This window comes from Mixophyes fleayi, chromosome 1 (genome assembly GCF_038048845.1).
Source record: "Mixophyes fleayi isolate aMixFle1 chromosome 1, aMixFle1.hap1, whole genome shotgun sequence".
NCBI lineage: Eukaryota > Metazoa > Chordata > Amphibia > Anura > Limnodynastidae > Mixophyes > Mixophyes fleayi.
The window spans coordinates 132,918,575-133,040,697 of record NC_134402.1 but is presented as its reverse complement, the minus strand read 5'-3'; the positions used below and the strand labels follow the sequence as shown (position 1 = coordinate 133,040,697).

Genomic DNA, 122,123 nt, shown 5'->3' with positions numbered 1-122,123 from the left:
TTGCAAACAGTAAACTTGTATATACATCTCCTGTCCCTTCCTGCACAGTACATAAAGGGTTAACACTCTTAACCTCCTAGATACCTCACAGCTCCACTGGCTGTGATCAGTAGTTCCATACAGTCTGCAGCCAAACCTCTCCATGCCCTCTACAGCAGATTCTCTCTTAGGCTGTTTTCACTCACCCTCTTTGCATGGAGGAGGGGTGAGTGAAAACAGTAATTCCCCATTTAATTGGCACTGTCTCTGGTGCACTCACAGCCAAAACTCAACCCTCTGTGGGTTGGACTTCTCCATTTACTTCGGCCCTTACACTATCTCTCTTGTGTAGCTTCAGCCCATGGGCTATGACACTTCCTCCAGTGTAGCTTTCAGCCCCTTCAATACACACAACACTGCCTCTCTGCTCCCAGGAGGGTTTCTCTTTTTTATATGGGTATCGTGATTGGGGGCTCCCCCTGATTACTTTACTGGTGACTAATTGCCAGAGGTTCTGGTGCGCATATCATTATTAATGTCATATTGAATAAATAACAATTTCCTAATATTTAAAATAATTATCTAAATATACAACATACTGTGTGTGTTGTCATTAATTTCACATACTGATCATGGATCTTGTCAGCTGGCTGCTGGCTGTGGAAAGAGATGCTTTTAAACCACTTCAAAATATGTAAGTTAAATCAAACTCTTTACTTTGTCACATATATGTCCTCCACCTATATTTCTTTACAAATGTATAACTATTTGCAGCCTTTCTCTGCCGTTTGCCAGCTAAATACCTAACTTCTCTTTTAGAAGCCTGAGGCAAACCACTTCCTTTGTCACATATCCATCCTCGTAGCGTCACCAAGTAGGGGGACACAGACTTTGAGAGGAGCGCAAATTTTTGTGACAGTGGATATGCATTTTTATGCAGAATCGTGGGACTATGTTCTACCGAGAACCTGCAAGGTTGCAGTGCCAAGAACCAGCGGGTTACCTTGACATTTACCTCCTGACTGTAGACCATTTTATGGCGAGACATTCCTTCTCCATGGTTGCATATATGTTCTCTCAGAAGATACAAGACAGGCTTTTCTATTCCATTCTTCTCCTGTGATAAGACTACACCTAAGCCAGCATCAGTTTCTAGGAAGAAGCTCCGAGTAAAGTCAGGTGCTTATAGAAATGGGGAGGAACAGAGGGCTAAGCGGAGATCTGACCAGGCAGCCTCTGCAGAGTCTGACCAGGCTAACCTGTCTGGACAACTTTTTATTTTATAACATGTCCGTAAGTGGAACAGCTCTAGTGGCGAATCTCCTGTAGTAACCTACTAAGCCTAGGAGGGTTCTTAACTGCAATTCTTTTTCAGTCGTGGCCAGTTTTTTTAACTTAAAATTACATTTTTAGAAAAACTTATTACATACAGAGCAGTGATTACATGTTACAAATCGGCAGATTGAATATAAAGGTCAATAAGTACTGCTCAGACAAACAATCAAAACAAAAGTGAAAGGCAATGGTAGAAAACACTGCTTATATTACAAGATACAGTACATTAAAAAAAAACCTCTTACTTGGGAGAGAACAGATGGGGGGACAAAGACAAGACGAGAGACTATCTGGTTGTAAGGAATGTGCCTATGGGTCTGAGCCAAATGCACAACTCAAGGACCTCTCAGCCATACTCATAAAGCAGACACTGATCTACAGTCCGAAGAATACTCATACCATATAAATCATTTAGACAACGGGGAGGAAACCCCTGTAGTATATTTAAAACCTATGGTTTCCATCTCGTAGCTATATTGCACTTTACTAATAATTTTAGAGAGAGCTGGGATTAGAGAGGATTTCCAATTCTGTGCTACTGCGGCTCTAGCAGCAATAAGTATGTGTCCGGTGACATAATGATTATGGCGCTGGAGGTGTTGAGGATATAGATGTAGTAGGGCCATAGCTGGAGAAGGAGAGATATCGATTTTGGAAACTTGTGAGATTAGATGAAAAATTTCAACCCATAATGGCTGAAGTTTGGGGCATGACCAGAAAATATGCATAAGTGTACCAATTTCCCCACAACTCCTCCAACAATATTTGGATTCTGATGGCCAGATTTTATGAAGCTTATCTGGGGTAAGATACAACCTGTGAACAAGTTTAATCAGCATTTCCAAGTGGTTAATACATTTTGACATCTTATATATGTTTTGGAAGACTTTCTCCCAGACATCAGCTGAAATAGTAGTATCTAGCTCAGATTCCCAGATAGTTTGAATCGGTAAATCACAGTTATTAATAGGAGTTAAAAGTAGCCGATACCATGAAAAGATGCCACATGCGTGGGAAACAGGAGAGATGGGTAGCTGAATACCAGGGGGGGTCGACCTCAGCACCAAAGGACGTGAGAGACGATCTTGTATCCAGTGCCCAACTTGGAGATATCTATAGAAATCACATGCTGGAATATCATATTTGGTTTGTAACCAAGAAAAGGGAACCCCCTTCAAAAAGATCCTCTATTCGCCTAGCACCCTGTCTATACCAAAGGTCAAGGCAGAGATCTGGAATCAGTTGCGACAATACCATTGTGGAGAGACTGGAAGACAGGGGATGGTAGTCTGGCAGGAGGGTCAACATCTTGTCCCAAGCCGTGAGTGAATCTCTGACACTTCTAAGTGTAAATTCTGGATTTGGTCTACTAGGTCTGTCCAGCCACAAGAGGTCACCTAATGGAATTGGAGAGGAACTATGCTGTTCAATGTCTACCCAGGGTTTTTTTTTTTTAATGGGGGGGAAGCCTGCCAATCTCTCAGCTAGTCTAAAATTGCAGCCTGTTGATAGGTTTCCAATTTAGGGGTGGCTAAGCCAACTCTTATTTTGGATCTAAACATTTGTTCTCTAATGAGTCTAGGCCTCCTATTGTTCCAGATAAAGTTAAATGCAATGGTATAAAACTTCTTGAGGAGGGACATAGGAACTAAGTAGGGGATTGAGCGAAACAAATACAGGTCCTTCAGATGCAACATCATCTTCAGGGCTGCTACTCTACCGAAGATATCTCAAAGTTTACCCATGACTTTGTATGTTTATCAAACTGGCTCAACAATGGCTGGTAATTACATTCAATAACTAGATTAGGGTCCATAAGTATTCGTATGCATAAGTAAGCATGTGAAGGGAACACCACTGAAATTTATAAAGCGATTTTAGAGATTTCAGAGCGTACTGGGGCCACCCCCAAAACCTCTTTTTTAACGGTATTTAATTTATATAGAATACCTCTGAATATTTTTGCAAGATTTGAGATAAAGCAGATAAAGAGGACATATAGGAGTACATCGTCAGCGAAAAGGCAAATCTTGTGACAGTTACCGATGACAGTGCCCTCCACATCTTCCGCTAATCTGATCTTAGCGGCAAATGGTTCTGTAGCCAGAGTGAAGATCAGAGGGGAGAGAGGACAACCTTGTCTGGTGCTGTTAGTAATCTGGAAGGCTGAGGGAGTGGTGTACAAGGTGGTTATGGCTTGAAGGAAAGAACCGCCAAGTCCAAATTTAGATAGGACAGCAATCATATATTCCCAGTGGATTCTGTCAAACGCATTCTCTGCGTCCAATGACAATAATAGTAATGGTACAGAACCAGCTGAATGGGTCTCTAAGATGTTCAGAACCCTCCATGCATTGTCTGGAGCCTGTCTCCCAGGTACAAACCCCACTTGGTCTAAGGGGATTAACTGCGAAAAAATAGGAATTAACCGATTGGCAATCAACCTAGCAAATATTTTAAGATCTAAGTTGAGAAGTGCTATAGGCCAATAGTTGGGACAATGTGAGGGATCCTTTCCAGGTTTTGGAATGGTGACTATTTGTGCCTCTAGCATTTCTGCCAGGAGGAATGCATCTTTAGTGGCTATATTAAACAGTCTGGAAAGAACCGGGGTTAGCTCGGGCTGGAAGGAGGAATAGAAGTCTAGGGTGAAACCATCTGAACCCAGAGCCTTCCCATGCTTCATAGCCTTTTTAGCGATTCCAACCTCTTCCTCCATCCAGTCCGAGCACAAAGCCTCAGCATCCTCAGGAGCTAAAGTTGGGAGTGATACAGAGGCGAGAAAATTATTAATTGATTCAGTGGAGTGGTTGGGTCAAAGATACATTCTTCTTTAAGTTATATAAGTCTTCATAATAAGAAGCAAATCTGTTTGCTACAGAAAGGGGATTAGAAATATGGGGGCCCTGTGGGTTAAGTATAGATTTGATCCTGTTGATAGCGTTCTTCGCCGCGCAGTTTGTGAGCCAGCAATTTGCTGACTCTGTTGCCTAGAGTATAAAATCTCTGATTTAGCTTAGCTATAGCATTGTTGATTTGTAACAATGAGATTTCGTTAATTTTCCGACGCAGTTCACTAATTCAGCCTTAACTTTAGTGTCCTGGGGTTGACGTTTGTGGAGAACTTCTAGGGACGCCAATTGTGACTCATGTGAGGTCAATGCTTCTGCCTGCGTTTTCCTAATCGTCCCTGCAGCCTGTATTGCTGCACCTCTCATAACTGCCTTAAGGGCACACCAATCAGGGCCGGTGCTAGGGTCCTTGGCGCCATAGGCACACTTTCACATCCGCGCCCGCCCCCCAGGCACACTTTTACAATCCGCACCCCCCCAGGCACCCTTTCACAATATGCGCCCCCCCAGGCACACTTTCAAAATCTGCGCCCTCCCCACGTCTTTCCTAACCTTTACTTGCCGCCATAAAGCTGTTCCTCTCTGCTCCGTCTCCTCCCCTCCACTCACTGACACTGTGATGATGATGTCACGCCCGACAGTCAGTGAGTGGAGGGGAGAAGACGGAGCAGAGAAGCGGCGGTGGTGATCCATAGCCCCTTCCCGCTCCCCGTGGATTTATCGGAAGCTGTGCGGTGGCCGTGGAAGGTATGGTCAGTGGTTTTAAAGTCATTTTAATTCTGTGGCGCCCTCCAGAGCCCGGCGCCCTAGGCAACTGCCTAACCTTGCCTAATGGGAGCGCTGGGCCTGACACCAATGGATTTATATTGTAGTATCTTCGGGTTTATTGGTCTCCAAGTAGGAGTCTAAAGCATTTCTCATTACTCGAGTACCCTCCCTATTGAGCAATATATGTTCTGCTAGCATCCAGGGTCTAAGTGGGCCGCCCTCAGCAATGAATTCCAGGTGCCACACCAGGGGAACATGATCCGAACACGTAATGGACAGGATCTCAATTTTTTTTATATGTTGAAAGGACCATTTGTCAGATAAAACCATATCTATTCTTGAATATGAATTATGCACATGTGAAAAGTACTTGTAATCCCATTCACCTGAATGATACACCCGCCACACATCATACAGATCATATTCTGCTAACACCTGAGAAAACCCCAGGGAAACAGTATTAAATGAAGACATAGGCTGCTTGGAGAGACTAGATGAACGATCCAACTTCGGGTCCGGGGCTACATTGTAGTCACCCATACATAGTAACATCCACGTTTAACTTTATGGATAGCCTGGCACAGTTTTCTGAGAAATGGGAGCTGCCAGGTATTTGGGGCATACAGGGAGACCAGGGTAATATACTACATTTCTCCCACTAGAATTAAATATCTACCATTTTTATCAGAAATCTGTTTTTCCAGTTTGAAGGAACATTTAACCCCAATAAAAGTAGCTACTCCATTTCTCTTGAATGGCCCTGAAGCAGCATAACATGTAGGGTAAGTAGGGTTGTGGAATTGAGGCGGAGAGTGGCTTGAAAAATGGGTCTCCTGAATGGCTACAATATCCGCATCCTGAGCTGCAAAACTTTTTAGAGCAATCCTCCTTTTATTAGGGGAGTTCAGGCCCTTCGCATTGATGGAGAAAAATGTAAGCAATATCTAGGATTATTCAAGTGATATAGACGAGTTACCCATATTTCCAATCTCGGCGGCTTTCGTCTACAAACAGTCTTTGACAAGACAAAAAACTAAAGGGAGGGTAAAAACACATAAACAGAAAAAAACTGAAGTAGTACCCATAAGGGAGCTTTTCATTTTGCCACTAAGTAGAGGAGAGAGAAAAAAAGTGGCAGAAAATAGGTAACAATGTGGGGGACGCACACCTGGGCCATGGGCGCTCCAACCTAGAACCTTCTAATCTGGAAATATATGATAAGGTATTTGGGGTGATCATATTAAAACCAACAGGTCAAATAGCTATATGAAAATTTGAAAAATGGAAACATCAATAAGGGCTGTATCTACTGGGTGCTGGACCCAAACCCCTAAGTATTGGCAGATGCCAACTCAAACAGCAGTTCCTGAGATTGTCTGGTAGAATGACCTTCGCTTGGCCAAGGTGACTGCCGAGATGTCCGGGAATAATTGAAGGTCACCTAATTGCCCACTGGATGAATAATTGAAGGTCACCTAATTGCCCACTGGATGGAGATGAAGAAGTGAGGCTCTCAGGATCTGTTCTTTAATCCGGTAAAAGTGAAATCTGAGGAGGATGTCCTTAGGTGACGCATCTGGGGCATTCTTAGCCTTGGGCAAGCAGTGGATCCGATCTATAAGTAGGTCTGTGTCAGAAGCAGAGGGTAGGAGCTTATGAAACAAATCAGTGGCATACTGGTACGACAGGGCCAGACTGGCCATCTGGCACTTCTGGCATATGTGTGCAGGGAAGGGGGGGGAGAGGAACCGAATATGTGTGCAAGGGGAAGATGGGGTGATTGAAAATGTCTGAAGGGGGGGATGTGATTGAAAATGTCTGCAGGGGGAAGAGGGGGTGATTGAAAATGTCTGCAGGGGGAAGAGGGGGTGAGTGAAAATGTCTGCAGGGGGGGCAATGGCTGTAGGAGGGGGAAAATAAAAATGGCCAATGTGTGTGGGGGACAGTATATGACTATAATGTGTGTAGGGGACAGTATATGACTATAATGTGTGTGGGGGACAGTATATGACTATAATGTGTGCTATTAAGTGAATGTGGGGCAGTTTGGGGAAAATGAGGTCTATTTATTAAATGTGATTATGAATTATTTAATGCCTGGGATGGTTGTGGGAAATGGTTATTTTTATTAAACATAAATGCTATTTAATTTCTTGCTGAGGTTGTTTGGAGGGAGGGAAATAGATTTATTTATTATATGGGAATATTATTATTTTAATGTTGGGGCTGGAGTGAGGCCTAATTTTATAACGTGGGTGCTATATTGAGTTAACACCGGTGCTGTTTGGAGTTTTCTAACTTTCATGTACCCATTTTTTTTTTTTTCAAATAGGGACCCCAACATTCCAGGATCCAGACAAGCAGCAACTTATCTAAAGACACCAGCAGCCACAAGTGGTGACAATGACAAGACAGGTAAGAGAGAGAGCAGGACAGTCTGCCAACTGTCCTGAATTTGGTGGGTGACTGTCCCGCTTAGTCAGGATTTGGTCTGACTACAAGGACAGTTGGGAAGTATGTCCTACTTCACATTGTACTGCTTGTGAAGGCAGAACTGTGTGCACCTAACAGTAGTGCCACAGTATTGCCTCTGTATTTGTTCAAAATGTGTCTAATAACCATATTACATCATAGGAGCTCCCTGTCTTAAGTGCCTAGGGCCCCCTGAGCCTAAATCCAGTTCTGGTTAGCAGGAGGGAGCGGATAGCTACTCCCAGTCCCTGGATAGGACACAGCCTGCAGAGCAAGCCGAGGAGCTCTAAGTCTCATGAGATTTATTAATCTTGTGAAACTAAGAGTTTCCCTGCTCACTCTACAGGACGTTCCCACTCTGATGGATGTCAACAGCATCAGAAGCATAGATAAGTACAGTGGACTGGGGGTGTTGTAATGTGTTTCTGGGGTGGGGGGGTGGCATGATAGGGAGGGCCTGATAAATGTAATGTTTGTAATGTTTTATTATAATGTATGTATCGATGCCCCATGTTGACCACGCCCCCAACATAATGTGGCCACGCACTTGGCGGCACCACTGCGCAGCATCGGCACACAGTTTTTCCATGCTCATCAACAGAGCATGCTTGAAATGCCAGGGCTGATTTTTAATCCCAGTCCGGCCCTGGGTACAGATCAGCGTTAGTGACAGAGTCAGGTAGGCCTCGGATCTTTATGTAGTTGTGCATTGGTTTATGCATACAGTTTAGTGTTACAATATAGCCACAAGATGGCAGCAGAATCACAGCTGGGAGTCTTCTGTGTCACAATGGGACAGTAAAAGAGATGAGGATAAACTTCAAAAGAAACAAATGTTAACTGTTGGAAGCAAGCACACAGCTGAAACGCTCAGGGATGACTTCTGTATAGTTAGCAGGAACTCTGTGACTCACCCAGTTCACGTAGGGACTACCACCCTATTTCTTCTCACAGGGAGCCCTGCAGAGCATAGAGAGAGCGACAGTTTCCTGAAGAGAGCCAAGAAGAGCTGCTGCCTGCCGATATGATGGCAAGTGCGAATGACAGCGCCACCTGCTGGAGCCTCCTGGTAAGTACCCAGCTGGACAATACTGACCGGAAAAGAAGCTGGGTGATGGCGTCTGTAACTTTCGGTATCGCCGAGCCAAGGGATTTTGGTCTGGCAGCCTGCGGCCAAAGCTCCGAAGGTCCACCCAGGTAAGTGTTGCAGACAGGGGCTTGCTATATTTTTGCGGGAGTCACGGGTCCCGCCGCTTCTTCAGCACATCCGCCCACAGCAGTGCAGAGTAGGAGCCAGATACAGGGGGGCCGCTTCGCTTAGTATAGCCTGTTTAGGTCGCCGGCATGTTGATGGTCTAATTTTGTTGGGATATAACCAGCCCACCCTAGGTTCCGAGGCCCAGGACAGCAAGCACTCAACAGGACAGAACAAGCGCCAACACAGGGGACTCTCTTTGAGCAACACCAGAGGTGTCAAATTCTTCCAATACGAGGTCAGCAGGGACTTTGATCGCTCAGTTCTGTTTGGGCTTATGTTTGGCCAAAAAGACCCCGAAGAAAATCAGGGGAAATCGCTGATAGAGGGAGAGCTTCTCCTACATGCGACTGTCCAGAATGGTTGCTAAGCCACGCCCCAGTCTTGGCCAGTTTTTGACAGCTTACACCTTGTCTAGTTGGGGTTTCACTTGCCCTCGCCCAACAATGTACCCCAAATATTTGGCTTCTCTTATAGCTATGGCACACTTTTCTGGATTAGCTGTTAATCCCACAGACCTCAATGAAGTGAAAATGCTAAGACTGCCTTGACTTAGGCATCTAGATACGTGGCTGCATAATCTCCATGGGGTCGTAGCAATTTATTCATGGCTCTTTGGAAAGTGGCAAGTGGGTAGGATTTTATATTGGAAGAGACCATCAGGGGTGGAAAATGCAGTCATTGACTTGGCTGAGGACAGTGGCGGATCCAGGGGGGGGGGCGATCGGGGCAATCGCCCCCCCTAGCAGGGGCTTGCTGCCGGCGGCTGTACATTATGTGCAGGTCCGCTCGGCATTGACTATGTGCTGCCCGGCTGCTCTGATTGTGTTTTAAACACAATCAGAGCAGCCAGGCAGCCCAATGTTACTGCTGAGCGGACCTGCACATACTGTGCAGCCGCCGGCAGCCTTAAAAGTCAGAAAGGGGGCGGGGCCTAAATGGCCCCCCTCCTAAATCGCCCGGGGTAGAAAATCTTTCTAGATCCGCCCCTGGCTGAGGAAGTAAGGAGAATGTGCCAATACCCCTTGATTAAGTCAAGAGTAGTCAGATAGTTACTACCAGCTAGATTTTCTACCTATACGACAACAAGTGGCATCAGGTAGGCATGGAACTGGGATACGCTGTTTAGCCGCCTAAAGTCATTGCAGAACCTAATACTCCCATTGTGTTTTGGGAAAAGTACAATGGGGCTGTTCCACTCACTAGTGGGTTCCTCAATCACGTCCATCTGGCTTTGGGAATGTGTTACAGCTTCTGCTTTATGACAACTCCCGGCGAAGTGACAATGTTGTGTTCAATTAAAGTAGTGTTCACTGACTATTCCGGAGGGCAGTTCCTAACCCCCTCACACAGGTTGTACCAAGAAGACTGTCTTCTTGCTATGGGGTCACCCACGGAATCCTAAGGACCGGCTGCACAAGGCCCGAAAGAGGCTCACTGGAACAGCACACCAGCCTCAGAATCGACTGTCACCACGTTGAACCGCCCGACTGGCTCCATCCAGATCGGAACACGTGCCCCACCCCTGGAACTGCCAGAGAACCTGCACGGAACCAAGGACTAGGACACTCAACCAGAACCACGGGCCACCCCCTGGAACTCAATCGAGCTGTGCCGCACTGCCACTGACTCACTCAATCACCCCCTCTGGAAACCAGCGTAACCCCAGGGACCTATGGGACGGGAAAACTATGTGTGTTCTTCCCTGGCTATGTGTACAAGCTGGTAACTACACTTATCCCCACAGTACAGGTCAGTACAGGAAAACAACAGGAAACAAGAGCCTACCTTTAATAGGGGCTTGACGTCTTGCACCTGGAAAGAAATATGCAGCACACCAAAATACGATATACAAAGCAATACTCACCGCACAGACAGAATAAAACAATATACAGTATATGGCAGGCTAACCACAAGAGTACACAGCTGCTAGCTAACCAGCCGGTTGCTGCAGCACCAACAGGAGCCTTCTGCTCTACTGTTACCTTACTCCTCTCAGTGTACTCACCTCACTCACAGCACCGTGCCTACACTGCTCAGGGCTCTCTCACGTCACTGACTACCACCAGGGCCTTATGCCCTACACCATGGGCCTCTCTGCCCAACTGCCTACAGAGCCTTGCGCTCTGGTTATGGGCCTTAGCCCCCTCTCTACCTTGGGCTCTGAGCCCACTCACTAGGGCCTTGTGCCCTTCTGCTTTGGCCTCAAGGCCTCTAACTAGGGCCTTGTGCCCTGTTACCTAGGGGCACTAGCCCCTACCTAACTAGGCCTTGTGGCCTCTCCTAACTATGGCCTCTAGGCCACTAACTACCAGCGCCTTGTGCCCTTGGTACACTATGGACTACCAGACCACTACCTAATAGGGCCTATTGCTCAGCTCCCTGGGCCTTGTGCCCCTACTTTGTGACATGGGCCTAGCGCCCGACTCTGCCCCTCGGGCCTTGTGCCCGAATTAACTCTGAGTATACTTACCTGTTCTGCGCAGGATACTCAACTTCCAGACTCTCCCGCCGGCGGGTCCTCTTCTCTGCTTCGGCACGTGTCTTCCTGAAGCTCTAAGGGCAGGGGTGCTCTCAGCCCTTACAAGGGCTCCCCGCCGGCGTCTCTGGCGCGGCCCTCTTCCTTTCTTCTGGGTGAGGGCGCTCTTAGCCCTGCAAGGGCTCCCCGCCGACGTCTCCGGCGGTGAGTGACAGGGGAAGGGTAGCTCCTTGCCCTGATAAGAGCACCCTGCCACTTCCGGCGTCTTCTGTTTCTTGATCCGCCGCTCCGGACGTCCCACGACGTCCTCACTCTTCTCCGCCGTCGAACTTCTAAGAAGATGGCGCCGGCCGGCGGTTTATATACTCGCCGGCGTAGTGTCATCACTGGGCGCTGCGGCGAGCCAGTCAGCGCGGCGAGCCAATCTTTCAAACGGCCGGAGGTGAGCCGTGATTGGCTCACCTATCCGGCCGCTGATTGGCCAGCGGAGAAAGGCGAGCCCTGATTGGCTCATCCTTCCTCCGCTGCCCAGACCTGCAGGAAGAAGGGAATACTCACCCACGCTGGATCGCTGGACCGGTAAGTAAACACCCTATTCATTCTTCATCCGATTGATGGGCACAGCAGCCAGGGCCATCTCCAGCTTCCATCTTCGCCCTCTTCCCGGGCACTGGATCCAGGGCTCCCAGGGACACCTCTACATTATCCCCACATTTTAAATTTACCACGCCACCACCCTCCAATACAACATGGTTTTGCCAAGGTGCAAAGTTAATCCTTTTATTTGCTTTCCATTCCTTAATGAATCAGTCGCATGGACTCCTTTCAAATAATTTAAATTGTATTTCTATTCAATTTGATATATATTTTTTAAATATATTGTATTTGTTTAAATTACCGCTTGACACTATAAAAAGGAGTCACCTATTTGGAAGCTTGTTATCCCTAAAAAATCCAGTTCATGGACAAAATGAGATGGATTCAAGGACTCAACATAGTTGAGTAATAGTTGAGTAACTACATAGTTACCAACATATTCTATTAAAATACATCACTTCAACACAGTTTTAGCCAAAATGGATTTCTTCCAAGTGTGGATTTGTTACAAGTGTATTAACAAATTTAGGTAGAATAATAAGAGTTATACAAGAGAGATGTTCTATGTCAGACAAGAGTGCAGGAGAATTTACAAATTTATTTTTCCTCTGTTTTCATCCTCAGGTAAATATCTCACTACACCAGTTATCTTTAAAGGGATCAGATGTGCAATATTGTATATTAGATTTATGGTAAATATATCACTGCACCAGTTATCTTTAAAGTGGAGATGTTGCCTATAGTAACCAGTCAGATTCCAGATGTCATTTTGTAGAATGTACAAAATAAATGATAACTAGAATCTGATTGGTTGCTATAGAAAACATCTCCACTTTTTCAAACCCGCAGTTTAGTAAATATACACCCAGATGTGCAGTATTGTCTGCTAGATATATGGTAAATATATCACTGCACCAGTTATCTTTAAAGAAATTAGATGTGCCATATTATCTATTAGATATATGGTATGTTTACACTCTATTTGTTTGTTTAAGAATTTTATGACTTTCTCTTTGTAGTGTGTGTGATTAGTAGGGGTTAACTCAAGAAAGTGACCACATGGCCCTGTGACCCTATTTAACCAGCAGTCAGAGGCTGTTTTAGCCAGAGTGGATTTCTTCCAAGTGTATTAACAAATTTAGATAGCATGATAAGAGTTACACAAGAGGAGAACAGGAGGAGAACATTCTACCTGGAAACACTGCTACATGAGGACAACATTGAACAATCATCTGTGAGCTCTGATATCCTCCACCTCATGCACCTGCATTGTGCACTGCTTGGACACACCCTGCTTATCTATTTCTCAACCTTACTTTTTGCTGCTGCAGTTTTATTATGACTTCTTGGTTTCGCTGTTGCTTGAATTCCCACCTTCAAACCACACTTGCTGCTCCACTTACCCTGAATCTTTAACTGGCTCCCCCTTTCCCTGTGGTCTTATACAGCCACCTCAGTCTTATCTAACAGTTTTGTACTTAGCCATCTGGTATCTCTATTGTCCTAACTGCTTTCCATTACCTTTCTGATCCTTTTACATCTTCTTCCTCTTTTATCTCCTACTACCACCAAAGGCTCTCACTTTACTCACCTTTCTTGTTCTCACTATATCCTAAACACACTTGTAACCTCTCACAGTCCTTTCTGCCATACTTTCAATTGTCTATTCCACACTTAACTCTAGCTCCTCTCTCACTTCTGTCCTCTCCCTCTATCCCCCTGTTTCCCTTTTCCAACCTTCCGATATTCTCCTCCCTCCCCCCTCTCGCTTCTCATCCCCCTCCCTATCAGTCTTCTCTCTTCTCTCCTCTGCTTCTGTGCACCTGATTTGACTCGCTGCCCCCTCCACTATCTTTCCCTCTCATCCTTTCCCCCCTCACTCCCTTTCCCTGTGTCCCCTTCGCTGCTCTTCTCTCAGCGTCATTCTGTTCCTACCTACCCACTCCCTCTTTTTTTTTCCCCCAGAAATCTATTCCCTCACATAGCTCCTTCCATTTTCTGACTCTCCCATTCATAACCCCCCTAATAAGCCCCATCTCCACTCCTCCCCCACCTCTTGCTCCCCTGCCCACTGACGGGTAACCTCCTATTTCTCTTGTTCGTCCAATTCCAACCTCCCCTCGCTCAATATCACACACCCTTGCAGTCCAGAAACCCCAACAACCTCATCCACATCTCTCCTCTTACTTCTCTTCCTCTATCCTGTAGTCTCTGGAATGCCAGGTCAGTCTGTAACAAATTGACCTCTATCCATGTTCTCTTTAGATCTACATCTTTCAACCTGCTTGCCATCACTGAAACCTGGCTATCCCCTGAGGATAGGCTATCTCTCCTGCTGCTCTCTCTTTCGGGGGCTTGTCCTTCTCCCAAACACCCAGACAGACCGGCAAGGTGGTGGCGTTGGCATACTTCTCTCCCCCTGCTGCTTTTTCCAGGTTCTTACCTCTGAACCTTCCCTCTCTTTCTCCTCCTTTGAGGTACACTCCATCCACCTCTTCCACCCAGCCCACCTCTGTGTTAGTGTTATCTACTGTCCTCCTCGTCCTTTCTCTCAAATCCTTGATCACTTTGCCACCTGGCTCCCTCACTTTCTCTCTTCTAATCTTCCCTCCCTCATCTTGGGGGAATTTAATATCCCTATAGAGAATCCCTCAGACCCTGCTGCTTTCAAACTTCCCTCCCTTTCCTCCTACCTTGGTCTCTCTTAATGGAACTCCTCACCCTCCCACCACAGTGGCCACTCCCTTGATCTGGTCTTTTCACACCTCGGTACTGTCTCCAACATCATTAAATCACCTTTTCCTCTTTTGGACCACCATCTCCACTTTTTTTTAGCATCTCTCCACCCCTGTCACCTTTCCCATCCCCTAAGGTTACTCTCTTCAGGTGTAATCTTGACACATTTGATCCTACCACATTCTACTCCTCCCTAGTCTCACTCCTCTCCCCCCATCATCACTCTCTATTGCCCCAATGAGGCTGTATCCTTCTGTAATCACACCCTTACCACTGAACTTGACTCTGTCGCCCTGTCTGTCACCATCAAGCTTCGTCGGTTCCCACCTCAAACGTGACACTCAAAATTTGCCCACTATCTTGAAAAATGCTCCTGCAGTGCAGAATGGCTCTGGAGAAAGTCACGCACTCATGCTGACTTCCTCCACTTCAGGTTTATACTTGCCTCTTACAGTTTGGCCCTATCACTCTCTAAACAATCTTTCTTTAAGGCTCTCATTTCTTCCCAATCCTCCAACCCCTGTCGCCTTTTTACCATCTTCAACTCCCTCCTCTCCCCTCCCACTCCCTCCCTCGCTCTTTGCTGTCGATTTTGTTACCTACTTCACCTCCAAAATTGAGTCAATATGTCATGAAATCTCCCAACAGTCCCTTCTTACACCACGCTCTCACCCATCTCTGACAACTCTTTCCCCCCTTCCACCTTCCTCTGTGGATGTGCTCTCCTTCCCCTCCTCCTCACTTGCTAGGCCACCCTTCTTCTCTTCCTTCACGCTGGTATCTGCAGATGATGTCCGCCCCCTTCTCTCCTCCTCACCCCAACTCCATTTGTCCACATGCTCCCATCGTGTCCCTCCTCATCTGCTCCTTCTCTCTTGAGGCCTGCTCCCATCTCTCCCACCACCTCAATCTATCCCTCTCCTCTGGATCTTCCCCTCCTTTAAACATGCTCTTGTCTCTCCCATACTTAAGAAACCATCCATTGACCCTACCTTGCCCTCTAATTACCATCCTATTTTGCTCCTTCCTTTTGCCATCAAACTTCTCGAATGGGTTGCCTATAACCATCTCACCTCCTTTCTCTCTTTTCACTCACTCCTTGACCCCCTCCACTTCACCAAAACTGCCCTCACTAAGGACACTAATGACCATCTCTTTGCTAAATCCAAAACACACTTCTCCCTTCTTATCCTTCTTGACCTCTCTGCTGCCTTTGATACTATTGACCATGCACTCCTTTTTCAAACTGTCAAATCTATAGGCCTTTGTAAGACAGTCCTCTCCTGGTTTTACCTCTTACCTTACCAACCGCTCCTTCTCCGTCTCTACATATGACTCCACGTCCCCCCCTCCCTTACCTGTCAGCGTTCCCCAAGGTTCCGTTCTTGGTCTTTTCTTCCTCTACACCTCCTCTCTTGGTGTTCTCCTTTGGCCTGCAGTACATCCGCTATGCTGATGATATCCAAATTTATCTTTCATCCCCTGACCTCTACCCACCCCTTTTGTCTCATGTCTCCTGCTGTCTCCCGGCCATCTCATCTTGGATGTCCCAACGCTTTCTTAAACTCAATATTTCCAAGACTGATCTTATCATCTTCCCCCCTTCCACATCCCCCTCTCTCTATTTCTGTTAATAACACTACCCTCCTTTCTGTCCCTCAAGTCCGATACCTTGGGGTCATCCTTGATTAATCCCTCCCCTTCAAACCTCACATTCTGTCCTTCTCAATATCCTGCTACTTCCACCTTCGGGATATATCCAATATACAGCCCTTTCTCACCACAGAAGCCACCAAAACCCTTATTCACTCTCTTGTAATCTCTCACTTTGACTATTGTAACCTCCTTCTCTCTGGCCTACCAGATTCTCACCTTGACCATCTTAAGTCTATCCTCAATACTGCTGCCCACCTAATTTTTCTCTCCCGCCGCTCTATCTCTGCTGTCCCCCTCCACCAGTCCCTACATTGGCTCCCTGTGGCGTACAGAATTAAATTTAAACTTCTCACCCCATGTTCAAAGCTCGCAATCAATCCTCCCTCCTACATCTCCAACCTAATCTTACACTCCTCACCGCCCTCTCCGCTCTGCAAGTGACGGCAACTGCCGCCTCTAGTACTTTGTCCAGGCTGCTCCCCAGCTGTGGAATGATCTTCCACGTTCCAACAGGTTAGCCTCTACTCTCAAAGGCTTCAAGCGTGCCCTTAAGACTCATTTCTTTTATTCAAGTCTATCAGCTCTCTTCCTAAATCCCTTGTCCCGGCTTTCTCCCCCAGTCAGTACCCCCCTATTTGTGTGTTCCCCTTTCCTTTAATATGTAAGCTCTCACAAGCAGGGCCCTCTTTCCTTGTTTTCTCCTTATACTATTCCAGTACCCTATGTACCTTTTGGCCTGCTTCCCTAGCCATGTTTTCTTAAGATTAGGCCTACTTCTCGCTGACTACTACCATCACTCTCACTTTATGTCCCACAAATAATTTCATCTGCATTACCATGTTACCTTTATTATTATTACTTTATTATTCATTCAGTATGTCTGGTCTTTGTATTTTGTTCTTCATGTATCATGTTGTCTCATAGATCACTGTTTTCGACCCTTTGTGGCACCTCATAAAAAAAGATAATAACAATAATAATTTTGCTCCATCATAAATTTTAACCTCTGCAGCCTCCATACCCAGAAGAGCAGGGAAACGCTACATTCCACCTGCCAGGTATACCTGTATAAGGACAGGTGGAATGCAAATGGAATGTATGAAGAGTATAGGCCGCCACCCAATATCTGCAGCCATGCATGTCAATCAGTTAGTTTTGCAATGGAAAGATTCTTTATGTGCCCTGATTGTAATCTTCAACCCTTAAAGCTTATTTCAATATCTTGCCTGGCATGTGGACACAAAGTTTGACAATTTCCTGACAATAGCCTGCAGTCAGCCAGGAATAGATTGATGTGCTTAGCTCTTGTCAGAAGAAGCAAAATGTTGCACCCCCAAAATTGTCGCCACCCTGACATGCTAAACCATGCACCTACCCAAAAAAATGGGCATATTCATTAAAAAAAACACATTACATAATATAACACCATTTGACCATTGACCACTGAATATCCCTTCAGGCAACAATTATGTCACTTTGAAGAACGACACTATCATTGCTGCTGTTAAGGTGATAATTTAAGGAGGCGCCAGCTGTAAAATGTTCTTTAGAAAGCCTACTACTTTGTATAGCCGGCGCCTCCTTAAATTACCACCTTACCAGCACCAATGATAGTGTCACCCTTCAAAGTGACATATTTGTTGCCTGCCGGGATCTTCGTTGGTCGGAATTCTTTCACATCTGTTTTTGAAGCAGTCGGTAGGACCACTGTCGGGAACTACAACTTCGGTGTCATCATGTCGGGGTATGTCTTGTCAGCGTTTACATCATCGTGACCATATTTCATAAAATCTATGGGGCAGTGCCTGCTTATATATGTTAATTTGTATAATGGCAACACTGATATAATTGTGCTAATCCAAAAAGAATGATTGGGTGAGACATTAGATATACACTAAAGAGGAATTACTTTTCTTGCATAATACATTATCAGACTGAGGCAGAGTCCCCCATAGGTAATGGGCAGGTTTCCTGAAAGTAATTTGGGCAAGAGATTTAAAGATTAAGGGACCTATTTATCAAACTGTAATCGTGTGTGTATTATCACTACCTATGGTTTCTTTGGAGTTTATAATTGTGTCTCTCAAATTTACTCTGTCATTTCCACATCCTCAACATCAACGCAAGACTGATTTTTCTTTCCCGACGCTCATCTTCTGCCTTCCAGTTCTGCCAATTTCTACACTGGCTTCCCATTTCCTACAAAATTTAAACTCCTCAAACTGCACTACATCACTTACAAAACTCTCAGCCATTCCTCTACCCCCCCCCCCCCCTTACAACACTGACCTCATATCATTCCACCCTTTCTGCTCTGCCAATGTCAGGCACCTCAACTCCCCACTGATAACCAAGACTTCTCTGGTGCCACGCCACACCTATGAAATACACTCCTATGTCCACTCAGACTCTCCACTAGCCCCAATTGTTTTAAATGCTCCCTAAAAACCCAATTATTTATCAAATGCTACCAGTTTTCCACCCACACTCTCACTCCATGTCACCGCCCTCTTGACTCAGCCTCGCCCTCACCATTAGATGATAAGCTATCATGAGCAGGATCCTCCCTCCTTCTGCCTTCTTGTCTGCTCCTCCTCATCCACCTATGCATACCTGTATCTTGCCTCCTGCATGTTCTTTACAGCACTTTATATACCTTGCATATTATGTCTTAGTTTTATGGTTTATGAATGTCCAGTACTTTGCCTGTTGATTCTCTACATCTTTGCAATATTCTACTTCCCCGCTGTATTGCATTGCAGTTTTTTGTGGCGCCTTATTAATAAACTCTAATAATAATATTAATAATATTTTGGCTACATTACAATACATTGAGTGGTATTTATAAAGCTCTGAAATAATTATTTGACCTTGCCAAACAAAAGTCCTTATTTTTTAATCTTATTTTTCTCAGAGAATGCTTTATACCACAGAAGGAAATCAGAAATCAAAATTTTATAGGTTGTGAAGTAATGTTATTTTGAAAGGCAATAGATTTCTTCTGGTCTGAGAAGGTGTAGTTTTTCAGTGAAATGTCTGACAAAATAGAAATTTCACACCACCGTAAACAAGTATAATATGTTTTGTATTGACATCTACCGGTATGTTTTTTCCATTGAGAAGAAACAAGGGTATGAAGCAAAATCTGTTTTTTTAATTAACATCCAATTTTTCAAACACTAATAGTTTACATATTAGTTTATTCTGTGTGAAGGTATTTTGGCACACATGGGAAAAAGTAAACAGTGTTCTTTATTTGGTGATTATGTTTATCCATTGATTGTGAAAGATTGAACAGCCACTCCTTAGTAAAATTCTTTGTAATAAGGAAATAACTGTTTGAAAAACCAATGACATTTAAAGAAGAAACTTAAATAACTATTGTTGTTGTTTTACCTCTTTAATTATTGGATTATCCTATGGCTGCTTGCATTTGTGATCTAACTAATTGTATAGGGTTCAGATTTCGTTAAGACCCTTTGCACACTCGCAGTGCTCTACAAACAAACCTTTTTCAACTTGTTAGATCAGTGGTTAAATATTAAACATTACAGATTTTTGCTTAAATTCTCTAGAATTTGGTTGAAAAGGACACAGAATTTTGGAGGAAGCATCACAATGAGGACATTAAGCGTGATGTGGTTCCTTTTAAGCATCTTCTCTGTGAGCATTATTACGGTAAGAGATACATTAACTTATTATGTTACCCCCGCTGAAGCTTGAGGAATTTTTGTCCAGTCAGCACAGTGAGTAATGACAGTACACAAGTAATAGAGATAAATATTTCATTATTTCTGTGTTCACATTATACATGATGATCACAGCTCTATAACTGCCTGGGAGTAAATATTTTGTATATATTTAACAGACTTAGGAATTTTAACCACTACATCTTAAGTTTACTTAAAAAAATTAGCAGACTTAATATTATACAATATAAAATTTAATATTTCTGCGTAGAGCTTAAAAAGCTAGGACTGTCCCTGGAAATCAGGGACAGTTGGCAGATATACTGTTAACAACTGTTTAATAGATTCATACAATGGACTGTTTTTGCATTTTCTTAGTTTTTATTCTATGGCTATGCTATATTTTGCATGTGCTTCTAATATTGCAGTTTGCAAGTATTATACAAATTTTGTGCAATCTTAAATTGTAATTACATCCTTACACAATAACATTTACAGCATACGTGCCAACATTTCCTTTCTCCCCTCCGGCATCAGCTGGCAAGTGTGGGAGGAGGCTTGGTGACGCCATTGCGTCGATGTAGCCACCCCATCTCATTGTGCGCAGATCCGCCGCTAGAGTGCATGCTCTTACGAGAGTCTGGGATGGCTCCCTGAATTTTGTGAGCCTCCCAGACATTCTGGGAGAGTAGGCAAGTATGATTGGCCAAGGATTGTCCAACACACTCGCATGGCCATTCCTTGATATCTGCAAATGTTATGATTTTGCTGCTTTAGTGCAAGTATTATAATGCTTATTATAATAACTCTGTTATTTTTACAGTACTAGAATTTGAGAACTATATAGAGATAAGGGAATGACCATAGCAGAGCTAGTGGGGGTGACTTAAGTTTTCCAAATCATGGAGTCTTTGGCACGGGTCCTTCACAGTTTTGCTGGTTGGGGGAAGGGGTATGTTGGGAAACCAGCAGCATGGGTTACCCTGTCATAGAGAGTACAAGCACCAGGGCTGAAGCAACTATGGATGGGATTGCAAAGAACAGCATGCACACACCCCTCCTTGTTTATATGGTTAACTAAAAATAGTCAGAACAGGTAGACTTACTTTTTAAAATAATAAATAACAAATTCAGAGAATCCATAAACCCATAAGGCAAATGTGTAGTTCTTTTTGTCTATATAATATTATCTTTGCTCAGCAGCAGAACAGTACATCGCAGCAGTCAGGTAGGGGCCTGTCAATGTCACCCTCTCAATAGAGCAGGGCAGGGGCCTCTTCTGAGCATGTGTAGTCCAGGCCATAAGCCCAGGGAGCACACACTGGACTAGCACATTAACAGAAGAGTAGCCCTGCATCCACAATAGTAAAGCCCCTGTTTGTGCTTACACCTGGGGGTAAATGTATCAAGCTGAGAGTTTTTCGGCAAGTTTGAAAAGTGGAGATGTTGCCTATAGCAACCAATCAGATTCTAGCTATCATTTTGTAGAATGTACTAAATAAATGATAGCTAAAATCTGATTGGTTTTTCAAACCCACCGAAAAACTCTCAGCTTGATACATTTACCCCCTGATTCTTGTCAAATGTGTGATAGCTGCTGTAGGTGGACAAAACAGTCTAAACAATAACAATAATACAGCCAAAATCCAGCCCACTGGCACACATATCTAAGTGGGCTGACCATCACAGAAACCACAAGGAAGGTTCATAGGTAAAGTTTTCATTATACACACAAGCTTGTGTACAATATCACAGGAGAAGATAAAAGGTTGTTTGGCTACACATATTCCAGAGAAAATGTTACTAATCCTATTGTGTAACACACACAGAAGGAGTTGAGAAATCAGGTGAGATTAGAGATTAACTGGAAGAGGGAGTGTAGTTAAAAGTTGCAATGAATAATTTTTTTTACTTTTCCATGTTATTTATCTTAGTGATGATCTCTTTTATACATGTAAGGAACTCCCTAGCCAGCACAATAAAACTCGGAGTCTACTCCGAAAGCCTGGTGTTCGCTGGAGCCCCTAGTGGTGGGGACAGACTTGGCCGCAGGCTGACAGAGGGTCGAGAATCGTATACCGGCTAAGGTGAACCCAGGAGTGGAGAGATTGCCGGACAGCAGCGTGGGGTTCAGGCAGAGTAAACCAAGGTCAGAGGTCACAAGCAGAGGTTCGGAATCCAGGGACAAGCGAAAGGTCAGGGGCACTAGCGGAGGAGCAGAATCCGGTTTTCAGGCAAATGGTCAGGGTCAGAAGAGTAGGTTCAAGGTCCAGGAACAAGCGAGGGTCATACACGGGAAGTCAGTCACAGGTTTAAACACCAAACAGAGAGAGAACAAGCAGGCAGCAGAACTGTGAACAGGACGCTATAACCGGCAGTGAGGCCCAGTCCTCACTGCCTTAAATAGTACAGATGGCCAATCAGGACACAGACCAGAATGTATCCTCAGCTGCAGACTGATGAACATGCAGAGCCTGCAGCCAATGGGAATAGCAGAGTGCCAGCAGTAACTATTCTTCCTAATCAGCCTTGATTGGCTGGCTGAACTCAGACTTGAACGGCTGGCCCTGAAGTCACTTGTGCGCACGCGCCCGGCTGTTTGACAGCTGGCCGGGCGCGGCGCCAGAAGCTCCCCAGCGTCCCAGTTGTTGCCCAGGAAACCGGGACGAAGCTACAGGAAGTGACGTCCCAGTCGTCATAGTGACGGCCGGGACGCCTGGAAGACCACAGACAGAGTCGCGGCGGTGCCCACGGCCGCTGCGACTAACAATACAACAGGTAACAAGCAGAAATACAGCAAGCAATGAGATTATGGACACAAAAAATGCTTACTCTGGTTGCATTACAAAAACAATCATTTGGCTATCTCTCACATTAGTAATATGGTGTCCCCTGACAGTATTACATTACTCAGATGGGGAGAACAGTTCATGTACTTTATCTTTCAGTTATGATAGCAGCAACATATCATATATCAGTAAACCAATACTTGTGTGAGAGTTCCTGTTTCTTATAGGAGTGGAAAAAACTATTTGGAGTCATGTTCTCTCACCAGAGGACATCCATTTTTCTAAATCCTACATTCACATTAGGGTTCAGTTAGGGATCATTAGACAAGTAATAATAAGAACTTATCAAGCAGTCTAATAATGGAACCAACCCTGATATCTCAGTATTAGGTTCACCCAAGGCCAATTATTTGTATTTCTCCCACCATCCCCATTGACCTGTTGCTGATCTGTCATGACTGTAATAGTCAGATGAAAGAGATGAGAGAGAAAAGGAGGAGGAATTAAGCATGGTCGAATTTTCTTTCTATGCACGGGAACAGGCCACATAACCTATACAAATGCCTGTCACCTGGCTTGTAAAATTTGTCCATCTCGGATGGCTCCTGCCTAATGAAAGTGCCCGGCCTAAAATCCTGTAACCAGGAGTAGGAGCATGAACAATGGATGAGAGGAGCAAATCTTGGGCAGAGCTGTGTTGTGTTGATGCCGTTTTGTTAATGGTATGTCAGAAGGAGTATTTCATATTTTATTCAGTTTATGTATTTTAAATTAATTGCCTTATATTAATTTATAAATTATTTAAAAATCTATTTTTAAAATGATCTGCACCTTGGATTCAACTCTCACACACAGTCATGCTAGGAACCTACAACCTAACGTGACTATGTGTGACAACGCTATAGACAAATTTTCATCATTAACGTTTTATTAAATAAACTTTTGTAACATATTTCGTATATATTAGTATTGACAAATATTGAGAAAGTCAATTAAATATTTGTATAACTAAATGCACAAGTGTCAGGGTTTTGAAATATCTTACTGTAATCTCAGTTAAATAGAGGAGAGCTATGTATTTCTGGGATATCCGAGTTTGGGATGTAGTTGAAAAGTTGACAGTCATAATGTGTACAAGTTTGTAATGTCGACACCATTAAAATGTTGACATAAACCACTAGATTTAAATCGGCAATACCATCAAAAAAACAGAAGAAATATTACAAAAAAATGTCATCTCCCCCCAAACAGCTTAACCAACCCTATTGTTGCTAGCCTAGGCTGGTACTAGTAAAATGTAGACAGGGTTCTAAATTCGACAGTCAAAATATTGACATAAATCACTATATTTAAAACGGAAATATATTATGTGAACCCCCCCCCCCTCAAATAACCCAAAAGAAATGTAAAAAAAAAACACGGTGTCCCTCCCGCCAAACAGCTTAACCAACTCCAGTGCTGCCAGTCTAGGCTGGAACTAGCAAATTTGGGCAGGGGGATCCCACACTGCGGTTTTCCCTGCTATAGTGCCACCAGCCCAGGTTGACAAAGCCTAGTGCGGGTATTAGTAAAATCGGGGTGACCCCCACGTTTTTTGTCCATCTAATTTTGATAGTGCCAGCCTAGACTGGCAGCACTAGGGTTGGTAGGGGAGGGGGGGGGGGCATGCCGTGTTTAACTGATAGAACAAAAAAATGTGGTTCCTCACCAGGTTTTGGACTATCCTCCTAGGTCACATTTACTGCAACCAGTTTGAAGGGGTGCTACGTGCAACATTAATGAAATCATTAATAAAAAAAAGAACAACAGTTGCACACAGAAGCACATACGTTTCACCTGGTTTGGCTTATTCTTGGGAATTCCCATGAATAAGTCATCCAGGCGAAACGTACGCTGGACTGTCCGTCACATTAGGTGACGTGAGACCCGGACGTGGGGGGGTTCGGTCGCGGTGTATCACCGCAATCATCGTAGGAGAAATTAGCTGGACTAGATGCAATAATATGAGATATGATCAACAGACACTGTATACGAGTGCTAGAACGCATCTGTGCTCCTATTTACAAGACTACCACCTGCATCACTTGGGGGTTACAGTAAGGAGAGCTAATGCCTCACCACTCGGATTACTAAATGATAGGGCTGTCACAATTGGCATCCCCAAGAGACTAATGGGACATAACCGGCGTTGAATTACTTATTATTATTACTCCCAATTGACTAACAAGACAACCACTAAATTGTTAATGTTTATACATAGGAAGATAGACACATGCTATTCAGTCTGATATAAATAGAGAGGGATGAGTACAATTTTACTCCTGTTATAACTACAAGGACAGCGGGTATATTAAGACTTCTGTTGATATACAGATACACAATAACTCTAATCTAAAAAATAAATGAATGAACAAAATTCCAAAATATATACAAGCATGGTTATAACAACAAACTATTAGAGATGCTACTTGTTATCTGTTTTGATACAATACCTCTCTAAACATTGCCTTCTATATTCCCTCAAACAGCACTCTTATCCAGTGAACTCCATAGTATCTTTATATACATGCACAATATCCTTATTAATACTGGGCAATACAGTCTGTTACAGTAATACAAACAGCCAATTATTGGGATATTAAGATTTTTATCATAAGAATGATTTGTTTATCATGCCAATAATAGAGATTATTAGGTGTTGTGAATTGATTCCATACCATTGGTTATAAACTATTCACTACAAATTAATAGAAAATAGGGGGGTGGGCTACTGCGCTCCCTTGTAGTATATATCAGTAAAGCTGCCTGGGGGACAAATAAAGGGTAGTCCCAACCCTAGAGGTAACTCGAATAAATAGATAGATAAGTCCCCTATGGCGCAAACAATGATGGTGTTGACAGTGCTGCTGAGTGTACCAGAATAAAGGATAATGGTGACAGCAAGCAGACAGCTAGGCATATGTACCCTTGAATAGGGTGACAGGTGGTCTCAGTACAAATGGTGACAGATGAAATGAAAGTACAATACAATCATTATTTATTCTTAGGACATGATCCAGATAATTATAGCAGATATTATGCTATGAGTCTAATAATAAATTGCAGACACAGAATTCCTCAAGTAAAAAGGAATGATGGGTAAACTATGGAACAACCACATTAGTACACTGAGACACAGCCAAATATATAATATAAACCACCGGCAGACCCGGTCACCACACTGGAATACGATCAAAGTCCATGGGGATAGAGTCTCTTTGTATCCTTAGGAGTGGATCCGATAAACAACAATGTGTCTCCCTCGGCATACAACGATAATCCAGCGGAGTGAATACAAAAGGTCCAGAAAAAAGGTCCGTGGTAAACAAATGTAGGACTTACCCTTGTCAGGGATGATGTCTGTATCCTTTCAAAAGATGAGCTGTGTCCAGCGGAGTGGATATAAGCGGTGTGTGGTTACATATGAAGCGGAGAGGTCGCGGCCGCGACTCGGTCCAGATGTGCATGCGGTAAAATGAAGGTCCTTAATCGTACCGATGAGCGGGGCGATAGGAAGGTGTGTAGTAAGCGTGTAACCAACGCGTTTCACCAAACAGGCTTCTTCAGGGATAAACTACTACTCCAGACTATATGAGCTTTTAGGTCATGTAAGACCAGCTCCTCCCCTGGGTCTAACTTTTAACTCGCTATTTTTCTTATCTTTTCACTGTTTTTTATAATAATTTGCCTATTACCAATGCATGAATGAGTGCTTTTTCTTTTTTTAAGACTACTAATAAAGGCTACGTTTTAACCTATTTTACTGGGTAGAGGACTGGAGTGCTTCTGTGTGCAACTCTTGTTCTTTTTTTCTTAAACATTACGAACCTGTGCACATTATGGACCTCATTTAGAGTCGGACGCAAAGTCCGTGTAAGAAGTGTAGGAGTGGGAGTGTCCCGAAGCTTGGTAGGGTATTATGAGTGGCATGCAACCCCAATTACATCCCGCTCGTAATACCCTATGGAGCTGCGAGCAGTTCCTGCAGCCAACGCTTGTGCCACCTAATTCCTGCCGCACAGCTTTAGCCCTGTTTTGACGTGTGTTGCGTCTGCACCTCACTGTGTCTAGGATGTATTTACATGGTCACGTCTTCACAAATCTGTGTTCATCCCATTCTCTCATAGTGAGTCGCAAGCTTTTGCAAGTGTTAATTGCGTCCAAGATGCAGGCGGATTTGGTGCTTTCTGCACATGCGTGATAGTGTTTTTATGCTGGATGCGCCTAAATCGGACTTTTTGTCCGACTCTAAATGAGGTCCTATGACTGTCAACTTTATAACAGAGTTCATGTTTGCCCAGTGTGACTCTTTAACAGAAATCTGAAGACGGGAGTCAACAAATGGACACTGAACATACATTACTGAGAAAATTAACCAATAATATATTTCACTTCTCAGACAGATGTTGTTAAAGTTAATGAACATGCAACTGTGTGATGTTGGTTGTATTGTATGTAAGTGCATTGACACAGGGTTCAACCTCATCGGACTCACTGATCTCCTGCTTTTTCTATCCATTTCCACTCAAATCACACAGACTGCATCAATAAGGTGTCTGGCAACATTATGAAAAATGACTGATATTCAACACATTTCACTGACACGTTATTTATATAGTTGAAAAGTGTAGCTGAAAGTCAAAGTTGTAGCACCTAAGTGACAAATGGTGTCAGGAAATTAATACATTCATAATCTTGATTAGACCCAGAGCCACTGGTGTAATTAATGCCATTTAAAATGTACTAGTGTTAAAACAATATGATACTGTTGCTGAACTCTCTATTATATAATATATATTTTTCATTTACAAAAGACAAAGAATTGTTTTCATTGATGTCTCTGAAATGATTCTGGGTGGAAATGATTCTGGGATGATTCTTATTTTTGCTGGAATATTGGAATGTTAGTAGTTTCCAGTCTACTCACCAGATTCTAATTCCTGCCACCCAGAAGCAGAACTGGGGAGATCTTGTGCCAACATGTCTTAATGCATGGGAAGGGCCTGAAGATCAGCCCTATATTACTTGGAAAGCATAACTTCATATAAGCCTTTGCAAAACTACCTTTACATTGGGTCTCTGAGTGTGTTAGTGACACAGGAGAAAATGTGAGTCCTCTGGACAAAGACTGCATATTAAACGCTGTCTCATTTATGTTGCTCTGTTGCTGATACTCATGCTTTCTAGTAGTTCCCTATGGCTAGTACACTCACGACCAATCAGATGTACATACTATATGCACTTAGAAGCATGCTCCCAAACATACAAATAGCCATAAATAAAGAAAGAAAGAAAATAATACATGTACTCACATAAAACATCATAATACAACACATCAACATCTTATGCAGCCATTATACTGTAAAGATTAGTCTAACAGACTGTAGGTAGATGTCACAAGCAGAAAGTTCAGTCAAAAGCTGTGGATGTGGACCCACTTTGCCACCATCAGGTGGTGCCGGTGTTCGGTCTTGACCAGAAACCCCCACAAAGAGAGTGATAGACCTTAGAATTGGACATTCCCAGGCCAATTTCATCCCGCTAGGCAGTTGAAGTACTAGTAAGGGGGGGTGGGGGACAAGAAACAAGTACAGTCAAGGTCTAGCGAGTAGTAGTAGGATGGGTAGTGCAGGTTCACAAGTTCAATAAGAAGCTGAAGGTTAGGGCATCAGGCAGCCTGGTGATAGTCTGGAAACAGTTAAGTCAGATGGTCAGGAAACACTCAGGAAATCAGACAGGCAGTGCAGAATGTGTAGTGCAAATAGCTACATCAGCCTGTATTTTGGGCACTTAGTGCACTAAGCAAACCATTTCACCTGCTGATGTTGGATTATGTGAAGATGGGGGCAATGGCATGACTATGCGAGTTATGTTATACTTTAACCATATCCCATCACTGTATGTATAATAAGATTTTCTAACTGAATATGGCATTCACATTTTCACTTTATGATTATTCATACACGTGAATACACCTGAAGACTGGTGGCATTGTATGCTAATATCCATCAGACCTTTTTATATATATATATATATATATATATATATATATATATATTATCTTTTTTTATTGAGTGACAAGGAAAGAAGAAGAGATTAAAGTAAAATATATAATCAAATCCAATCAGACAATGTATGGAGTATTTATACAAAGTTCACAACATGTTCCACTTCCCAGGTCATAATTGTACAACATCATGTTACTGTACAGAATAGAAAATATAAAAATGATAACTAGACTAACCAGCAGGGCTGCACAGGAACAAATTTAAATGTCACATTAAGATAGCGAGACATCAAGTTTGGGGAGATAAGTTATCAGAGGGGTGTGTGTAATGGGGGGTGCATGGTTGGGTTGCAAGATTCAAATCTAGGAATGGGTATATGTATGTGCAGTCATGACAGCTTATAAAGGCTTATGACAGATCATAGTAGGCCGAACTTACGAGCATACATAATTCTCATCATAAGTGTCTAAGTAGAGATAATGTTGTGGATTTCAAAACTGTTACTATGACAGCCGGGGCGTCACTTTCACTTTTACGTCCCGACCGTCACCTAGGCAATGGTCAGGACTCACTCAGTGTATGCACCGCACTCTGCAAATAGGCAGCCGGGCGCGTGCGCAGATGGTTCAACTATTTGCTCAGCCTCCTTGGGCAATAGGAGGAGTGTTGAGCTAATTAATTAGGCAGCCCATGGTGGCATATTACCTGTGCAATCCTGGCCCCTGATTGGTTACTCTCTGTATATAAGGCAGGGATGGCTTAGCCTCCCTGCCAGTTATATCTTCTGGACCCCTGGTTGATGACCTGCCTTGTGTTCTTGTGCACTCTGTTGCTATTTGGATTGACCTTTTCGTTGTGACCTTTGGTTTGTATTCGGACTCTGCTTCTCTGCTGATTGCCCTGACCTCTGGACGTGTTTTCTGGATATCCTTGTTTGCTGCCAGTCCTGACCTTATTACTTGTCCCTGACTAATGTGTCTGCTACGGACCCCTGATCCTGGCCTATCTACTGATTATTCACTAACATCCAGATTAGCTCCTCCTACCTGTCCACTGTGGTAGTGGTATTGCTCATAAACTTGCACTACATTAGAGTTAAGACCTGGGAGCATCCAAGTACCTGTGAGCGCATCTAGCTCTACGGAAAAGGCAGCTGCTCTAGGCGATGACCTCTACTGCTAGTTCTACAAGTTTATGACAAAGCCGCTAGCATAATACATACAATTCCATACTATTATATTTATTCCGCCATGTTTGACAGGAGGCATCAACCACTCCTCCAGCATCCTTTCGCTTCTTTTTCTATCCTGATTAGATCCAGTTTGCCCTTTTCTTAAGACTGTAGTGGACACCTATATATCAGTCATTTCATGCAGTAATAGACATTTGCAACATTAGTAATGTCTTAACTATATTTTTAAATCCATTTAATGGTAACTTAATTAATAAAATATTATTTAAAAAAACAAGAAATGTCATTATGATTACAAACTTTTGCATGCTAGTATATATGTGCACATTAGGCCTGTTTGAAATAGGATTAAGTGAGCCCTATCGCAAAACCTGGGCATTTGGACTCCTTTCAGCACTCAGTGAACAAACAGTTCAAACAGTGAAGTCATAATCTAGGCTGTATTTAGGAAGATGAAAGGTGACCAGCAATGTGTACCCACAAGCAATAACTGTAAAGTGTTTGTTGCCCAAAGACACAGGGTCTGATTCATTAAGGCATGCAAAACAACATATTGTGTGTTTTTTGTTTTTTTCAAACTGTTTATTGTACAGGTACAACAAAATAAATTAACATACATTGATAAGTACATTGTTAAAGAACTGAACAAATACATTTTCATCTTTTATAGACAGGGAGGGGGAAGGAAAACGTAAATGAGGGAGGGGAGGAAAGGGAGAAGGATGGGTAACATCCTGTGATTCCAAACATTTACATCTAATACACATTGACACAAGTATCATCATACCTTTTCATGATATTGACATTTTTATGGCATCAAAATATGTAAGATTAAGATTAGGCAGGGTAGGTAAAGGTGAAAGAGGAGCATAGACTAGATGTTACATTTGCGCGCGAAGATGAATTGGACATTGCGGCATTCACTGGAATATAGTCTATTTCTGGCCTCAAAGAACAATTTTACGCAAAATCAGACAGTATTGACATTTACGTTCCATAATGAATCAGGAAAACAATCTGTGCTGATCTTCAGGGTTCAGTTACCCATTATTTACTTTTTAAGAAACAAATTGATGAGAGACACATAAATACCAAATAATAAATGGTGATAGGCTCTTATGCCTTTCACACAGGGCCGGATTTACCACTAGGCAACCTAGGCAATTGCCTAGGGCCCAGCAGTCCCCAGAGGGCCCTCCCAGGGCCGGCGGTGAGATCACCCTTTAAAAATGGGATACTACTTATGGGCCAGTGCTACATGCCTGCCCGCCCGGGCTAAAGTCTGCCAGCCAGCCCCTGAATTGGGGTAATTGTTATGCTAAAAAACTATAGTGCTATGGATTTTTTCAGGGAGAGGGCCCCAAACCAGTATCTTGCCTAGGGCCCCATGAGGTCTAAATCCAGCTCTGCTTCCACATTAAGGTTTTTCTGCCATACTGCCACTAGTTGGTCTTGAAGCTGGTTAACAGGTAAAGCTATATTTTTCATCAATATATGCAGGCTCTACGGATTTACTTGCATTTTATTAGTCCTACCCTTATAAACTCAACAGTTTTATTTCAAGAATTTTGTGTCATACTGTTCAAATGATATTGGAGATATGACAACACTTCAAATATGTGTTCTACTAATACAGAAAATGACCTCACATATTAGATAGATTTTTGTGACGTGTCATGTTGTCTATTACAGAGCATAGCTGCACAGAAAACATGTTGGGATGAAAAATACACTTCTGTTTCATGTCACAAAGTCTTCTGTGCCCCCTGGCAAAGGTGTGTGGATGGAAAATGCATTTGCAAGCTGCCTTACCAATGTCCTAGAAATACGACCATGACTGTTTGCTCAGAAGCTTCAAAGAGATTTCTGAACTACTGTCAGTTAAAGAGTGCTGAATGCGCTAATCCCACCCACAGATTTGCATCAGATACATGTACAGGTAAGAGCAACATTGATTATTTTTCCCTGAAAGTGTTCATTTGTATATTACAAGTAACTGTTTTTTAAGCAATAGTTAACCTCAAAGATCACTAAACCACAAAATTACACTTTTCAGATATAAACCATTAAGGTATTATTTCCAGGGCTGCCCAGAGGTGGGGAACTGGTACAAAGAAATTTAGCAACTTAGCACTAAACTTAAGGACTTTGAAAGTAATGAATCTTTTATACAGACATATGAAAAGAATAAAAAAGAACTAGAACAGTATGAAAAATTCATTATAGAGAGGAAGAGATCCAAATTTGTATGGGATAAGAGAGACCATACTAGTGGTTTAATCTTTAAATGGAATAATAAAATTATTCGGAAAAAGGATGATAAAGGATTATCGACTAGTGGTGACTCTACGGATCTTGAAACATCAGACCATGACTTTGGGAATAGGCGATACTATAGGAATAAGAACAGGTATACTCCCAAGGATGCAACAATTTTTTTAGATCTAACAATAAGACCTCAGGAAGAAAGAGGGACTTTAGACCCAAACCCATTAGGAGGGGGGGGGGGGGAGAAGCCTGCGGGATCGAAATCAGTGGCGGGGTGGAAAAACACGTACAACCCCGAGAGACGACAGGGGAGGAGGAAATGAAGAATACTACATCCCTACAGATTATTAATCTTTCTAACAGACTACTTTCAGAACAACACACTAACCTCCTATCACGGGGATTATCTTTCTCCCCCAATGTTAGATTCGATAGATTTAAGTGGGATAAGGATTTACACCTCTTCACGAGGAAACTTAAACTCACTAAGATTTTCTCCCAAAAAAGTTTGAAAGATATTAATGGGGTAGAGACGACAGTTAACACACATGCTTTGGACCAATTTCTGCATCTTAGTTCTTAGGAAGACCTGGAAGCATTAGAGAATCTAGAAGACCTACGTCTGGAACAATATAATCAGGAGGAATCTCCTGATTCACCCACGCCCACTGCCAGCCATCCCCCAAGGATTATATGTAAAAGAAAATCTCAATTTTTTCCTATTGAAAATGTCAGTCCCCAGATAGATACCTTTGAAAAAATGGTATCGAAAGACCTGGACATTTTAAGGTCCAAACGCAGACATACAACAAATGACAATCTTAGTGGTGCCGAGAGACAGGCACTTGCAGAGATTTTGGACTGGGAAGACGTTATTATCAAACCTTTCCGATAAGGGTGGGAATGTTGTGGTGTGGCCAGTCGATATGTATGGAAGGGAAATGGATAGACAATTGAGTGATAAGTGTTACAAACGACTCTTTTCAAATCCTTTAATTCACTTTAAGACAAAATACGATCAGATAATAGAACAAGCCTATAGGAATGGTGTTATTAATAAGACGGAATGGATTTTTTTGAAGGTGGATGACCCTAAAATTCCCACCATTTACTTGTTACCTAAGATCCATAAAAACAGAGAGACACCACCTGGGAGACCAATTCTGTCCGGTATATCTAGCTTGACAGAACAGGCCAGCATTTTCGTCGACGTCCATTTAAGAAAATATGTGACTAACCTATCCTCATACATTAAAGATACTTCAGACGTTTTGAAACTAGTAGATGGTCTTTCTCTAGATGATGACGTGTGGATGTGTACGATAGATGTTGAGTCACTATACACCAGCATAGGCCACCGGACTGGTATTGAGGCTGTTAAATCGTATCTACGTACTGAACAAAATCGGGAGTTCAGTGCCTTTTTGGTGGAACTTTAAGACTTCATCTTAAAGAGGAATTTTTTTGTCTTCTCCAATCGCTTCTACCTGCAAATTTGGGGCACAGCTATGGGGGCGGCTTGTGCCCCCACATATTCCAATCTCTATCTTGGCAAGTGGGAGCATGACACCGTTTTTGATGACAGAATGAGTATGTATACTGACCTAGTTTTGCTATGGGTCAGATACATAGATGATATTTTGGTCTTCTGGAAAGGCAGTAAAGAATTGTTTCATGAATTTGTCTGTACTCTGAATGATAACCCTAACAACTTGAAACTCCCTTTCAATATGAGTCAGAAAGAAGTGGACTTTCTTGATATCACTATTCGAAAGAAACCAGATGGTCACATAGAAACAGACCTTTTTAGAAAAACTACAGCTACGAATAGTGTTCTCCATCATAGCAGCTTTCATTACCCCCCCAGTCATTCGGAACATTTCCAGAGGCGAGTTCCTCAGGTTAAAACGGAATTGTTCCAATCCCGTGGATTATGAAGCTCGAGTGAAGGAACTTACAGTTAGATTGATAGAAAGAGGATACAGTAAAAGATAGATTAAAAGAGCTGCAAATGATGTAAGAGGAAGAGACAGAAATGTTTTGATCCACTCCTCTAAAGTACCAGTGAGTCAGAATCCCATCAGATTTATAGGGGATTTCTGCGATGAATGAAGACAAATTCAGACCATCATCCAGAAAAATTGGTCTATCCTTTTATCTGATGAGGACTTAAAGAATGCCTTAGGGGACAAAGCACTTTTTAGCTGGAGACGCGCAGCAAACCTTAAGGACAAACTGGTTCAAAGCCATTTTACAGACAAGAGATTGAAGGACATCACCAAGGGATCCTATCGATGTGGATCATGTAAAGCATGTGACCACATGGAAAAGACATTACAGGTTATGGATAAATACGGAACCACACATGTCATTAATGAATACATTAATTGTAACACTAGTGGAGTTGCCTATGTACTGAGATGCCCATGTGCTAAAATTTATGTGGGCAAAACCAAGCGAAAGCTTAAATTGAGGATCAATCAGAAATGTCCAACGAGATAAAGAACGTTTGAAACAACTATCCCCAGTTGCCAGACACTTTCTCCTCAGACACAACTGTAATACTGGTAGTCTGAGATTGCTATGGTATAGAAAGAATCAATTTGGGCATTAGAGGGGGGATGTTGATAAATGTATATTACAACAAGAGTGCAAATGGATCTTTCTGCTTGATTCACTTTCCCCACTGGGGCTTAATGAATGTAACAGTTATGCGAGCTTCCTATGAAATAAACTCTATGTCTAGAATAGTATATACAGAACTCCCCTATGTATGATCATTATGATTATCTGTTTAATTTAATTTTGTTTCCATTCTTTATTATTATTTTTTATTTTTTATTCTCTGTTTTCTATCATCCCGTATTATCCAATCTTTCTTGGATTGTATAGTCCTAACTGTCCGGATGATACAGGATAGTATTATAGATGGTAATAGGAGTATATGAGACATTTGGCTACTATTTGATAACTCTCATAATGTACTATCTTTGGTAGCTCTTTGAGTGATTAATTTTCAAACAATAAACATCAAATTATCATATATATATATATATATATATATATATATATATATATATATATATATATATACATATATTTCCTCAACTAGGGTTTTCATTATATAAGAAATATGTCATCTTGCTAGAATAATGGCTGTGAACTGTACGTATTGACAGTCTCTATTGTTCCCTGGATGTCCCCGTGAATTACATTACATTATAAATGTGGATACTAAATGTCCCCTTTTGACCTTATCATTATGGGTTTTATTGCTCCCTGGATGTCTACTAAGTATCCCCTCTGATCTTACCATGGTCTATGAGAGGATTCGCTGTTTTTCCTGTCAATCATATTCCAGCTATGGGATTGGACGGTGCATATATATTAACTTCCCGAGACTGTCTCTCGGGTTACCTCTGTGAAAAAGCAAAGTGCGAAACGTACGTCGAGGTTTAGTGACGTCATTTGTGACGTCACAAGCACCCGACAGTGGCGTCTGGTCCCGGCACTCCATGCCGCGGCTAGCAGTCCCGTATCTATTGAAATAAGCGCTAGAGGTATTTCATTTACCCTCCTATCATTATGCGCATATGTTAGATGCAGTGATCTGACATTGATATAGTATGTGTGACTGATTTGGGCTAATGTGGGAAACGATACCATCGATCACCATAAGCAGAATAAGATATGGGCAGCTCAAATGAATGATATATTATTTCTTTAACTCTGAATAAAGCGCTCATAAATAATGACAATCCATGTACTATGGTAACACACTTTTCTTTCCCACGCCCCATACGCATCTTTTTTGACCTATATGTCTATGTATAGATATTCACACGTACCTAGGGGTAATTCATTATTTCCCCTCTCATAGATTAACTGCATAGGGACTGGTTCATAATAATTTGTTAATAGGCTATGGATCCAATAATGTTATTGGATACATTTTGATGCTAAGATTAAGCAATGGAATTTTGGATTAAATTATGATATGTTCCTGTACAGTATTATCTTAGCACTATTTGCCTGTGTAATATCCAATTCTTGCCACTTTTGGATGCTCGTTCTATTTTAATACACTACATATACAACACACACATTTTTATCTATATCTCGCTGCTTCGTTTGATGTTTTAATAATACAATTCAATAAAATTTAGTTTTAAATTTATGTGATTTTGACCAGGGACTGGAGTGCCTCTATTTACTCTTTTTCTTTCTTCCTTTTTTGACTACAACTATGTATATATTAGAGTGCACCTCATCTATTTTGTGAGGTTATATTTAATGCCTTACTATAGATGAATGGTCCTAAGTCTGTGTGCGACTACACCCTTTCTTTTTGTATGATACAAAGTAGCGGAGCCCAGGCATGATTGGGGGCCCTGGTCTGCCTCTGCAGTGGGAGAAACCACCAACCTGGGGGTAAATGTATCATGCTGAGAGTTTTCCGGCGGGTTTGAAAAACCAATCAGATTTTAGCTATCATTTATTTAGTACATTCTACAAAATGATAGCTAGAATCTGATTGGTTGCTATAGGCAACATCTCCACTTTTCAAACTAGCCGGAAAACTCTCAGCTTGATACATTTACCCCCTGGTGTGGCCCAATCCCTTTCTGTGGCTATGAAAGGGTCCCCAAGAAGTTGCTCTAACAGGGCCTGAAATTTTTCTTGTCTGCCCTGTCTACCAGCTGTGGTCACACCCCCTTCACTGGCTATGGAAGGGGCCCCAAGAATTTGCAGTACCAGAGAATTTGCTGTGGCCCCCAAATTCCTCTTCATGGCCCCTGATCTCCCCCCCGCCACCACTCCATTACAGACAGCTGAAGCTTCTCTCACAAATTAAGGACAGTCGTTTTGATGCAGATCAAAAAGCTAAGAATTTAGGTATTTGATTTGTTTTGATATTATTACTAGCCCTGACCCTGTGTATTAATCAACTAATCTACACAGTACATTTCTGCAAAGCAAGTTTGTCAAGTTGTCAGTTGAACTGTGCCTGCTGTGTTACAGGAGCACCTCGCGTCTAACAGCTTGGAAAGCTGTTGGTATAAATTGGAGGACCAAGAACTGAACTGAGCAGTTCCTGGTCTCCTCCCAAGTGCCACAGGTTCTCATTGACAGTAGTGGAGATCAAAAGAAAGTTGGTTGTACAGGAGTCTGTCTCTCAGTAACTTGTAACTGTAAAAATGTACTCTGCCAATGTGTATTGTTTTAATTTTTACGTTCTCAGGACAAATTTGTATAATACTGGAAATGCTTTGCTCTGAATGCTTTTATAAAAGTGTGAGCTCTACAGATGGAATGAGAATTCGTTTTATAAACGTTGCAATCTTTTGCTGTTATTTCTTAACAGTTATTTATGGTTGCAATCGAACCCAGTACCCAAGTGAGTCAGCAATGCTAACTACTGTGCCAACATGCAATCCCTAGAGCTAAACGTAAAAAAATCTCCCGAGGGCTCCTGCTCTACTGATCTGATCAATTTTGGGAGCAGTGCATGTTCAGTGACGCTTCACTGTGCATGCACATGCCCCTGCTAATGTTCAGAAGAGGAGCCTCTGGAGGGTCTTCTGGTATTGCTGGGCCTCTATTGCCTACAGGTCCCACAGCGGCAGGTATCAGAACAAGCACATAGGAGCGGCACATACCTAGGCTGCAAAAGGGGCTTCATGGGGCCTGCACTATCTATTGGCAGTGGAGCACTGGAGCTCCCAGCACTGACCCTGAATGCACTCATAATAATGCACTGTAGTCTATGGTTGACAATGCGCTCTATTTACCAACTTTAGTATTGCCCCAGTCTAGTCCCCAAGTGACAAAAAGAATACTCAATACCAGATTTAAGCTGACACAGCAGCTATTTATCAGACACCACAAAACTCTGCAGTGCTGGACAGTCGGGACAACAAATTGTACAAAAAACAAATCATAAATAAAAACAGAGCAAGGACATATGAGGTTGACGGAGAAGGTGCTGACATGACACAGAAAGTAGAGAAAGCCCTGCTGATAAGAGCTGACAATCTAAATTAAGAGGATAGTGCTGTGACATAAGGAACTAAAGGGACGTGACAGCAGCTGGTATTGTGCCGAGGTATTAGTATCAGGTGTTAGTGGGATAGGCTATAGTCAAGAGGTGGGTTTTGAGAGAGCGCTTGAAAGAATGAAGGTTGGAATAGACAATGGTCAAACAGGGTAAGGAGTTGCATAAATGGGGAGCAGTACAGGAATACTTTTGGAGATAGGAGTGAGAGATATTAGAGCGGATGTGAGGTGCAGGCCAAGGACAGATTAAAGATGGCAAGAAGGAGAGTATATGATGTATTGAGGTAATGGGATGTTCAATGGGGAGGAGTTTTGAGGGCTTTGAATGTGCGCGTATGCAGCTTGAATTGAATTCTGGAAGACATGGGAGTGAATGTGGTTATTGGCAGAGTGGTGGAGCAGATGTGCAACTGCAAGAGAGGAAATTCAGTCTTGCAGCACTTAAATAGATTGGAGGGGGCATAGATGGGTGAGGAAAAGGCCAGATATGATGAGTTTGCATTAGTGTTTAGAAGGAGTAGGAGACATGAGAGTGCAAGGGACTAAATATGTGGAGTGAAGAAGAGGGCAAAGTTGAAGATGACACCCAGGCAGCGGGTTGGAGGGTGAAGTCTCACACCTCTCCCCTGAAGGAGCCAATATACCCTGAACTTTGTGCATAGCTGGTTTACTGTCCATGTGTGTTGCTTGGTTGTGCTTTGGATTCTCAAAATAAAGCTTGTGTTTGACCCCGACTGAAGACGTTGGCTGGTGACTTGATGTCATCCCACTACAGTCCTCTAGTGATTCCAAATAGGATGTTCACCTCCAGTATAACTCTAATTGTACTATATAAATCTTTACATACTAAGAAAAGTGTACTTTGATGCGTCCATGTTATCTGTCATGTAATCAGTGTTTCCTTGTTTCCGTCTGGTTCAACTCTTGTATAACTCTTTAGTTCTATAAACGTAACTTTGCAATATCCATAATTATATATTTTATCCACAATTTAGGTACATTTGAAATATCTTTGAAAAATAAAACAGGCGTAACTACTAAAAAGACTGGTCTTGTGAAAGTAAAATTACCCAAAGAAGAACAGGAGTCCTTTGTGTGTCCTGAAACATGGACAATCGCAGAAGCCAATGTAGCCTGCAGGCAGCTTGGATTTCCCCAGTAAGTTCCAATATTACCATATTCTGCCAGTTTTTATACCTCTGCGTAAAGACTTGAAGCCTCAAACCCCCCAGAGCTATTTAAACTAGTATCATCAAAAGTATTGTATATTACATAATTATATGCAGACATATGGATGTCTTGAGATTGTCAGTCTTAATCTAGTGTTAACTGATTTTCCAGAATCACACATTATCTTGTAAAAATAGTAATGTTCGTTTTGTGCTTTCTTTATTTCCTTCCTGTTTAGTAGATGCAACATTAATTAAAACAGCACCGGAGTGGAAAATAAAGGTCAAAGTTGATTTTCTATATAGAATATGTTAGTTGTAACTAAGCCTAGTAATGCATTAATAATGAAGGGCCTGATTCATTAAGGATCTTAACTTGAGAAACTTCTTATTTCAGTCTCCTGGACAAAACCATGTTACAATGCAAGGGGTTAAAATTAGTATTCTGTTTTGCACATAAGTTAAATACTGACTGTTTTTTCATGTAGCACACAAATATATACCTCTGACTGGAAGTACCACTTGTATCTCTTTTTTGATGCGTACAGCTATGCCTGTACTCAAGTCTATACTTTATAACAAAAGTTTACAGAGTTTTGCTTTTTTGTCACTATATACATTTGCAATTTGAACCATCAGATTTAACAAATCATATCTGTAGTTTTGATGGAATCATCATAATTGTGGCTCCATTTACAAAATGGCGGATAATAACATGTAGTTAATAAAGGACCGTATAATGTACCATCACAAATGCTCATGCTACATTATTTAACTACATCAGTAGTAGAAAACTATTATAATTTAGAAAAAAAAAAAATCGTTAAAATGCTCTCCTTCCCTTTCTTTGTTTTTCCTTAGAGGTGCATCAACACAAAAATTGAAAAACGTATTTTCTGACGATGAGAATAGACCATCTGACTGTCTTCAGGTGACCTGCAGAGGTTTAGAGACCACCTTGGCTGAATGCACTCTTAAAAAAAGCGAAAGCAATAATAATAAGCGGGCTGCGGTTTTATGTTATCAAGAAACAAAAGGTTTGTAATTCCCTAATATGAAAAACCTGATAACTTGCTTGCTATTCCATACTCAATTCCCTATAGAGCAACATCACTCATATGATTAAGAATATTGTAATTGGGAAAGGACTTAGTAAATAGGCTTAGACACATGTGGATACATTTTTTCAAACCCTCTAAAAAGTAAAAGTGAAGGTGTTGCCCATAGCAGCAAATCAGAATCTAGCTATGATTTTCTAGAATGTACTAGATAAATGATAGCTAGAATCTGATTGGGTGCTATGGGTAACACCTCCATTTTTCCTGTTTAGAGGGTTTGATAAATCTCTGTAGCAGTAACCCATGCAATATCTCTCAAACCTTCCGATAAGGGTGGAAATGTTGTGGTGTGGATTGTAACCTGTAATCAGCCAGCAAGGACTGGACTTGAGAACTATTTACATTGATGCCTGAATAAACAAGAGTTTGGGAGAGTTACATCAACAACCATCTAGAGTTAAAATAAGGAAGTGTATCCTATGTGTATTTAACACATTTTTTTTAATTTTACTTTGCTGCTCCTATTCTACTGCCCCTTGTTATTTCTGCCAACATAAGCAAAGAGCTGATTCAAGCCATGGATTTCAAATCCATTGACAGATGTCGCAGTTGTGAGCACCAGGTGTATGTATAGGACTGTGGGTCTGATGCAGAGTACGCCCTTTGCATAGTGTAATTTGCATGTTTTTGCTCTGCGCAAGCTCACAAAAAATCCTACAAGTACCTACTCTTATTCAGAGTTGCACGCATACACACTTATACTTGCTGGCGTGATGGAGGAGGGAAGCTGCATGCAATGTAGGCCAAGTACTGTAAGGGTGTATGCTGATGTAGACCTGAACACAGACGCAACTACTCCTTTTACAGGCTTATTATTTGCACCAGCCAAATACATGCTGATGATCATGACAATCGCCAGCACTAGTTCACCTGATTGACGGAAATTTCACCTCTGAAGCTGCTGGGTGCTTTCTTCATTGATCGTGCATATATTATAGGATTGTGTCTATTTTTACAAAAAATCTGATGTCCAATAACATATGACTTTTTCCCTATGACACCAAATGTTAGCAGAGTTTTATTGGGCTTACAACCTGATTCTGTGTATGTATGTATAAGTACGCCTGCCATAAACCTGATGCAAGGCTGAGAATCTAAAGATGAGTCTGACTCATTGTATGGGCTAAATTATGCTATTTTTGCTCGCACATTGTTGTGCCATAAAATACACCCCAAGTTTCAACTTTGCATAAGTGTTTACTGTACCTTATGTTAAAGTAGTCAAAGGTTTTTTTACAGAGAGTCCTGACACTTCGTAATTTATGCTTTCCTAATTCTTCTGTGCAAAAACAAATGCCATGGCTACTTTTTGTAGTAGTAAAACTGAAGCAAGTAGCACAGCTTAACATAAAGTATATATATATATATAAGTATATAAAATATTTAATTTTAAGATACTTCTCAGCATAATAAAACATACACAAACAATAGCATGCATGTATTAATCATATACTTGGTATTATTTGAATACAGAGATAAAGACTGCTTTATTATTTTATTTCAGGATGTACAGACAACCAATTCACTTGTGTGAATGGCAAATGTATTGATCTCAATAACACCTGTAATGGGGATAATGATTGTGGCGATCTTAGCGATGAATTATGCTGTACAGGTAAAGTGGACCTAGACATTTTATGCACAATACATATGATCATATTTAGCCTCCAGTCACCCAAAGAATGTATATGTATATATATTATTATTGTATATATATTACTTTTACTACATACTGTATGCTATATATATATATATATATATATATATATATATATGTGTGTGTATATATGTATATATATATATATATGTGTATATATGTGTATGTGTGTATATATATATATACAGCAATCAGCCACAACATTGAAACCACCAGTCTAATATTGTGAAGGCCCCCTTTGTGCCACAAAAACAGCTCTGACCCTTCGAGGCATGGACTCCACAAGATCTCTGCATGTGCCCTGGAGGCCAAGTCAACACCTTGAGTTCTTTGTCATGTTCCTCAAACCATTCTTGAACAATTTTTTAGAGTGGCAGGACCTATTATCCTGCTGAAAGAGGCCACTGTAATCGGGGACTACCGTTGCCATGAAGGGGTGTACTTGGTCTGCAACAATTTAGATAGGTTTAGGTAGGTTGTACGTTTCAAAGTAACATCCAAATGAATGCCAGGACCCAAGGTTTCCCAGCAGAACATTGCCCAAAGTATCACATTGCCTCCACCAGCATGCCTTCTTCCCATAGTGCATCCTGGTTGTTTCTCTTCCCCAGATAAACGACGCATACACACTCGACTGTCTGCATGATATAAAAGAAAACGTGATTTATCAGAGCAGGTCACCTTCTTCCATTGCTCCATGGTCCATTTTGGGCACTCACCTGCCCATTGTAGGCACTTCCACTGGCGACAGGGGTCAGCTTGGGCACTCTGACCTGTCTGCGGCTACGCAGCCCCATACGCAGGAAGCTGCAATGCACTGTGTGTTCTGACACCTTTTTGTCATAGCCAGCATTCACTTTTTCAGCAATTACAGTAGGGATTGGACCAGACGAGCTAGCCTTCGCTCCCCACGAGTATCAATGAGCCTTGGGTGTCCATGACCCTGTCGCCGGTTTACCAGTTGTCCTTCCTTTGACCACTTTTGGTAGGTACTAACCATTGCATAACGGGAACATCCCACAAGACCTGCAGTTAAGAGATGCTCTGACGCAGTCATCTAGCCATCACAATTTGTCAAAGTCGCTCAGATCCTTACACTACCATTTTTCCTGCTTCCAACACATTATCTTCCAGAACTGACTGTTCATTTACTGCATAATATATCCCACACCCCTTGACAGGTGCCATTGTAACGAGCAAGACAATTAATGGTGTTCACACCACTTGCCAGTGGTTTTAATGTGGCTGATCGGTGTGTGATATATATATATATATATATATATATATATATATATATATATATATATATATATATGTATGTATATATATATTTATGTATATATTTAGTTATATATTTACACATACGTATATAGAAATATGTATATATATATATATATATATATATATAAATACAAGTTAACCCGTGCATGATACTCATGCATTCTAGTCAAATCAAGCTACTTAAGGTGATAAAAAGGTTCTTGTCATGCATTTGGGGCTAGGCCAGGCCTCCTCAGGGGAAGAGCGTTACTTCCCGACGCAAGCGCCCTTTTTTAACGTGGTTTTGTCCACATGTCACCACCTCATCATTTTTCTCCATCACCTCATCCTTCATCTTTTTTCGCCACATCTATCCAGATGTCTATCTAGACACAGGGATCTCTCTCAGCGGTCCTGAGTATCCTCTCGCTCTGTCACCCCCGGCAACTACTAACCCCTCCCCACTGTCACCACCACCAACCACTCCCCACTGTCACCCCCGGCAACCTCCAACCACTCCCCACTGTCACCCCCGGCAACCACCAACCACTCCCAACTGTCACTTCTCCTTCAAGAAATATATATATATTTTTTTTAAATCTTTATAAACACTTTTAACAATTAACAAATTAAATTAACAAATTAAAAACATCTTAGTATACCTAAATTTCAGCCCTTTCTGAGGTTTTTTTTCCACACACACACACTAAGAATTTAGTAGGTCAGTGTATAACTTCGCCCAGCAGGTGGCGCTGCAGCTTGGTTTTATTTTCCCCACACACAGACACACGCCACTAGGCTTTTATATAGTAGATGTATGTATATATATATATACATATATATATATCTATATATATATATATATATATACATATATATATATCTATATATATATAGTATTATTTCAAAATCTAAGTGAATGTCACACACATAGTATACAGTGAACTTATATGATTAAAGTGTTCCTAAGTACACAAAATGTGAGCACTTTATTAGCAGGATCTTATCTCTTTCATTCCATGAGTGCATAATTCATAACATTCTGTACAAAAAATATTGGCATAAGTGATTTGGTGTCCTTACAAGTTATCTTTGTTATTTATTTCTTAGGGGTAGATGGCTTACAAAAGTCTATATTATTTTAAACATATGTCATATTGATAACATACTTTTACTTGTTACATACTTGAACCCTAAATATTTATCCACATTTTACATTTATTTAACTTCCTCAGAACTTGTTTTATGTTTTGTCTTTACCAGACTTAGGTAACCTTTAGAATTTCAGCCTCAGCATGCTTAGATGTGTGGTTCAACAATAGTTTGTTCTCCACATTTATAGCTAGTCTATATTCTACAGCCATTCACACACTTATTTACTGTGTTATGTCATTATGCCATTCCAGAATGTAGCAAAGGTTTTCACTGTAAGTCAGACATATGCATTCCACAGAGAGATCGGTGCAATGGTGAAAAGGATTGCCTCAGTGGAGAGGACGAATCAAATTGCAAAGGTAAAACAAATATGTATTAAATTATATTTTAAATAGCATGAAAAAGTAAACACAAATATCCATGCTATAGTAAGCGTTTCAGATCAGTATTCATGGACACCTTGGGACAACAAATACTTTGAGTTTGCACTGATTGCAAATTGGTAGTAATTAAATCACAGCAGTTCAACGTGTTACACAATTTTTTAATATTTTCCCACCAATAATTAGGTAAGCTGGACAGCATATGATAAATGGCTTAAGTTAACTTCTTAACTAATCCAACCTCCAGGGGCCATTGCATAGCAAGATTTGCTAGAGGGTTTGGCAATACAGTTCCACCCTCCCGAGGTCCTTGCTCTGCTCTCCTGAACTTCTTATCATGGCCAGGGGTGGCGTATGCTCAGAAGAACAGAGCAAGTGCTTTTTGTACCTGTGGATCAGTTTTCATACATGGTCTTAACTGAGTTGTTCTACCCTTTAGGGCCAGACAAACATTAACCACTATGTTTCAGCACTTGAGCACTCTAATATAAAACACATTCATCCATGGTGGCTGTTGTTAATATTTAAATCTGTGAGCTCTGTGTATCAAGGCAAATATGGACACCCTTTGTTTCATGTGTGCCTTGGGACAGCTGCTTTGTGTTTTCATCCTTTGGTGGGATAGCCAGAGGAAAAAGCGTTAAGAGAAATACACGTCGGCATGTCTGTGGTGTGTGAGAGGGTGTGACCAGTATGTGAGATAGCATTGCACCTTAAAGATATAGAACTTTCAGTTTTAGGGAAAGAAATGGACCTTATGTACAGACTTGACAGCTAGGAGATACTACAGCTTCACTGACCCCAGTAAGCTTAGATGATCACACCAACTTCAGCTGGCATGTATGAATGAATGATACCGTGCCTGAAGTGTATGGCTTGGTATCCAGTAAGATATATGAGATAAACGAACAGTACATGAATAAATCAAAGAAAAGAACCATAAGAAACAATAAATGTGACTTTATACCCTCCCTACAGGTGCAATTAAGTAGTGTCCCAGTAAGGACGTGAGCAGAGCTGGATTAAGGCTCTGGGGGGCCCCGGGGCACTTTAGGCAGTGGGGCCCCGGGGCACTTTAGGCAGGGGGGCCCCTATGATGTAACATGGTTATCATTTTAGACAAATACACAGGCAATGCTGTGTGCACTACTGTTAGGCGCACGCAGCTCTGTCTTTATGAGCAGTACAGTGTCAAGCAGTACATACCTCTCAACTGTCCTTGTAGTCGGACACAATCCTGACTACGCCGAGACAGTCACCCAAATTCAGGACTGCCCGACCAGATTCAGAACAGTTGGCAGACTGTCCTGTTCTCTTCTACCTGTTATTGTCACTTTCTCCACCTGTGGCTGCTGGTTTCTTTAGCTCAGTTGCTGCTTGTCTGGATCCTGAAATGTTGTGGGCCCTATTTGGGAAAGAAAATGTGTACATGAAATTTAGAAAATTCCAACCAGCACCAGCATTAAATCAATAGTATTCCCATTTAATATATAAACATATTTCCCTCCCTCGAAACAGCCCTATAAATAAATTAAATGGCATTTACGTTTAAAAAATATAACCATTTTCCCACAAGCATCCACGGCATTAAATAATTCATATTCACATTTAATAAAAATACCTCATTTTCTTCAAACAGACCCACATTCATTTATGAGCTTCCAAACCACCGCAGCAGTAAATTTAAAGGTCCAATCACCCCATCTTAAATTGATAGCCCCAACTATTAAATTAAATTGCCCCACCATCACCCCACAAATAAAATAGCACCCATTAAATAATTAGCATCCATCTGCAATCCACCATTAAATTAAGAACCCCGCCTTCACTCACACATTTTATTAACATACTACCCCCTCTCCCACACACATTATATTAACATACTACCCCCTCTCACACATACATTATATTATGGCTATTGGAAGACTTGCCCTCCTGATTATTACAGAGGCAGATAGCCATATAGGCACATGGAAGAGTGTCTGAGATGTATGGGGTGGAACATTGGGGCTGTGTGATGAAGGACAGCATCGCAGGGCCACCTCTCCAAATTTGTTTATGGGGCCCCAGCGATGTTCTCTGCTCTTCTGAGGTTGTGTAGGGGCATGCACATGCGCAGTGAAACCCTGTTTCGGCTTCACACTAATGGACGTGATAGAGGAGATAAGACGAATCTCAACTATTGACACATTCCAAAAAATAAACCCCCACTATTAAAGCAAAAAGACTAATTTACTAATACCCCATTCATACTGCACCAAAATCCCGGGTTTTTGCCGGGGCGAACTCAAACGACCCGGGTCTTGGTGCAGTATGTATGGTACAAGTCAAAAATCCCGGGTCTAAAAACCCGGGTCTTCAACCCGGGATTTATCGAGGGGTAATTCCCGGGTCGGACCCGGGTTACCTGCACTATGAATGGTGCAACACGGGGTTTTCAACCCAGGTTGCACAGAAAACAAGCTGATTGGCTGTCTGCCTGTCTCTGGAGGATTTGGAATTAGACATTTCTCATTCATTTTATGCTTGCCAAAAAGAGGCCATTAATTTTCCATCTAGAAGTCTAGTCTTTTGGGGTAATCATTGAAATATGCAATGCCTAGCTTTAAAAGCTCCTACAACCTTCCCTTATATATATGTTTCCCAGTCTCTTTATGCCTTTCAGAAAGCCCTCCTAGACTAGTACGACTAAATATATAAGCCAATTGGAGGAATCCTTTATTCATTATTGTATTATTGTATTATTATATTGTGTATCACCATTTTTCAGCCAATGAAAACTGCTCTGGTGATGACTCCCACAAATTGCCAGGGCACAGACTTGTGCAGTATGAATGGGGTCAACCCGGGAAATTCCCGGGTCCGAGGTGCAGTATGAATGGTGTTTCTGAGCTGGGACGCTCCGAGCCCCGGCAAAAACCCGGCTTGAAAAACCCGGGATATTGCCGGGGCGGCAGTATGAAAGAGGTATAATACTGTATTTAGAAGCATGATTTTCAGTGAACCAGAGTAACCAGTAATTAACTTTTATCTGTTTAGTGCAAGCAGAACAATGAAAGCAAGTGTCTGATTGGTCGCTCCAGTTCAGTGCACATATTACACCTGGCTACAATATTGGTAAACAATCTCTAGGCCAGATTGTATACAAGCGGCAGTTTAGTTATGTGGTTTTAAAACCGCCAAATATATGAGACACAGCGTGAAAACACAAACCGCAGTATGTAATAAAATATTGGACAGATTGTATAAATGTGATTTTGCTGTTTTTCCACTGATTTGGCTTAATCATTGAGACAACTGATCACCTTGGTCTCCAATTACCTCAGAAAAACAGCCATAACTATTATCACTTGATGAATGAGGATGAGTGAGCGCATTCCTTGTTAAGTATACAGTTGGTGCACCAGTGTGCAAGTTTTGCATAGAGATCATTTTTTTGCACAGCAAGATTATTAAACAAGATAAACGGTAGAGGGGGCACATTTTCAGACTACTTCTAGCTGTTCTGAGGGCGCATGGGCATTTTTATTCTACAAACGAACTAGAGATTTGCACCAGCTCAGTGGTGGCAGTCTTTGGGTCCTGTACTATATCTTTAGCTGGAAGCTTTTTGCACCTTCATGTTGTATTTCAGCAGAGAAGCGCATAATTATGTGCATTATGAGCAATATATTAGAGAGCTTCATACATGCAAAATTGCCATAGCTAATGAAGACAATCCCCATGGGCTCACATGATTAACTTAAGCCATAAATTAGCCTAAACAGCGCAGTGTTTTTGCAGGAAAATTGAAAAGTTTCATGAAAAGGTGATACTAAAGTGGTAGGAGGTTGGACTTTCATGTGATGCTTACACCTTGGTACAGTGTACATCTAAATACTTTCTGCTACACCACTCACTTAGACACAATTTTAGATTGTACATCCTGCTCTCAAGAGCAGGGAGCTAGCGGGCAACTTCATGTTTGTTGTGTTGACCATCTAGATGCAGTGGTACATAACCAAGGTATTACTTCACAAATGAGATCCATAGAGTGTCTTTATTAGCCAAATGACTTATTGCATGATGGGCAAGATCAAACCTGCAAAACAATATAACACAATGGAACAAATCAAGACATGCAGCCAAAGAAAACTAATTCTTTCCAATGTGTAATTTGACTGCTTTTTGTTTAATAACTGTAGCCAGAGTGATAATACCCTTTGATTAATTCTAGAAGCTTAGATCTAAGAGCTCAGGACTGTGCTTTTCTAGGTGATTCACTTATCTAGGGCTTCACTTGCAGGGACAGGAGGAACGGGTGTCTGAATTGGGAGTGACAAGCGGTCTCACAGACCGCTGTCACTCCTGGAGCCTCCCCGATAACCGGCGCTGCCACTGCAGGCATAGAGCGCCGGTTATCGGATGTTTCAGTTGGCGGCGGCCATCTTGGATTTTGGGAAGGAGATCCTAAGGAGAAGGGGGCTATACCTGGATCCCCCCTAATGCATAGGAGGGGGCATCAGGTATTATCCGCTGCGGAGACCTCCCCTGGAGGTCTCCACTACTCTGCTACAGAAATACCTTTTATTTTTTCATCGGCCACAGAATCGCTGCAGAAGCAGCATTACTGAAGGGGGGGAGTTAACACATAGAGCTCCCCCTCCTTCCTGAGAGAGAGATGGTTTGTCCCAGTCTTCTGGCGCCAAGGAGAAGCCCGGGAACAGAGAACAGATCTGAGGGAGCAGGCACCAGGATACTGCTGTTGGACTTCTCCCCTATTTTGGCCTATGGGCTAAGTATCTGTTTTATTTAAACACATATTCTGTATTGCTGTGTACAAATGAGCTAGTAGGGATAATTTTATAGTTCTCCTACCTGCTTAAATTTTAACTTGTGTTTAAAATAGTACAACTTTTATATCTAGATTAGTTGATTCTTGTAGTTATTTCCCTCTACACACACATATATCTCTCTTTTTTTTCAGTTTAAATCTGTGTGCCTTCCTTTATAAAAAATGTCAGATAAGGGAAAGGGCCCTATGGCGAAATATTTCACATGTTCAAAATGTCATGTAAAATTACCTTGTGGGCAGAAGGACCCGTTGGCGCTTTGCTCTGTTTGTGATGTAGGAGTTCCCCCTGCGCAATCCCAACAGGTGGCAGCCCCTACATCGAAGGAACCGGCCTGGGTGGCCTCCCTGACACAGTCGGTTTCCTCTTTAGCTCAGATGGTTTCTCAATCCAATCAATTGTGGGCTAGTGTGGCAACTTCGGTGGCTAATAATCCTAGTACACCGTTGGCCCTCCCTGTTTCCTCTGGTTCTGGTGGAACATCCATACCAGGACCTTCCTCACTACAGACGGACCAAGCCCCTGTTCCCACAGAGCCGCCATGGTCCGCAGCTTTTTTAAAGGGTTTGAATAAACTGAACCAGTTACTCGAATCCCCAAACAGTCCGCCTGCTAGAAGAAAGCGGCCTAGATCTGATAATACCCTTATGGTCCTTTCAGATTCTGAGGAGTTTTCAGAGGAAGAGGGGGAAATTAACTCTGATTCTGACCAGGTTCTACCTTTGGGACAGGATGAAAGCTCTAAGAACCAATTTATTAATGATTTGGTTTTAGAAGTAAGACAGGCGTTGGACCTCCCAGAACCGGAGTATCCGATTCCTAGAGACAGAAATCTTTTTAAGAAGGCCAAAAGAAGGGCTAGCCGTTTTCCCCCTTCCGCAGAACTTAAAGATATTGCAGAAGGTGCCTGGAAACAGCCTGAGAAAAGGTTCACTGTTCCCAAAAGATTTTCTTCCTTGTATCCATTGCAGGAAGAGGATGTGGTTCACTGGGAGAGTATTCCAAAAATGGATATTCCTATAGCCTGTTTGGCCAAGCACACCTTACTCCCAGCCCCAGGTTCTGCATCTCTGCAAGATGTCAATGACCGCAGGGTAGAATCCCAGCTGAAATCTATATTTGCGGCTGCGGGTTCTTCCTTTAGGCCCACATTTGCTTCAGCTTGGGTTGCTAAAGCCATGGAAGCATGTTCAGACCAGCTAGCAGAAGCCTTACAGGACTCCGAGTTACTCCCCCTGGCTTTGCATTTGAAGGAGGCATCGGGGTACCTGTACGAGGCGGCCCAGAACACAGCAGCTGTATCTTTGTCACTCACCGGACCGTGAGTGCCTCTTCCCGGACATTTAGGAACCGTGGCCGTCCACCATCCTGAGGGTCTGCGCATGCGCAGCCCTTTTCTATACTTCAGTGTATACCCCTTTAACTTAATTGGCAGATCAGGCAACCTCCCTATATTAAGCACCTGTGGTCACTACCACGTGGCCTGATCTTGGAGTCTCATTCCTCATGAGTCTCTGAAGGTGTTCCTGTATTACTTGTGAATTCAGTGCTGCTGATTCCTGTGGTTTCCAAACCACTTCTACTACTGTGGTTCCATACCACTTCTACCATCAACTGTATCATCATGACTGTTTGCTGATTCCTATCCGCTGCCTCCGTGCACTACAGTCTTCTACACCTCTTCAACGTTATTTTATATCTATGTGACTGTTTTCTCATTGCTATCCGCTGCCTCCGTGCACTCCAGCTTTTACCTCACTCACCTGCTTCTCATCAAGTCTGTTTGCTGATTGCTATCCGCTGCCTCCGTGTACTACAGTCTCCTGCTTGCCACTCGCCTGTGTTTAACATCGTGACTGCCAGCTGACTACTCTCCGCTGCCTCTGTGCACTACAGTCTCCTGCTTGCAACTCGCCTGTGTTCAACATCGTGACTGCCAGCTGACTACTATCCGCTGCCTCTGTGCACTGCAGTCTCCTGCTTGCAACTCGCCTGTGTTCGACATCGTGACTGCCAGCTGATTACTATCCGCTGCCTCCGTGCACTACACTCTCATCTCATCTTTGCTGTGCCTTCCTCGAGACTGCCGCTTTTCATTACCATCTGCTTCACTTCGTGATCTACAGCTCCTGCCCTGCGCTGCACTCCTGTTTCCCATCGCTGTTGGTTCCTGTGGTTGCTACTGGTTACCTCCGTGTGCCGCTGAGTCCTGCCGCTGTGGTCAGCACTATCGTCCATCTCCTGCTGATCCACTCTCCACGCCTTCACGTGTTCCACTGGCCTCTACCCTCCTGTCAGCATTGGATTTGTATCTCTTCTACTACCCTCTGCTGGATCATCTCCATTCTCCTGGGTTTCCTATGAGTCCAGTTCCACGTGTTGCTGACTCCTGTGGATTCGTGTCCCTGTCGGTCTACTCACCTGTGCGCTGCACCTGCTAGACCGCTGCTTCTCCTATCCAGGGACTTCCTATCCAGTCGGTCTCCAGCCGCTCAGGTACCGCTGTAATCCCATCTGACTGCTACTGCTGAACCACGGTATGCATACTTCTCATTGACTGTGCTGTGTATTGCATATCTTGCTGGACTGTGTTTGGTTCTCTCTGGAGTCTGCTATCCGCTGAGTCTATTGCCATCATTGACTGTGTTATCATTGTGCTGGACTACTTCAAGAGACTTTCTAGATTGCAGACCTGATCAGTCATTCACATATATATATACCTATATTGTGCATATTACTGTGGATCGTGTATAAGGTGCCTGTGTATATCCTGTGTTGCAGTCTTCCCCCGTGCACCTCCTCACATATATATGCAGGGGTACAACTTGCTGATGTCAGACCACTGATCCCTGTTTCCGGTATCACCTGTTCCATTATCCTCTCACATAGCAGTGGTACAACTTGCTACCGCAGACCACTGACTACCTGGATACCTCCACTTGGATTCCATTCCTTCACTCAGACAGCGGTACAACTTGCTACCCGCAGACCGCTGACTCTCATCACCTCCTTGTTTCTGTTGGACATTCCTCCTCACTATAGCAGTGGTACAACTTGCTATCGCAGACCACTGACTACCTTCACGTGTCCTTGTCCATACAGTTCCTTGTGTATCATTACCTCATTACTACCAGTGTTGCTAGTCATAGACTTTCCTGAGCATCTCATCGGCCATCATTTCATGTTCCGTGATCACCCAGCTACCAGAGTACCCTATTACCATCTACATTGCTCTGGTAAGCCTACCATCTGGTGATCCCTGGGTAAAGACTCCTAGTGCCCGTGACAGTAAGATCAGGCCATGACAGACCCAGATGTGGAACCTACCGCCAAAGAGATGCTGCAACATCTGGTTAGCCGTGTGGAGCAACAGGATGCCCGCCAACAGCTGTTACTTCAGTGTTATCAGTCATTAACCTCCCAAGGAACATCTGGACAGACTGTGACAGCTACTACTGAAGCTCCTGTGCTTTCCTCCGTTTCCCCATTGCCATCCCAGGTGTTTATAGCTTCCACGCTTCACCTGCCTACTCCGTCAAAGTACGATGGAGACCCCAAAACTTGTACGGGTTTCCTTAACCAATGTTCAGTCCATTTTGAGCTCCAACCTCAAAATTTTTCTACCCATCGTTCCAGAGTGGCCTATCTTATCTCTTTGTTTTCAGGACAAGCCCTGGCTTGGGCCTCCCCTCTGTGGGAGAGGAACGGTCCAATATTACAAGATAGTGCCAAATTCATTTCTACATTCCGAAGTGTGTTCGATGAACCAGGTCGTGTGACCTCTGCTGCTTCCAGCATCCTTCGTCTACGACAAGGATCTCATACAGTAGGCCAGTACGTCATTCAATTTAGGATCTTAGCCTCTGAACTTCAGTGGAATACTGAAGCCCTAGTTGCCGCCTTCTGGCAGGGGCTTTCCGATAAAATTAAAGATGCACTGACTACCCAAGAGCTTCCTTCGTCACTTGAAGATTTGATCTCTCTATGCCATCGTGTTGATATGAGATTTCGTGAAAGAGAGGCTGAGAAAACGACTTCTGCTAAAGCACCTTTTCGCTCTAATCCTCAATTTCGTCCATTGTCACCCGCTGTGATTCCCATGGAGATTGGACGTTCCAAGTTATCTTCTGAGGAGAGGAAACGAAGAGTCAGGAATAGACTCTGTATCTATTGTGCTGGTTCCACTCATGTCCTCAGCTCCTGCCCTAAGAGATCGGGAAATGCCAGGCCCTAACTAGTTCTGGAGAGGTGAAGTTAGGGTCCCTGGAGTCCTCTCCATCGTCTATGAAATCTAAAGTCTGCGCTTTTGATGTGACTATTTCCTTTGCTACCAAGACCTTTGAGTCACAGGCATTGATTGATTCCGGAGCAGCAGGAAATTTTATTTCCAAATCGTTAGTTAATCAATGGTCTCTACCAATGATTACCTTAAAAACTCCCATTACTGTGACGGCTATCGATGGATCACGTCTCATCAACGGTCTCATCACCCAAAGTACGTCTCCAGTAACCCTTCAGATTGGTGCTCTGCATCATGAAGAGATATCGTTTTTAATTCTTCCTGTTACGACAAGTCCGATTGTCCTAGGCCTTCCATGGCTTCAGTGTCACTCTCCCCAGATTGACTGGCGCACCCCTCAAGTCACGTCTTGGGGGCCTGAATGTCACCATCATTGCCTTTCCCAAGTCATTCCTCTCAAGGTACAGCAAGCTTCCATTTCAGCTATTTCACCGGGACTCCCTCCTCAATATGCTTCATTTACCGATGTTTTTGATAAAGCTCAGTCTGAACGTCTTCCTCCTCATCGTTCTTGGGATTGTCCGATTGATCTTCTTCCTGGCAAGACTCCTCCCAGAGGCCGGGTCTATCCACTCTCGTTACCTGAAACTCAAGCTACATCTGAATATATACGGGAGAACCTCCAGCGTGGGTTCATTCGACCTTCCACCTCGCCCGCTGGAGCTGGGTTCTTCTTTGTCAAAAAGAAGGATGGATCATTACGCCCTTGTATAGATTTTCGTGGACTCAATGCCATTACTATCAAGAACCGGTATCCAATTCCGTTGATCACTGAGCTATTTGACCGCATCAAGGGAGCCCGTATTTTTACTAAGTTGGATCTTCGTGGTGCTTACAATTTAATCAGAATCCGTTCCGGTGACGAATGGAAGACGGCGTTTAACACCAGAGACGGGCATTACGAATATCTGGTAATGCCTTTCGGGCTATGTAATGCCCCCGCTGTTTTTCAGGGCTTCATCAATGAGATTTTTCGGGACTTATTATATGTATGTGTCGTCGTCTACCTGGACGACATATTGATTTTTTCACAGGACCTGCCTTCTCACCACCAACATGTGGCAGAAGTCCTCTCCAGGCTACGGAAAAATTCATTGTTCTGTAAATTAGAAAAATGTTCATTCGAATTACCCCAGATTCCATTCTTGGGGTATATTGTTTCCGGAGTTGGTCTGAAGATGGATCCTGACAAAGTAAATGCTGTACTACATTGGCCCCAGCCAACTACTCTTCGTGCCATCCAGCGTTTTTTAGGTTTTGCCAATTACTATAGACGCTTCATTCAAGACTTTTCTTCCATTGCATCTCCTATTGTGGCCCTGACTCGTAAAGGGGCTAATCCTAAGCAATGGTCTACTGAGGCTATTCAAGCCTTTCAAACATTAAAAGAGTCCTTCTCTTCGGCTCCAATCCTTCGTCAGCCTGATGTGACACTCCCTTTTTTCCTAGAAGTAGATGCCTCTAATGTGGGCTTAGGAGCTATTCTCTCCCAACGCTCGGAACAGCAAAAATTCCACCCTTGTGCCTTCTATTCTCGGGGTCTCCTACCCGCAGAGAAGAATTATACCATCGGAGACAAGGAATTACTGGCTATCAAAGCCGCATTAGAGGAATGGAGATACTTGTTGGAGGGAGCTCGCCATCCGGTGACGATCTTCACGGATCATAAGAACTTGTCATATCTCCAGTCTGCCCAATGCTTGAACCCTCGTCAAGCAAGATGGTCTCTTTTCTTTTCCCGTTTTGAATTAATAATTACCTTCAAACCAGCTGCCAAGAACAAAAAAGCTGATGCCTTATCTAGAGCCTTTGCTACGTCCTCTGATATAGAAGAGGTTTCCAACCATACCATTCTAGACCCCAAATGTATCTCACTGGCTGCTTCATCCACCAAAACGCTACCATTTGGGAAGACCCTCGTGCCTTCTACTCTAAGGAGGAAAATCCTTTCGTGGTTCCACGCCTCTCGTTTTTCTGGACACGCCGGTGAACACAAGACTTTTGAGATCCTCTCTCGAAGTTACTGGTGGCCTTCTATGAGGAGAGACGTCAAAGAGTTCATTGCTTCCTGTGAATTATGTTCGCAATTCAAATCCTCCCGCAGAACCCCAGCAGGGTTGCTGCGACCACTACCCATTCCGTCCAAACCATGGACCCATATTAGTATGGATTTCGTTACTGACTTACCACCTAGTAAGAACCATAACACTATTTGGGTGGTAGTGGACAGATTTTCGAAGATGGCTCATTTCATCCCTCTGTCTGGTTTGCCTTCCTCGTCTATCCTGGCTGAACATTTCATTAAAGAGATCTTCCGTATCCATGGATGTCCATCTGAGATTGTGTCTGATAGAGGAGTTCAATTCGTGTCCAGATTCTGGCGAGCCCTTTGTAAAACCTTGGGCATACGATTAGCACTCTCATCTTCTTACCATCCACAATCCAATGGACAAACCGAACGTGTCAATCAAGATCTTGAGACTTTTATAAGGATATTTTCATCAGCCAATCAAGACAATTGGGTAGAGTTACTCCCTTGGGCTGAGTTCGCCCATAACAACATGTACCATGAGTCATCATCCAAAACTCCATTCTTTGTGGTCTACGGTCACCATCCGTCTTTTCCGGAATTTCCTGCCCTCCCGCCCACCCAAGTTCCTGCGGTGGAAACTGTTTGTCAGACTTTTAAAAATATCTGGTCTCAGGTCAGAACCTGTTTAAAGAAGACATCTGTCAAATATAAATCTTTCGCTGATAAGAAGAGGCGGGCTATTCCACCACTAAAAATTGGAGATCGTGTCTGGTTATCCACAAAAAATATTCGTTTGAAGGTTCCATCCATGAAATTCGCCCCTCGTTTTATTGGTCCATATAGGATCATTCAAGTCATCAATCCAGTATGTGTGAAACTCCTTCTTCCTAAGAGTCTTCGGATTTCTAATGCCTTCCATGTATCTTTGCTCAAACCTCTTATTATCAACCGTTTTTCAACTCCTCCCTCAGCTCCGCAGCCAGTTCAAGTTCATCAGGAGGAGGATTTTGAGATTACCGAGGTACTAGATGCAAAAATTTCGCGAGGAGTCCTCCACTTCCTCGTTCATTGGAAGGGCTTTGGTCCTGAGGAGCGCTCTTGGATCAAAGCTGAAGATCTTAATGCTCCTGCCCTTTTGAAGAAGTTTTACTCCAAAAATCCGGACAAGCCCGGTTCCAGGCGTTCTGTGCCCACCTTTAAAAGGGGGGGTACTGTCACTCACCGGACCGTGAGTGCCTCTTCCCGGACATTTAGGAACCGTGGCCGTCCACCATCCTGAGGGTCTGCGCATGCGCAGCCCTTTTCTATACTTCAGTGTATACCCCTTTAACTTAATTGGCAGATCAGGCAACCTCCCTATATTAAGCACCTGTGGTCACTACCACGTGGCCTGATCTTGGAGTCTCATTCCTCATGAGTCTCTGAAGGTGTTCCTGTATTACTTGTGAATTCAGTGCTGCTGATTCCTGTGGTTTCCAAACCACTTCTACTACTGTGGTTCCATACCACTTCTACCATCAACTGTATCATCATGACTGTTTGCTGATTCCTATCCGCTGCCTCCGTGCACTACAGTCTTCTACACCTCTTCAACGTTATTTTATATCTATGTGACTGTTTTCTCATTGCTATCCGCTGCCTCCGTGCACTCCAGCTTTTACCTCACTCACCTGCTTCTCATCAAGTCTGTTTGCTGATTGCTATCCGCTGCCTCCGTGTACTACAGTCTCCTGCTTGCCACTCGCCTGTGTTTAACATCGTGACTGCCAGCTGACTACTCTCCGCTGCCTCTGTGCACTACAGTCTCCTGCTTGCAACTCGCCTGTGTTCAACATCGTGACTGCCAGCTGACTACTATCCGCTGCCTCTGTGCACTGCAGTCTCCTGCTTGCAACTCGCCTGTGTTCGACATCGTGACTGCCAGCTGATTACTATCCGCTGCCTCCGTGCACTACACTCTCATCTCATCTTTGCTGTGCCTTCCTCGAGACTGCCGCTTTTCATTACCATCTGCTTCACTTCGTGATCTACAGCTCCTGCCCTGCGCTGCACTCCTGTTTCCCATCGCTGTTGGTTCCTGTGGTTGCTACTGGTTACCTCCGTGTGCCGCTGAGTCCTGCCGCTGTGGTCAGCACTATCGTCCATCTCCTGCTGATCCACTCTCCACGCCTTCACGTGTTCCACTGGCCTCTACCCTCCTGTCAGCATTGGATTTGTATCTCTTCTACTACCCTCTGCTGGATCATCTCCATTCTCCTGGGTTTCCTATGAGTCCAGTTCCACGTGTTGCTGACTCCTGTGGATTCGTGTCCCTGTCGGTCTACTCACCTGTGCGCTGCACCTGCTAGACCGCTGCTTCTCCTATCCAGGGACTTCCTATCCAGTCGGTCTCCAGCCGCTCAGGTACCGCTGTAATCCCATCTGACTGCTACTGCTGAACCACGGTATGCATACTTCTCATTGACTGTGCTGTGTATTGCATATCTTGCTGGACTGTGTTTGGTTCTCTCTGGAGTCTGCTATCCGCTGAGTCTATTGCCATCATTGACTGTGTTATCATTGTGCTGGACTACTTCAAGAGACTTTCTAGATTGCAGACCTGATCAGTCATTCACATATATATATACCTATATTGTGCATATTACTGTGGATCGTGTATAAGGTGCCTGTGTATATCCTGTGTTGCAGTCTTCCCCCGTGCACCTCCTCACATATATATGCAGGGGTACAACTTGCTGATGTCAGACCACTGATCCCTGTTTCCGGTATCACCTGTTCCATTATCCTCTCACATAGCAGTGGTACAACTTGCTACCGCAGACCACTGACTACCTGGATACCTCCACTTGGATTCCATTCCTTCACTCAGACAGCGGTACAACTTGCTACCCGCAGACCGCTGACTCTCATCACCTCCTTGTTTCTGTTGGACATTCCTCCTCACTATAGCAGTGGTACAACTTGCTATCGCAGACCACTGACTACCTTCACGTGTCCTTGTCCATACAGTTCCTTGTGTATCATTACCTCATTACTACCAGTGTTGCTAGTCATAGACTTTCCTGAGCATCTCATCGGCCATCATTTCATGTTCCGTGATCACCCAGCTACCAGAGTACCCTATTACCATCTACATTGCTCTGGTAAGCCTACCATCTGGTGATCCCTGGGTAAAGACTCCTAGTGCCCGTGACAATCTTCTTCTATTCAGGCAGCATCTATCTCAGCAAGAAGAACATTATGGCTGAAATCCTGGGAAGGTGATGCTGAATCAAAAAGGTCCATGGAAACCATTCCTTTCGCAGCAGCAGGTTTGTTCGGCCCGGAGTTGGATACCCAGATTTCACAGGCAACAGGTGGCAAAAGCACTTCCTTGCCTGTATTTCCTAGCAGGAGCAGGAACCCTCGGGTCAGCTCCTTTCGTCAGCCCTTTCGGGGGACCTCCTTTCCTACAGGACAGTCCTTTAGAGGCAGACAACTCAATTCTCGAGGTTCCTCAGCCAAGGGGAGATCCTCATTTGCAGCTAGGCGTCAGGCCTCCAAGGCCCAGGAGAAGCCTACGTCCTGACGACCACTCCGTTCTTCAGGGGGCACCAGTGGGGGGACGTCTGTCTTTGTTTCAGGAACAATGGGCAGAGTCCTCCCAAGATCCTTGGATTCGGGGTATTATATCCGAGGGGTATAGGATAGACCTGTTGGGCCCGGCTCCACATAGTTTTTTCCAGACTCTGCTACCCCGAGATCCTTTTACAAGACAGGCTATACAGGATTGTGTCGCCTCTCTTCTTTCTCAAAAAGTTATCTGCAGGGTTCCAGATTTCCAGAAGGGACAGGGGTTTTATTCGAACCTGTTTCTGGTCAAGAAACCGGACGGCTCCTTTCGTCCCATCCTAAATTTAAAGGGCCTCAATGTGCACTTAAGGGTGGACAAGTTTCGTATGGAATCCCTAGGGTCGGTAATAAACGGCTTAGAGAAGGATCAGTTTATGGTGTCCATAGACATAAAGGACGCATACCTCCATATTCCTATATGGATTCACCATCAGTCTCTCCTAAGGTTCTCGGTGGGATCCTTCCACTATCAGTTTCGGGCCCTCCCCTTCGGCCTCAACAGCGCCAAGGGTTTTCACGAAGGTCATGTCAGTTATGGCAGCATGTCTTCACCTTCAGGGAGTCCAGGTCGTGCCTTATTGTCACGGGCACTAGGAGTCTTTACCCAGGGATCACCAGATGGTAGGCTTACCAGAGCAATGTAGATGGTAATAGAGTACTCTGGCAGCTGGGTGATCACGGAACATGAAATGATGGCTGATGAGATGCTCAGGAAAGTCTATGACTAGCAACACTGGTAATAATGAGGTAATAATACACAAGGAACTGTATGGACAAGGACACGTGAAGGTAGTCAGTGGTCTGCGATAGCAAGTTGTACCACTGCTATAGTGAGTAGGAATGTCCAACAGAAACAAGGAGGTGATGAGAGTCAGCGGTCTGCGGGTAGCAAGTTGCACCGCTGTCTGAGTGAAGGAATGGAATCCAAGTGGAGGTATCCAGGTAGTCAGTGGTCTGCGGTAGCAAGTTGTACCACTGAATATATATGTAAGGAGGTGCACAGGGGAAGACTGCAACACAGGATATACACAGGCACCTTATACACGATCCACAGTAATATGCACAATATAGATATATATATGGATATAAATGACTGAGCAGGTCTGCAACCTAGAAAGTCTCTTGAAGTAGTCCAGCACAATGATAACACAGTCAATGATGGCAACAGACTCAGCGGATAGCAGACTCCAGAGAGAACCAAACACAGTCCAGCAAGATATGCAATACACAGCACAGTCAATGAGAAGTATGCATACCGTGGTTCAGCAGTAGCAGTCAGATGGGATTGCAGCGGTACCTGAGCGGCTGGAGACCGACTGGATAGGAAGTCCCTGGATAGGTGAGGCAGCGGTCTAGCAGGTGCAGCGCACAGATGAGTAGACCGGCAGGGACACGAATCCACAGAAGTCAGCAACACGTGGAACTGGACTCATAGGGGACCCAGGAGAATGGAGATGATCCAGCAGAGGGTAGTAGATGAAATACAAATCCAATGCTGACAGGAGGGTAGAGGCCAGTGGAACACGTGAAGGCGTGGAGAGTGAATCAGCAGGGGATGGACGATAGCGCTGACCACAGCGGCAGGACTCAGCGGCACACGGAGGTAACCAGTAGCAACCACAGGAACCAACAGCGATGGGAAACAGGAGTGCAGCGCAGGACAGGAGCTGTAGATCACGAAGTGTAGCAGATGGTAATGAAAGCGGCAGTCTCGAGGAAGTCACAGCAAAGATGAGATGAGACTGTAGTGCACGGAGGCAGCGGATAGTAATCAGCTGGCAGTCACGATGTTGAACACAGGCGAGTTGCAAGCAGGAGGCTGTAGTGCACGGAGGCAGCGGATAGTAGCCAGCTGGCAGTCACGATGATGAACACAGGCGAGTTGCAAGCAGGAGACTGTAGTGCACAGAGGCAGCGGATAATAGTCAGCTGGCAGTCACGATGATGAACACAGGCGAGTTGCAAGCAGGAGACTGTAGTGCACAGAGGCAGCGGATAATAGTCAGCTGGCAGTCACGATGATGAACACAGGCGAGTTGCAAGCAGGAGACTGTAGTGCACAGAGGCAGCGGATAGGAATCAGCAAACAGACTTGATGAGAAGCAGGTGAGTGAAGTAAAAGCTGGAGTGCACGGAGGCAGCGGATAGCAATGAGCAAACAGTCACATTGATATACAATAACGTTGAAGTGGTTTAGAAGACTGTAGTGCACGGAGGCAGCGGATAGGAATCAGCAAACAGTCCTGATGATACAGTTGATGGTAGAAGTGGTATGGAAACCACAGGAATAGAAGTGGTTTGGAAACCACAGGAATCAGCAGCGCTGAATACACGAGGAATACAGGAACACCTTCAGAGACTCATGAGGAATGAGACTCCAAGATCAGGCAACGTGGTGTTGACCACAGGTGCTTAATATAGGGAGGTTGCCTGATCTGCCAATTGAGTTAAAGGGGTATACACTGAAGTATAGAAAAGGGCTGCGCATGCGCAGACCCTCAGGATGGTGGACGACCACGGTTCCTAAATGTCCGGGAAGAGGCACTCACGGTCCGGTGAGTGACAGTACCCCCCCTTTTAAAGGTGGGCACAGAACGCCTGGAACCGGGTTTGTCCGGATTTTTGGAGTAAAACTTCTTCAAAAGGGCAGGAGCATTAAGATCTTCAGCTTTGATCCAAGAGCGCTCCTCAGGACCAAAGCCCTTCCAATGAACGAGGAAGTGGAGGGCTCCTCGCGAAATTTTTGCATCTAGTACCTCGGTAATCTCAAAATCCTCCTCCTGATGAACTTGAACTGGCTGCGGAGCTGAGGGAGGAGTTGAAAAACGGTTGATAATAAGAGGTTTGAGCAAAGATACATGGAAGGCATTAGAAATCCGAAGACTCTTAGGAAGAAGGAGTTTCACACATACTGGATTGATAACTTGAATGATCCTATATGGACCAATAAAACGAGGGGCGAATTTCATGGATGGAACCTTCAAACGAATATTTTTTGTGGATAACCAGACACGATCTCCAATCTTTAGTGGTGGAATAGCCCGCCTCTTCTTATCAGCGAAAGATTTATATTTGACAGATGTCTTCTTTAAACAGGTTCTGACCTGAGACCAGATATTTTTAAAGGTCTGACAAACAGTTTCCACCGCAGGAACATGGGTGGGGGGGAGGGCAGGAAATTCCGGAAAAGACGGATGGTGACCGTAGACCACAAAGAATGGAGTTTTGGATGATGACTCATGGTACATGTTGTTATGGGCGAACTCAGCCCAAGGGAGTAACTCTACCCAGTTGTCTTGATTGGCTGATGAAAATATCCTTATAAAAGTCTCAAGATCTTGATTGACACGTTCGGTTTGTCCATTGGATTGTGGATGGTAAGAAGATGAGAGTGCTAATCGTATGCCCAAGGTTTTACAAAGGGCTCGCCAGAATCTGGACACGAATTGTACTCCTCTATCAGACACAATCTCAGATGGACATCCATGGATACGGAAGATCTCTTTAATGAAATGTTCAGCCAGGATAGACGAGGAAGGCAAACCAGACAGAGGGATGAAATGAGCCATCTTCGAAAATCTGTCCACTACCACCCAAATAGTGTTATGGTTCTTACTAGGTGGTAAGTCAGTAACGAAATCCATACTAATATGGGTCCATGGTTTGGACGGAATGGGTAGTGGTCGCAGCAACCCTGCTGGGGTTCTGCGAGAGGATTTGAATTGCGAACATAACTCACAGGAAGCAATGAACTCTTTGACGTCTCTCCTCACTGAAGGCCACCAGTAACTTCGAGAGAGGATCTCAAAAGTCTTGTGTTCACCGGCGTGTCCAGAAAAACGAGAGGCATGGAACCACGAAAGGATTTTCCTCCTTAGAGTAGGAGGCACGAGGGTCTTCCCAAATGGTAGCGTTTTGGTGGATGAAGCAGCCAGTGAGATACATTTGGGGTCTAGAATGGTATGGTTGGAAACCTCTTCTATATCAGAGGACGTAACAAAGGCTCTAGATAAGGCATCAGCTTTTTTGTTCTTGGCAGCTGGTTTGAAGGTAATTATTAATTCAAAACGGGAAAAGAAAAGAGACCATCTTGCTTGACGAGGGTTCAAGCATTGGGCAGACTGGAGATATGACAAGTTCTTATGATCCGTGAAGATCGTCACCGGATGGCGAGCTCCCTCCAACAAGTATCTCCATTCCTCTAATGCGGCTTTGATAGCCAGTAATTCCTTGTCTCCGATGGTATAATTCTTCTCTGCGGGTAGGAGACCCCGAGAATAGAAGGCACAAGGGTGGAATTTTTGCTGTTCCGAGCGTTGGGAGAGAATAGCTCCTAAGCCCACATTAGAGGCATCTACTTCTAGGAAAAAGGGGAGTGTCACATCAGGCTGACGAAGGATAGGAGCCGAAGAGAAGGACTCTTTTAATGTTTGAAAGGCTTGAATAGCCTCAGTAGACCATTGCTTAGGATTAGCCCCTTTTCGAGTCAGGGCCACAATAGGAGATGCAATGGAAGAAAAGTCTTGAATGAAGCGTCTATAGTAATTGGCAAAACCTAAAAAACGCTGGATGGCACGAAGAGTAGTTGGCTGGGGCCAATGTAGTACAGCATTTACTTTGTCAGGATCCATCTTCAGACCAACTCCGGAAACAATATACCCCAAGAATGGAATCTGGGGTAATTCGAATGAACATTTTTCTAATTTACAGAACAATGAATTTTTCCGTAGCCTGGAGAGGACTTCTGCCACATGTTGGTGGTGAGAAGGCAGGTCCTGTGAAAAAATCAATATGTCGTCCAGGTAGACGACGACACATACATATAATAAGTCCCGAAAAATCTCATTGATGAAGCCCTGAAAAACAGCGGGGGCATTACATAGCCCGAAAGGCATTACCAGATATTCGTAATGCCCGTCTCTGGTGTTAAACGCTGTCTTCCATTCGTCACCGGAACGGATTCTGATTAAATTGTAGGCACCACGAAGATCCAACTTAGTAAAAATACGGGCTCCCTTGATGCGGTCAAATAGCTCAGTGATCAACGGAATGGGATACCGATTCTTGATAGTAATGGCATTGAGTCCACGAAAATCTATACAAGGGCGTAATGATCCATCCTTCTTTTTGACAAAGAAGAACCCAGCTCCAGCGGGCGAGGTGGAAGGTCGAATGAACCCACGCTGGAGGTTCTCCCGTATATATTCAGATGTAGCTTGAGTTTCAGGTAACGAGAGTGGATAGACCCGGCCCCTGGGAGGAGTCTTGCCAGGAAGAAGATCAATCGGACAATCCCAAGAACGATGAGGAGGAAGACGTTCAGACTGAGCTTTATCAAAAACATCGGTAAATGAAGCATATTGAGGAGGGACTCCCGGTGAAATAGCTGAGATGGAAGCTTGCTGTACCTTGAGAGGAATGACTTGGGAAAGGCAATGATGGTGACATTCAGGCCCCCAAGACGTGACTTGAGGGGTGCGCCAGTCAATCTGGGGAGAGTGACACTGAAGCCATGGAAGGCCTAGGACAATCGGACTTGTCGTAACAGGAAGAATTAAAAACGATATCTCTTCATGATGCAGAGCACCAATCTGAAGGGTTACTGGAGACGTACTGTGGGTGATGAGACCGTTGATGAGACGTGATCCATCGATAGCCGTCACAGTAATGGGAGTTTTTAAGGTAATCACTGGTAGAGACCATTGATTTACTAACGATTTGGAAATAAAATTTCCTGCTGCTCCGGAATCAATCAATGCCTGTGACTCAAAGGTTTTGGTAGCAAAGGAAATAGTCACATCAAAAGCCCAGACTTTAGATTTCATAGACGATGGAGAGGACTCCAGGGACCCTAACTTCACCTCTCCAGAACTAGTTAGGGCCTGGCATTTCCCGATCTCTTAGGGCAGGAGCTGAGGACATGAGTGGAATCAGCACAATAGATACAGAGTCTATTCTTGACTCTTCGTTTCCTCTCCTCAGAAGATAACTTGGAACGTCCTATCTCCATGGGAATCACAGCGGGGGACACTGGACGAAATTGAGGGTTAGAGCGAAGAGGTGCTTTAGCATAAGTCGTTTTCTCAGCCTCTCTTTCACGAAATCTCATATCAACATGATGGCATAGAGAGATCAAATCTTCAAGTGACGAAGGAAGCTCTTGAGTAGTCAGTGCATCTTTAATTTTATCGGAAAGCCCCTGCCAGAAGGCGGCAACTAGGGCTTCAGTGTTCCACTGAAGTTCAGAGGCTAAAATCCTAAATTGAATGACGTACTGGCCTACTGTATGAGATCCTTGTCGCAGACGGAGGATGCTGGAAGCAGCGGAGGTCACACGACCTGGTTCATCGAACACACTTCGAAATGCAGAAATAAATTTGGCACTATCTTGTAATATTGGATCGTTCCTCTCCCACAGGGGGGAGGCCCAAGCCAGGGCTTGTCCTGAAAACAAAGAGATAAGATAGGCCACTCTGGAACGATGGGTAGAAAAATTTTGAGGTTGGAGCTCAAAATGGACTGAACATTGGTTAAGGAAACCCCTACAAGTTTTGGGGTCTCCATCGTACTTTGACGGAGTAGGCAGGTGAAGCGTGGAAGCTGTAGACACCTGGGATGGCAATGGGGAAACGGAGGAAAGCACAGGAGCTTCAGTAGTAGCTGTCACAGTCTGTCCAGATGTTCCTTGGGAGGTTAATGACTGATAACACTGAAGTAACAGCTGTTGGCGGGCATCCTGTTGTTCCACACGGCTAACCAGATGTTGCAGCATCTCTTTGGCGGTAGGTTCCGCATCTGGGTCTGTCATGGCCTGATCTTACTGTCACGGGCACTAGGAGTCTTTACCCAGGGATCACCAGATGGTAGGCTTACCAGAGCAATGTAGATGGTAATAGAGTACTCTGGCAGCTGGGTGATCACGGAACATGAAATGATGGCTGATGAGATGCTCAGGAAAGTCTATGACTAGCAACACTGGTAATAATGAGGTAATAATACACAAGGAACTGTATGGACAAGGACACGTGAAGGTAGTCAGTGGTCTGCGATAGCAAGTTGTACCACTGCTATAGTGAGTAGGAATGTCCAACAGAAACAAGGAGGTGATGAGAGTCAGCGGTCTGCGGGTAGCAAGTTGCACCGCTGTCTGAGTGAAGGAATGGAATCCAAGTGGAGGTATCCAGGTAGTCAGTGGTCTGCGGTAGCAAGTTGTACCACTGAATATATATGTAAGGAGGTGCACAGGGGAAGACTGCAACACAGGATATACACAGGCACCTTATACACGATCCACAGTAATATGCACAATATAGATATATATATGGATATAAATGACTGAGCAGGTCTGCAACCTAGAAAGTCTCTTGAAGTAGTCCAGCACAATGATAACACAGTCAATGATGGCAACAGACTCAGCGGATAGCAGACTCCAGAGAGAACCAAACACAGTCCAGCAAGATATGCAATACACAGCACAGTCAATGAGAAGTATGCATACCGTGGTTCAGCAGTAGCAGTCAGATGGGATTGCAGCGGTACCTGAGCGGCTGGAGACCGACTGGATAGGAAGTCCCTGGATAGGTGAGGCAGCGGTCTAGCAGGTGCAGCGCACAGATGAGTAGACCGGCAGGGACACGAATCCACAGAAGTCAGCAACACGTGGAACTGGACTCATAGGGGACCCAGGAGAATGGAGATGATCCAGCAGAGGGTAGTAGATGAAATACAAATCCAATGCTGACAGGAGGGTAGAGGCCAGTGGAACACGTGAAGGCGTGGAGAGTGAATCAGCAGGGGATGGACGATAGCGCTGACCACAGCGGCAGGACTCAGCGGCACACGGAGGTAACCAGTAGCAACCACAGGAACCAACAGCGATGGGAAACAGGAGTGCAGCGCAGGACAGGAGCTGTAGATCACGAAGTGTAGCAGATGGTAATGAAAGCGGCAGTCTCGAGGAAGTCACAGCAAAGATGAGATGAGACTGTAGTGCACGGAGGCAGCGGATAGTAATCAGCTGGCAGTCACGATGTTGAACACAGGCGAGTTGCAAGCAGGAGGCTGTAGTGCACGGAGGCAGCGGATAGTAGCCAGCTGGCAGTCACGATGATGAACACAGGCGAGTTGCAAGCAGGAGACTGTAGTGCACAGAGGCAGCGGATAATAGTCAGCTGGCAGTCACGATGATGAACACAGGCGAGTTGCAAGCAGGAGACTGTAGTGCACAGAGGCAGCGGATAATAGTCAGCTGGCAGTCACGATGATGAACACAGGCGAGTTGCAAGCAGGAGACTGTATTGCACAGAGGCAGCGGATAGGAATCAGCAAACAGACTTGATGAGAAGCAGGTGAGTGAAGTAAAAGCTGGAGTGCACGGAGGCAGCGGATAGCAATGAGCAAACAGTCACATTGATATACAATAACGTTGAAGTGGTTTAGAAGACTGTAGTGCACGGAGGCAGCGGATAGGAATCAGCAAACAGTCCTGATGATACAGTTGATGGTAGAAGTGGTATGGAAACCACAGGAATAGAAGTGGTTTGGAAACCACAGGAATCAGCAGCGCTGAATACACGAGGAATACAGGAACACCTTCAGAGACTCATGAGGAATGAGACTCCAAGATCAGGCAACGTGGTGTTGACCACAGGTGCTTAATATAGGGAGGTTGCCTGATCTGCCAATTGAGTTAAAGGGGTATACACTGAAGTATAGAAAAGGGCTGCGCATGCGCAGACCCTCAGGATGGTGGACGACCACGGTTCCTAAATGTCCGGGAAGAGGCACTCACGGTCCGGTGAGTGACACTTATTTGGACGATCTGCTCATCAAATCCTCCTCAGAGAATTGCTTACGTCATCACTTGTCCCTCACCTTGGCGGTTCTCGAGGGACACGGATGGCTGATCAATTTAAAGAAATCCCAGATGGTTCCGTGTCAACGCATGGTTTTCCTAGGCCTCATCATGGACACCAGCCAGCAAAAGGTGTTCCTGCCTGTGGAGAAGATCACTTCAATTCAAAGTATAACATCCCAGGTCTTGTCTTCCCCCAGTCCCTCAATGCACTTGTGCATGCGGCTGCTGGGAAAGATGGTGGCCTCCTTCGAGACCATCCCCTTTGGTCGAGCCCATTCTCGTTGTTTCCAGTGGTATCTGTTGACAAAATGGTCAGGATCCCACCTACGCTTAGATCTCCAGAGAATCTCTCTATCCCCAAGGATGAGAAAATCACTCCAGTGGTGGCTGATTCAGGATCACATGATAGTGGGCAGGTCCTTCGCTCCATGGTCATGGATCATAGCCACAACAGACGCCAGCCTGACAGGTTGGGGGGCGGTAATCCTACACCTCAGACTCCAGGGCCTTTGGTCGGTTCAGGAGTCGACCCTGTCAATAAATGTGCTGGAATTGAAGGCTATTCTTTTAGCCCTCCGGGGGCCCAGTCCCTCCTTCAGGGCCACCCTGTCAGAGTTCAGTCCGACAATGCCACAGCAGTGGCATATGTCAACAGACAGGGAGGAACCAGGAGTGTAGCTGCAATGAATGTTGCAGCTCAAATCTTGATTTGGGCAGAACAATATGTTCCAGCAATATCGGCAATATTCATTCCAGGAATAAGAAATTGGGAGGCCGACTACTTAAGTCGAAATCAGATGATGCCAGGGGAGTGGTCACTCCATCCGGAAGTGTTCCAGGCCCTGGCTCAGAAGTGGCGTCTTCCGGATATAGATCTCATGGCCTCCAGACACAACAGGAAGGTTCACAGATTTTGTGCAAGGTCAAGAGCGGTGGCAGTGGACGTTATGACGATGTCATGGGACTTCAGGTTGGGATACCTGTTCCCTCCGATTCCCATGCTTCCTCGTGTGCTCAGACGAGTAAAACAGGGAGGTCTGCCAGTAATTCTAATTGCTCCCTCATGGCCGCGCCGAGTCTGGTACGCGGACATACACTCTATGGCAGAAGGTCCGGGGTTTCGTCTTCCATCTCGAGACGACCTTCTTCTGCAGGGTCCCTTCCGTTACCAGAATTTACCTCAGCTCACTTTAACGGCATGGCTGTTGAAGCCAGCCTCTAGAGGGCTAGAGGTTTTTCCTCCAGTGTAGTGAACACTATGATGCGGGCCAGAAAGCCAGTCTCGGCTCGCATCTATCACCGGATTTGGAAAGCCTATATCAGATGGTGTGAAAATAGGACATGTCGTACGTCCTCCTTTCGTCTCCCTCGGTTAATGACTTTTCTTCAGGATGGCCTGGATGCAGGGCTTCGTTTAGGTTCCCTAAAAGTTCAGGTTTCGGCTATTTCAGTTTTTTAGTCTTTTTTCACCTGAAATTAGCGAATTTGCCAGATATTAGGACTTTCCTTCAGGGAGTCTTGCATATTCAGTCTCCCTATGTTCCGCCTACAGCGCCGTGGGATCTCAACCTGGTGCTGGACATGCTTAAAGGGCCTCCCTTTGAGCCTTTACTTGTGACTGATTTGAAGTGGTTGGCCTGGAAGGTCCTCTTTCTTCTGGCTATTGCATCTGCGCGTAGGGTTTCAGAATTAGGTGCTCTGTCTTGCCGGGAACCATATCTAGTTTTCCATGAAGACAGAGCGGTGTTAAGAACCCTCCCTTCCTTTGTTCCTAAGGTAGTTTTGGCTTTCCATCTGAACCAGGAAATTGTAGTTCCGGTCTTTTCTCCCTCTTCCCATTCGGATTCAGAGGCTATGGAAAAGTTAGATGTGGTTAGGGCTCTCCGCATTTATGTAAAAAGAACTTCTCAAGTGAGGCGTACTGATTCCTTGTTTGTTCTGTATGATGCCAATAAGAGAGGCTGGCCAGCCTCAAAACAGTCCATTGCAAGATGGATTACGGCTACCATTAAGCAGGCTTACATAAAGGCTAACCGTCAGGTGCCAGAGAGACTTACGGCCCATTCCACCAGATCGGTAGGGGCGTCATGGGCAGCGAGAAATGGGGCTTCTGCAGACCAGCTTTGCAGGGCAGCCACCTGGTCCTCTGTCCACACATTTACAAAGTTTTACCAATTTAATGTATTTGCTTCTGCGGATGCAAATTTCGCTCGTAGTGCTTTACGAGCGGGGCTTTCAGAGTAGTCCCACCCTTTAGGGGCTGCTTTAGAGTGTCCCCATGGTAAGCAGTGTCCCCCAGACTGGATGAAAGAGAAAAGAGGATTTATGTACTTACGTTAAATCCGTTTCTCTGATTCCGTCTGGGGGACACTGCGATCCCTCCCTTCTGCTTTTCTTCTGTGTGCTCTTGTTTGACTGCCCTTTTCTCCTTGGGCTTTTTAATTAACTGAACAAGAGGGGGCAGGGGGATTGTAGAGGGGAGGGGTCTGTCGGCAGTACTAAAAGTTAACTAGTTAGGTGCCAACTCCCCCAAGCTCCCTCCACAACCCATGGTAAGCAGTGTCCCCCAGACGGAATCAGAGAAACGGATTTAACGTAAGTACATAAATACTCTTTTTAAGTGACTGGATAACTTCTTTATTTGGGGCGATAGCTCTACAATTTGCTCTATGATGTGCTCTATTACTGCTATTTTACACAAAGAATATATTCCATATTCTCTTTATAAGGGGGCAAATAAATAGCCATTATAAAAGAGAGAGGTAAAAATAAAGTAACAGTTCATGTCATCAAAAAACTCATGAACATGCTTACAAGTTACAGAATATGCTTAAAATGTGCAAACAATGTTATTAGTAATATAAGGGGTTTTCTGACTAATGTTACTTGAAGGATAGTCATTCATACTGTAGGAGAACACATGGCCTATCTGATGTTTTGTAGCAAAAGGTCCACAATGGAACCGACTGTACAAGCGATTGACAAATTATGAAGTCAGAAATTTAGCTTATGGAAAGTCAGACTGACAAATTAGTTATTACAAAATTCTAGATTTCAAGAATTCAAGATTACATTTGTAAAGAAACTCTTTAAAAGATTTCAAGTGACGGAAATCCCTGTAGAAGTACTGAATGTGCTGTCAGTATGGTTGTCTATCAATCATCATCATTATCATTTATATAGCGCCACCAATTCCGCAGCACTGTACAGAGAACTTATTCACATCAGTCCCTGCCCCATTGGAGCTTACAGTCTAAATTCCCTGACACACACACAGACAGACAGAAATACAGACTAGGGTCAATTTGATAGCAGCTATTAACCTATTAGTATGTTTTCGAAGTGTGGGAGGAAACCGCAGCACCTGGAGGAAACCCGCGCAAACACGGGGAGAACATACAAACTCCACACAGATAAGGCCCTGGTCGGGAATCGAACTCAGAGGCAGAAGTGCTAACCCAGCCACCGTGCTGCCCCCATTTATATATATATATATAATATATATATATGTACATACATACATACATACATACATACATACATACATACATACACACACGTGTGTGTGTGTGTGTGTGTGTGAAAAATCCACTTCATTGGAGAGCCAGCTGATGCTGTATCAAAAATATATAAAATCTTTATTACAGCATATTTAAAGTATACACGTAAAGTAGAAGTAGGCAGTGTACTATAGATATGTATTGACTCTCCAATGACATATTTACATGTATTTACATTTGCCCTGCACTGAAGCTTTTATGGAGACAAAGTATGCAAGTGCATCCACTTCCTTGCAAATTTATATATACACACTACCTTTTTAAGGAAATGCATGAATCCTACCCATATCTGTACTCTACTGTACAGCATGTTTGCATTTATTAATATGTGTGTCATATTCTCCTTAAACAGTAAAGGAACAGCACTACTCAATGTTCAAATTATCATAAAACTGATAGAATAATGACTCATTTGTAAAATATTAACTATTTTAACCATAAAATAACATATATTGTTATAACATATATTTGTTTCTACTATTTTTCAGTTGCAGTGTCAAGAACAGAAAATTCAGAAAACAATGAAAATAATGGTAACTATAGACTTGATTTCAATGTACAAATGTTAAATGCCTGTGTGTTTTGTATATCTATACAGTGGCTATAAACCCATTTTACATATTTTATTTTCTTACACAATAGAATCAACATGGATGTATTCAGTTATTCTTATCCCTGGTCAACATAAACATATTATTTCAATCAAAAATTACTGTCAAATAATAAAATAACGCTAAACTCTAAATTATAACACTTTTCCCAGATTCATTACAAATAAAAAGCAGATAATAAATGATAACAACATAAGTATTCACCACTTTTCCTAAGATACAACTAAAATGAGCCCTGTGGTAATTCATTGTCTTCAAAGCCACATAATTAAATTATTGGAATCAATCTGTGCATAAATAAAGGGTTTCAAATCATTTCAGAGTAAGTACAACTCTATGCGAGAGGTTTCACAATTGGTTAGTGTATTCTCAAACTAGAGCTTTATCATGAAGATCAGGGAACATTCAAAGCAAATCTGAGAATCTATTTTTTTTAAAAAAGAATCAAGGATATACAAAGACTTTTATTGTAAAGCCTCTTTAGGCTATGCACTAGTGTTGGATATGCCGACTAGGGGTTAAAGTGGAGGTGCCGCCTGTAAGGAGGGATGGAGTCAGTGAGTGGCAGAATCAGAGTAAGGAGTGTAGTGATTTCTGAAGGAGCTCGAGTGTTGGAAAGGCAATTGAGTCACTGCAATGTGGAGCATCTATACAGAGAGAATAGAGTTATTTGTAGTTAGACTGCGGTCTGCATCAAACACGTTGAGTGTGACATATATCCCCAAGGCATGAAGTATCAGTTCTTATGTAAAAACGCTAATGTACTGCAGTTTATAAGCATGTGCAGAAAATTCTTAATAAAGAATGGATTTTTATAAAGAGATGGTCTGGTGCCCATAATTATGCCAATTTAAGGATGGTTACCCAGTATGGTAGTGGGTTTGGGGTATTTGTAATCAATAGTTTCCATTTACATACCCTTTTATATGCTTTTACTACCATTAAAAAAACGCAGCAAGTTTTTTGACACCAGTTGGTAAGGGGCCTAACTTTGAACTGTAGTAATATGCTTATGATGTTTCACTAGTTCCCTGCTCTAAAAGCAGACGTCTTTTTCCATACTTTCCACCAAGAAGCCCAGGGATGCAGACAGCCAAAGATACCCAGAGGAGAAGGTAGGCACACTACCACAGGATGGTGCCCGTTGCTTGGCGGAGTGTGAATACCACAAAGTGGGCTAACAGACTGTGTACATGAAACATTGGCACAGTACAGATTCTCAGCCAGAGCAACACCTTTGAGGTCACTGTTCTGACCATGTCTGGGTACTCTAGACCCAACACAGGTGACCAAGAGTAATGACCCACCAGCCATCTAATCCCAATGGCAGGCGTGCAGTAATCGTGGTAAGTGAGGCCATACATAAGTGTGAAAAGACAGGAGATGTGGCAAGAGAAAACTGCTGTCAAAAGAGAGACATATAAATGCTGTATGTGGACCGTGTAGGCAGCAGAGTGTAAAAGCTGATCACAAGATGGTCCTGAGACAATTATTTGGGGAGAGCAAAGAGAACTGTGACTCTTACTGAGAGCTGGTGGCTATGTTGTCCCTTGAGAGTGTAACGCCCCCTGCGGGGAAAGACAGGGACAGACGCAACACAAAAGAACTCACCTTGAAAACGATGGTCACCTCCAGTCCGCTTCAGATTTCCCAGCTGCGTTCCAATCCCAGCAGATCCGCAGCCGCAGTCACCTCCAATCACGTCCCTCTAAGATAGAGACAGAGATTACGGCCGTGCCTACCAGGTAAGGGCTGTCCGAGACTACGGCAAAGAACAAGGGCACAGTCAGTCCAAGCTCCTTGCCGCCTCCTCACTTTGTTCTTGCCAAGACGCGGGGGACTACAGGCACTGAAGGCCAAGACCAGTCCGAGGACTAATCCCGCCTCAAGTACCTCACACACCTGCCGGTGAGGGCCTAACCGAAAGGGGGAATCGAGCGTGATACTCACCGGGACACTCCCACTTCCGATCCGGTTCTCCTGCACCTTCCCGACTCCTGCGGATGACAAGAACACACAGCCTCCCTCTACGCTCTCAGTGAGACTAAGATGGCACCCACAAAACTGGACTGGCTACAACAGCGACCCGACCCTAACAACGTTCTAATGGTCGGCAACGCAACTAAGTCAAACCACTATGACTAACTAGGTGTGGTGCACTAACGGAACTGCTCACTTACACACTACAGGGAACACCAGCCGGCGTTCACAGCCTAAACCGGAGGGCGGTTCCTAACCCCCTCACCCAGGTCGTACCAAGAAGCTGCCTTCTTGCTATGGGGTCACCCACGGACCCTAAGGACCGGTTCTTTAAGCCTGGCTGAGGCTCAGTAGAACAGCACACTAACCCGCGGGCCGACTGCCGCACGGAACAGCCGATCGAACTGAACCGCCCGACTGCCTGTACTCGGGTATCTCACACGTGTCCCTACGTCCGGAACCACAGGTCCACCTGCACGGAACCGGCCTTGAGGACCCTTGATCAGAACCACGGCCGCCCCTGGAACTGCCTCAAGGTGTGCTGCACTGCCACCGACTCACTCAGCCACCCTCTCTGGGTACCAGTGTGACCCCGGGGACCTAAGGGACAGGGAAACTACGTGTGTTCTCCCCTGACTATGTGTATGCTGGTAACTACACTTGTCCCCACAACACGGGTTAGCACAGGAAACACAGGGAACAAGAGCCTACCTTTAATGGGGGCCTGACGTCTTGCCCCTGGACACAGTTATGTAGCACACCCCAAAATACCGTAATGTAAACTATACTCGCCGCACAGACAGAATAAATACAGTATACAGTACTTTGCACGCTACTTACCAGAGCACACCGCTGTTAGCCAACCAGCAGGTTGCTACAGCACCACAGGAGCCTCCGCTCTACTGTACCTCCTAACTACGTGTGCTCACCTCACACAGGACCGCGCCTACACTCACGAGGCTCCCACGCCTCTACCACACACCACCAGGGCCTTATGCCCTACACACCATGGGTCTCTGCCCAGCTACACACAGAGCCTTCTGCTCTGTTTCATGGGCCTCAGCCCCCTCTCTAACTCAGGGCTCTGAGCCCACTAACTAGGGCCTTGTGCCCCGCTACCTAGGGGTCCTAGCCCCTGCCTGAGGCCTGTGGCCTCCCTGACTGACTGAGGGCCTTGTGCCCTTAATAGCCTACGGGCTACCAGCCCCTAACCAGGCCCTGTGGCCTTCCTATGGCCTCTAAGCCACTAACTACCTAAGGGCCTTGTGCCCTTATACACCTGGGGCTCTCACGCCCCCTGTCTAACTAATAGGGGCTTGTCCCCTTTATCATATATACTATGGCCTACTGGCCTACTAACTTCGTTGGGGCCTAGTGCCCAGATCCCTGGGCCTTGTGCCCCTAAGATAGTGCCAACGGGCCTTGTGCCCGACTGTGGCCCCGGGCCTAGTGCCCGAATTAACGCTGAGTCACTTACCTGCTCTGCGCAGGAATCTCAGCTTGCCACGCCGTCTTCTTCCGCCTTCTCCGGGTCTTCCAGACCCTCCAACCGGCGGCGCCTCTTCTCCGGTTCGGCGCTGTTGAGAGCTGCTTGGCAGGGGCGCTCTCAGCCCTTACAAGGGCTCCCCGCCGGCGATCACTGCTCCGGCGGCTTGATTGTAGTCTTCGGGCGGCAGGGTAGCTCACGGCCCTTACAAGGGCCCCCTGCCGCCGCTGCCGCTGGTCCTGGTCCTGTTGCTGGACGTCGTGAAGAGACGTCCTTCCTCTTCTCCGCCGACGGACTTCTGGCAAAATGGCGCCACGCGGCGACTTATATAGTCGCCGGCGTGACGTCATCAGCCGGTGCGAGCGCTGATTGGCTCGCGTCGGCGCCAATCTTTTGAATGGCCGGGCGCGAGCCGCGATTGGCTCGCGCATCCGGCCGCTGATTGGCCAGCGGGAAAAGATGAGCCCTGATTGGCTCATCCTTCCCCCGCGCACAGGACCTGCAGGAAAGAAGCCACGATACTCACCGCTGGATCGCTGGACGGGTGAGTACTTCTCCTCTTCTTTCTTCCTGCTGGGCACCATCAGGGACCTCTTCAGCCCCTCCAGGGGCACAGCGCTGGCGGACATCTTCGCCCTCTTCACGGGCACCGGCTCCAGCATCTTCCGTCCCTCCAGGGACACAGCGCTGGCGGGGGTCTTCACCGGAGACACCCCCACATTTCCGCCGCCTTTTTCCATTGTGGTCCCCACAATCGACGTCTTCTCCTCTACGTCCACCTCCAAGGGTCGCTTACCGGCATCCCTGACTTGCGTCCACCGGATCCTTCGCGGTAAGGCCCTCTCGCGCAGGATCCACACCATCCTGGCAACTTCCTCGCCCGAAGTCGGTATCCAGGGAGTCTCTTCCTCGGCGCCTGCCGTCACCTCCCATTCGTCCGATACCTCCTCGGTTGTGCGGGAAGCTTCTTCAGAAGGTGACAACATCCACCACTCTCCAGCTGCGCTCTCTAAAGTACAGTCTTCTTCCGGCAGTACTTCTTCAGCAGCTATCTCCTCCGGGGTACTGATGGTTTCCATCCTCTCAGGTACCACCGGGCAGACATCTTCACATGTCTCCGGATACAACGCTTCCCCGTGGAGGGTCTGCTCAGTTCTCCCTTCGTCTTCAGGGACCAACTCTTCCACAGCCACGAACAAGTCGTCTGACGTATCCGACGTCTCCAATACCCCAGCTCCAGCATCCGGCTGACGCGGGTATCCCTGTCGCGAATCTTGCTTGGACGGGACGATCACCTGCGATCCAACAGTCAGCAGGCTCTGCCGATCCTTCCCTCCAGACTCCGACTTCTTTTGAGACCATTGATGGAAGGCTTCCTCGTCCTTCCACTCGAAGACTTCTTCGTCTTCCCATTCATCGGAGACTTCTTCGTCCTCCCATTCACCAAAGAGCTCCTCGGCAACTGGGCAGTGGTATGCGAAGTGTCCAGGCAACCCACACTTCCAGCACAGCATTTCTTCCACCTGTTGCCGTTTAGTACCTCTGTTCTTCTTCTTCCTTGTCTCACAACGTTCCAGGATTTGCTTCGTGAACGCTGCCACTTCGTCACGAGAGATGACACAGCTGTATCCCTCGTACAGCGGAATGATCCCCCGATGAGCCATCGTTGATCCTGCCGACTATGCCAAAATGTAACGCCCCCTGCGGGGAAAGACAGGGACAGACGCAACACAAAAGAACTCACCTTGAAAACGATGGTCACCTCCAGTCCGCTTCAGATTTCCCAGCTGCGTTCCAATCCCAGCAGATCCGCAGCCGAAGTCACCTCCAATCACGTCCCTCTAAGATAGAGACAGAGATTACGGCCGTGCCTACCAGGTAAGGGCTGTCCGAGACTACGGCAAAGAACAAGGGCACAGTCAGTCCAAGCTCCTTGCCGCCTCCTCACTTTGTTCTTGCCAAGACGCGGGGGACTACAGGCACTGAAGGCCAAGACCAGTCCGAGGACTAATCCCGCCTCAAGTACCTCACACACCTGCCGGTGAGGGCCTAACCGAAAGGGGGAATCGAGCGTGATACTCACCGGGACACTCCCACTTCCGATCCGGTTCTCCTGCACCTTCCCGACTCCTGCGGATGACAAGAACACACAGCCTCCCTCTACGCTCTCAGTGAGACTAAGATGGCACCCACAAAACTGGACTGGCTACAACAGCGACCCGACCCTAACAACGTTCTAATGGTCGGCAACGCAACTAAGTCAAACCACTATGACTAACTAGGTGTGGTGCACTAACGGAACTGCTCACTTACACACTACGGGGAACACCAGCCGGCGTTCACAGCCTAAACCGGAGGGCGGTTCCTAACCCCCTCACCCAGGTCGTACCAAGAAGCTGCCTTCTTGCTATGGGGTCACCCACGGACCCTAAGGACCGGTTCTTTAAGCCCGGCTGAGGCTCAGTAGAACAGCACACTAACCCGCGGGCCGACTGCCGCACGGAACAGCCGATCGAACTGAACCGCCCGACTGCCTGTACTCGGGTATCTCACACGTGTCCCTACGTCCGGAACCACAGGTCCACCTGCACGGAACCGGCCTTGAGGACCCTTGATCAGAACCACGGCCACCCCTGGAACTGCCTCAAGGTGTGCTGCACTGCCACCGACTCACTCAGCCACCCCCTCTGGGTACCAGTGTGACCCCGGGGACCTAAGGGACAGGGAAACTACGTGTGTTCTCCCCTGACTATGTGTATGCTGGTAACTACACTTGTCCCCACAACACGGGTTAGCACAGGAAACACAGGGAACAAGAGCCTACCTTTAATGGGGGCCTGACGTCTTGCCCCTGGACACAGTTATGTAGCACACCCCAAAATACCGTAATGTAAACTATACTCGCCGCACAGACAGAATAAATACAGTATACAGTACTTTGCACGCTACTTACCAGAGCACACCGCTGTTAGCCAACCAGCAGGTTGCTACAGCACCACAGGAGCCTCCGCTCTACTGTACCTCCTAACTACGTGTGCTCACCTCACACAGGACCGCGCCTACACTCACGAGGCTCCCACGCCTCTACCACACACCACCAGGGCCTTATGCCCTACACACCATGGGTCTCTGCCCAGCTACACACAGAGCCTTCTGCTCTGTTTCATGGGCCTCAGCCCCCTCTCTAACTCAGGGCTCTGAGCCCACTAACTAGGGCCTTGTGCCCCGCTACCTAGGGGTCCTAGCCCCTGCCTGAGGCCTGTGGCCTCCCTGACTGACTGAGGGCCTTGTGCCCTTAATAGCCTACGGGCTACCAGCCCCTAACCAGGCCCTGTGGCCTTCCTATGGCCTCTAAGCCACTAACTACCTAAGGGCCTTGTGCCCTTATACACCTGGGGCTCTCACGCCCCCTGTCTAACTAATAGGGGCTTGTCCCCTTTATCATATATACTATGGCCTACTGGCCCACTAACTTCGTTGGGGCCTAGTGCCCAGATCCCTGGGCCTTGTGCCCCTAAGATAGTGCCAACGGGCCTTGTGCCCGACTGTGGCCCCGGGCCTAGTGCCCGAATTAACGCTGAGTCACTTACCTGCTCTGCGCAGGAATCTCAGCTTGCCACGCCGTCTTCTTCCGCCTTCTCCGGGTCTTCCAGACCCTCCAACCGGCGGCGCCTCTTCTCCGGTTCGGCGCTGTTGAGAGCTGCTTGGCGGGGGCGCTCTCAGCCCTTACAAGGGCTCCCCGCCGGCGATCACTGCTCCGGCGGCTTGATTGTAGTCTTCGGGCGGCAGGGTAGCTCACGGCCCTTACAAGGGCCCCCTGCCGCCGCTGCCGCTGGTCCTGGTCCTGTTGCTGGACGTCGTGAAGAGACGTCCTTCCTCTTCTCCGCCGACGGACTTCTGGCAAAATGGCGCCACGCGGCGACTTATATAGTCGCCGGCGTGACGTCATCAGCCGGCGCGAGCGCTGATTGGCTCGCGTCGGCGCCAATCTTTTGAATGGCCGGGCGCGAGCCGCGATGGGCTCGCGCATCCGGCCGCTGATTGGCCAGCGGGAAAAGATGAGCCCTGATTGGCTCATCCTTCCCCCGCGCACAGGACCTGCAGGAAAGAAGCCACGATACTCACCGCTGGATCGCTGGACGGGTGAGTACTTCTCCTCTTCTTTCTTCCTGCTGGGCACCATCAGGGACCTCTTCAGCCCCTCCAGGGGCACAGCGCTGGCGGACATCTTCGCCCTCTTCACGGGCACCGGCTCCAGCATCTTCCGTCCCTCCAGGGACACAGCGCTGGCGGGGGTCTTCACCTGAGACACCCCCACAAGAGTAGGAAAGGGACCACGGAAAGAGCTAGTGTTTGCACTGAAGTGGAATGTATATTTTTCCTAGGGCACCCTAGGCTTATACGCTCGTAAGTGCCCCATCACCATCCACGCCAGACTAATATAAGCGATAGCTGAAAACGAACTCCCTCTTACAGTAAAATCTGGTTGCCTTCACCCTCTTTTCACCAATGTTTATATTTGCATGTTTATATTTCCACTTGGCTTTTTAAAAGGGTCATGGCAATTAAAATCAGAACTGTATAAGCAGAACAGAGACATGAACAAGTACCATGGGAATACATCAAGATTAAAACCTTACTACAGTTTTCTTTCATATTCTCATTTTACTTTGAAGTAACTATTCTGTTATATTTTAAAATTAATTTCAGTTTATACTTCTTCTTGTCAATTTTACAACCCAAAAAATTTGGTGCTCGCCCCACAAAAACCTTGCGCCCTAGGCTGCAGCCAAGACAGCCTATTGAATAATCAGTCCCTGTCCACAAATCAGGGGGAGCAAAGACAGAGAGCCAAACTGTGAGAGCAACGACTGTAAACTGCCCCTCTCTTAGCTCCAAGAGGAGGCAGCAAACGCCAGCTTGCCTTTCAGAGACTTCATCACCTGGTAATCCCAAGGGAAAGGGCCTAGAGTGGAGAGAGACTGTCACCCACTCCCCTCAGACACACTGAAGTATAGTAGTGAAGGGTAGGGTGACCCCACTAATACAATCCGACACTCCTAACCAAGCCTTTAAGTCAGCATTTGATCATCATAATTTTAGTGAATTCATTATAAAGTCTATTGCACATCAAATACAATTTATCTAAAAGTAGAGAAAATATCTATATTATATATAAATAGAAAAATGCAACATTTGGCATAGAACAGCAAACATACACCATAATATAATATTTCACACAGAGTTCACAAACAGAAAACTGTTCTGGTTGTCCAAAACTTTGACAGGACTATAAATACTGTACAATCTTTAGCTCCTGGATTCCTAGTTATAACACTACAAATAGACTAGCATTTAGGGAGAAAACTGAACATTTAACCAGCTTTGTGAAGCACAACAACAAAAATTCGGATGCCTCAGCATTCAAAGCTGGCAAAACTCTCTGCTTTCTCTCACATTGCAGCTATTACTACACAATGTCATTAAAATGCATAGTGTAGATTACCCTTCAAATGCATTCCCCTTTTTGCTTAAACATCCCCACATATACAACCATAAAATAAAGGCACGGACACCGACTTAAGTTTGGAATAAAAAAGGTTCTTTTATTACATTATTATTTTTTAAATTATTTTTTTATTTTTATTTTATTTTATTTATCTTTATTTTATTTTATCTATCAATACTATCAAAAAACTATAAACAATTTGGACCTTTTTCTTTATAGAGGTGGCGAAGAGCAAGGGCAGCCAGCTAAAAAACCAACATAAGCCAATACGGTGGATGATCGCCTCCTTTCCACCAACCCAGGTTAACACCTTATCTATTAGCCGGTACTATACACTATAGATTAACGCAATACCCTCTGAACTCAAACTGGTCAAGCCCTTTCTAGGCAAAAACCTGATACTCCTTACCAGAGTATCAACGAGTCTAATAACATTGAGGGAACCAAGGCTATATCGCCAACACATTAAGTACCGTATGTTTAACAACATTATGACTGCCATGCTCTCCTGCCATTCAAACAAACCTCACTCCTCGTGACGAGGAAATATAACCAATATAACTTGAAACCAGGGCGGGTGGGTGGTTCTCCGGATCCAGGAAACAGGAAGCTCTCTCCTTCTCCTCCTGCTTGATGTATTCTTTCCACGACACTCCCACATCCTCCCTATTGGCTGATTCCACCACAGACTTAAACCCCCCAGTGGTAAGTAACATTATCAGCTTCACACCACATGATTTTAAACTCCCTCGGCTAATGGCCTCTCTCATAAATCTCTACATGCTTGTTGTAGCATTTAAAATTACAAATATATATTTATAATTGTATTAAAGTTTTTCACCTTGGAGACTTTGCTCAACACCCACCTTACATCGGCACATTAGTACATAAGTAGGTTCCCTCCTCTGGGTCCCCTGTGTTTGGTCAGTTGAGCAGGTAAGTTACTATTAAAAATATAACACAGAGGTGGAATTACATTCTAAATTTGACCATTCAGACAGACACGTTTTGTCAGTAGCCCTCTCTGATCTTGTGTTTACTTTAATCTGTTTTATTGGGAACATAATCAGGAACATTAACAATGTCTGGACTAGGCCTACTAGTTTACACAGTAAGACATGCTTAATGGCATCAATGCCAAACCACAATTCTACAATTTTCTGCTCCTAGTGTCCACTAACTAATGTATTTTTCTACGCAGAGGAAAGAAATGCAGTAAGCTACAATGTTGATAAAGGTAAGCAAAAACACACAATGCTCCTCATAATTTATTCATGTGTATAGGTAATAATGTACTCCCTGCTTAAAATTATAAGATTATCCTCACTCAGGAAGACCATATAAAGCAGTGCTGTCCAACTCCTTTAACATGGAGGGATACTTTTTTTAGTCATACATGGTGGTGGTCCAGATAAGGTGCCATAATAGCACACAGACATGTAAATACTGTTCTTAGCATGAATGATATGGTTATAAAGGATGAGAAAGCTTTATGCTACATGGATGTCTCTTTCTCTGAAAACAATGGGAGGACTACATCACGTGAATCGCTTAAATTAGTAATGTTTGACTTGTCTTTCCAAAAAGAGAGAAAGTTTTTAAGAAACGCTATTCCAAGCCCAAGCTGTGGAATCGCTAAAGAAATCCATGCATCAACAAGAGTGAAAAGAATCATTGGAGGAGAAAAAGCAGAAAAGGTACAAAAGTATTGTGTTAAGATGACCATAAACATAGCTTGGCTTGTAAAATAAGCAATCAGATGTAAGTTCAATATGATTACACACATATGTTTGACACACCTATCTGTTTTAGCATATGGGGTACAGGTCTGGGTAGGCCACGATTAGCTGGACAATGATAATTAAACCTAACAAAAGGGATCTAAAGATGATGGACCTGATTCATTAAGGAAAGTAAAGCATTGCAACATGGTTTTGCCAAGGTTCAATGTTATTCATTATTTTTGCTTTACTTTCCTTAATGAATCAGGCCCGATATATTTATCGGCTAAATAAATTAGAAAGCACTAATAGATTTTAGGGCCCCATATAACGGGACCTTCTGTTGGCCACAAATAGGTTCATCCTGCCAGTCAGCCAAAGAGATAGGTCATCATTCGATTTGGACGAGAAATGGCTATTTGATGACTGAAATTTTTCTGACTTTACTGTGACCTGTTAATATGGTCGCAAGATAACCACACACACCAATAGTAGACTAAAAGTTTTCTCTATTCACGTATGTCATGAAAATGGACAGTGTAAAAACACATGTAGCTAGAAACACACTTGTGCAAGTAAGGAGATATATATACAGTGGCCATTTTTAAATGTGTGTCAATCATAATTTTCCCTTATTAATCTTATATATTTCTAGTTCTCACCGTATTTTAGGTAAATTAATTTATTTGTGGTTCTGATATGGAATTCTTTTGTGTTTTTATTGTTGTTTTGCCTGACAATTCTCACATTTACTAAGTGTTTAATAATAATATTGCATACCTTTTAAACACAGATTAGCCAATACTTTGATACCAAGCCAAGAAAAAGGATTTTAAGAAACTGTATAATTTTATTTTTTTTCACTAATTCCTATTTTCCTAATTCTCCCATGTCTGGAAAATTCTATAATCGGGAACTTCATATAATTAGAAAAATGATTTAATCTCTGTCATTTCAAAAGTATGTAATCTCGAAAATTCTCAAATCTGGTAATAACCAAATTGCAATGTTGCAGGATTGCAAATTCTACCTACTACACTGAATTAATTTCTATAGCGGTTATATTTGTTCATGTCTATAAAGTTGAGAATTTGTTCAAATGTATATGTTACTCAACACCAATATTAGGTCCATGAGCAGGATAGTTAAATAGCAGCAATCCCACATTGATATTTTTTACTTTAAATACACAGTTAAGTACCTTTTAAGTACGCATCTTACAGTCCTTTTCTTAGTTGTCCTTCTACAAATCATTATCATTTCAAAAACTCTCTGGAGGTTACATATGGCTTCCAGAAATAGACACAGTCAGTCTGCTACATAGACCCAGGCTCACAGCTTTTAGCATTGCATGTGTAGAAAGAGGGGAGTATTTTATATTATGCAGAGCAGTCAGAGCTCAGAGGGCCTGTCTCTGCTGATGACATCATGTGCCATGTGACTGTGGTTGCCACGGTAGTCTATGACACTGAGCAGAATTGTAAATTATAAATAGCAGCCTAAAGAAACTAACCAAGGGAGAATAGTAAATACCAACATTCATCTTACAGCCTACCACAGGGATATGTTAATAAACACTTCATTTTTTCATTGGATTGCTGCTTTAGGTCAACAATAATACTTTCTCATATAATGTGTCATTTACTTTTTTCACTTTAGAATCAGTTTCCATGGCAAGTGGCTATCAAAGATGGCAACAACGTTAACTGTGGCGGGATTTACATTGGTGGCTGCTGGGTTCTGACAGCTGCTCACTGTGTCAGGTACATACATTTTCCAGTGTATTGCTGTAACAATGTTAAAAGGTATATACATCAGGGCCATCTTTTCCATTGGGCACGATAGGCAGCTGCCAGGGGCTCCACGGGCAAGGGGGCCCCATGGGCACGGCTCTTAATGAGAATAAATAATCCTGCAAAAGAAAAAAATCTGCAAAAAAAAAAACCTTCAAGGGTCACTGAGCAAGTACATCTATCTATCTCTATCTCTATATATCTATATCTATATCTGTATCTGTATACATCTATATATCTATATCTATATCTAGGGGCCCCGGTGCACTGCTTTGCCCGGGGGCCCATAATGTTGTTAAGATGGTCCTGATATATATTCCCTCTTAGGAAGGGGGACTGTCTTTGAAATGTTGTGTTCTTTTCTGTGCTTGCATCAATAAATATACTTTTTATGGAGATGAATCTCTAACTAATGCCTGTGTGAAGACTTTTAACCTTTTTTTTATCCATTGTGTATGGACAAGCAACAATTCCTTATTTCAAGACATTTCTTTGAAATACTAATTCGTAGAAGAAGACATTTACCATAGGTCTATGACTGGTTAATATTTGGTCAATTACTATTGGTTAGCTACTATTGGTTAATAATACTAAGACTATGAGCAATAGCCAAAAAGTGGACATGTAACTTACACACGTAGGGGGACGACGACATTTTTGCAGACTGAACCAATATCCATGATACTGTAGCCACTTGAAAATGTCAGGCCTCATGAATATTAGGTAGTCAGTATATTAGTGATGTCATTGGTTTATAGACCATAGGCTGGAAACTAATTCAGTCCACAAAATAGAGTTTTAACTTATTTTTCTGAAAATATTTAGTAAGTATTTAGTTAAAGAGATGCGATTTTGCTTACTCTACAATGAAAATTATTTAGAAACATTAGTGGAATGATAGCCAAATAATTAACAAAAATGTCAAAGCATTCCTTTCATATTACTTTCTGCTATTGTGTACTTGGCATAATCAGCCAATACACTTATATGACATCAATTTGTCATTCAGTTATTATGCTAATCCAATCACATGTTGGTGTATTAATTACAAACGTGTACCAGCCACCTACACAGGGGCATGCTGGGCTATGTGCAAGATGATATCTGTCCCCATGGGACAGGTGCTGGCCATACACCCATGTGTGGTGGGAGGTCTCTACCTACTGACTGATGAATGGCTGGAACTATCCACCAATCAGAGTGCAGGAAGATGTCAAACCAGCATGCCAAAAGACTCTTTTCCCTCTTGAACCCCATTTGTTCTTCTCTGTTACCACCCCTCCATGCATGCATTAATCCACCCTTCTCCTACTTATCGCAACCTCACCCCTCTCCAACATCTCAGCTCAACCCTTTCCTTCATGACTTATTCACACTTTCTCACCAATTGCCTACTCCTTCTATATGCTCTGCTTCCTGCATCTTCCTCTCTCTTCAGTCTACACAAGCTGGAATAGCCCTCACACCCGCATATAACCTTCCCTGGTCCTCATTCACACCTCCTCCTCCTGGTTGTTGATGACATTTACTCCAGCCATAGGCATTCCCCACTATTTACTCATGCTCCTCCTTTCACCTCAATATTTCCCACCCTCCACTAACCTCCAATCCTTTCAACCTCATTGACATTTCTCTGCTTCCCTCCCTCCCTTTTTCCTGCACACTCTGGGACACAAGATCTTTTCTGCAACAAACTCACATCTAATTCCATAAGTGGGCAAAAAGTAAAGCAAGAAAATGAGTAACTTTTCACCTTGGCAAAACCATGCTGCATTGGAGGGGGATGTAAATTTAAGATGTGATGACAGATTTATAGTTGGGTTAGGACATGTCCTAGATCAACTTTAAATTTCAATGTACAAATAAGCTATCAGGTATTTGTGTGCTACATGAAAAAACAGACCGTATTTAACTCATGGGCAAAATAAGAAAAAAATATTTGCACCACTTGCAATGTTACATAGTTTTGTCCAGGAGAAAACTTATTCATTTTTTTACCTTACTTTCCTTACTGAATCAGGCCCATAGAGTTAGAATTGGGACATCCATGTCGAGATAGCAGAAAGATAGTTGGTCACACAAGTGTAGAAGCAGAGAAATCATGGAAGGAGAGGTAGATTTGGATATTGTCAGGGTAGTGGAGGTACTGTATGAGCAAATTAGCTCACCAAGAGAAGAAGTGTAAGAAAAGCAGCGGATGAGTAAAGAGCCCGTTGGGAACAAAATAGACAGTAGAAGTGGAAGGATGCTAGAGGTAGAAACGATAAAGTTGCAGTTGGATGGGTAGGAAATGAACCAGGAAAGAACTGTGTCAGAAAGACCAAAGGAGTGAAGGGTGTGCAGTAGAAGAGGGTGATCAAATATGTCAAAACCAGCAATAAGATCCAAGAGAGTAAATAGGGAGAAGCTATCCTTATATTTTGCTGTAAATATATAAGTGATCACAGAGTCATGAAGCTCTCTATGTCTTAATCTGGAGTGAATTGATATGGTGTATTGTCATGATATCAGCCTACAAAATGCCTTTGTGTTGGTGACAGGTTCATGTTAATATAGAGTGATGCTGTTTTAAAACAGTGTAATGTTTTGCAGCAATATCACCTTTCAGCCAATATTTCTTCTTTTTTTGCAGGGCAGATCAGCCCCAAAAGTATCGAATAATTGTTGAGCTCTTGGATCGTTTGCATTATGACGGGAACATAGATTCTTTCCCAGTGAAAACTGTAAAAGTCCATGAAATGTACAACCCTAGCACATATGAAAATGATATTGCTCTATTGGAGGTCATCAATATATACAATGACCCAAAATGTATGCAAGTTGACAATAACCTTGTACCTGCTTGTGTTCCCTGGTCACCACATCAGTTCAAGGCGGGGGAAACTTGCACAGTTTCTGGATGGGGACGAGCAGAAGGTAAAATATTTATTTCTTGCTAGTAATGCAAGTTGTGTCTATTAATGAATACATTTATGGCAATGACCAGCACTCTGCATTGATACTGTCATTTTAATGCTCTGACAACTTGTTGCAATTATGCTACAGATCATTTTCGAATGTTTTTCACTACGTTAAACAATAGATACACATTAAAGGTACCTTATGGGTATTGTTAGAAAAATAGGGATGCTAGTCATCTTCAACTGAGTAATGATGATTGGTGTATATATATATATATAGAAAACCAACAAGTTGATATAAATGGCGCTAGTAACCACAGCGTGACAGAATTATCAATGTAAATCAATACAGTATAAAATGGAACAGTTCCAGATATATAGTTGGCTCAAGTGTGAGCGGCAGCCACGATAACCTGTAGCCAGATGGTCAATCCGGAAATGGAAACACTACAACAAAAGACAGGCACGGCGCCTCAATGTGTATTATCAATTGAATATATATATAGGCGAATGTAATAAGCTGCGTACCATAAGGTTTTAGTAGGTCGTCTTAATCCTATATGGGAGACTCTCCTTCCAGGCTGTCCCCCCAATAAATCACAGCTCGGACAATGCAGGAAAAACAAAAGTAACATAGAGTAGTACGGTCATGGTATACATCACACTTCTTGTGAGCATGCACACCACCTATTTAGGTTTCCTTATTGTGAGAAAAAACCATATATACCCAAAGTGGAGAATCATATACAGTATATTAGACACCCACGTGATGTATAATAATAAACTGCGTACCAGATGTTTTCTAGGTATAAGCATAGATAAATTCCTTGGATGATCAAATATATATTCTCTCCATCTCAACCTCATTCATTGGCGGCAAAAATGACACAGAGAGGAAAGGTATAAATATACAATTGAGTTTTAATAAAAAAATATAACAATGCACTTACATCAAGGAGTGCAGATATATGCAGATTTATGCTGGCAAGACAGGCTCAACGCGTTTTGTCCCGGTAGCAACGGGACTTCCTCAGGAGCAAAATGATAGATAGTCATACTGTGTATATCCCCAGCTTTATATAACGCTGAAGCGCCATCTTGGCGCATGCGCAGATGCCGCCCATCAACGCGCACGCTTCAAAATAACTTTATTGACACAAATTGGTGTTAGTACAAAACTAGATAAACCTCACATATGAATTAATTATGATAGCTCATATTATTATTCATATAAGTGTGAATAACACAACCAGTGTAGACAAACGATTCTTTTTACACCAAGATACATAGCATATGATTACTATTATTAAAATATCACTATTTAAAACACATTATGAAAAAATGTATATCACTGTTAGCTTCAAAATACAGATCCATATAAATATATAACCCAACTAGATCTCTATATATATCCAATAAAAATCATTATTGTATAGTTTGTAATGAACATAGCTGTGATATATCTCACTTTACCTCAAATAGATCTATTATTGGCTAAAAAAGTGCATAGCAGTTAAACATAACAATATAAAAATTAAATAAAAATTAAAATTAAATAAAAAAAAAAATATATATATATATATATATATATATATATAATTTTGTAAAGAAACTTGTCCCAACCTCGAAAGTGAACTAAGACTGGGCTGGTTACTGATATTTCCAGCAGAATCCCCACGCAAAAGCCGCAAACAACCACCAGGCAGTCTATAACAGTTCAAAATACAGTCCCTATAGTACTACAGGTCCCAGCATGCCACAAGCAATAGTATGCTCTTGCAGCCATGGTTACACTGGCAATTTACAGGGATCAGTAGTGTCATATATGAAAATGCAGGTTTTTTTTATTACACATTATTACCCCAACACCGACCAACACTTTCTCTGAGTAAGAAAGTGTTGGGAGGAGTCAAAGAACATTCAGTACAGGGCTGTGTCTTCCTAGTGGGGACAGCTCATTTTTGGCAGGCCTTTTTGCCCTAGGGAATAAAGACCTTTGCTGAACAGGCTGGGGTTGTATCCCACTATTAGAATGGATCTTTGCTCCAGGGGTCAAGTACCCGCAACAGACAGGTGTATATGCGCATGTGTCTACCTTTGATTTAGTTGCAATTATGTGAACAAATTTTTACTGTAATTGGCCTGCGCTTGCTATTACAATTCCCTATGTAAACATAAGATGTCATAAGTGTAAGATGAGCATAAGGAGTCATAAGTATAAGATGAGGCCGGATCCACATACAGATGCCTATATATAAATTATTGGTACAGAAATGCGTAGTATGAGGCCCTAAATCTTTAGTGTCATATGGAGATATCTATTTACACAGTGAATCTGCCCATATTGGTCCAACATTGCAATAAGGGTGCCCAATTAAACAATTTTTCTGGATGGTCACAATCTCATCTGTTCGGTCAGAATAAAATTATGGTTGTCTGATGTCCTCAAACAGACACCAATGTGCTGGAGATTTTTCATGCTTTAGAATAAACGATTGGCTCTGTATATGATTAGATACATCTTGAAACACAACACACACATTTTTAAGATCGGATTTTAACATGGATGGGCAGCTTAATGTTGCCCCTTTTATTTATTTTTTGGGGGGCATGAGAAAGAGGGAAATCTGGGAAAAAAGGAGGGGAAAGGAACGGTGTAGCTAAGACCATTAAAGAGAAAGGAAAATAAAAGATGAGAAATTGCTAATCAGAGGGATCTCCGAGTGAGAAAGTAAGAAGGACGAAAAATTAGAAGTTAAGTAAAGGGTAAGCGAGACTGGAAAAAAGAAAACCAGGGACCCCAGACCTTCTCAAAAGACTTAGGATTTCTTAAGAATACTATTTATGAATTCCATGCGTTGGATGTGCCAAACCCTACTAATGATAGTTTGGAGTGGTAGGCTGTTTTCAATCAGCAGCAAGTTGACAGGTGGCAACTGAGATTATGTGCCGAACAAGTTTATTCTGATGATGAGTCGGGAATTCCAAGGGGTAGGTGGAAAAATTTAGGCTCTAGGAGAATAATAAGTTAGAGGACAGCAAACATCAGGTTCTTTATGTCTGATCAGAAACATGCGAGTTTCAGGTATTACCTCCATATATGGAGAAATCTTTCTTCTATAGGACATCCACACATCAGCTATCGGAGGAGCCAGGGAACATCTTTTTAAGCTGAGTTAGTACGTAATACCAGCAAAACAAAATTTATATACATTCTCTTTTATTTTCACACAAATTGAACAGCATTCTCTCGGATCTCAGCCCAGTCATAATCATCCAGGACAGCTCCTAAATCCCGCTCCCAGGCCAATTTATGGAAATCACTCATAACCGTGGTAGAGAGAATGAGCTCTAAGTGAAAAGTGGAAATCAGGCCAGCTGTGGATGTCTGGTGGAGACACAGCATTTCAACATGGTTTAGGGACCTGAGGAAAGGCAGTGTCTAACTGTGATATGGAAGTTTCACAATTGTAAATATTGATAAAAAAAAATTAGTGGACATATTAAATTTAGATTGAATATCGGAGAATTGGGGAAAAACATTGTCGTGAGTTAGATCATTCAGGTATCTAATACCATGCGACTGCCATGGGTAAAATACGGATAACACTAGGTCAGTGGGAAATTCCGGATATTTGAAGAGTAGAATCACTGGGGATGGTTGACGAGACAAACCATATGTTCGGAAAGCATTCCCAAATCATCAGCGAGTGGGAAACCATGGGATGAGATACAGCACGCTTCAGACGATGACCCCTTAGGAACCAGAGGAGGAAGGTGAGGGAGAGCAATCCCAGACCCTCGACTTCAAGGAGAACCCAAACTATAAAGGTACCAGGGTTGCACCGTGAGATGCATTGAGCAAGCTGAGCAGGGAGGTAATATTGCATAAAATTAGAAATGCCCAGTCCACCACCCCGAGAAGAGCTTTGCAGAACCCAGAGTCGTGCCCGCATGCTCTTAACCGTCCATATGAATAATGAGGTATAATATTGAAGGAATTTGAAAATGTAGGGGGGGTGGGAGGATCTGAATGAGACAAGTCTGGAAGAGGTATAAAAGTCTTTGGAGGATATTCATTTAAGTGGCGTTAATATGGCCTAACCAGCAGATAAAGTGATGGGATCATGAAGCAAAATCTGATTTGAATTGGGATAGTATGCAGGGGAAATTAGCTTGAAACAGCTGATGATAGCGTTTGGTTATGAACACTCCAAGGTACTTGATTTTTTGCATTTGCCCAATTGAAGGGGAATGTCTGTTCTAGGAGATTTTGTCCGCTCCAGGAATATAAAAGTTCAAGACTTCCATTTTGTTCTGGTTAATTTTATAGAAAGAGACAAGTTCGGTCAAAAGAGGGGAGCGGGGGGATTAGTTGGATTTACTATGGTCAATAAGACATCATCTGCATATAAAGCCAATTTGTGCTCTGTGGTACTCACACGAATACCACATATCTCCCTGTTAACTTGTATCCTTGCTGCCATTAGTTCTATTAATAGAGCAAATATAAGAATAGAGAGAGGCCACCCCTGTCGCGTACCATTGGTAATCCAAAATGGCGTTGAGATGAAACAATTAGAAGAGATAGAATCTGAAGGGGATTGAATAAGAAATATCCTTAGAAAATTTGCCAGAGAAGCCCATTGAGCCAAGCACCTCATACATGAACATCTAAGTTATATTGTCAAATGCTTTTTCGGCGCCTGACACCAGGATCAAGGTGGGGATATTATCATCAGGAGTGGAGTGTATCAGACAGTCGTCCTGGTGTTGCCTGCCTCTGTCGCAGCTTTCTAGCTAGCATAGAATGTGCTTTGTCAGCCTTATCATAAAAGTGCTGTTGAAGCTTGTGCATAATAGAGACTGCCGTGCGAGAAAGCAGTGTATTTAACTGGCTCTTAAGTGACTCAATATGTGAAAGCAAGATAGTATTGGGGTTTTGTTTATGTTGGTCCAATAATGCGTAAATTCGCTGATCATGGGAAGACATCTCTGCAGCAGCAACGTTCCTAGCCGCTGAGGCTGCACTAATCAGTTGACCATGTTTAGTGGCTTTATGAGCTTCCTGTACAATTCCTGGAGCAATATCTGGTGATGAGTTCTCCTGAAAATAATCAGAGATCAACGTTTTGGTACTAGAAAAAGCTGTCGCATTCACAGCAAGTCATCCAATCGCCATCTGTGTGGATGAGGAAACTGTATTAACTCCAGAAGGCTATGGATTCCGCATGGTCTGTCCAGGAAAATGGAGTGATACCGGCCTGTACAGTCAGAGCCGCCAGGCAGTGGGAAACATGGATCATATCGATGCAAGAGTATATCTGTTGTGGAGCCGAGAATTTGTATAATCTCTTGCAGTGGAATTCTTAAGACGCCAAGAGTCGTATAAGTTGTGCTGTTTGCGTAAAGCAGATAGGGTTAATGAGTCTCTGGAGGAAAGAACTTTCAGGGCGATAACAACAGAGTGGATCGTCCTCTGCGATGGTAGTCATTATTCCGTTTAAAGTAATTCCAACAATACATAGACCGATGTAAATATTCAGATTTGCATAAGGGCGACAAGGAGAAAATAGAGACTTACCATATAATAGACAGACAATATTCCCCACACACTAGATACACAGCAGATATAAATTACGACTGTATAAAATGGCGCCACAGTGAATGTCACTTACAATGGCCACAGTGAGATTGCCAGTTTTAAGGTGGCAGTGGCCGGACCCACTGCCTGAATTACATTATATAGGCATGGGTCGAATATTACTAATTCCTTTTGATAAACTCTAGATATTAGGAAACATTTTAGTATGGCTGTGTTCATAGCAATAATATGTATTGTAATATCTTAACCCTCTATGTTTATTGTCACGTCTTTCTCTTTAGGGTTGGTCAAAGTGTTCCATCTAAAGTGGGGTCATATTAAACTGATGAATAATTGTACTGAGGTTTACAAGGAGCGTTTTCTTGATAAGATGGAATGTGCAGGTAAGACTTGTATCTTCACCTGCTGGACCATTTTTGAAAACTGGTGTAGCGTAAAAATTGGGTTTTGGTTTTGCATTTGATCAAATTTGCCTTGGGTTTTAAAAAATCCCGTTCTGCCAATGCTGATCAGCTATTCCTACTTATTCTTAATACTCCTGAAATAATTTAAAAAGATAACTAATTAAAAGATGACTAAATAGATTTATTAATAAATGTTGTGTTTTTGTTTACTGTTTATTAATCTTAATGTAATGTAAATAATTTTTCTTGAAACATTTTAAAAAATGTGTTAATAAAATGTATGTTTTACTATTGGTTTTAGGTACCTATGATGGATCAATAGATGCCTGCAAAGGTGACTCAGGAGGACCGCTAGTTTGCTCTGATGCCAATAATGCGGCCTATGTTTGGGGAATAGTAAGCTGGGGTGAGAATTGTGGCGTGGCAGGATACCCTGGAGTATACACTAGGGTTGCCAGTTACTTTGAATGGCTAAGTCGAAATGTTGGAAGAGCACTCATATCTAAATATAATATTTAATATATCCAGATTTCATAATCTGAAAAAAAGCTGTTCACAAGATCATGGTGTAAAAACACTTGCTTTCTCAACACCTGCTCATGTAGTTTGTCTGTTTCCAGCAACAATAAATATTTGCAATGTTCCTTGCATTTTTCCTAAATATTTCCATGCATTTTATCATCATTACGAATAAGGCATCATCAAGATTGTAATATTTAAAGTGAACCCATCACCTACACAAAATGGATGTAATATACAGAACACAGCTGAAGCCAAATGTCTTGGTTTTGTACTGGTGCGCCATGCTTGTCGTCTCAGCGCACTTCAGGGTGCATGCCTACCCTCTGCTCTCAGCCTCCACATCCTAGAAGTGCCCTGCAGGTTACAGAGCGGCAGACACATCTGAAAGGGCACAATGTGCAAGACATTCACAGTCACATCAATGTTCAACCTCCTACAACTTTACTGCCAATCCTTTTCAATACAACAAATTCCTCTTTTTCACCTAAAACACTGCTCAGTGTAACCTCAATTGTAACTTAAATATATCATGAGAGTGCATCACGACATGTGGCAATTGTGTGCATGTGTGAAAAGGGTTATTACATTGTTTGGAGTGTATAGAATGAGACCTGAAGCCAGTGCAAAGCTTAAGTTCTTTTGCAAAGTGGAAATTGCTGTGGGCTTCTCTGTACATAAAGGCACGCCCATTAAAATTATAAAAATGCACCCTCCCACCCCTTTATCTCCTTACAATAATTTTGCTCCGCAAAATTACAACCCATTTCTCATTGTAAATGCAAAGCATACTGGTGCACTTTACTAGGAACACCATCCGCCAGGGCCGCAATTAGGGCTGTGCGACGGGGCAAATGTCCAGGGCGCAATGCTGAAGGGGGGCGCAATTTAGGAATATTTTAGGTTAATTTGGTTAAAATTGAGGGCTAGGGGGGCGGCATTTCTCTTTCTCGCCCCGGTCGATTGAATTCTAAGTTACGGCTCTGCCATCCACTCTTCTGCACACCTTCATCTAGCTCCATAAACATTTGCACAAATTGAGGTACACCATCTGCTCCAAAGCTGTTTTTGTGCTTGGTATATTACCTTACTATTCCTGAGTATATAGTCTATTTATTCACATTATTCACAAGAAACCATTGACATCACTCTGACACTCAGCTCATTCTGTATCTTGCAAACAGAATGGCATCCATTATAGAATCTTTGTTTGTAAAACCAATTCATAAGTGGACTCTGGCTGCCATAAACATTCTTTTTATTGTGTTCAGTCTTGTCTAACCAATCTAAGGTAAAGATTAGTTTAATAGATTTATAAATACAAAGACCTATTAAATAAACTTGTCAAGAACAACATGTGAAACTTGGAAGCCCACTCCTTTCAGTAAGCTTCTTATCAAATGATAATAGCACAGTGTGTGGCATTGTTTCCTATCCTGTAGCTCAAACTGGTCTATCAATATACCTGAAGCTGTTCTGCCTGAGGTTACTCATATAAACTTCACTGTGGATTATTTCCACAGTAACCTGATTATATGAAATAATGTTGTATGCTATTATTATATTGCTGTATGAAGGAAGAGTTGGACATAAGTTCATTTGCTCCACATAAAAATGGTACTCACATGAAACAGGTTGCACTGCACATGCACACAACTTACAGCTATATTTTCAGTTGGGTATATTTTAGACTTGTGGCACCTTGCTCTTGGATAGTACAAGGGGATGCAAGTCAGCTGTGTTTATGTGTAATTTCAGTAAAGACATTTTGGTGTAATTTTCCGTTACTGATGATTATGGATGTATCCATATTCTAGATTTCAAATTGCACACATCTTATCTATTTAAATAGTGCTGTAGAAACATCCGTGTTTCCCTTAGGGGTAGGTAGAAATGTCCAGGAAAAACTCACAAAAAAAAGAGAATAAGCAGCATCAGTATTAACTCTTTCAGATGATGTACAAGTTCAGTATATATTATATACATACCTATATAAGGTGGATTTATAAAAACAATACAAAAAACACAAGTCAAAATTATAATGAATATATTAAGATTTTATTAAAATTAAAATCACAAATCAATACCAGCTAAGAACTGGGAACTAACATTTATTACAAATATTTTTAAAATTAAAGTAGATAATTTTCGCATCAACAGCTTGCACATAAATCATATGGGCAATTCTGAAGTTCAGCAATAACTGTCAACAATTATATGAAATTCTGGGAGCTCTCCTGGAGGTACTGCCGGATCCCTATTCGTTGTCTTAGCCTGGCATCCGAACGACCAGCTGTCCGACTGGATAGAACTGACTGTAGCCTAAGCGACTGTATCATTCACTATTACAGCAATGGTCCTACGGTAGTCCCATAGGTGGCGATCAATACTACCTGGCGGCTGGATGGGAGAATTATAGAAGTAGCAGGCTCCCGTAGACAGGAGTCTACTATTTGGAGCTTGTTCAACCACTGGAAAAGACAGAAGAAAGATTACATTAATGATAGAAGAGAGTACATTAACTTTGATTTAAGTAGTACATATACAGTATTTTTATATATTACTATTATAAATTTATTATTATAAATTGCCAGTGTAGTTACCCATCTGAACAAGGGAACCTTAATGCAGTAGATAGGCATTAACAATTTGATCAAATTGTGCACCTCAAATTGGGCCTGATTCATTAAGGGAAGTTAAGTAAAAAATTGAGTAAGTAGTCTCCTGGACAAAACCATGTTACAATGCAAGGGGTGCAAATTAGTTTTCTATTTTGCACATAAATTAAATACTATCTGTTTTTCATGTAGCACACAAATACTTGATAGCTTATTTGTACACTGACATTTAAAGTTGATATTTGTGTGCTACACGAAAAACAGACAGTATTTAACTTATGTGCAAAATAGAAAACTAATTTGCACCCCTTGCATTGTACCATGGTTTTGTCCAGACTACTTACTCATTTTTTTTACTTAACTTCCCTCAATGAATCAGGCCCCTTGTATTTATATCAAATATTGATATTACCGAGTCTAATGCACAAATGTTTGTTATTAGTATGTCTTAAAGCAGGGGTATTCAACCCGCGGCCCAAACCCCTATTTTTTGTGGCCCCACCAAAGCTGGCCCAGAATTTTTTTTAAAATAAAATAAAAATACTTACCTGAAGCAACGGCATCCGGGGCCATCCTCCCTTTGCACTGAATGTCGGCCATAACGTCATCATGCTCCACATTTTCAGTGAGAAGCGCACCGAGAGCAGTTGCAACGGAAGAGACAGAAGAGAACAAAATCAGAAGAAAGAAGGCAATAGAAATGTAAGTGAAGGAGAGCAAAAGGAGCATAATGGAGGGCACACTATGAAACAGGGGAGACAAATGAAGAGGAGCAAATGCAGCATAGAGGGCACAGTGTGAAACGGGAGACAAGTGAAAGGGGAGCAAAAGCAGCATGAAGAACACAGTACGAAACAGGGAAGACATGTGAAGGGGGAGCAAAAGCAGCATGGAGGGCACAGTATGAAACAGGGAAGACAGGTGAAGGGAAGAAAAAGCAGCATGGAGGGCAGTGTGTGAAAGGGGAGACAGGTAATTTGGGAGTAAAAGCAGAATGGAGGGCACAGTGTGAAACAGGGGAGACAGATGAAGGGGAGCAAAAGCAGCAGAGGCAGTAGCGGATTCAAGGGGGCGATCGAGGCAAATGCGACCCCCCCGACTAGCATCACAAACCTAACTTTAAATTGCTCCAAGACGCCGCCAATCAAAACTGGAGGGGTAGAGGACAATCACAGGATTATGCTAAATCTCCCCCCCCCCCCCCAAAAAAAAAAAAGACCGCCCCTGCATAGAGGGCACAGTGTGAAACGAGATACAGACAGGTAAAAGGGGAGTGAAAGCAGAATGGAGGCCACAGTGTGAAACGGGAGACAGGTGAAAGGGGAGCAAAAGTAGAATGGAGGGGATACAGTGTGAAACGGGAGACAGGTGAAAGGGGAGCAAATGAATGTCAGTGAACTCTATGTTCTTTGGATTTTGCAAGATTTTATACACTTCCTCTTAAAAGCACTGTCACTTGCGAACAAGAAAAATAAGGCAAAACACAATGTGTAACATAGCATGACTAAGCATGCCCTATGAGCTTCAGAGCTTGCCGATTTGTGCAATATGTCCCCAAAAAATTGTTGTACATGTAAAGAGTTGTTTAAGAACAAAATACATCATACATGCAGTAAGTTATTTATTGACAGAAGTAGAGTAAATATCAGTCTGTGAGTCAATGGATTGTAAACTTTAATGATGTAATCTTGCCAGCTGACAGTACAAAAGTGAGTACAACAAGAACGCCCCATGAAATTAGTGTGAGATCATTGGGAGTGTCGTGAACATAGAGAGCTTGCAATTATTTATAAGGGATAATTCATAACTGCAGTGCAAATAGATTGTATCAAATGAATCCATTCATAAGTTAAAGTGTAAAATTTAAAGACAGAGGGCCAGATTTACTATGCTGCGGGTTAGAAAAAGGTGGGGATGTTGCCTATAGCAACCAATCAGATTCTAGCTTTCATTTATTAAGTACCTTCTACAAAATGATAGCTAGAATCTGATTGGTTGCTATTGGCAACATCCCCACTTTTGCAAACCCGCAGCTTAGTAAATCTAGCCCAGAGAGTCTGATGTGAGTGTGTTTGATGGCTTTGCACATTCCAGTGTGAAAAGATAAGTGTGTCACCTGGGACATCTTCAAATGGCTCCTACTGTGAGACAGCCTGGCTTGGGAGGGAGTTTTGGACACTTGAATAGACTGTGTGGGGCCAATCACAGCTGAAGATCCTGGTAGGCAGCATGTGAAAGCCTATACAGGTATATAGAAATATGACATCGAAAGGAAAATGTTGTCATAGTTCATATTTTGGGAAATCTGGGTGTGCCTCCATACTGAGGAGCAGAAATCACACCAGGGTTGTGAATGACAGGTATGGGGGGGTATCCGTGAACAGCTAAAATATCTTTGAAAACAGTATGTCACATTGTCATAATTCCATCATGTTTGGTATTTAAATGTGCGGGAGATTATGACCGGTTTATTGAAGGGGGAGTTATTTCTCTGGGAAATATCTGTGAAGAATTACCCACAGGTCAAGACTTTGGGAATATTTGTGAGCAAAGTATAGTGACACCCACCCGACATCCCTGCCCCCTATTAGCATTAATCACTGCCCCTGTGAAGACCATTCCATTTCATTTTGCTTAAAGTCCTGTGTTTTGCAAAGGACAAACTGTCAGACTTTTTGGGAAATCAATTCACATTGATAAGCTGTCCATCTTCTTTCAAGCCACATTTTCCTTGGCCAGAATGCAATTCATGTAAGTGCAAATCTGAATGTAACCCCTTTTTATTTTAAACTGCTTTGCTTTTTCTGTCAGTCTATTAATTGTTTATTCATTATTTATCTTTATATCTGAATGCCCTATATTTTTGTATATTAAATCTATAATTCAATAAGTTGCGTCTTTGATACTCTAACGAATCCATTAGCCTATTAGAAGAGATTGCTCGACCAGGTTAACCCTTGGAATGCCAGTGTGTGATTTGTTGATACATTTGATTAATAATCTGTGTGTGCTTGTATTTACATTTGTGTAACAGTCTGGAGGTGTGAAGAGTTAACCCTGTGTGTGCTGGTGTGGTTCTTGTTAGTTTGTGGATAACTAGAATCCTGTGTGCCAGTGTGGGACAGTATATTGGGGTCCTATTGCCCGTACTCAATAGGTGGTGGCAAAACCTGAAGTGTTTGGGGGCGATTCCGTAGGTCTATAACCTGTGTGATAGGTAGAGAGAAACTGCGGGCTGAAATTGTGTGAGACCTCATACAGCGAACACCCCAAAGTCACGGCAGCTGGGAGCGTGTTCGTGACAGGGAGGAAAACACTAGTTTGCAGGAATCTATTACCTGCAAAATAGACTTGTTCTACGGAACAGGATTTCCACGAAGCAACAGCAGTTGGGTTAGGCAGCAAGCCTCCCGAATATGCTGAGGCAGAGGAAAGTGAATGGTCAATTCTCCAGCCAAAGGTGGAGCTCCCACAAATCTTGTGTATATAATGTCACATCCATGACCGCAGTCACATGGTCGCATACCAGAGCATTGCTGGTCATATTAATCGGAACCTTGTTGGTGGCAAACACCAACACAGCACTGGAGTCATGAGTTTGATTCCCGACCATGGCCTTATCCGTGTGGAGTTTGTATGGTCTCCCTATGTTTGTGTGGGTTTTTCTCCGGGTACTCCAGTTTCCTCCCACACTCCAAAAACATACTGGTAGGTTGTCTGCTATAATTTGCCCTTAGTCTCTCTCGGTCTGTGTGTGTGTGGGTGTGTGTATGTTAGGGGATTTAGATTGTAAGCTCCAATTTAGATTGTAAGCTCCAACTGATGTGAATGAGTTCTCTGTACAGAGCTGTGAAATTTAGTGGGGCTATATAAATAAATAAATGATGATGATTATGAACCAGTACTAGAAATGAGTGAAAGTGCCTGACAGTTCTGGCACCTTTCAATTGTGGAGGAAGACCAAAGCCATGCTCTTTAACAAAAAAAAAAACAGTTTATTGAACTTTAACTGACAACTTATGGTAACGGTTTATATGCTGCTGTTAGAACTAGGGGAGAGATAAGCTGGAAAAAACAACTTTGGCTTCAAAATTTAGGAAAGAATTGTAATGCCGGGTAAAAGATTATTTCTGCTCCTTATTGGTGGCTGCCTGAGGCTTCTTTTGATCTTTTGCTGCGCCTAGAGGGATGACAGAAGGAAAGATCAATAATACCCAAACACAGAGTATCCAGAGGAAGCAACAATTCTTGCAAAAGGACAAAGGGTGGGTAGAGTGGGAGATGTTGCTAGGTGGCAATCCTGTTCCATACAACAAATCCAGTTTGCAGGTCATAGATTCCTGCAAATTAGTGTGGGCAGACTACCACATACCTGGTGGTTGATCTGAGAAACTCAATCTTTTGTAGATTGGTTGGTCTCCAATTATGCATAGCAAAGGTACGAGCTGACATGCTTCTTCTGTGGCTGCTGTCCCTGTAGGGGTTGGCTTCTAAACTGGTTTGTATCTATCCTTGCAACTTTCATGGTCGCCACAAGCCATCATCTGATAGTAGAGGATCTTGCCGGGCAAAACGTTTTTCTACAAATAAGGAAAAGCTGGGAGATATTGTCTCTCTTGGGAGCAGTCAGACCTAAGTTGGAGGATAGGCACGAAGCCACACAAAATGTAGACTCTGAAGAGTCATATATAACTTTGAATTATTATTAATGAATGAGGAAGGCTTAGTATCACCTTTTACAATGATGTAGTACCTCACAGGAGTCTATGATAACCATGGGTCTGAGGTGCGTATGAGCATCAGTTGAGCTCCTCTAGCTGCTATGGCAAGAGCCAACAAAGATGTCAACCTACAAGATAAATAGCCTATGTTGGAGTCTGTCTCCCATGAAGCTAGGAAGGAGTGGAAAGGCTTGATATAACAAGTCTGGGAGTATTTTGGTAAGATGGGTCTTGAAAGGTATATATACCTTGTAGCAAGTTTCCAGTCCCAGATTTCTAATGCTTTTTTTCATAAGGATATTGATGTGGTGGCCCCTATTCTGTTTATATATGATACTGCAGTCTTGTTGAAACCCCTTTTAAGTGGCTGGGGACTAGAGCTTTCAGAGCCAATTTTGCTGCTCATAGTTACAGTACATTTATGAACAACTGGTTGACCAGGTGCCCCATATCGCTTTCTCTTGTGAGAAACCTCCCCAACCAGTCATGGACGCATCTTTGTTAATTGTCATCAATGGAGGGGCATCTAGGTTGGGGAGAGGAGGAGGCCAAATGAGACTGCCCCAATTTGAAAGCTCTCCTTTTACTCTCCCAGAGAGATGTATGATTTCTGAACAGGAATAGCAGGCATGTATCAAAGTTCTCAGGAGATCCTGCAACTCTCCACATAACAGGGGTACGTGTCGAAAAACCAGGGGCATTGCAATAATTTTCCCAGTCATTTGTGCTAAGTTGCGGAGAGACATTCTGCACTTTTTTGAAGTTTTTAGAATGCATTCCTTTGAAGTCTAGCCATTTTTCTGGTGGTACAGCAAGAGAAAAAGAAAGGGGATCTAGGTTGAACCCGACAAATGTGATGGTTTTAGAAGGGGTCAGTACTGATTTTTGTATGTTCACAATGAACCACAGGTTTACTATCTGAGAAAGGGTTAATTCCCTGTGTCCTAAAAGGGTATTGTTGTTTGGGTGCACTAATAGCATGTCATGCAGGTAAATGGCACTGCTTTCATGACTCGTGTAAAAATGTAAGGGGTGATAGACAGGCCAAAAACCATACCTGTTCACTGAAAAAAGTTGTCTCTAATAGAATCTATGATGGCGCCTGTGATTGGAGTGAATCAATATAGGTGGAAAGCTTCTTTTAGGCCTATTTATACACAGAAGCAATCATTCGTGAGAAGGTAATGCCTGGAATACCTTCCCTATGAAACCTCTTCAGTTTCAAACATCATTGAAAGCTTTGACACTCAGGACTGGTCTTATAGAACAGTCTTGCTTTCTTATAGGAAAAAAAGTGGCTGATCCAGCCTTAGGCATCATGGTCCACCAATTCTATCTTTCCTTGCCGTAGAGCCAGTGCCAGTATCTCATCTGAGGACTGCAATTCCTTGAACAATAAGTATGAAATGCCTGGCATGGAAAACGTATTAAGGAGGTTTAACCTTCACTGGACTGTTTTTAACAACCACATGTCTGTTGTAATCTGCTGCCACTCCGAAAATGACTGATGAGGATATGTTGGTGAACTCACCGTCACTGTGGCCTCTCTTAATGTTGTTCCATGTATTTGTGACTGATCGTCTGGTGGCATCATGGGATCTGTGTACAAAGCCTCCTCTTTGGGATCCTCTTGTGCCTTGTGCATCTCGGGCTGGACAGAAGAAAGGACCTCCTGAAAAATTCATTAGCTTTCTTGAGGTCTGAGAAGGATATTTGGGCTTTATGATGTGCTTTGACTTCTTCCATAAACTGAGACCCACAAACATTGGCATCTAATAGGTTTGGGAAGTCAAGAGATTTGGAAGCAAGGTCTGCTAAACCTGCTTTGGTCAGCCACTTAGTCCTGCAGGTATTGGCGAATGTGAAGATACCGGGTTTATCTGGCCCAGTGCTACCCAGTACCTTCTAGGATTCGTATGGTCACTCAGGCAAAATGCAGTTATAAAAATACAACAGTGTATTTATTGCCATACAAACAACACTAGAATATTATGTACACACAGTAAATAAATGCCAGGCAGATTTACCACATCATCTGTCCCTTACCCCAATAACTTAAGGAGATATTGTCACCTGCTATCCAGACTTCATGACCCATGGATCCCTCTCAGCTGCATATATATACTCGAGTTAGAAAACGACAATTCAAAACTCCATTTTGCACCTTCCTGAATGAAATCCAAGCATGAACACCCTCCCCCCCTGGAGTTGTTCCTTATATATCACAGATCTAATTTCCACAGTCTTTCCCCTCCCTGGGCAAACCCCTGCGTCTATTCTTCTTAACCATTGGTCAGTGCTGGACTAGGGGGGTTTGGACAGGGGAGTGAAGATGAGCTGTCCTTTCAGAGAACCTCCCCTGTTAGATGGCCTGTCTGGACTAGCCTGGTGAGAACAATGGACACTAATTAGTTTTCCTAATCAGGCACATGGCAACCTGATCCCTACCCATAATCCCCCTGGCTTCATTTTAAAGACAATGAATAGCAACCTTACTTCAAGTTATCAATATACAATAAACAATATACATATGTACACTGAACTACAATGTCCCCTTAGCCACATGTTATTGGACAATGCAGTTGTAGTCTGGTGAGCTGGGGAACAAACAGCATAGGCTATAAAAAGTACTATAATCCACATTATGTGAGAAATGAGACATGCTCACAGGGTTATCAAACTCATTTCGTCACATATACCTCCCCTACTTTTTTAGCCTTTGTTCCCCAGTGGCTCCCTTGCTCCAAGTAAACCTTTCTCCCCCAAGTCCAAAATCTCTGGCCTGCTGTGGTTTCTCCTGGGTCTGATGGCAAGGTAGACAGCAGTACACAGTTCCTCAATCTCCCACCAGGGTCCCATGGCTGCAGGGATATCATCCCACCCAGCTGGAGTGGGGGTTTATGCTGCCCTGTGTCATAAAATGAGACAACAATAAAACTGGGGCACTCCGGTGCATACATCCATTGTATTACAATTGTAGTCCAACATCCCTTGGGTGCCTTATCCACCCTTAATTGCCCAACTGCAAATAGTCCCTTGGCCTGTCCTCTGTTTCTGGAGACCATGCTCCCCTCCCCCACATATTCGAGTGAAAACTGCCAAGTGGCAGGCAAACTTTCTGGCTCTTTGTCCATTTGTTTCTGGCCAAGATCCAATCCCCCCTCCCCCAAACACTCAAGGGACAACTGCCCAGTGGCAGGCAAAGGTGGTGGCTCCATTAATTCTTTGCTTATGGGGAATCCTCTGTCCCCCTCCCAAACCACATGTGGGTGCCCCTGTAAGTATGTTGGTGTGCATCTCCCCTCCCCTGCTACCACATCCAACTGTTGCACTACTTCCCTCGCCTCTGGCGCATCGGGGTAGTGTGAATCCTCATTGGACACAGACTTGTCCTCCTGGCAGCAAAACAAACTGGATGGTCCAATGCAGGCCTCTGGTTTTGAGTCCTGGATTCCCAGATTTGGAGCTGGAGTGCGATGCTTCAAAGCTTGTGGGGCTGGTGAATCTTGCTGTGCTGGTGCCCTCTCAGACACCCACTCAGTAAACATCTCCTCATCTGCCAATTCTGCATTGGGGAGGGCATAAGTGTAGTTTTCCCAGGACCCCATGGTAGTGCCTCTGACATGACAATTCCTTTATCCTCTCCCATTAATTCTGTCCTACAGTCTGTAAACATGATTTCTGCTGAGATCATATGTTGCGCAAGTTTATGATTCTCTTCTGCCACAATTGGGTACAGCTGTACATCACTTGCCCCGGAGAGCACACATGCGGTATCCTGCGTTACTTCATTAAACAAATTCTTTTCAGGCACAACAGGGATGGATAACTGGTCTTTTCTGTAATTCTGTTCTAACTCAGACACAGTCTCAGGTTCCAATAACACTGGCAAATTATCAGAAGATGCTACTACATGGTACTTACTTGGTAGCTCTTTTCCATCCAAGTCACCAAATGGGAGAATTTCTCCTAATCCTTTCTGAGTAGTCAGAGGTACAACATCCTCACCAAGCAGTTCTTCTCCAGACTCCCCCAAGATAGTAGCTTGGGCAACTGTATTTAATCCACTGAGATGGACTTCCCCCTGATTAACAGACTGAGCAGCCATCTTTTTAGAGTGTGATAAAAGATATTCCAATTGGCATTTTTCAGTATTCACTCGATAACACTGATCCTGCCACATTTCAGTGTCCGTAAATCCTTGCCGCCATACCTCATCCTCTGCTTCTTCAAAACTCTGTTGCAGACATTGCATTTGTTCCCAGAGAGGTATGTGGGGACCTAAAGTGAGCATCCATTTTCTATAAACACTAAAGGCATTGATGGGATTCTCCTGATCTTTTAACAAACGTTTCAGGATATCCATGTGTGTGCAGTACAGGTAAGGTACACCCCGGATCTGGCATTCCACTATCAGCTCCTCCATACTCATTGTCTCTAGTGGATCTGTAGAATCTGCTAATGGGACAGATTCTATTAATACATTTGCAGGGGATTCATCAGGCATGTCCCTGTGCTGTAATAGTCCATTTACATCTTGTTTGTACTGCTGATTATTGTTGTATCTGGATTCTCCCTTGGCCAGATTCTGCATAGTACAAATAACTTCATGTGTAAAATCATCCCATGCTGGTTCATCCCGAAAATTACAGGCACTTGCCTCCTCTTTCAACATTAGGAACACATCCAACAGGTTCTCCAATTTCTCCTGTAGACTGGCTCCTTTCCACATAATAATCTTTGGGCACTCCTCATCCCAATAATCCAAAATGTGCTGCATTGTGGTGGGGTGGTGCAACACATCCATATCTCCATCCTGCAGACACTCCCACAGTCCTTCATCCCAGTACGCCTTTCTCCTGGGTGTACTGGACTGCTTCATCCCTTCCTTTGGGAACTTTTGCAACACTGGGCTGTGATCTGCTCTCTTGTTCCTAGAGCTCACAGCCATTTTACTTCCAGGGATCACCTCACTGTGATTTCCCCTCTTTGAGACACGGTTCCATCTTCCACTCTCCTCTGGCGGGGTGCGCTTCCCCTTATCAAATCGGCACTTAGGCGGCATCTTCCCTCGCCTAAAGCCCACAACGCTTTTCGTGACACTTTCTACCATAAAGCCTTTAGGAGTAAGTTCAGGATAATGTGGTAACTGGTTTCTAGTGCTAACTGCTTTGCAGAGCCCTGGAATGTATCACGATACAGTTCCCCTGCAGCTCTACCCAGAGAGAACCTGGGACTGAGTGACCCCACTGCTTGCCACCAAAATGTGAAGATACCGGGTTTATCTGGCCCAGTGCTACCCAGTACCTTCTAGGATTCGTATGGTCACTCAGGCAAAATGCAGTTATAAAAATACAACAGTGTATTTATTGCCATACAAACAACACTAGAATATTATGTACACACAGTAAATAAATGCCAGGCAGATTTACCACATCATCTGTCCCTTACCCCAATAACTTAAGGAGATATTGTCACCTGCTGTCCAGACTTCATGACCCATGGATCCCTCTCAGCTGCATATATATACTCGAGTTAGAAAACGACAATTCAAAACTCCATTTTGCACCTTCCTGAATGAAATCCAAGCATGAACACCCTCCCCCCCTGGAGTTGTTCCTTATATATCACAGATCTAATTTCCACAGTCTTTCCCCTCCCTGGGCAAACCCCTGCGTCTATTCTTCTTAACCATTGGTCAGTGCTGGACTAGGGGGGTTTGGACAGGGGAGTGAAGATGAGCTGTCCTTTCAGAGAACCTCCCCTGTTAGATGGCCTGTCTGGACTAGCCTGGTGAGAACAATGGACACTAATTAGTTTTCCTAATCAGGCACATGGCAACCTGATCCCTACCCATAATCCCCCTGGCTTCATTTTAAAGACAATGAATAGCAACCTTACTTCAAGTTATCAATATACAATAAACAATATACATATGTACACTGAACTACAATGTCCCCTTAGCCACATGTTATTGGACAATGCAGTTGTAGTCTGGTGAGCTGGGGAACAAACAGCATAGGCTATAAAAAGTACTATAATCCACATTATGTGAGAAATGAGACATGCTCACAGGGTTATCAAACTCATTTCGTCACAGCGATGTAATTAAATGACTGGCCCATAGAGTTGCTCTGCTAATAGCTTTAAGTAGGGCTAGCTTGGACACCACTAGAGAATCCAGGGAAGAGCTGAACTCCCCTTTTCTCTCTGCCTTATCTAACACACATAGCAGGGGCCCAGGGGCATTTTGTATTGGATCTGCCTTAATGTGCGGTCTGTACGGTCTGTGTAATTTTTCCCCACAATAGAAGCTAAAGCTGGGTTATTGTCAGGGGCAAATAATGCAGGTACATCTGGTAACCCTTTCTAAGTACGCAATAGCAACTCATCCTCCCTGATAAGTGTTGCTCTAAAGGACAGCTGTGAAAAAGTTTTGGACCTCTAAATTGCGTTTTAAAGCCGTGTGTGCATATCATTTTGTTGCAGAGGTTTTTCCCAATAATGTCACCCTGGTTATTTGTATCTCACTAAATTCCATGCATTGGGATGAGGCAGAGGTTTCTGTAATCTCTTCTGATTCCCAACCTACAGAGAGACTGATCAATTTCCTTTATGGAAAAAATGTAGTGGCTGCCTAGTAGGTGACACCATATACTGACTACGGGTCCCCTCATGCTGCCAGCTACAGAGACAGTGTGCCAGCTATGGACAGAACTGATGTGCTTGCTCCAAGCACTAGAATATTGCTACGGGCAATTCCAGGAAAGGGGGACTATAACCTGAACTTTCCTGGGGTTAATTTTGTTTTTATTTTTCTTAACTTTTTCTTTGGTGCCTGTGGGCTCCCTGAACATAAAGAGGACTTGGCACTCTCATGAGGAATATTTTCCACATCAAAATCTGAAGAATGAGTAAATTAATAATAAGTAATAAATTCTGACAGGAATATTTTTGTTTATTTTTATAAATTATTTCCTCAGGTGAAGAAGAAGATACTGCCCTCTTATGTGTTCTCTTTCCCTATTTACTGACAGCAATAGAGGACATTTGTAAAGAATATGTCACAAAGACAGAAACTCCATCTCAGCATTGACAGACAAATCTGACCAGCAGTGCTCTAGAACGTGCCCACATGACTTGACGTGCATGCTATTTACAGGCGTGCGCCATTCCGTTTCTGGCAGTGAAAGTGAAAACATTTTTCACTTTCCTCTGCCTCAGCGTATTCGGGAGGCTTGCTGCCTAACCCACCTACTGTTGCTAGGTGTCAAGCCTCCCGACAAACAAAAACAAATGAGTTTTTAAGACTTTTTATAGTATTCATAGTACAATTTGCTCCATCATTTGATGTTTCACTAAAAAAAGAGTTTGAAAACTGGTTTAAGTGATTGAATTAGTGATTAAAAATGCTAGACCATTGTCTTGTTCAATACCAAAAATAGATACTGATAAAGGAAATGCATGCTGTATGAATTTACTGCTGAAGTAACAGAAAGAGAAATTGCAAGGTCAAACTTCTAATTTCACTTTCTCATTTCACTTGTCATAAGCTAGGTTATTAGAAAAGAGCATGCCATAAGAGACAGAGAAAAAGTCAAAGTAATAAACAAGCACATGTGAGTCAATTAGACAAAGGCAACAAGAACTAAAAGTAAGCTCACAGCAGAGCCTCTTGTTTACATAACTAAATTTTGTTAACTTGGCTGATGTACGTACTTGTCAACAGAGGAGATCCTGCTACTCAGTCTGTGGGGTGTGGCTTTAAAAATAGCATTATTAAGCCTTGCTCCCACACCCGGGAGAGTAAGCAAACATGCTGAAGAATTAATTTAGAGCTAACAGTATGGAAAAAGCGTACTTGCCCACTTGTTTGATCAAGTGGTAAGGGCCTTGATTTGATGACGTGATTTGCAGCTAATTGCATCATCATGGCCCAAACCCTGTCCACTTCAATAGGGAGGGTGGCCTTCTCTCTCAGGAGTTCGAGAGGACTGAACAAAATTCAGGAGTCTCCCGGACGTCTGGGAGAGTAGGCAAGTATGGGTGGCTGTGAAACATATTGTGCCATAAAAAGGTTCCAAGAAAATGCAAAAATTGAGAATAAATTTTGATATGGTTAGGCTACTACTCTCCCAGAACAGTTTTCAAAAAATTATGTAGACATTTGCACAGAGAGACACTAGCAAGTACACATAGCTGACAGAAAACAGCATGTGTAAAAAAAGTTTTGTCAAGATCAACCCATTCTGTGACAAATTCTATTTCACTTCATCCATGTAGCCACTCTCAAGTATTTTTGTGCCCCAGTCATACCCCATCAATGCTCCACCACCTAACCTATGTTGAACTAGCTATACAGTTATCAGAATTCTACATAACTTATAATGAGCAGTACTTTGTCCCCCTACCATTAAACGGGTATACCCACCCCAGGATGTTTTGAATCATGTGAGCTTGAGCGTTCCCATTGCTTAACAACCTTGTAATAGTTTAACAAATGAATATCTAGTTTCAGCCATTATGCCTCTGTGGCACCGGCAACTTGATTGTAAGTGCTTTGGATGCCTTCCTTTGGGGGTGGAGGATTGCATCTCCCAGCATGCAGTGGGGAGGAGGAGCTTGGAAAGGAGCAGTTAAAAATGGCATTATTGCCACACGTCCCCTTCTTACTTAGACACCATCTTTTACTTAAATAAAAGAAAAGTTTTGTTTGCTTCGTTTAGTAGCTTGAAAAACAGACCATACTCAGATTACGAGTAGGCATTATAAATACATATGATTTATTTTTTTATATAGAATAGAACTTCTGCGTAAAAAAACAAAAAAAACAGACCATAAAGATCATGAAACGTCTCTGCTGACAGGATTCAAATTTTATACAAAGAAAAAATACAGAACGTAGGGATCTGATAATGAGTTTAAGACCAACCAAAACAAATGTGATAGATAAAATACAATTTTTGCTAAACCTTTAATGAGGAAGCAATATTTGGGGCTGGACTTAGCACAATTCTTACATACACTGATTGTACAATTCCTGAGAGAATTAGATAATATTATGATCTCTATTAATAAATGAGACAGTCAATGTAAGTAAGAGTGTGACAAAGTCTAATACCAAACATAGAGTCCCCATTAAGTATTAGCAATTACAATGTCTGCTTGAACATTAATCACTTTACATTGGCCCAATCTGTTTTTAGTATTTTAATATTTCGCCCTAGGAGTGCCTCACGTCAATAGTTCTTTTTCTTTCTCTGTTGCATTTAGTATTCCACTATACTACTAGGAGAGCACCCAAGTACACTAATTCAGAATATCAAGGAGAAACTACAAGAGCATACTTATGAATAGTAATTTCTAGTGTGGAGGATATATATATATGGGTGTGTGTGTATATACATCGAGGTCGAAGTGGAAATTTATATGTGGCGGTATGGAAAATGTAATGGGAATGTAAGTGAATGGAATTTAATAGTTTTACAATGAAGGCAGCCACAACATTAAAACCACTGACATGGTAATAACATTGATTATCTTGTTACAATGACACCTGTCAAGGGGTGGGATATATTGGGTAGCAAGTGAATAGTTAGTTATTGAAGTTAGAAACAGGAAAAACAGAAAAGCATAAGGATCTGAGCGAATTTTACAAAGGCCAAATTGTGGTGGCTAGACAACTGGGTCAGAGCATCTCCAAAACGGCAGGTTTTGTGGAGTGTTCCCGGTATGCAATGTTTAGTACCTACTAAAAGTAGTCAAAGGAAGGACAACCAGTGAATCTGCAACAATGTCATGGGCGCCCAAAGCTCACTGATGCACATGAAAAGCGAAGGCTAGCCTGTCTGGTCCAAAATCACAGAAGAGCTACTGTAGCACAAATTGCTGGCTGTGATAGCAAGGTGTCAGAACACACAGCTGATCGCAGATTGCTTTGCATGGAACTGTGTAGCCACAGACCGGTTAGAGTAACCATGCTAACCAAGGTATGGGCCCCCGGTCAAAGCAGTGCACCGTGGCTCCTATATATATATATATATATATATATATATATACATATATATATATATATATATATATAGCGTCAGCGTCCCTTGAAATAAAAAAAAAAAAAACCTTAACATACCTTTTAATCGGCTTATTCTCCTCTTCATTTTTCTTCAGAGTCACTGCTGCCTGCTGAATGCTGTTTTCGCGCGGGGAACTCCTCCGTGCTGCGCTCCGCAATGGATGTCGGGCGTGATGACGTCACACCCGACATGCACTGCGATCGCCGCATGGAGGAGGAGACCAGGGAGGGAGCCGGATCGCCAGCTGACCGCAAGGTAAGTATTTTCTTTTTTTTTGGGCAGAATTTCATTTTTTCAGCGCTGCCTCAGACGGGCCCCCTGGGCTGCAGGGCCCCCGGGCATCTGCCCATTGTGCCCTATGGGAGAGACGGCCCTGATGCTAACCCCTGTCCACTGCCGAAAGTGCCTACAATAGGCACATGAGTGCCAGAAATGGACTATGAAGCAATGGAAGGTGGTTTGGTTTGATGAATCACATTTTCTTTTACATCATGTGGACAGACAGATGTGTGTGTGGTTTATATGGAAAAGAGCTAGCACCAGGATGCACTATGGGAAGAAAGCAAGCTTGCGGAGGCAGTGTGATGTACAATGTTCTGCTGGGAAACCTTTGGTCCTGGCATTCATGTGGATGTTATTTTGACACGTACCACCTACCCAAACATTATTGCAGACCAAGGACACCCTTTCATGGCAACTGTATTCTCTGATGGCAGTGGCCTCTTTCAGCAGGATAATGCGCCCTGCCACACTGCAAAGATTGATCAAGGATGGTTTAAAGTACATGACAAATAATTCAAGGTGTTGACTTGGCTTCCAAATTCCCCAATTCTCAATCTGATCGATTATCTGAGGGATGTGCTGGAAAAAGAAGTTGGAGCCATGGAGGCCCCACCACACAACTTAGAGGACTTAAAGGATCTGCTGCTAATGTCTTGGTGCCAGACACCACAGGACACCTTCAGAGGTCTTGTGGAATCCATGCCTTGATGGATCACAGCTGATCCATCAAGGCTTGCACGGGGGGACCTACACAATATTAGAGAGATGGTTTTAATGTTGTGGTTGATTAGTGTATATCATTATATAATGACCTGCACATAGTTTTCAATATTTCCAAAAAGTATCCAGGAACTCTTTCATGCTGAGTTGTCACATCTAAGCATGTTCCACACAACACAACTGTACCGATTTAGGTCGGACAGTACCGATTTATGGGGAATTATCCTGCTGATCAGGATATTTCCCCTGATCCCAGGACAGTTGGAGTATGTGTCCCCCTAATGTGTGCCAATTGGCCTGCTGTTTGAGCACACAACACAGTAAGGGTATTTTTAGGGGTGGGGAAGGGAGTTAGGGCTGCCCAGAGCTTCTGAAAAACACCTCAATGTCCCTTCTTGAACATGCTTCGTATGTCTGGATTTTCGAGGTAAGTACATAATACTGTGACCATAGGACTCTATAAGTTATCTACATGATGTCACATTTCCTAAATTTGATCACATTGTGGGGTTTTTTTTTGGGATGGGGGGGTATTTTCAATACTCCTCTTCAATAAATATAAATTCATAAAGCCCAGGAAATTATAATAGGTGGTAAGGACAGAGAAACAAACATTTTGCTGTGCTTTTCTAATCCAATCTTGAATAATAGGAACATTTCCATAGACAAAACTTTCCAACAAATCTTGGGATTGAGATAATCCCTGGCATTTATGGATGCGGGTTGTTGAAGTTCCACAACTACTAGACAGCCATAGCTTGCCAACCTGTATTATACATTAATTAGTATACTCTTGTAACATACATGAACTTTCTCTTTCATCTACAACCCAGCCCATCAGGCCGAAAGTTTTGAGAATGACACAAATATTATTTTTCACAAAGTCTGCTGCCTCAGTTTTTATGATGGCAATTTACATATACTCCAGAATGTCATGAAGAGTGATCAGATGAATTGCAACTAATTTCAAAGTCCTTCTTTGCCATGACAATGAACTTGCAGTCATCAATGTTTTTCACAAAAAGGGTTCACAGGCAAGGAACTTGCTACTAGTAAGATTGCACCTAAATCAACCATTTATCACATGGGTTTCCCAAACCCAGTCCTAAGGGCTCCCTAACAGTGCAGGTTTTCCATATCTCCTTGCTGGAGCAAAGGTGTATTCATTACTGACCTACACATTGTAACAGATCCACAGGTGGTCCTAATTATGTCACATGTGATCCAGAAAACCTTCACTGTTAGGGAGCCCTGAGGACTGGGTTTGGGAAACCCTGATTTATCGGATCATCAATAACTTCAAGGAGAGAGATTCAAAGTTGTGAAGAAGACTTCAGGGCGCCCAAAAACGCCAAAAGTTGATTCAGTTGTGGGATTGGGACACCACCAGTACAGAGCTTACTCAGGAATGGCAGCAGGCAGGTGTGAGTGCATCTGCATACACAGTGAGGTGAAGACTTTTGGAGGATGGCCTGGTGTCAGGAAGGCCAGCAAAAAAACCACTTCTCTCCAGGGAAACATCAGGGACAGACTGATATTCAGAAAAAGATACAGGAATTAGACTGCTGAGGACTGGGGTAAAGTCATTTTCTCTGATGAATCCACTTTCAGATTGTTTGGGGCATCTGAAAAAACAGTTGTCTGGAGAAGGAAAGGTGAGTGCTACCATCAGTCCTGTGTTATGCCAACAGTAAAGAGCCCTGATTCCATTCATGTGTGGGGTTGCTTCTCAGCCAAGGGAGTGGGCTCACTCACAATTTTGCCTAAGAACACAGCCATGAATAAAAAATTGTACCAAAACCTCCTCCAAGGGCAACTTCTAGCAACCATCCAAGAACAGTTTGGTGATGAACAATGCCTTTTCCAGCATGATGGAGCACCTTGCCATAAGGCAAAAGTGATAACTAAGTGGCTCAGGGATCAAAATTTTGGGTCCATGGCCAGGAAACTCCCCAGACCTTAATCCCATTGAGAACTTGTGGTCAGTACTCAAGAGGCGGGTGGACAAACAAAAACCTGCAAATTCTGACAAACTCCAAGCACTGATTAGGCAAGAATGGGCGGCCATCAGTCAGTATGTAGCCCAGAAGTTGACTGACAGCATGCCAGGGCGATTTGCAGAGGTCTTCAAAGAGCAGGGTCAACGCTGCAAATATTGACTCTTTGCATAAACTTAATGTAATTGTCAATAAAAGCCTTTGACACTTATGAATTGCTTGTAATTTTACTTCAGTATACCATAGCAACATCTGACAAAAAGGTCTAAAAACATTAAAGCATCAAACTTAATGAAAAAATATACTTGCGTCATTCTCAAAACTTTTGGCCATGACTGTACAGCTCGCACAGGAAATGTGTCTGCAAACACTAGAAAGACGAATGGCACCTGCCCATAATCCTGCACATATCCCTGCCCTCAGGCTGCGTCACCTCATACCTGTCCATACTGTAAGTGTGACAGGCCACAGACACGTCCCACAGTGATGATGTCACATACAAGAAAACATAACATGACATTCAGTAGAGAGTAGTCATTTTAGGTCCGTGCCGGCGTCTAGTGTCATGATGATATATCGCGGCCAGCTGTAAGATGGCCCTGCTGCAGTGTGTATACCTGATACAAGATGGGCTATCAGCCAGCATTCTGCGTCTTCATTAGCAGCTGTGACAGCGCTGTCACCGGGCCGCAGCCAACAGAGCTGCACTGAGCACTAGAGTTCTGGATCTGCGCTCCCGCCCCTTCCAGGCACCGGGCACTGAGTGTCTGAACGTGTCTCTTACTGACTACACTGCGCTGTAACCCATTCTGCACTGTAGACCTTCTGCTACTAGTCTGTCATGCGCTACTGGCTGCTGCTCCTCGCCATGTTATCCTACTTCCTGCTGACCAGCAGCCAAAGGGAACACCAGTCCCATCAGCAGCCCGAGACCCCTGACTGGAGGATGACACTAAAGTCCATCAGGAATGGGGTACATAAGATTGACATGTACCTGAATGCTGCATTGGACCTGCTTGGAGGGGAAGATGGGCTTTGCCAGTTTAAATGCAGAGATGGTAATAACTGCTTAGATCTGGATGCTGCATTAATATAATTTATTTCTAGATGCAATTTGTGGCATTATATTATATATATCGACATTTTATAGTTATTTATTCCCCTTTTGAAAGAAAAGTGTACTCTAATGTTTATATAAACTTTTTTTAAAACAATTACCATATCCCCTTTATGTGGTAACATACACCTAGAAGATAACTATTGAGAAAGTTACATATTTTTGCATGAGAGATATAATTTAGCACAAAGTCCCGTTTGAGCCTTGTAGGGTGTTAGGGAACTAAAACATTGCTCATTTTAACTCTCATTTCACAGAGGTGTTAACACAAGTAAGCAATGTTTTATGTACCATAATATCCGGAAATCCACCCCATAGGGTGTTCTTTACTAACAAATTGCTAAGCTGCAAATGTGCAGTAACCTGTAGCAACCAGAAACCTGCTTTCACTGTCTATCATGCACCAGTTTGTTCAAAGCTATATTGTTTGGTTGCTATTGACTTCTACATAATGGCACTTTTGTTAGCAATAACATCACTGCACTTTTTTTTTTTCACACACAAGACAAGGAAGCTTCAGTATCTTATAAGTAATGTATTTAAAAGTCTTCGCTCTGAAGCAAACACTCTAACATATGTGACACTGTTCCACATGTCTGTTCAACTGTCTTATTATACAGTGCTGTAGAATATGTTGATTTACTATCAGTGTTGAATAATAATATTGGTGACATCACATTTATTTTATATGTGAAAATATCCTGGACAATAAATGGTGTATGGTTTCCTTTAAAACATATTCCAATGTATTGTTTTTTCCACCATAAATAGCAATTTGTTCAATATATATATATATTTTAGTGTTTTATGTTTGTGATAAAATTCACCATATGATGAAATGTTGCATTCTTTATTGCTGAACTCTATCCAGCCCAGCATTGTGTAATCTTGTTTTACAAACAATGAACTCATGTCTTTTCTAAAATGAGTTTGGCATTTTAATGTTGAACACTGACTTGTACCATTATAGATTTCATTATATTGCAACACTTTTTTCAGTGTTAAGGGGTTTTAGAATCTTAAAATTGACGTTTTGTGACTGATCTTACTCACAAAGTGTTTCAGGTGAAGCATATAAATAAAGAATTATAGAGTATATTCAGCAAGAGATAGCCATCAGGCAGAATACAACTGCTTTCAATATGGAGAACTGAAAACAAGTCTCAAGTTCAGACATGTATTGATTATGAAACATATCTGAAACAAGAGTAAAAGGGAAATAGCAAGAACACATACTGTATTACTTTTTCTGTTGTTTGTATTTTTTTTCTGTAAAAATGTGTTTCCATATGTTTAAGAGACAATCAATTAGAAGCTATTGTTTGCCAACAGATGACTCTCTAAGCAGAAGAAGTAAATAGATTATTTGTTTATAATATATTATATTTGTATTATTGTTTACCAAATGATAGACTGCTAAATCTCCTATACAGGGCCGCCATCAGAAATCATGGGGCCCAGTCCAATGAAGCAGGCAGGCCCCCCCCCCCCTGATGAACCAGGGCCGTCTTTCTAACTGGGCACGATGGGCAGGTGCCCGTGGGCCCAGAGGGAAAGGAGGCCCAAGGCAATGAAAAAAAAAAATCCTGTAGAAAAAAAAAAACCCATACCTTTTATGGTCACGATCCGACTCCCTCCCTGGTTTCCTCTTCCGTGAAGGGGGTCGGACATAGGCGATTGAAAGGTAAGTTAAGGGGGGCTTTAATATATATGTGTATATATATATAATCAGTTTTTACACACACACACACACACACACACATATATACATACATACACACACATATATATATATATATATATATTTTGTATTTTGGAACGTTCCAAATGCCGAACTTCCTGTTGGTGGAACGCACATGCGTTCCACTGTAGAAGTTAAGGGCTGAAGGTACAGTTACGGCTCTGCCCGCTGTCCTCCAGTCCCGTCTTCGCTGCTGTCTTCAGCCTGGCTGTCACAGTGACAGCCAGGCTGAAGACAGCGGGCTCCCTGGTATGTGTGTGCCACCGGACCCCCTGGTGAGCCCGGGCCCGGTATAAGATTATCTGAGATTGCAGAGAGAGGGGGACAGAGAGAGACGCTGAAGGAGGGGGACAGAGAGAGACGCTGAAGCAGGGGCACAGAGAGAGACGCTGAAGGAGGGCCCTCCCCCCTCCCCAGGACATTGATTGGATAATAAATCGCTAGGGCGATGTGTGCAGGTATGGGCACAGTTTCGCTAGTACCTTTTGAAGGAAGTGACTAATGATGTCCATTACTTGATAGGGATTAATGATCCCTTTCTGACTCTGGCTGCAGTTGCAGAAATTGAACACATCTGGCAGATAAAAACAATGTAGAGCTACCCCCTTGTAATGTAGCATCAAAAAATGTCAGAATTTCACATTCTTAAGAACAACGGGGAACATTTACAAAAAACTGATACAGAGGAAAAAGCAGAGTTTTATTATTATTATTATTTTTATTATTAATATTATTAGCGTTAATTTATATGGAGCCACAGCTTCCGTAGCGCCTGACATAGTAGTACAAATATGGCATACATAAATACGGTAGACATAACAACATGGGTACAGAGCAGAATAATAAATGCATGGATGCAAATAACATAACAAGTCGCAAGAGAAACAGAAACAATTCAGCATCAGACATACCTGTTAGAGCGTACATACTAGACAATTATCATCTCCTTTTAAAATCTCTCTGAAGTGCTGCCAGTCACACACATGGCCTCAGACTCTGCATATTATGTGAAAGAAGAGGGGATAATTTTACAGTGTATACAAAGCCCAGAGGGGTTTTTCAAAGCCTCTCTGTTCACTATATCATGAAAAATTGTAAATCATTAGTTGCAGACAACAGTAAATTGTTGTACGGGGCTCACAAACAATATATAAATCTCTATATGTCAGCATATATATATATAAAGGAGAATTTTGTGCACAATATAGTTATATTGGGACGTGGGTGAGCTTAATCCCAATATAGCTATATTGTGCACAAAATAATTTATCATTTTTTGTAGCTTTTTCTTGTTTGGTACATATATTTTGTTGAAGATAGTACAGCTTTCAACCCAAGATCTTGGAAATATAGTTAGAATGATAAAAATGTAAGGCCCCCAAGCCATTGCATTGTGTGGAGATTATCCCACATGAAACTCACTTTAGAGAATAGTTATAAAAGCAAATTAATTAGCAATGTATAAGAACCACACAGCATCCTACAACATGAATTTTAATTTATGTGAGGAAAAGTGAGCGGAGATTCCAACCATAACATTGTGCCTTTAAGGAAGTTTACTGGATGATTTATCAGTGCACAAAACACTGGAGTAATGTTTCAGTCTGAAGGGACAAGCCTTCTAGTTTCTACACTGGTTAATCACTGTGAAGATATCTCTCTAAAGCAGACTTTATTATTTCTTCCACAGGTTCCAAACCAGTTCCACGCTATGGCTACAAACCTGCACCGCCGAATGGCTGTGGATCTCCTATTTTTGGTTTTCATGTAAATAACACCTTTTCTATTACAACAATAAAACAAAATAAATAGCATATTGCACCTGATCATATGAATAATCCATTGGAATGGTAAGGGTTACTTTTCATAATTTTGAAGTGAAAAAGTTTGTTAATTTAGGTTGATCAGGAGTTTAAATTATGGAAACATAAATGGGCATGCAAATAGAGCTTGCACTAGTGTACAATGGTGTAATTTTGCTGAAGGCTTTGGGGACTAATCTGATAAGACAAACTACACATCAGAAGTATGAAAGCCAGCAGTTTTTATGTTAAATTCATACAATCCACCCAATCCAATTCTTTAGGATACTGTCTGCTGCTAAAACCTGTTTGCAATTTTCTGCATTTGAATTCAGTTTTTAGGCTTTACACTTGTTGTATCAAACATAAACAATTGTTGCCTTGTTAGCAAACAAATATTAGTTCCCCTTCATATAATTGTATATTAATATTGCCCTAATAATACAATAATATTGCCCCCCTTAATATAATGTAAAATAAAACTTGCCCTATAAGTTAACTATAAATTAATTTTATGCCCATTATCAATAAATAATGATTGTTACAATAATTCATAAGTCAATGGTACCTCCTCTTATGTTATGAATGGCAAGATATCCCAAACAGCATGTTACAGTTAACTAGCCTATCAGAAGCAGGTATAAAAGAAAGCTGTCTTTTTTCTGGTGGTTTTGTGGTCTGTTTGATTAAACTGCCAGTGGTTTAGGTGTTTTTACATTCAAGCCTCAAACCGCCCTATAGTAAATATGGCGGTGCGTGAAAACACCAGAAATTAGGGGCGATGTGCAAACCATCGCCGCATTTTTTAAGAAATCTAGCTGCTTGACTCAAATGTCTCATTTAAAACTGGCTGCAAAAAAAGGGCAAATGTAGGTTTAAACCTATGGTCACAAAATTGCGGTTTTACATGTGTATTTTGAGATACACATATCTTATAATACGTGTAAATTAAATTAGCGAAGATGTGTCAGTCATCATCATGAACTTGAACTACAAGCTCCAGCATGCCTTGGCAGCAAAAGCTCGCAAAAAAATGTATCTCTTAGAAAAAAGACACAGGGACTGCAGTTAACAAAAAAAGTTAAATAAAAAACAACCATAATCCCCTCATTAAACTTTTTTATATGCCTAAATCCATACTTGCCAACTCTCCTGGAAAGTCCCGAAATTCGGGTCAGTCTCCCGGGTTCCTGCGAGAACTGGCATTTCTCCCACATCCCGGAATTCACCAAGATGCGATTCCCGGTGAATCACGTCATTTTGGAGGGAGAGGGCGGAGTGAGGCCAATCGCGTCATTTTGCCCATAAGTCTCTATCCATGTTATCATAAGAAGGCTTTGACCATACCTGTACACATCGCCCTAGCGATTTATGATCCAATCAATGTCCTGGGTAAATTAAGTCTTTATAATGTAATTATTTTTAGTTAGTGTACATATTTTGCATTGTTTATTTATATAATGTTTTCTCTTTTTCAAGTTTGATGTTGGCATTCCCTCCATGACAAAGTGTTGCAATCAGCATGACCGCTGCTATGACACATGTGGTAATATGAAGAATGACTGTGATGAGCAGTTTCAGAGCTGTCTCTCCAGAATGTGCATAGGTGTACAGAAAACACTGGGCATTACAGAAAGTGTGAAAGGTAAGAGTAATTATTTATTAGTAGCATATGTTCATTCCTTCTACTTGTTTTAAAAAGAAAACCAAACCAATGGGCAGCTTAACTTTTCAGTCTCTAATATCCCAAGTGATGCATGTTTTCAGGATATCTTCCCTTGCATCATCATCATCACCATTTATTTATATAGCGCCACTAATTCTGCAGCGCTGTACAGAGAACTCACTCACATCAGTCCCTGCCCCATTGGAGCTTACAGTCTAAATTTTCTAATACACACACACACAGACATAGAGAGAGGCTATGGACAATTTGATAGCAGCCAATTAACCTACTAGTATGTTTCCCATGGTTGGGAATTGAACTCATGACCCCAGTGCTGTGAGGCAGAAGTGCTAACCACTGAGCCACCGTGCTGCCCTTTATGAATAGGCTTCACTCACTCACCCATATACCATTGTATGAAAAGACATCCTAAAGTCATAGGGCACTCCTCATCAACTGTACCTAGTAAGTTGTGTACACTGGGAATACCAACATTCAATCTGTTTTTTCCTTTACCTAATATTATAATTCTATACTTAATTTATAAAGTGCCAATATATTACACATTGCTGTACATTGACAGGATCGTGATACAAACAAATAAAGTATGATGACATGAATTAGAAGGGACCCTGTCCAAATGAGCAAAGTTGGTGTAAGCAGAGTGATTATGAAAACAAAGGATAGGCTTCTTTGAAGAAATGAGACTTCAGGGACTGTTTAAAGATTTTGAAGTTGGAGGATAGTCTGAT

The 122,123-nt window shown here is 43.2% G+C and overlaps 2 protein-coding genes and 1 long non-coding RNA gene across 3 annotated transcripts in view; 2 read left to right on the top strand and 1 right to left on the bottom strand.

Annotated features, from left to right (window-relative positions):
- The first annotated feature begins 19,683 nt into the window (after window positions 1-19,683).
- Window positions 19,684-94,758, top strand: CFI (complement factor I). Its single transcript, XM_075200569.1, has 13 exons — window positions 19,684-19,807; window positions 31,539-31,785; window positions 39,167-39,329; window positions 40,202-40,377; window positions 41,963-42,073; window positions 44,782-44,889; window positions 72,595-72,639; window positions 82,894-82,929; window positions 83,280-83,389; window positions 85,073-85,176; window positions 87,839-88,122; window positions 93,993-94,094; window positions 94,417-94,758. Exons 1-13 carry the CDS (start codon window positions 19,748-19,750, stop codon window positions 94,632-94,634), a joined length of 1,764 nt encoding a protein of 587 aa, XP_075056670.1. The 5' UTR covers window positions 19,684-19,747; the 3' UTR covers window positions 94,635-94,758.
- Window positions 94,759-96,670: 1,912 nt separating this feature from the next.
- On the bottom strand, window positions 96,671-103,825 carry LOC142142722 (uncharacterized). Its single transcript, XR_012689300.1, has 2 exons — window positions 97,801-103,825; window positions 96,671-97,105 (listed from the first exon to the last, which is right to left on the bottom strand). It is a non-coding gene; the product is annotated as an uncharacterized LOC142142722 (long non-coding RNA).
- Window positions 103,826-115,522: 11,697 nt separating this feature from the next.
- The window catches only part of PLA2G12A (phospholipase A2 group XIIA), a 10,249-nt gene continuing 3,648 nt past the window's right edge, over window positions 115,523-122,123 (top strand). Inside the window, exons 1-3 of the mRNA XM_075200555.1 lie at window positions 115,523-116,103; window positions 119,594-119,670; window positions 121,185-121,350. Coding sequence (XP_075056656.1) covers window positions 115,887-116,103; window positions 119,594-119,670; window positions 121,185-121,350 — 460 coding nt within the window. The 5' untranslated portion in view covers window positions 115,523-115,886. The remainder of the gene's footprint in view (window positions 116,104-119,593; window positions 119,671-121,184; window positions 121,351-122,123) is intronic.

Coding starts and splice junctions, on each gene's coding strand:
- CFI (XM_075200569.1), top strand. CDS start 19,748: ATGAGGACATTAAGCGTGATGTGGTTCCTTTTAAGCATCTTCTCTGTG. Junction 39,330..40,201: donor AGGCAGCTTGGATTTCCCCA/GTAAGTTCCAAT, acceptor GTTTTTCCTTAG/AGGTGCATCAACACAAAAAT. Junction 44,890..72,594: donor GGACGAATCAAATTGCAAAG/GTAAAACAAATA, acceptor ACTATTTTTCAG/TTGCAGTGTCAAGAACAGAA.